The 121,896-nt window shown below is 41.6% G+C and overlaps 6 protein-coding genes across 15 annotated transcripts in view; 3 read left to right on the forward strand and 3 right to left on the reverse strand.

Moving 5' to 3' along the window:
- Positions 1 to 6,273, reverse strand: part of SHISAL2A (shisa like 2A) — an 11,583-nt gene extending 5,310 nt beyond the window's left edge. The window contains exons 1-2 of one of the 3 annotated variants that reach the window (XM_053392429.1): positions 5,784 to 6,267; positions 2,409 to 2,554 (exon numbers count right to left, since the gene is read on the reverse strand). In XM_053392429.1, the coding sequence (XP_053248404.1) occupies positions 2,409 to 2,554; positions 5,784 to 5,965 (328 nt within the window). In that variant the 5' untranslated portion in view covers positions 5,966 to 6,267. Of the gene's footprint in view, positions 1 to 1,965; positions 2,555 to 5,783 lie in introns of those variants that run through there. The other 2 variants (XM_053392428.1, XM_053392427.1) reach the window with 2 other exon arrangements.
- A 2,405-nt stretch (positions 6,274 to 8,678) lies between these two features.
- Positions 8,679 to 39,842, forward strand: SLC26A8 (solute carrier family 26 member 8). 5 transcript variants are annotated; one of them, XM_053392431.1, is made up of 21 exons: positions 8,679 to 8,825; positions 10,058 to 10,160; positions 11,001 to 11,188; positions 12,779 to 12,918; positions 14,163 to 14,279; positions 16,218 to 16,393; positions 17,443 to 17,607; positions 18,872 to 19,021; positions 20,416 to 20,498; positions 22,000 to 22,147; positions 22,635 to 22,748; positions 24,531 to 24,608; positions 25,441 to 25,536; positions 26,320 to 26,426; positions 28,410 to 28,479; positions 29,224 to 29,316; positions 29,759 to 29,890; positions 30,984 to 31,313; positions 32,994 to 33,048; positions 36,715 to 36,908; positions 39,533 to 39,842. In XM_053392431.1, the coding sequence occupies exons 3-21, from the start codon at positions 11,016 to 11,018 to the stop codon at positions 39,785 to 39,787; spliced, it is 2,676 nt and encodes an 891-aa protein (XP_053248406.1). In that variant the 5' UTR covers positions 8,679 to 8,825; positions 10,058 to 10,160; positions 11,001 to 11,015; the 3' UTR covers positions 39,788 to 39,842. The 5 variants fall into 5 exon arrangements, with proteins under 5 accessions (XP_053248406.1, XP_053248408.1, XP_053248405.1 ...); XM_053392430.1 differs by lacking the exon at positions 10,058 to 10,160 and adding an exon at positions 9,499 to 9,647 and having other exon boundaries at positions 8,680 to 8,825; XM_053392433.1 differs by lacking the exon at positions 10,058 to 10,160.
- A 4,808-nt stretch (positions 39,843 to 44,650) lies between these two features.
- On the reverse strand, positions 44,651 to 54,027 carry GPX7 (glutathione peroxidase 7). Its single transcript, XM_053392436.1, has 3 exons — positions 53,770 to 54,027; positions 46,852 to 47,113; positions 44,651 to 44,988 (listed from the first exon to the last, which is right to left on the reverse strand). Exons 1-3 carry the CDS (start codon positions 54,010 to 54,012, stop codon positions 44,825 to 44,827), a joined length of 669 nt encoding a protein of 222 aa, XP_053248411.1. The 5' UTR covers positions 54,013 to 54,027; the 3' UTR covers positions 44,651 to 44,824.
- A 3,918-nt stretch (positions 54,028 to 57,945) lies between these two features.
- On the forward strand, positions 57,946 to 91,575 carry TUT4 (terminal uridylyl transferase 4). Of its 2 annotated transcripts, XM_053392438.1 has the most exons (31): positions 57,946 to 58,074; positions 61,078 to 61,199; positions 64,469 to 65,133; positions 66,478 to 66,641; positions 67,788 to 67,904; positions 68,542 to 68,719; positions 69,940 to 70,028; positions 70,579 to 70,630; positions 70,935 to 71,004; positions 71,478 to 71,604; positions 72,847 to 72,966; positions 73,227 to 73,448; positions 73,562 to 73,736; positions 75,154 to 75,872; positions 78,147 to 78,297; positions 78,809 to 78,895; positions 79,758 to 79,861; positions 80,680 to 80,737; positions 80,831 to 80,934; positions 81,243 to 81,332; positions 82,067 to 82,180; positions 83,045 to 83,122; positions 83,997 to 84,174; positions 84,369 to 84,416; positions 84,501 to 84,583; positions 85,455 to 85,570; positions 86,511 to 86,671; positions 87,173 to 87,273; positions 88,520 to 89,060; positions 90,211 to 90,390; positions 91,068 to 91,575. In XM_053392438.1, the coding sequence occupies exons 3-31, from the start codon at positions 64,578 to 64,580 to the stop codon at positions 91,157 to 91,159; spliced, it is 4,875 nt and encodes a 1,624-aa protein (XP_053248413.1). In that variant the 5' UTR covers positions 57,946 to 58,074; positions 61,078 to 61,199; positions 64,469 to 64,577; the 3' UTR covers positions 91,160 to 91,575. The 2 variants fall into 2 exon arrangements, with proteins under 2 accessions (XP_053248413.1, XP_053248412.1); XM_053392437.1 differs by lacking the exon at positions 61,078 to 61,199.
- A 58-nt stretch (positions 91,576 to 91,633) lies between these two features.
- PRPF38A (pre-mRNA processing factor 38A) lies at positions 91,634 to 96,919 on the reverse strand. 2 transcript variants are annotated; one of them, XM_053392443.1, is made up of 10 exons: positions 96,672 to 96,919; positions 95,833 to 95,992; positions 95,314 to 95,435; positions 94,856 to 94,941; positions 94,340 to 94,450; positions 93,845 to 93,957; positions 93,722 to 93,748; positions 93,541 to 93,638; positions 93,131 to 93,179; positions 91,634 to 92,862 (listed from the first exon to the last, which is right to left on the reverse strand). In XM_053392443.1, exons 1-10 carry the CDS (start codon positions 96,799 to 96,801, stop codon positions 92,820 to 92,822), a joined length of 939 nt encoding a protein of 312 aa, XP_053248418.1. In that variant the 5' UTR covers positions 96,802 to 96,919; the 3' UTR covers positions 91,634 to 92,819. The 2 variants fall into 2 exon arrangements, with proteins under 2 accessions (XP_053248418.1, XP_053248417.1); XM_053392442.1 differs by having other exon boundaries at positions 93,131 to 93,182.
- A 119-nt stretch (positions 96,920 to 97,038) lies between these two features.
- ORC1 (origin recognition complex subunit 1) lies at positions 97,039 to 120,349 on the forward strand. 2 transcript variants are annotated; one of them, XM_053392439.1, is made up of 18 exons: positions 97,039 to 97,231; positions 97,469 to 97,562; positions 98,296 to 98,420; positions 101,908 to 102,074; positions 103,758 to 104,139; positions 105,721 to 106,018; positions 107,269 to 107,370; positions 108,073 to 108,171; positions 109,525 to 109,720; positions 111,939 to 112,045; positions 112,446 to 112,547; positions 113,156 to 113,327; positions 113,838 to 113,945; positions 114,390 to 114,539; positions 115,351 to 115,470; positions 117,662 to 117,828; positions 118,474 to 118,561; positions 120,001 to 120,349. In XM_053392439.1, exons 1-18 carry the CDS (start codon positions 97,054 to 97,056, stop codon positions 120,193 to 120,195), a joined length of 2,850 nt encoding a protein of 949 aa, XP_053248414.1. In that variant the 5' UTR covers positions 97,039 to 97,053; the 3' UTR covers positions 120,196 to 120,349. The 2 variants fall into 2 exon arrangements, with proteins under 2 accessions (XP_053248414.1, XP_053248415.1); XM_053392440.1 differs by having other exon boundaries at positions 97,158 to 97,250.
- The last annotated feature ends 1,547 nt before the right edge of the window (positions 120,350 to 121,896 follow it).

Here is a 121,896-nt window from a genome sequence, read left to right on the forward strand (position 1 = left end):
GTCAATTTGTGTATTTGGCCTTTTAACACTTACTGCGCAGAGTGTCAGCTGTTCCTCAAAGCCTCAGATTTATCACTTAAAAAGGCCAAGTAGAAAGTTTCAACAGCTTTACTGTTTCTAATTAAGCAGATTAGGGACATTCAAAGCATGACTGACTAGTTCCAAAGGAAATGAACAGATATCCAGTTATGATAAAGCAACTTGATCATCAGCTAACCTTATAATTAAGAGAGATAAGAACAGGTATCAACAAATTTAAGTTAACACACTCAAGAGTATAATAATCATTTTTAACAAGCTGGAAAACTTCAAATTCACATATATATATTTCAAATCAACCTAATTAAGGTTGTCATAGCTACCAAATGTGCCACTTAGTGATCTTTCCCCAGGTCGTTCTTTTAAGGGAAAAAACAGGAAATAAACGAGTTTATCTGATTCTGAAGTTCCTTTATTAATTAGACCAATATGTCTGCTGCTGTATCTGTACCCACAAGCAATTGTTGCTCAAAGACGGACATTAAAGCTTATTCCTTTTCTAGTCCATTGACGGCTAAGTCGTCTTTTCTGCTGTGACCTGGTGTTTTCTGATGGTAGATAAAGTTCCACAAAATCAACAGTTTTACCATAGTTATGACGACATATGAGGCAGAAAGGGGGTGCTTCCAGATGGGAGGTTTTGTCATGACCCCACTGAAGGAAACCTCTTTGGAGGATCTGGAGAATCAGCCTACATCACAGGGTCATGAAGCAGAGGAGAGGAAGGGACCCTGGGGGTTAACTAGTCCAACTCCCTGCATTGCAGGAATCTCAACACATGCCCCCCTCCCATACAATTTGAAACCATCCCAGATCATGCTTTGCAAATGTGCTAGCAGTCTTATTGCTGCACCACTAGTTGACAGTATACATGCTGCTAGAGCTTTAATGAAACAGCACAACTGCCCCCCCCTTTCTCCCCATTTCAAAAGGTTGAAATAATAACTAGAAAAGTAGCTGGAGACTGATGATGGGTTTAATTCCAATTTCAGAGGATAATCAATACAGTTCCCTTGGATTCACAGAAGAAAAAGTTTTCATCTGGAATTGAATTAAATTGAGTAAGTCTGTTGCCTAAGGATGAGACAACTAGGACTAAGAATCTCTTAATTAGCAGGCCGATATGCTTGCCATCTCTAGAGAATGTCCCATTAGGAACCCTTTAACAAAAAAAGGGAGCAAAGAAGGCAGCTTGCTGTTTCTATCAGGCTCAACTTTGCCTTTCAAAAAAAATAATATTAGGTGTTTTTGCTAATTAAAATAAAATAAGAGAGCTGACAGAATTCTCTATAATATGATTGCACCTCAAAGATCTTTCCACACCTCTCTGTTGGAATCAGGAAATCTTTCGTATTAGAAAAAATTTCTCTGCTGCTCCTGCAGCATGGCTTATAATACTCAGCAAGAAGGTGAACAGGAGGTCTCTTTTTAAAGAAATGTTGGCTCCTGTCATTTATGAACATTTTCAATATGAGCTTTGATATGAGTTTGTTTGGTCTTATTTTCTGTATATCAGCAGTAATGAAGGAATAGAAATTGGTGATGATTAGCCTGAACCAGAACTTGCTAACATCAATGGGAGCCTTTAGTCTGCAGCTGAAGCCAGACCAGGCAGTTGTGGTTATGGGCAAGGGAGCTGCATGCTTTGTATAGTGTGGGGATGCCCATGATTAAGGTGGCTACCATGCATGTGGTAATCAGATTCGGCATCTGAATGTAGTCCTGGACCCAGCACCAGTTTTGGAGTTGCAGAGCACTAACAGTGTGGGATTATGACCACACTTTGAAATCAAGGATCTGTCAACTATCATCCATGTTCCCCTAACTGCCAGGATGAACACATCAGATAAGTCTTCTGATATTGTATTTAAAGACAAGAAGACACTGTGGCGATCAGTTTATAGGTGAGGCCATAGCTCTCACTCAAATGGTGATAAGGTCTTCCCCAACATGATAGTGGCAAGATCTAAGAGAACTGCTAAGTCCTCCCAGTCCAGGTGTGCATCTTTTCCAACAAGCTATACAACAGCCCATTCCCTTCCTTTCCTAATGAGCATAAAATGAAGCCCTGTGATTGGCTTGCTCCTTTTCACTGTTGTACTGAGTGACTGTCCTATTGCCCAATGGACTGCTTGTTCTCCTGCTACATACTGTCTGAATATTTTTTTTGCCTCTAGAACTTCAAGAAGGAATAAATGTTGCCTGAGCCATCTGAATTTGGAAGACTCGGAGAGCTTAGTGTTGATTTAGAGAGAGGCTAAAATTTGAGACTGCTTGATATCAGAACAATTTAAAAACCCAGGTGGTGATGAATCTTGGAACTACTAAGGAAACATCTGAATGTTCTCTGCTGAATGAAGAGCTCTTACCTGCTGACTGTAAGCTTAAACTGAGGCCTCTATCCAGTTTGCTTTGTGGCTTCGTGCTGATAAACAAGTAACAAAGAACGCACACAGTGATGATAAAAGCCAGCAGGACCACTGCTGCAATTGACAAGCCAATAAGTGCTCCAACACTGAGAAAAGAAAGCAACAGAATTTAATGTGCTGGACATTCTAGGAGCATTGTCAAGCACACCACAACAAGAAATCATCAGCATCACATGTACTTAAAGAAGGAAGACAGATGTTTTCACAGAATAGAGATAAACTGATTTGTCTTTAATATTCTCATGGGAACTGAATTTGTCATGAAATTCTACTCTTATTGATCCAGAGCAGAACTCCAACGTATAGTTAGCAGAGTAAAAACTTAAACACGTTGCAGAATTCCCAAAAAATAGACCAGAGGCAATTGTATTTCATCCAGCAGAGATTTACTGCTACCAAAGACAAATGAGCATAATGGTCACAAATCCAATACAATCAGGATTGGCACTGTCCATAAGAAATCCAGTTGCAGAAGACTTAACTTAAACTTACAATAACTTATAATAAGACTAAACCTTAACCCTATATACAGAACACCACACGAGAAGGAAAAGACAAAGAAAGAGAAACTGAAACCCAGGCTCCTTCTGGCCTTACTTTTATAGTCAGCATGACCTTGACAGAAAAGAGATCCAGTTTAAACCAGCTGTACTCAGCTTCTCTGAAGGAATAACCCAAACATCATGAACCTTCTGCTTGTTTCTTTCACCCAGAGAAGCTTCCAGAACCCTCTTGAATTAAGTAGAATAGGAAAGAACACATCAGATCAATACTTTCTGTACTAAGAAAATGCAAATTGACACTGCCCCCATTTATTAGGTACAGGAAGTATTGATATGCAAAACGCCTATAGAAAAACATTGCATGTACAGTGGTACCTCGGGTTAAGTACTTAATTCGTTCCAGAGATCCGTTCTTAACCTGAAACTGTTCTTAACCTGAAGCACCACTTTAGCTAATGGGGCCTCCTGCTGCTGCCGTGCCGCCGGAGCACGATTTCTGTTCTCATCCTGAAGCAAAGTTCTTAACCTGAGGTACTATTTCTGGGTTAGTAGAGTCTGTAACCTGAAGCGTATGTAACCTGAAGCGTATGTAACCCGACGTACCACTGTACAAGAATAAATCCTAGCCTTTTGTTGCTATTTACAGCAAACACATTCCTTCACTATTCCCGGGAAGATAAACATAGACTCAGAGAGAGAAGGGGACTGAAACTATCTAGTCCAACTTTCTGCTGCAGGAAAGACAATATGCCTGTAAGCCACACACACCCATTGTGATATTCAGTTCTAAATGGACTAAAACAGAAGTGGTGTGCTGAAGCAAATGTTTTGCCACAGGCCCCCATTTTAGATTCCATGTTGCTGGTCTGGTCTTCACCTGCAACAGAAACAGGTGGTAAGAGTCCCAAGGTTACAGTATGGACTGTACCACTTCATTATTTTGAATGATCCTTTGTATAAAATTATTGCTTTTTAATATGAAAAAAGTGAAATTCTGCAGATTTCTTCTTAATTCCTACACAGCACTGTCTTTGCTGTAGAAATTTTGTATTCTGTGAGGTGGACTTCTCACACATGAAATGTAGTAGCACCATCTGCCTGCATAGATTAGTACCTAAATTCAGTCACTGATGATTGATATTCTTGTTTTGAGATGGCATCTGTTACTTCTGAGGAAGAAACTGGCAGAGAAGAGAGTGTAATGAGGAACTTTAAGTGTTATGCTGCTATTCCAACCATAGTTGACATCCCATCCCTAATGATGCCGTCAGCATTGAAAGTGCCGCTGTTTTTGACTAGTCATGACAATAAAATAACTGTTCTTGTCAGTAGCTATTTTGTCTGCCTAATTTTCTGAAATAACTCAACACGGTGTCAGAAGCCTAAGCCTTAAAACTCACAATTGCTTACTATGACAGTTTTACGCTCCAGAAAGCTTCAACTTTGATGATATATGTGCAAGGCTATGCCTCCTGTGAGCCACTTATTTGGCCACAGTGCTTAGTGATGTATGCATGTACAGTAGGTGTCACTGAACACATGATGGGGGGCAGGATCCCACCCACAAGATGTCATTTGCAAATACTCTTTTACTCAATATCCAGGTGATCACAGTTGATACTCCTTAAAAATATAAACTTATTCAATACTTTGGTTTCTCTTCAGATTGGAGAATTTTTTTTATCTTTTACTCATACAAACTTAGCAGTAACATTGAACTTTTTAAAAAGTGCTCAAAGTGTTTTCTTTGTATTAGTACAGGCTTGTTGTAAACCACTCATAGGGTTGGTTGCCTGTGGCAATTATTAATCACCTCCAGGTAACCAGGCAGGGAAACCTCTACAATAGTTTGTTCCTCTTTTGAGCACAAGTAAATACAATAATATATTGGAGGACTAGACAAGGGATTCTGCCTCCCCCTGCCCCCTCAGCTTGTTAACTCAGGTGGACTTTTCCAAGGCTGCACAAAGCCTTGCCACAGCTACACTATCCATATTGCAAATGCGACATGGAGGCTACAAGCTTATACTGTACCCACTTATCTGGGAGTTAAGCCTCACTGAATTCAATGGGATTTACTTCCAAGTTGAAATGCATAGGATTGCACTGTGAATATAACATGACTTGCCTAAAACCACCTGGATTAAGTTTGAACCAAATCAGATTCTTGTTAAGAAAACTCTTTCGCCCATTATTAATGATAAGTTATTTCTACAAAGAGACAAATCTTTCATTTGGATTAATTAGACTAGGCTAGTAGCTACCATTCTCCTGTTCTGTACCACTAATATTAATTAGAGTTAATGAAAAGGCATGCATTGGAGTCTCAAAGAACCCATCCTTTTGTCACCCTGGTTGTTGTCAGTAATGGATATACAATGATTCAAAGGACAAGAGGGGAAATTATTGTATGTTAAGTCGTCTCTTGAGCATGCCTCTTTGTCTCGCTGCAAAGAAACGATCCTCTCACACTGCTGCTGCTACAAGGTTGCTAAAACAGGGGTAAAAAATCCCCTCCTAAAATAATACAATCGGCTTAGATTGCAGAAAGTCCCCATATTTGGTTACATTACCAGTTTGCACATTCACACCCCTGCCACACACATTTCTTCTCTGCTAGTGGCTCAGCTTAACTTCGTGCCAAAGCTTAGTCTGCTGCTAAGGCAGCCCTGAAACGGGCACAGAATCATTCTACAACCTCTGAGCGTGTGCAGAGTGCATTCCACTAATTCCACACACACACTCACACCAGAGGGTCTTGGCACTGTGGTGGAGTGGGCGGGCAGCCCCCCAGCCTGCCTCCTGGCCTCACCTGAGCCACCACATGTAGTTGTGCTCGTAGGGGAAGAAGCTGTTCGGATCATCGCAACAATACTTGAGGTCCTGGAAGCCGCAACAGTAGATGGAGCCGGGCTCGCCGTTCTCCCCCGGGCAGCTGAAGGCGCTGACCAGCACCTTGTCGGCGTTCATGTAACTCGTGCAGTCGGCGCTCATGCTGCAGCCGAGCGAGCGGAGTCTGCGGCGAGGCAGCTCAGCTTCTTCTTTCAGAAGCGGCGGGGAATTGGAATCGAAGGCGCCGCAGAGCAAGGAACCGCGCGCCAGAGGCAGAGCGGGTAAAAGACGCCCGCGCTAAGGGAGGAAGAAAGGCAGCCAGGCAGGCGCAACCCAAGGGCGCAGGAGGAGCCGCCTCGCCTTTCCTGCCACTTCTGAGGCTCCACAGGCGCGCCCCTTCCACCTCCGCCGACGGACTCTCTGCTGTAGCCAAGGCGGAGGGTTTCTTTCTCCCTCTCCCGCCACTCCCGCGCTCGCCCTGTGCGACGCCCCGCCTCCCTCGCCCTGCTGAGCCTTCTGGCCTTTGCTAACGCAGCAGCGATCCTGTGAATCCTGGGATGGATCACGCAGCCTCGGCGCAGCGTCGAGGGGATTTCAAGACAAACCATTTCAGGCGTTATTCCAGACCCTTTTTCTTGTCCGGAGGGTCCCATTCATGGGTACCTATACATCCACATCAGCGCCCAACTGTGTTTGACGAACCAGGTCCGGCAGGCTGCAGCAGCCTGGAAGATTGCCGTCGTCTGAAAAACTGGCCCAACCAACGCAGTTAAAACGGTGAGGCGACAGACCACGGTCTTTGGACACCTGCTTTCCAGTTTTGACATTTGATCAGCAAAAGACGCCCCGGAATCAACCACCCTGGGATCACACGGATAGTTTTGGATTGATCCAAGAATGGAAGAGGCAGGGTAAGAAGGAGCTCAGGGTAGCTAAGAACCAGCTCTGAACTGTGGAGGTGGCACCTGGTGCTAGGTGACAAAAGTGCACACACTTCAGTCTAGACTCAGGATAAGTTTAGGGTTGGCCCTACCATTCGGCAAAGTGAGGCAACCGCCTCTGGTGGCAGATTCAGGGCCACGGATTCCACTCTACCAGAGGAGAGAGCTAGGTATGCACCCCCTAACCTAGCCTCCTTCTCTTGGGTGCCATCTTAGTGCCAGTACTGCAAATAACATTTCACTGCTGATTTTGTTGACTTCCATATATGGAGCATCAGGCACCACCGTGCCTCTCTTTCAAAGCGGCTGAAGTCGGGGGGGACGGACGGACCAGAGAGAGCCCCCCCTCCAACCCCAGTTTCCACCTGTCAGCCCTCCCTTCCTGGTTTCTACCTCCAACTGCACTGGGGCCTGCCAACCCAAGCAGGGCTTGTGACAAACAGCATAAATAAACAAGTGACGGTAGCACTGTGGTCTAAACCACTGAGCCTCTTGGGCTTGCCGATCGGAAGATTGGCGGTTCAAATCCCTGCGATGGGGTGAGCTCCCGTTGCTCGGTCCCTGCTCTTGCCAGCAGTTCGAGAGCACATCAAAGTGCAAGTAGATAAACAGGTACCGCTCTGGCGGGAAGGTAAACGGCATTTCCGTGTGCTGCTCTGGTTTCACCATAAGCAACTTAGTCATTCTGGCCACATGACCCGGAAAAACTGTCTACGGACAAACGTCAGCTCCCTTGGCCAGTAAAGCGAGATGAGCGTCGCAACCCCAGAGTCATTCATGACTGGACTTAACTGTCAGGGGTCCTTTACCTTTACCTATACCCTGCCCTTAAAACAAACATTGGCTCATTCTAAAATCTTGCACCCCAAAACCAGGATGAACTTCAGCCTTGTAATTACAAAATGCACTTTAAGTATCCTTAGTGTTACAAAATGCACACTGTAAGTCTAAATAGTGTTCTAGGACATTGTCACATTGGGGCTTTAGTTCTTAGTATAAGGGCTAAGATAGCGGTTAACCAAACGGTGAAGTACAATGGTACCTCAGCTTACAAACTTAATCCGTTCTGGAAGTCCGTTCTTAAACCGAAACCGTTCTTAAACCAAGACGCGCTTTCTTTATGAGGCCTCCCGCCGCCGGTGCCCTTCCACTGTTCAGATTCTTAGACCAAGGTAAAGTTCTCAAACCGGGACACTACTTCCGGTTTTGTGGAGCTCGTAAACCGAATAGTTTGTAAACAGGGCTATTCTTACACCGAGGTACCACTGTAAAGCTCTACAGCACTAAAGTCAGGTGGGCCAAAAACACTGAGGGTAAGGAAGGAATTTGCCCTAAATCACACACCCACACTCATTTATCCAGGGGACTGTTTGTTTACTCAGCTAAATCTCAAGGTCATATTATCTCAGTTTTACTTTAGGGCAATAGCAGTGAACTTTGGTGCTACACAGGCTGCAAGTCACCCTACAAATGGAGCACAGAGCTTTAGCACTATCAGGAAATCGCTATGCAGTAGGGCCACAACTTTTGTGAACGTTACGTTCAGGGGATTGTGCCCAAAGTCAAAACCGAAAAAGTAAAAAACAACAACAACCAAAGTCAAAATTGTGCATATAGTCAAAACCCATTGGTTTCTATAAAGCACATAAGTTAAATGTGTACAAGTTGCAGGCTTACTATATTGCTCTGAGGTTGTCCCTAATTAAGCAGTATGTTCCCAGTTCACTCCTGTAATGCTCAACTTCGGGGTGACATTAAGAATAAAAAGGAAAAAAAACAACACATCCATGCAATAAATAATAAATGATGCAAAATTGTAGGATATAATCTTCAAACAGAAATGCTAAACTAATGCAGAAAATTAGGCATTACTGACAACTGTTAGCACCATCAAGTGGAACTATGGAAGCCTGGGAAATGTTTACATCATGCAACAGAACGCTCAGTCCCAGTGCCAGACTGCCACTGATGCTATTTAAAAGAACACAGAGGTTCTAAACTGTTCTAACTGTTAGAGAGAAACGAGTAACGTAGCTACAAAAAGGAAAGTAGCAGATCAAGGAGCTGAATCATCCAGAATGGTAAGTGAACAACAAGAGGAAGTGGGATATTAAACTGGGCTAATATTGTTAAAGATTTAAAAAATAAGTCAGTCGCTAGTAACAAAAAGCGGGGGGTAATTTCTTGTTGCAACACAACATAGGACCGCAACCCCTTTTTCTCTTTCACATTAAAGAGCAGGTATTCACCTGTCTCGAGGATGGCAAAAACCTCTTCTGCCTGCAATTCATTTTGGAAATAGGACCATGAACACATACCTTTAACTAGGCAGCAGTGTTGGAGCTAACCAGTAGGGCCACAAAACAGGACCCCTCATGGATAGGGTAGCAGTTTCTGTATACTGGAGGTGGGGGCATCTGATATAAGCAAATACTACTTTGTTACAAAAAAGGAGATAATCATATTCCCCTGCCAATCCACTACTGATATAAATCTGGTTTATTACTCTTAGATACTTTTGTGTGTTTTTTTTAAAAACTTCTCTGCTATGTCTTGCTGTTAACACTTAGATTTTAATTTGGCAAGCCACTTTGAGTTTATAATTATTAAAGAGAAAGGCTGATGAGAGTGGTGATGGTGGTGATACAATTTTTAAGTTCTAATTGTTTCCACGCACAAAACAACTTTTTCTTATCAGTCCTTTAAGAACATGTTCTCTCATGTTCTTGTTCAACTTATTTCTTTGTTATTTAGAGCATTTGTACCCCACTCTTCAGCCAAGAAGGCTCCCAGAGGGGCCTTTAAGCAGTCATTTAAAACAAGAGAGTCCCTACCCACCAGCTTGCCTGGAAGACACAGCACAAAAGGAAAGAGGAAGGAGGAGGCAAGAAAAGCAAATTCAGGTGCCAATTCTTAAAGTTCAGTTGTAGTTCTTATAACTACCAGATAGAATATAAATACAATTATTTTTATCCTTTTACTTATCCTCTATCCTCTTTCAGTGTTTCTCATATAGCCAGCTCATAGGTGCAGTTGCACTAATATGAAAAAACTATCTAGAATTGGTGGGAAATTATTAGTTATTCTTCATGTTGTGATGGCAGGTTATCCAGAAGCTTTTTGATTTTCCAAAAGGAGTGAATCAAACACCCCCACCCCCAATGGCACCTTCCATGGTATTGCTGATCAAAAATAATAATAATTAAAATCTGTGTTAGTGGATAAAAAAGGATAATGAAATGCCTAATGATCTTTCTATTCTATTTCTTTCTTGGCTGATTCATGAATGTAATTCTCTCAATTACGCTGAAAGGACTGCCACAAAGAACAGCACTTCTGTTTTCTGTCACTGGATGGAAGTACTGAATAGTTCTTAGAAGCCAGCCAATCCATCTTCCAGGAACAAATATCACTAAGTATTAAGGGTTGACATTTTCATTATTTGTGTAACTGGTTCTTTTTAAAGGATATTCGCCACAAATGACATTTTTTAACAAAATAGATCAATAGATCTCAAATAACATCTGCCTATCAACCTCCAAGGTCATCTTAAAATCATTAACAAGACCATGTAAAATTATTTCCATTTCTGTCTGACTCATTGATTCTCCGTTCTTTTAAATATTTCATACAAAAGTATAATTTGCCTGGTTTCATGTGAACCCCCTAATATCATTTTTTCCTCTCTTGTTGTTAACTCAGTTCTGAAAAAGAAAAAGAAACCCTTTGCAGGCACAAGTTGTAAGATGAATTCTATAGAAATAATATATTGGGTTAAGTTAGGTTTAATGCATTTGCCTTGGGGAACTTCAGGAAAAGCCACCCTGATAATAATAATAATGGGACAAGACATTGTTTTATAAGGCATATTAGGAAAACTAGTTTTTCTCTTCATCAAATTCTGTATTTTTAAATTTTAATCATTATTTTATATAAAATCAAGGTGACCAGAGAGCTGCTAGTACAGATAAACCTCCCCCCCCAAAATGTTTATTGGCATGTAAATAAAAATCAGGCCTTCTCTTTACCAGGCTATCATATTTCATATCTGAGACCTCCTGAACTATGTTTCCACCACTATGTGGTGATCAGCACACTGATCAGCAGTTGGCCTGGTTTTGCTTTGTGGACTGAGAATTTCAGTCTCTGGGATCAGGCTTGCACCTGTTATAACTATAACTTTCTTATTTCAAAAACCTTATGAAGTAGGGGATTAACTCTCCTGATCTCATTGGTTTTTTGTGTTAATATGTTAGAACCACTGTGACTAAATGGACTCAAATGAGAATATTGTGAATGAGAGACAGCCACTGAGGGTGACATACCACATCAGCCGAAAAGTGTACAATGAAGAAGAATTCCAACAAGATCATGACCAAAAGATTTATGCCACATCCACCAGGGAAGTTGATACCCCTCCAACAAGGCGGAAAATCCAGTGCAGGTATTGTAAACTGGGACTCCTATCCCTTTGAAGATTACCACTGACACTTTATATTATAAGTGAGCAGCAAAAGCACTGAACCCAATAGATCCCCATTTCCTGTATATATTAGAAATGCAGTTCTCCAACCAAACAAAAATGCAAAATTAGGGGGAAATGTGTGTAAGAATGAATATGTTAGTAAAACAGCATACCAAAATGCATTATATTAGGATAAATTGCTTGCAAAAATGTGTATATTAGTTGAAACTGCAGGCCAAAATGTGTTTATTAGGGTAAATTTCACACGATTTAAAAAATACTAATTTCCAGAAAAAGTGATGCATATTGGGGGGGAGAGACCCTTAACTTTCACATATACATGTATGGAGTCAGAACTGTCAGTATCATCTCAGTGAAGATGTCAACCTAGTGTGTGGCAGCTGTGGAAAAAGCAAATTCCTGCTGATAGTGATTTGATGGTGTGATTGTATTTGGAGTGCTGTGTATAGTTCTGGTTCCCTCACCCCTGAAAGGATACTGTAGAATTGGGGAAAGGTTCAGAAAGGGGCAACCAAAATGATCAAGGGATAGAGCAGCTCCCACCCCGCGCCATGAGGATATATTAAGTTTGAGGATTTTTAGTTTAGAGAAATGGCAAATAGGAGGAAACAGGACTGAAATGTGTAACATTATGCATTGTGTGGAGAAGTGGAAGAAGAAAGGTTTTTATTCCTCTCTCATAACACTAGAACTTATGGAAATCCCAAGAAGCTGGGTGTTGGCAGATTCAAGGCAAACAAAATAAAGTACAGTGGTACCTCGGCTTACATATGCTTCAGGTTACATACACTTCAGGTTACAGACTCCGCTAACCCAGAAATATTACCTTGGGTTAAGAACTTTGCTTCAGGATGAGAACAGAAATCGTGCTCCGGTGGCACTGCAGCAGCAGGAGGCCCCATTAGCTAAAGTGGTGCTTCAGGTTAAGAACAGTTTCAGGTTAAGAGCAGACCTCCAGAACGAATTAAGTTCTTAACCCGAGGTACCACTGTACTTATTCACACAGTGCATTGTTAAACTATGGAATTCACTCCCATAAAAGGCAGTGATGGCCACCGACTTGGATGGCTTTAAAAGAGGATTAGACAAATTCATGGGGGATATGGCTATCAGGGCTACTAACCATGAATACCAGTTGCTGCAAACCAGAGGAAAGTGCTCTTGTGCTTGGGTCCTACTCGTTGGTTTCCTACAGGCATCTGGTTGGCCACTGTGAGAACAGGATGCTGAGCTAGATGAGCCAATGGCCTGATCCAGCAGCTTCTTCTTTCATTCTTACGACGTTTATGTATTCAGATTTTCTGTCTCCTGGAATGAAACCCTCACATTTTTTTTTTTTTTTTTGCAAACATGGATGTAAAATTGATATTAAGCTTAACACAATTTAAAGGCATCAGGGATATTGGCATTTGTCACCAAACATAAATGAAAGCACAGGGCTGAGAAGTATTAATCCACAAAGGTGTCGCTCTAGTTAGTGGAGAAAGTCATCCAACTGATGAGTTGCAAAGCTTTTTCTTAGAAACAGCACAGTTCAATTTGTTTCAGATTCTCGTGGGTACTCTTCCGGAAGTTCATTCTCAATGTGTTTCCCTTTCTAAACTGGCTTTGTTCATATCGTGTCACTGAATGGATTTTAGGAGACATACACGCTGGCATAAATGTAGGGATGGTGCAGATTTTTCAAGGTAAACAAGCTGTCTTTATTATTTATTTTAAGTTCTCTCCCCTTTCCCTTAGAAAATACTTAAGAGTTTCCACCCTTGGATAACACAAGCTTAAAAAGTATTACGGCTGGGGTGGTGAAACTGGGGTTCCCCAAATGTTGCTAGACTCCAGCTCGTATCTGCCCCAGGCAACACAGCCAATGGTCAGGGGTGATGGGAGCTTGGACCAAAAACATCTGGAAGATTGCAGGTTCTCCATCCCTGCCCTGGAGTCCCCCTTATGCAGGGCTGGTCTGCCCATGAGGCATGGGAAATCGGTCACCACAAGGTGGCAGGCTCCAGACTGCTGGTGCCAGCATATGGTTGTTGTAACCACCACACAGCCTCTTCCCACCCATGCACCTGCCACACACTACCTGCTCCTCTCCATCTTTCTCTGAATACCTGGGCAGAGGACGAGGGGCATTTTCAGTTTTGCCTGGAGCAGCGAAACATCCTGGGCCAGCCCTGCCCTTACCTTACTCCAGAGGAGAAGTAGTCCTGTTTGGCAGACCAGAAAATATGGGAGCTAGAGAATCTTCTCCTTTACCGCTCCTTGACTCCTAGGTGATAAGGGGAGTCATTAAACGTTGTGCTACTTATAATTTTATTTGTGTACGGCTGACCGAGAAAGCCAAACCGAGAGGAAAGGCAGATCAATGCCATAAGCACACCCAACATGTATTTAAAGCACCTGACTTCCCTTCAAAGAATTTTGCAAACTGTGGTTTCCCCATCAAACAGCTACAATTCCCAATGCCCTTAAGAAATCACAGTCCCCAGGCTTTTTTGGTCATGTGCTTTTAATGTGCATTAGCTGTGCTTTAAAAGTGTGGTAAAAGAGAGGCCAAAGAGACTCAGGAGGGAGAAGAAGTGGGCTTTGAAGGCCAAAAGAAGACCTTACTTTAATTGCCCAACTAGGAAGCCTGCCAGGGAAGTTTTTTTTATTCAGTTAGAGGGCATGGTTGCACTTACATTGGAACCACAGCATACACGGAGGGAAGGTTCCTTAATTCAAATTAGAATCACCCCTTGCACTGAAATTATCCTTAAGGAAAATCTCCTATTGAGACCATTGTAAAGCACTTTGTGCACAGAAAAGTGCTATAAGAGTAATTTATCACTTATACTAGGCTTGGCTTGCTTCCAATATTTAATGAACTGCCTGCTTTGACACAATCTGTCTGATACTTTTGATACATTCTTTATAAAACACATTCTTCCAGGGCTATCAGGAATAGTGATAACCGGACTACCGCTACCAGTTATCAATAGTTTTTATTCTGCATTTTGCTGCTCTCTAGCATATGTCATATTTGGAACTTCACGTCATATGTCCATTGGTGAGTACTGTTCTGCCCGGCCTAGAAGACTAGGGCTAGTCTTCTAGGGAATGTACTGTTTGCCAACAGAGATTGTAAACTTTGTTTTTATTAATCTAGGGGTCATATCCATGTGGATAGGATGTTCTTTGCTCCAGCAGAGGCTTCTATCAGTAAAAGAAGGAGGGAGGAGAATTTTGCTGATGGCCCCTCCTCTCTGAAGCCCTTACACTCCAAAGAATTAGCTGACCCTTTAGCACAATGTGGGAGGTGGTGTGGGGGATTGTAGTGGGACAGGAAATTGGGATAAATTGCCTCCCTCCCCATTTTGTTGATATAAATCTCTGCTGAATCACAAGGGCCGTTAATCTGCATGAGTAATACCATTAGATATTACCCTATGTCTTCTGACATATCTTCTGTTTCATTTTGATTTATTGGTAATAAATATTTCACTCACAAGTCACCAAGCCCCTTAAATATCAGCTGTCTTGTTTTTACTGAAGTGTTGTTTGATCTCTTTTCTGCTAAAATCTGTAACACGTGAAAAGGTTTGCAGAGATATTCAAAACAGTTCAATAATGTGTCAAAATGGATTATTCTCCTCTTCTTCAAGAGTCATTAATTATAATTTTCTCTATACATGCCATTACCATATGGAAATGTATTCATATCTGTGTCCTCACCTGTTTGTGGGGAGTGATGCATGTCCTCTTCTTTGACAATGTGTAATGGGCCACCCCATGTAGAGTGGGCTAGTAGATGATGCAGACTGAGGCCTAGGAAAGCTCTGCTTAAACTGCCTGGCATGGCAGAGGAGAGTAGAAAGTATGTTGGAAGGAGAACCCCATTCCCACCTTCTCTCTGAACCTGGAAGAACAACACCAGCTCCAGGTTTACTGAGGCCCTTGAGCAAGCTGGTCTTGGCAGGCTTTCTTCCTGACTGGGCCCACTTCCTCTTTACTGCTGCCACCAATTCTCATTCACTCGCCCTCTCCCTTTGGGCCCTGTTGCAACGCAGCCAGGTGAATGGAGAATATTGTTCCTTGCTCCTCCTGCCAATGTCCACTTGCTTAGGGGAGACAGGCAGAGGAACATCAAGGAGAATGAGCAACAGAGGCAGGGCCAAGAGGTGCCAGTGGGGCATATTCTGGGACGTAGGCTTCTGCAGGTGCCCAGCAATGCCAACCCTGGACAGCAGCCCTGTAGAGCCAGGAAGGGGAACTTCTGGCCTATGAGCTGAATACAGCCCTCTGGGCCTCTCTAACCAGCCTTCAGGATTCTTCCCTAGGCCAGACCACTCACTGGCCCTGTTCTGTGTACTCTCAATTTTTGCCTGGCTGGCATATGTTCTAGAACTCTGATGACACCTCTTCCTTGCCTATACAGACTGGTATATGTGTGTGAAACTTCCAGCTGTTGAAGGGTTGTAATGTGGCTTACTGTACAAAGTTAAGAGTGGCTGTCCCTGCCCACCATAAGTGTGTGGCCCCTGGAAGGCTGCCCGTAAGGGAATGTGGTCCCTGGGCTGAAAAGTGTTTCCCCTTCCTGCTGTAATGGAGCAAGGTTATAGCTCCGACCACTTGGCAGCCCAGGTCAGTCATATACCCTAAATGCAGACTGGCTGTCCTTATACCTTCTGTGCAGGGAGTCTGGCTGTCCTTATACCATCTGTTCAGGCCAGAACAGTGGGGGTCCAATTGGCATGGGCCAACAATTTTGAGGGCACCTGCTCAAATCCCCCCATAGATGCAAAGGAGATTGAAATGGGGCCTACATTTCCCATCTGGTCTGGGCCTGTTACCAGCTCTGCACAGCCCTGCTACAGTGAAACCTATCCATGGACATTTTACGCCTTGAGCTCTCTGGTGGAAAAGTGGGATATAAATTTAATTTTTAAAGTGGTTGTTGGATTTGCTTTGTTTTTAGCTTTGGGTTTTCTCCTTCTGTTGGTAACAGGTTCTTTCAGCATTTTGAATGCAATGGTGGCAAATTTTCAGAACACCCTTAATCTTAACTTAAGAATACCATTTAACGGAACTGTGGCCAACTTCTCAGATGCAGCGTTTATGGTCAGTTATATGGAAGTATTAACATACACTGCATCTACGACATTTTTGGTTGGGATTATACAGGTAGGAAACACACTTGGTTATTGGTTATCATTTCTGAAATGTTACATTTTTCTGCAGAAAGCTTTCCATTCCTTAAAACTGATTCATGAAATTAACGATTGACATAGCATATGGCTTCAATACCAGTACATTGGGCAGTTTCAATGTTGTAAGTAACTTCCCCCAAATAACCATATTTCCCTTCCCATGTTCCATACATACATTTTATATTGGACGAGAAGAGGCTATGCATGCCTAGGTCTATCCTTGCTACCAGGAAAAGTGCCACAATTGGGATTCCAGATCCCACATAGAGTTGTATGAATATAGAACACATTCTCACACTCCACTCCCTGTGAGGAGGATATGAACAAGCCAAGCAAGTATGATCCCTCTTCACTCTTGATCAGATAGGTGGGAAACATGAGAACAGGGCTTATGGTCAGAAAATATACTAACATTAGCTGAGTATTAGATTATATAGATATCTTGTGCAGATACTTTAAATAGGTGAACATTTTGCAGTGCCTTCATGCTTCTCCTTAGAACTTAAACCAGGGATCAGCAACTTGGTGCCTGCAGAAGCACATGCACCCACAGATGCCCTTCTCTGGCATTTACAGGGTCTTTGGTCCCCCACCATGCTGAAATTATATTGATTCCAACTGTTCTTCTCATTTGCAAATGTGCCTTCTTTAGGATTGGACGTTAAGAGCAGGGTGGGGTGTGAGTGAGATTTAGAATTATAAGGGAGGGCGGGAAGTAGGTCTGAGGATGGGGGGGCAATGGTCTCCGAGTTTAGATAGAAAGAGGTTGCTGAAAAGTGTGGGGGATGGCAACAATAGACTTACTTCAGGCAACTGAAAGGGTGGACTAATTTGGAGACTCCCCAGAACAGTCTCTTCCTGCCTTCCTTGCAGAATGGACAGCTGGAAAAATGCCTGCCTGCCTCTAACTCTAAGCAAGTAATATGGCAAGCTTTTATAAGTAGACTTGGCACTGCAGAAAGTTGGGGTGTACAACTGGGCCTTAAAGGTGCCATTTTCTTTCTTTGCCTCTCTTCCTTTTAGCTGTTCTTGTGCTGCATTGGCTTGGGATTTGTCACAACATATCTGTCAGAAAGTCTCATCAATGCTTACCTCACTGCAGCAGCGCTACATGTTATTATCTCCCAGTTCTCCTTCATTTTTGGGATTGTAATTGACTTCCATTCAGGACCCTTGGCATTTTTTTACGTGAGTAAATCCAGCCTTTACTCAAAGCTAATCCCGTTTCTTGGCAGGGGACAGGGAGATCAGTTTAAGAAGTTGCAAGCAGAAAGTTGTAAGCCAGTAGTTGAAATGTCTGTGAATTGCTTGGGGGGGGGGATTAATGCAGTACCAGTTCCCTCCAGAGGCTTCCCTTATGTCTCCCTCATGCGCTGGATGTAAGAATGCGGAAGGAATTGATTCACTTCCCATTTAAAGGCAAATCTACCTAATTTTCCTGTACAGACTTACACAATTTTGCTAGAGTGTTTGAACATTCCCAGTGCATTTACTTGTGTAGAAATGTATATGTGACTGAGGACTGTGCTTTTTGCATCTGATGTAAAGTCTGGATGCACACAGGGGCTGTACGCACAGTCTAAGGACACTGCATAAATGGGAATTAGGTGCAGATAGGATCCCACTTTTTATTTTTTAACTTAGGTCAGCCATGTTTCTTTTGGACAATTCCATGTGAAAGTGTTAGAGCACCACCAAGTCCCATTGCTCCCAGGGTGGACCGAAGTTGTGCATGATAGCTGCTCCAGGTTGTGGGCAGATGGATAACCTTCCTTGAGCCTTTAAAAACAGGATTTTAATAAATCCCGAAGCAATGGATTCAACTTGCAGAAAATAAATTTTTTACTAGACATTAAGAATAACTTTCTGGCAATAAGAGCTGTTCAGCAGTGGAACGGGCTACCTTGGAAAGTGGTGGACTCTCCTTCATTGGAGGTTTTTAAGCAGTGATTGGATGGCCACCTGTCAGGGATTCTTTGGCTGTGATTCCTGCATTGCTGGGGGTTGGACTAAATTAGGGTCATTCCAACTTTACAATTATTTGATGGTGGTTGGTTTTTTTTAATAAAGAGAGAGACAGAAACAGTTTGTAGCTCTTAGACCGCACTGTAAAGGGATCAGAAGGACTGCAGATTCTGAAGTGGACACATGATCCAATCTGGAATATAACCTACCTAGATCAAATCATTTGAGTCTGCTTTTGAATCTGAGTTCTGCAAATTTATTCCCCATCCCTGGTTGTGGAACACATGAATGATGAATACAGATTTCTTCTGTTGTAATATACAGAAATGTATAGCAATGTTGTGAAGAAAGCATACTTGCCTGCAATTGCTATATTTTGTGTGTGCATGTTATTGATTTTCCATACTACTGAATTTGATTTCCATGCTACTGAATTAATTAACACTTATAAAAATTCTTCTTGCTGAGTATTTTCTTTTCCCCTCAGAACTTGGTGTATTATTGCATGGGCCTCCCAAAAGCTAATTCCACCAGTATACTGCTCTTCTTGCTATCTGTACTAATGCTGAGAGTCAGCAAATGCATTAAGATAACTTACAAACATAGTCCCGTTGAGTTTCCTATGGAGCTTCTTTTGGTAGGTACCTTACATTATTTGAATAAGAAATATGTTAGGCTCCACAGACAGTCATTTCCTCACTAGATGGAAAATAACCTGAGTGGTGTTTTAAGCATAGAACCTGTCCAAGGAACAATATCCGTGAACCTTTACATTATCTTTAGGCTTTGGTATAAAGAAGAGAGTTGCACCAAGTAAATTCACTTTCTCTAAGGCTGAAATCCTAGGCATACTTATGGAGTAATTGAAGCTACCAGATCTGCTAGCTGGGAGGGGTCAGGATGAACAGGAGGACACACACCTCTGGTGGAAATAGGTCCACACCAACAGAAAATCCACATGCTGTTAGAACCACATCCTCATACCAGTGGAAAGCATGATAGGAACAAGAGACGCCTGTGAAGAAACACAAGAGAGATTTAAAAAATGGGGAGTGCTAAGGGTGCATTTAGGGACAGACATTTTGCCACTTACCCCCACTGGTCTTGCCTTTGGAATGGGGCAAAACTGAAAGGGAAGGATTATTGAAATTCAACTCTACAGGAGTTGGAAGCTCCACATTACAGGAGCACTAGGGATATGGCCGTTCTCAGTTGCCAATCACAGCACAACAGGATATAAGCCCTGCATGTGCCAGCCACAACTCCAGAGACTGTTTGCATGTCATGGAGCTATGCCCAACATTACCTGGTTGCATGGGCTTTGCTCTCATGAGGTGGGACCTTTGATGAAAGGGGACCATGGTGAAAGAGCACAAACACAATGCACTTTCTGCAATAACGCAGAACCACGGAGGAATCTCAAAGCTGGACTTCAGTGGGTGAGTTCAGAGTAGGCTCAGTCGCCATGGCTGTCTGAAGCAGAGTCAATGTTAGAGCTGGCATTAGAATTTCAGGTTAGCTTTTTAAAAATTCCTGTAACATATTGTTGGAAGCATCCTCTTTGAATATGTACACATCACCCCACAGAAGAGATTTGCATAGAATGTGGATATGCATATTTGTACGCATGGATACAGATATAGAAATAGCCACTATAATTTAAATACAGTACATGTTGTCTTATTGGGGAAGTTTGTGAACAGGCGGCCAATATGCCTGCTCAGTTGGCTATCCAGGTACCTTCAAGGCTTCTGCTTTCCTTTCTTAAGGTTCTTTATCTCTAAAATCTGACCAGATATCTCTTCAGATAGAGGACTGTCCTCTGTAAAATGGACACACATGGCGACCCTAACAGGGAAGGTGAAATGGTATTCCTGAGAAATTTCAAACTTTAATCAGAGCATGATGTAGGAATTGTAGGGATGTGTTTCTAATTACTTGGTTAGTATTTTGTTGCCTGCTCCAAGGTGGGTAGATATTATGCATTGTACATAAAATAAAATTGTTGGTTAATTTCATTTTCTTTTACAGATTATTGTGTTTACCATACTTTCCACCCACACCCATATGTACGCTGAATCCAGTATGGGAGTTTTTTCAATGGCCCCCCAGAGGTTGGTAATCTACAATGTAATATATTGCTTTATTAAGTACTCTCTGTTGGGAGAGAGACGGGGAAAATGTGTCCTTGTTAATTCTCCTCAACCTTCCAGTAGCTTTTGATACCAAACCTCTAGGACCACCTCTCTCCATATGAATCTCAAGTCCCCTGCAAGCATCATCTGAGGCTCTTCTTTGTGTGCCTCCTCTATAAGAGGTCCAGAGGGTTGCAACACAAGGGTGGGCCTTTTGGGGGGCAGCTCCCCATTTTTTGAATGCTCTCCCCAGGGAGGATGGACTGGCGCCTTCATTATACACCTTTAGACAACAGGTGAAAAGGTTCCTCTCCAACCAAGCCTTTGGCTGATTAACATGTTTGTGGAAGGGGAGGAAGCTTGTTTTTATAATGTATTTTGTGTTTTATGTATTTTATTTTATGTATTATTATTTATGTATTTCATTATGTATCGTATTTTATGCTGTCAACTGCCCTGAGAGCTGCTGATTAAGGGCAGTATACAAATTTAATTAATAAGAAATAATAATAATAATAATAATAATAAGAAGAAGAAGAAGAAGAAGAAGAAGAAGAAGAAGAAGAAGAAGAAGAATCAAGAATAAGAATAGTGGTCTCTGGTCAATGAAAATAGTTTTGTGCCCCTAGAGTCAGTCATGTTCATGCACCATCGGTCATCATGAAACCTGTATTTATTTTGGTGCTCCCTCTCCAACAACACTGGGTCACCAGGCTAGTTTCTGTTAAAAGTTACTTTATGTTTTTTATTGATTTTTTTATTGCAGATTTATTTTAAAAAGCAAACAGAGAGAAAAAAAGCCAAACAAAAAAATAGGAAAAACAAAAGCAAAATCATAACTCACCTTCACAGTGCAATAAGCATCAGTACATACATCTTAATTTACACATACAGATCAAGACAATATATACCATTCAAATGTCTGAATAGATATCCAGATAAAGTTGATGTTTATAGAACATGCGTTCAAATGCAACAAGGGCATTAAGGTCTGTTTTATAGTAGATGGTGAGTATTTATCTCAGGCCTGAAGTACAAGTTGCTTAGTGATGACAAGAGGTCATAAAATCCATTTTCGTTGTCCTTCCATTAGTCCCCATACTACAGACTATAATTTGAAAGTACACGAGCACCCGCTAATATAAAGGATTTTGCCAATACAAGATGCATACAGATGGCAACTTCAGGCCAAAAATGGAGAAATCACTGGACAAGCCCACCTCATATGCCTCTATAAGACATTTGTATCATTACACCTTCATTTATTTCATGCTTAAAAGCTTTGTGCCCCATGTTTTGGCAAAAGCTTCCAAGTTAGCTAACAATAAAATGATTTCATTGCAGCATTCAAGCTTTAGCTCATAATTCTCACTACAGACATCTCCTCCTGGTAGTAAATCCTGTACCTAAATAAAGCTACAAGGCAGAGTTCTCAGGAATGTTCATTGAAAAATGAAGAAGGCAATCTTTCTTATTTCAGATTTCTGCATCCTACATTACCTGACTTTTCAAACCTGAAAAAGATTTTATTGCACGCTTCATCCCTGGCCATAGTGAGCTATTTTCTTCTCATCTTTGTGGCAAAGAAGTATGGAAATATCCACAACTATCACATCAGACACACTCAGGTATAAATTCAATGTCATATGCCAGAAACTTTGAGAAGATTTTGTTGCTCAGGGAGATTAAAGCAATGAGGATTAAGTATAATTTCCTGTAGTTTTGCAGGATGACTGCAGAAAGGATGCAGATCTCTAGTTATTACTAGTTCTCTAAGCAAGCTGGGGTGCACACTGGGATATGTTACGTGATAATTATAGAATTCATTCACCAGTGTTTGTTTATTTATTTAATTGATTAATTTGGTCCTCAAGGCAACTCACAATCAAGGTTTCAAGCAGAAGGCAAAACAGATAAAACCATGAAAAGTAGCATGTCCAAAAAAAAGGTGGGATTACATTAAATGCTTGGGTAAATTGGATAGTTTTCACTTTTCCCATGAACGATTTTACCCACGCATTCTCCTTTAAGAATTGTAAATGCATCATACTTCAAAAGAAATTATTTTTTACCATTGTAATCTGACTGTGATTCATTTTTATTTACCTCCTACAGGACTTGATGGCAATTGGGCTATGCAATGTCACCAGTTCATTTTTTAAAAGTTTTGCTGTCAGTTGTGCTCTTTCTACAACTGTTATTCAGGAGAAGACAGGTGGAAAAACTCAGGTGTGTTGGTTGATTGTTGAAACCCACCATTTCTTTTAAACCTCCATTAATAGGATGGGCAATCCAAAACATGTTTAACCAGAAACAAGCTCTACTGAGTTCAATGGAAGTCTGAGTAGGGTTACTGATAAGGGCTTATTTTTTCCTCTGTGGAATGTGGAACTAAAATAGCTTCAGAGTCAACATGTATTGATTTTACATAAACCTATTTAAAATGGAGTGTGGGTGTTATTTATTTAATGAGAACAGGGCTTCCTGAGAACTACTTTGCTGTATCTTGACATTTTATTTTAGCTTCTTGTATATTGAGAAGTTCTAGTATTGCCTATGTTACTTATAATGAAAGCTTTTGGTTGCTTTGAGAGCACAGCCACAGGAACACATTTTTTTATTATTTATGAAAGTACTTTGTACTTTGGCTTTTGTTCCTAAAGGGGGTTTCCAAGGTGGCTTACTATCCCTGGTCCTTAATGGGGTAACCGAGCCCCTGAGAAAACAGGTGCACAGCCTAAGAGTCATTTTGGACTCATAGCTGTCCATGAAGGCACGGGTCAATTCTGTGTCCAGGGCAGCTGTCTGCCAGCTCCATCTGGTACGCAGGCTGAGACCCTACCTGCCTGCAGACTGTCTTGCCAGAGTGGTGCATGCCCTGGTTATCTCCCACTTGGACTACTGCAATGCACTCTGCTGCCTTTGAAGGTGACTCGGAAACTACAACTAATCCAGAATGCAGCAGCTAGACTGGTGACTGGGAGTGGCTGCCAGGACCATATAACATTGGTCCTAAAGGATCTTCATTGGCTCCGAGCACAATTCAAGGTGTTGGTGCTGATCTTTAAAGTCCTAAACGGCCTCGGCCCAGAATACCTGAAGGAGCATCTCCATCTCCATCACTCAACCCGGACACTGAGGTCCTCCTCCAAGAGTTTTCTGCTGGTTCCCTCACTGTGAGAAGCAAAGTTACAGGAACCAGGCAAAGGGCCTTTTCGGTTGTGTTGCCCTCCCTGTGGAACGCCTTCCCTTCAGATGTCAAGGAGATAAAGAATTACACAACTTTTAGAAGACATCTGAAGGCAGCCCTGGGAGGTTTTTAATGTTTGATGATTTGCTTTTTTAGATATGCTATAAGCCACCCAGAATGGCTGGGGAAACCCAGCCAAATGGGTGGGGTATAACTAATAAAATTGTTATTGTTCTTATTAAAACATTAAAACAACCAAAGAAAAGAATCCAAAACAGGCAAGATTAAAATATACTAAAAGCATGATGGAATAAAAATGTTCACCTAAAAGACAGCAAAGAAGAGACCAATCTGACTTGAGATGGAGTTTCACAATTGTAGTAACACCATCAAAAAGGTCCTATATCTTGTTCTTGCCAGCTACACCTCTCTTGGCTAGCTTATTTCCTATATCCTAGTGCCAGATAGTTTAAGACTTTATATGTAATAGTCATCAGCACCTTGAATTGGTCCCAGAAGCAAATTGGTTAATTACTGTATGTGAAAGGTGACATTGGCACATCATAATTTTGCTTTTTGAAGCTTCTGCTATAGATCCAAGGCTCTATACTACTACATTCTTATCAAATTAATAAAAATACCTATCCACACAAACTGAAATGTCAAGGTTTTAACCTCCATGAAAGTCACCATTTTGAATGTGTTCTCAGTAAGATGGACTGTTGTACCTGATAAAAACTTTGATTTTTTTAAACCACTGAACTCAGCACTGGAGCATCAGTACAGAACACATTTCTAATGCAGTATTTATTTTTAATTAGCTTGCAGCTCTCATTGGAGTTTCCTTAATGTTGGCAGTTGTGTTAAAGCTGGGAACCTACTTCCAGTACCTTCCTAATGTAAGTTAATGTGAAATGCTATTTCAGTAAACAATGATTCCACACCTTTGACATATTTCTGTTGTATTCTGTTATATAAAAGGCACATCTTTTGGCCATGTAAATGTTGGTACATTCAATGTGTCACGGTTTTGAGGCTATAGGGAAGATGGCTGTAGCAGATAGGGCAGAATCAAACAAGCAAGACATGGTCTTTCAGGAGCACCATGGAAGGCACTGGTTCCAACATTTTCACACACACACACACACACGGGAGCAGATTGCTGAGGCCCTATGAAGTTGGCAGGGGGTTCCTTACTGTTTACCCACCTCCATTATTAAAGGACCTCTGTTGGCTGCTACAGCATGGGGAAGGTGTGGACTGCACTGAGACTGTCTTCTGAGTCTGTGGAGTCTGGCAAAGTCACATCTTCTGACCTTAAAAATCCTGGAGTGGGGGAGAGGCAGCTCCTCCATGTTTTTCTGTGACCTCGCAAGTGACTGAGAGACTGCAGAGCTACAGTGCTTCCTTGAATAGCTCTCTGGATCTGTTTCTACCACATGTAGGTAGAAGCAACTCAGGGGATTGCTGGTTTCTCCTGGAATAGTACCATATTTCCACCTTGGGCAGAACTAGGTTAGTGGAAATACCACCTCTGAAATTACCTGAAAGTGGTAGGAAAATTATAATATGTACACATAATGGTAGGGGCTTTAGAGTTATACAACATGATATATTGATATAGCACTGGCTTGCTAAACAAATAAAACTGTTTGTTCCTACAAAGCCATTTTAAATGAGCTGTGTATCCTTGGCAAAAGAATAGCTAGTTATTGTTGTTTTTTTCCACAGGCTGTTGTGGCTGCTATTGTACTGGTCAACATGTTCCCATTTCTTGAAAAATTTATGGATGTCCCTTTCTTGTGGAGGCAAGATAAATATGATTTTGTAAGTGCCGTATGATCCACATGGGGTTGGAGAGGGGAATTAAATGGGGTATCACCTAATGTTACACCACGGCAGCAGAGGTGCAATGCCAGTGTAGATGTGCTGTCATACATATATTTGCATGTGCTGCTCAAGATGATTTGGGGATCCAACTAGACAAATTGACAGATCTCAACATCTCTTTAAAAACAATAACACAGCCATGGGGTGTCCCAGTGTGGATCTGGACCATGGAACCGTGGAAGATGTAACTCTTCCCTCTTGTGACATTTTACTCAGTGCAAACAAAGCTTAGAGGTGTATGTAAGTTTTTCCCGGTGGTGTTAAGTAACCACCTCCAGGAAGCTGTGGTTTAAGGGCTCCCTCCAAACCAGTATATAAAACCAAGATGTGATGCTGGTTTTGGACATCATTGGAAACTGTGGTTTAAAATGCTAGGATAGCTTTGTTGAAGCCGTGCATGGGAGGAGGCCTGAGGAGGGAGCGCATAGGCACACTACTTGTTCTTGGATCAATTATTGTTTATTAAACCAAGACCATCATGACTCTGTAATGTTAACAGTGCATAGATCATTTCGAAGTTCTAGTAGTTTTGAGAACTGTACCCTAAATTCAAACACAGAATCTTCATGGTTTAAATAACCAGTACTTCAGATTTTTTATTCTTTATATACCAAAAAAGGGAGAGGGGTGTCTTGTCACGTTGACACTGTACTTTGTTTTATCTTCAACTTTCTCCCTGCTAAGTAGCTTATATTGCCCCTATTTCATTTTTCCTTAAAGGGCATTTGGATTGTGACCTTTCTGTCTGTAATCTGTCTTGGTCTGGATATTGGCTTGGGAATTTCTATGGGATTTGCCTTCTTCATAATAAGTGTGCGGTCACACAGGTACTGTCTACTATGGTAGTGTTGTATTATAGGGCTACAGGTAAGTGTGTGTGTGGAGAATGAGAATTACGGTATATTGCTACCAGAGTATATTAGAAAAGTGTCTAGAACGGTGAATTCTATGGGAAGGGGCCACTACTAAGGAGACTGTTGTGATAATTACAAAGAATAGTAGCTGGGTTGTGACATTCTCCATATATTGATGTCAGTTGTGACAGCCTAACAGGATTATTGAAAAGAAAAGAGGAGGATCAAGAGTAGCCATTAGGGTGCCACCACAGAACCTTCCACTGCTACTTGCCAGGATGGTGAGCGTGCAGGGGCTCAGCAATACCAGGATGTGCTACTTGCTGAGTTGGCAGAGTCAATCCAGTGCTCCTGTTGGTGCACCTATGCTGACCTGACTTTACCAACAACCTGTGCCACATCATCCTGGTAAGCAGTAGTGATGCTGCTACTGGGAGGCTGGATCTGCAGTGGTGCTATACCAAAAGCTCTTGAGGAGGAGTGTATCCCATAAATTTAAAGTTAGCAAGTATATGAATTATATATAATTAAAACAAACAAACAAACAAATTTCTTTCCAGTAGCACCTTAAAGACCAACTAAGTTAGTTCTTGGTATGAGGCACCTTAAAGACCAACTAAGTTAGTTCTTGGTATGAGGTGCTACTGGAAAGAAATTTGTTTGTTTGTTTGTTTTGAGTATGGCAGACCAACACGGCTACCTTTCTGTATATATAATTAGATAATATATAACTATCATTTAGTTAATTAATTAAAAGTGCCTTCTCTAACTTCCTTAGCTCATTTGTGGCCTCACTCAAGGCATACAACAAATTCTAAAATTCAAATTTACTGGCCATGAAATATTATAATGAGTAAAGAAGCAGAGGAGAAGTAAGCAGAGTGCAAAGTGAACTAAAACACAAAATTAGCATCCAGCTGGCCTTACCCTTGAGCAGGCCATGAAGTTCAAATAATATGCCTGGAATATACGTATATTGTTCTTCAATGCAAAGACTAGTAAAATCCTCTCACCATATATTGGGCTAGCAGGGTGGTGGAAGAGAGAGCACAAGCAACTGGGGCTTGAGACAGCATGAGTAAGGTCACATACGCTATAAACCTTTGGAGATGGGTGCTTTGGGCAATAATTGCTTTGCCCAAATTGGGGAAGATGCGTACCGTATTTTTTGCTCTATAAGACTCACTTTTTCCCTCCTAAAAAGTAAGGGGAAATGTGTGTGCGTCTTATGGAACGAATGCAGGCTGCGCAGCTATCATTGCACGATCCCTCTTGCTGTTCTGGCTTCTGGGATTCAGAATATTTTTTTCCTTGTTTTCCTCCTCCAAAAACTAGGTGCGTCTTATGGTCTGGTGCGTCTTATAGAGTGAAAAATACGGTAACTTGAAAGGATCTCTTCTTGGGTTCCAGTCAGATAGACTTAACTAAAGAGAAAACACTGTCATGTATTTGTGGTGCTTGCAATGATTTTGAGCAATGATCTAAGGAAAACAGTGAGTGGGTGGAGGGGCAGGAGTTTCTGCAAGCCAACTAGAAAAAACCCCACCACTGTTTTCTTTGATCTGTGCATGGCAAGGGCAAAGAGAGAAAGATGATAAAACACCTTCCCTACAGATGTAACTGATGCTCATACAACTTGTGGTCTGGCACTGAGCCTGGAGTAACAATATTGTATGTATTCTTATGGAGAAACATACTGCACATTTGACTAAATGCTCTGTTTCCATACTATAGCAAGATTAGGATAAGATTTTACCTGCTCTTTTCCACTCTCCATGGAGAGACATGAAAATAAACAAGATACCGGTAATTCAAGGGGAGCTTGTGACCATTCCATTCTTTAAAACTATATTCAAAGTTGGATAGTTGTCTGTGTCTGTCATGGTTTCTTTCCTTGGCTAAAGGTTTGGCTCTGCTCAATTTTTAAGAAGGCAATCTAACAACATTTTGTTTCAGAATGAAGATGATGACACTGGGTCAGATTCCAAACACCAATATTTATCGCAGTTTTTCTGACTATGCTGAGGTAAGGGTAGGAGGGAATAAATATTCTTTGCTGTAACCAGTCCCCTTCACTAGCACACTAGCAGCTGACGCATCAGGTTGAATTAATTCCAGGAATGGTGTTGTGTATAATTACCACCTTTATGACTCGTAATGAAGAGCCATACTTGAAAAGACAGTGTTGCAGGAACCCCACAAGCATCTCTGGAAAATACACAGCATAGTGATCCTTCTGACAGGATTTAATTAACAACTATAGCTTGGTGACCCTGACATCAGCAATGAAAGCAGATTTGTAACACAAATGTTGTGTTATATACTCTGTTCAATCTCTGCATGGTCCAAATGTTGCTTTTTATGTCTGGCTTCCTCTGGTGTTAGATCATACCAAAAGTGTAATTTTTCTTCTTTGCAAGGTGCCAGTTTATTAGCAAATAATCTCAATAAAAATGTGAATTATGTAGGCAAATGGTGTCATCCATGCACAGAAGAAAGGTATTGGTAGGACTGGGGAAAGTTTGCGGAGATAAAAATTAATCCATGGAGGAGGAGGGAAACCCAAAAACAGTTCTGCTGTGATTCTGCATATTTAGTGGGCAATGAATGCTGATGGACTCTTGGGGCTACAGAGGAATGGTAAATTGCATTCTGAGAAAGACTGCAGGAGGAATCCTGAACAGGAGCACTGCACACTGCAACATTTTGTTGCAGGTTCCACTAAGATTTAGATTTAAATTTAAGATTTAAATTTTATTTCTCTTTTTAGGCTATAGAGATTCAGGGGGTAAAAATGTTCCAGTGCTGTGCCTCCATTTCAACTGCAAATATGAAACATTTCAAATCCTACATTTTACATAAGGTAAATGGTGCCCTCCAAATGATTATCAGGTAAAGATCCTTCCAAAATTGCACTTTTCTGAATTTTTGAGATGCAGTTCTCCTGTAGTGTACACAGAAGTGCACATACTGGGGCAAATTGTGCATATAATACAGTACACTTATTAGTGAAAATAATATGCAAAAATGCATTCTATTAGAGAATGTTTCTATGCAAAAATGTGTATATCGGGCAAAGCTGCATACCAAAGTGTGTATTAGGAGAATCATACTAAATGCTTATGAATTTTAATGAGGACTTTGACAACAACAAATAATCACAAACAGATGTGGAAATGTGGAGAACCAAATTTAAAATCGGAAAAAGGAGAAAATGAAAATGACAGGTTTGCCCTCCCTACTCAGAACCTCTGCAGTAGACAAAGCTGGCCATATCTGATAATCTATCCTTATTTCTATTTCAGATGGACCTGAAGGCTGTGCCACTTGATGAAAATGAAATGAGAGCTTTGATCTCAGTCAGTATGTCTAGCGTTAGACAGAAAAAGGATTTAAATTGTACCTGTGTTTGTGAGCCACCTGAACCATTACCAAGGGTGAGAGATTTCTTTCTTTGTTTGTTTTACATAGAACTCTCTGAGAATTCCCATACAGGTGTCACTTAGACAATTGCTTCCACCCTGCCTAAATCAAAAGCCCACACCTGCCTGGTGTATACATCTATGCATCACTCAATGAAAAATATCTAAGCTCCATTTATCAGTCTATATAAAACATGGCATTCCTTAGGGCCAAACTAGATGTTCAGTGGAGGAATACATGAAGAAGAGATGCCTATCCTATGCTGTGCTTACATGATTTTCTCGAAGTGTAATTGAGCTAATGGCCTCTAACGTAAGCAGACCTCTATTCCCTTGCTGTAGTGGTGGGAGCTGGTCCCACTGTGAGCCACAGAAAAGGCTTTTTGTTGTTGATGCTTCAGTGTAAGCAGAAAGCCTCTATGCTGCACAGGAATATTGTGCATGTAATAGGGAAGGGAAGAAAACTTCCTTTCAATCCCTTCTTCTCCTTTAGGTCAACAGAGTGGGTTTTCCATTCCCCTCATAAATGCACCAAGGTTTTTATTTTATGTATTTAGACATTTGAGCTTTGGTGGCTTTGCAGACCTACAGCACTCAAACCTATATGTCAGAATGAAAAATTCACATTAGTTTTTCCATCCAATACCTGGATCAGAATTCCTGTTGAAAATCACCCCACAGTAAATGGGACAGGGTCAGATGCTCAGCATTTCTCATCCAGTTCACTGTTTCTTTTTCTATTGAAATAATTGGGGCTGCTGGACATTAAACTCAGTGCAAGGGTGTTTTTACAAAGATAGTTTCTAAAATTAATATGCTTTTGATAGCACTAAGAGGCATGATTGACAGTGCCTCCCTATGCATATCCACTCAGCAGCAAGGCTCAGCGAGTTCAGTGAAATTTGTGTGTAGGATTGCAGCCTAAATTGAGAATGGCAGAATTCTTGGGTGCGTGAGGGTTCTTCTTGCTTTAGCCAGGCTATGCTAACATATCTTTGTAACACAGGCATAGTTTTCTTAGACGTATTTTAACAGGAGAAAGGGAAAATAAATGAAGCTGAGTATTGTCCTAGCCTGCTCTAGAACCTCATCTCTCCTGTGTTTCTAGGTACCTTACACAGAGAAGCTTCTAAGGCGGGTTCGTACAGCTAATGAGATATCATCTGCTTCTTCTTTGGCATTAATACGCTGGTCAAGAATTGAGAGCAGATACCCTTCTGAGATTCATTACATAGAAAGGGAAACAGGACAGGAGTATGTAAAGAGGAAAGAAGATCTCAACAGGTTATGGTTTTGCTCAAACCCCCCTGTCACGAGATCCACAACGCATTTGCACCCACTTGAATCAGAGACATCCACTTACATGATCCACACCATTATTTTAGACTTCAGTATGGTACACTTTGTAGATCTACAAGCTTCCTATTTGTTACGAGAGGTAAGTTTGCCTGAACTATTGCAGCTTAGTGGTTTTTATTTTGCTATAGTATTCATTTAAACTAGTGCTCTCTTGCACTCGTGCTCTTATTTTTAAAGGTCCTTTTAAAAAATAATAATATGGGTGGTCATGAACAAGTTATATGAGAGCAGAAGCAAGATCAGCTGCAAGCAATGTGGCAAAACTAAGTCTTAGGAGAAACTAGAATGATTCAGATAGCCAGTTTCCTACCCATAATGGTGGGGGGGATATTTTAATACAATAGCTTTTCAGTTACTTAAAGGAGGATTGATGTGCAATATGATCCTGCCACATGTTTAAGTCCCAAGCCCACTTACATTCAGCAGGTGAGTTTTTCAGGCTTGCAGGAAATGTCTTGGGAGCCAAACGTTTGATAAGTTTCTTAAGAATTGAATTATGTATAAATGCCAGTTACAAAAAACAGATGATGGGGAAACTGGGAGCATAACTTGGGTTTCTAGATACAAACTAAATTGATGTTTGCCAAAAGTGTTAGGATGTAAGTCTGCCTGGATTAAGGAAGGGAGGAAGGATTAAAGAACAACCCCCCCCCAAAAAAACACATTAAGAACCACACAGGTGGTGAGATCAGATTCAGAACGTAACTGAGAAGAGACAAAAAAACCTCCACAAAACTGAAAAAGCAAGTACAGTCATATTAGCATGAAACACTGAAAATGAACGTCCTAAAGCTTAAGAATTGGAAACAACAAAAGGTACTAAAGAGGGGTTGAAAGAAGTTACATCATCAAAGCAATAGTCATTTTGTTGAAAAGATGACTCAGAAAAGAATATCACTGTGGCAAATTGCCCAACAATATATGCATTTCACTAACATAGGTTTTCATATGGACTGTAAACACATTCCTGCTCACCTAATGGGCTACAGATTTGACCTTTCTGTTTTTTATGCCTTTCCACCATTTAGTACCCATTCATTCCTCCAGTTATTTGTATACCTGCCTTTCATTATTTGTACACAGCCTTTCATTAAAAAAAATACCAAAAGCAAGGGGGGGACGGGACCAAAACCATCTTATCAAATGATTCCTCTGGTTACTAGGAAATAGGGATGTTGGAAGGCATCGTTTTCCATTCTGCTCTGTATTCGTCACATACAGTACTGTGTTCATTCCGCTGCAGTGCTTCTTACACTAAAAAAACTATACTATTTGTCTCTGTGTCTTCTGTAGCAAAATTACTTAACTTACATAATTTATGCATAAATTTTGCTGTCTATGTTATGCCACCCCATTGCAGAGGAAACACAATGACAAGCGGAGGAAGGAATGTAATCAATTACATATTGTTTGCTGGGATGATTTCCATTCTGCATGTGGGACAAATAAGCAAACACTGACAATTTCTGCTCCCACTCCTGTTTTTGTTGGAATTCTCCAACATCCCTACTGGGAAGGGAGCAGTTTACATCCCCCATCAGGGCTCTGAATTAGGTAGAGAAGTTTGAACTTCTCTGCCCACCCCTGCACCATTTCTGCTATAAATTGTTTTGGTGTATGTTCACTGTTGCCAATATTGGTGGCATGCCAGGAAAATTTGCTTGGGGTTTGGAATCAGGCCCCAGAACCAGGCGTTAGTCACCCCTGATCTAGAGACTGAAAACATCACCCATTTTAATACATTGTTTCCCTTCTACAGCTGTGTCACGCATTTCAGAATATTGGCATCACACTCCTGATAGCTGCCTGTCATCGTGAGTATAGTCGCTGCACTTTTAAAATTAGCAATTTTGGATATTGTTTCCTCTCGACCAGGATGTCTTTGGCATCTCCCAGGTGTGTCCCTTAGCTGCCGGTGGTGCAGGCCTCGATTCTTGGCACGCTTGACAGGCGGACACCCAGGCAGTGATGGCATCGTCCATGTTAGGCCACCAGACGTAACACCGAGCCAACGCCTTCATTTTGACAATTCCCGGGTGGCCAACGTGCAGAGCCTCCAGGACGCGTTGACGGAGTCTTTGGGGAATCACGACGCGGTCTCCCCACAGCAGACAGCCGCGATGAGCCGAGAGTTCATGTTGTCTGGTTGCAAAGGGCTGGAACTCCGATGCAAAAGGCTCTTGTGGCCACCCCCTCCACACCCAGTTGAGCACACGGCTGATGGTGCGATCCTGGGCAGATGCGGAGGCCACAGTGGCAGCCGATACAGGCGCTGCCGGAAGATCCTCAATCAGGAGGAGCGATGAAGCTGGAGCCGGGTCTTCCACAAACGCTGGAAGAGAGCAACGGCTGAGGGCGTCAGCATGGCCCATTGATTTCCCCGGGCGATGGATGAGCTGGTAGTGGTAGGCAGCCAGGAATACAGTCCATCGCAGCATGCGCGGTGAAAGGACCGGTGGAGTTGGAAGATCACCGGCGAGGAGGCCCAGGAGCGGCTTGTGGTCAGTGATGAGGTCAAAAGTCCTGCCATAGAGGTATTCATGGAACCTCTTCACTCCAGCCACAAGTGCCAGTGCCTCCTTGTCAAGCTGGCTGTAATTCCGTTCCGTTGGAGATAGTGTCCTGGAAAAGTAGCGAGCGGTGCTTCTCTTCCGTCTGGAAAATGGTGACTAAGGACAGCGCTGATGCCAAAAGGTGAGGCGTCACAGGCAAGGACCAGCGGCCTGGCTTCACTGTACTGTACCAGCACACTGTCCGATGAAAGGAGAGCCTTGACCGTGTTGAAGGCCACCGTCTCCCGATGACCCCAGGACCAAGGCGTCTTTGTGCTGAGGAGTCGGTGAAGAGGCTCAGCCACTGTGGCTTTGTGGGGCAGGAACATGTTATAAAAGTTCAGCAGCCCCAGGAACGCCTGCAACTCCGTCTTGTTCTTTGGGATGGGGGCCTGCTGGATAGCACGGATCTTGGATGTGGTCGGGTGAAGGCCGGAGGCGTCGATAAGATAGCCCAGGAACTCTACCTGTGGAACGGCGATCTGGCACTTCTCCCTCTTTACCTTGAACCCGACCTCTTGGAACCTGGTCAGCACAGCATGGAGGCGCTCGAACAGCTGCTGGTGTGAGTCTGCAGACACCAAGACGTCATCAAAATATGGTACCACGCCCGGAAGCCCTTGCAGGAGACGCTCCATAAGGCTTTGGAAGATGCCAGGAGCCACACTCACCCCGAACTGCAACCGGCGGCAACGGAATGCCCCTCGGTGGGTGACGATCGTCTGGGCTTCAGCAGTGGCATCATCGACGGGCAGTTGTTGATAGGCTTGGGCAAGGTCCAGCTTAGCGAAGACCTTACCCTCACCCAGGGAATGCAGCAGGTGTTGGACAACAGGAACCGGATAAGCGTGCTGCTGAAGTGCCTTGTTGATCGTGCACTTGTAGTCGGCGCAGATTCTCACTGACCCGTCTGGCTTGACAGGCGTGACGATGGGGGTTTCCCACTTGGCGTGGTCAACCGGCTCCAAAACTCCTTGGGCGATCAGCTTGTCCAGTTGTTCATCCACCTTAGCCTTGAGAGCAAAGGGAACCCGGCGTGGCTTTAGCTTGATGGGGGCGACTTGTGGATCAAGGCTAAAGGAGATGGGCGTACCTGTATATTGCCCCAAAGTGCCATCAAAAACCTCGGCAAAGTCTTTGACCAGACCCTCAGTCTCTGCGTTAGAGATGCAGTTGATGCCGGTGACTTCCAGGCCGAGGGCATCAAACCAGTCTAGCCCTAGGAGGCTTGGCCGCTGACCTTCGACCACCACCAGTCGGAGCAGGCCCGAAAAATCCTTGAAGGCAATCCGGAACCGGCCAAAGCCTACCACGGGAATGTCGTTTCCCTGGTAGTCTCTCAGGTGTACGCGGTGAGAGTCGAGTTGCCTTTTGGACACTCTGGGTACCAGTCTTTTGATGGTGCTCCAAGACACGATGGACAGGGCAGACCCGGTGTCAATCTCCATGTCACATGGAGCTCCTTCAATGAGCACCGTGACGTTCAGCTTGCGTCGCGTAGGCGAGTCGGTTTGGCCAATCGTGGTTCCAGACGGGCAGCGGCAGTTGGTGAGAGCGAAACAGCTTTCCTTGGCAGACTGGAGTGAAGACTTGGACTTCCGAGTCGGTGAAGGGGGGTGTCAGACGGAGCCAATCGGCAGACCTTAGCGATGTGGCCCCTTCTGGAACACTTCCTACAGATGGCATCTCTGAATCGACACTTGGCACGGGAATGGTTGCCTCCGCAGCCGGCACATTCCGGTTGGGCCTTGGACTTCTGTTGGAACTTCCTGCGCTCCCGCTTTGTCTGGTGCACGTCATCGTCTTCACTGGAGGATGCCTCATCACTGCTGGCCTCTTCATGATGCACTGGAACTGGCTTCCTAGCAAGACACGGGCTGCTGGACTTGCGGATCTCCTGGGCGGAGCGTTCAGCAGCTTCTGAGGCCACAGCCTCCTCAATGGCTTTCTGTAGCGTGAGGTCTGGCTTGGCGAGGAGACACCGTTGCAGATGGATGTCCCGGACCCCGCAGACGATTCGATCCATCAGGGTATCGTCTAAGTCTCGGAACTCACAGTGCATTGCAGCCTGTCTGAGGGCAGTGGTGTAGTTGCTGATTGACTCCCCCTCTGCCTGGTTCCGGTGGTAAAACGCATGGCGGGCAGCAATCTTGGACGGCTTTGGTGCGTAGTGGTTGTGGAGCTTCTCTTGGATCGTGTCCCATGGTGTTGCCTGGACTGCTTCAGGCACAACCAATGCTCGGGCCGTCTCAAACACCTCAGGCCCACAGAAGCTGAGGAATAGGCCCCGCTTCCGATCCTTTGATACTGCTGTCAGCTCGTTGGCTTGGAGGTAGCAGTCAAACCGAGCGAGGTAGGAGTCCCATGATTCAGAGGCTGGCGCAAACGGCGGTAGAGGCACAAGTGAAGCCATGATTCTGATGCCGGAGAGAAGGGCAATGGATGGAACACAGTGCTCTCGCTAGAATGGTCAGCTCTGAATTGGTTCTGTCCAGTGATTTCACTCAGTGATTTCGCTCTGTGATTCAGCTCAGTTCAGAGGATGGCCGCATCTGGCTGTGCTCTGATATCCATCCATCCCACCTTCGTCGCCAGTGTTGAATAGTGGGTAGACATGGCAGACGACACAGTGATTTCTCCAAAGCAGCTCTTTATTTTGTAAGCTGGAACAGAAAACTGAACAGCAAACAGCTCAGCCGGCCTGCTTTTATAGGCAGCCAGCTATCAACATTGTAGCAACAACAACCCAGGGTTTCCCGCCTAAAATAACTGACGTGGACCTGAGTGAAAACTATCTACAGTATCCCCCTGCTGGCCCAGGGTGAGAACTTCAGTACATAACAGTTTGTATGATTAATGCTGTTGTAAAGCCACATCTTTTAATCATGCTGTTTTGTGTGATTCTTCTTCTTTTTTTTAATCTTATAGCCACTGTAATAAGGACCTTTGAAAAGCATGACTTTTTTGACCAGTGTGTTACTAAAGCACGGTTCTTTCCAACCTTACACGACGCAGTACTCTATGCAGTGGAGCCAGAACTCTTGGAAGAGACTGTGCCAGTGGAACCTAGTATTATCCTGCCTGAGGAAGTGTTGGCTGAAGTAACTCTAAATGAGGAAAAGGTATAATAGTTGATTGAGACCCATGATCAATGTAATGACCTGACAAATGCTAATCCAGAAAAGCAGTCTGATCATTTCAACTAGGAGTTATATAAATGATTTGTTTCAGTGGCTTTTTTAGCAGTAAAAGATCTTTCCAGATGAATTATTAAGCCCAGTAGCATAGAACATTCTATCTGTTTCCTGCAATAGGGAATCAGTCCCAAATATTTTGCTGCTAGGAAAAATAAATTCTCCCCCTTTCTCCTCTACTAACACCTAAATTGTGAGTACTATGTGAAACGCACATGGTCTAAACCACTGAGCCTAGGGCTTGCCGATCAGAAGGTTGGCAGTTCGAATCCCCGTGACGGGGTGAGCTCCCGTTGCTCAGTCCCTGCTCCTGCCAACCTAGCAGTTCAAAAGCACATCAAGTGCAAATAGGTAAATAGGTACCACTCTGGTGGGAAGGTAAACTGCGTTTCTGTGCGCTGCTCTGGTTTGCCAGAAGTGACTTGATCATGCTGGCCACATGACCCGGAAGCCGGCTCCCTCAGCCAGTAAAGTGAGATGAGCGCCACAACCCCAGAGTCGTTTGCAACTGGACCTAATGGTCAGGGGTCCCTTTACCTTTATGTGAAATGTACAAGTGTCACGGATCCCTGTTAACTAGTATAATTTTTTGGTGGGGGGGGATGCCCTGAGAGCAGCCTCCCGATGGTCTGTCACCCCAGGCACCTTTGGCCCAAGCTGAATCTGACACCAAAGTTTAACCAGGCTGGGAGTAATATGCCTGTGGCAATAACCTGCTGACTGTCAAGCCTCCCTTCTCCTGTGCAGGTGGGTGTGGTTTGGCTAAAACAGCCTTATGGGCCAATTGGGGAGGCATGGCAGGTCAAAAGTAGCCCACAGGCTTGGATTTCCTCACTCCTGCTTTAGATATAGTATCTTCTCCCTGGGACATCACATTTAATTTTTCCGTGCATTTTGGAAGACCAGGGGGCTAACACATGTAGTCACATAATGTTCTGAAGCCTGTAAATGCCAGCAGCATTGTTTCCTATTGTCCCTGTGATCATGATGTTCAATATTAGTATGCTGCCCAAGGCTGGCCGTACCATTCACCATCAGGTAGAATGAAGTGCTAACATCAGTTGATGCTGTGGGTGGAGAGAAGTTGTACAAGTGCAATGTGTGTGCAGGGGAAGATACAGTCCTATCACTCAGGAAGTAAGATTTAGCTGCCAGCACAACCAGCCCCTGTGCATGGAATGGGAATGGGAAGGTGTCATCTTATCCTTTGCCTTGGGCTGCAAAGCGTATTGGCCAGACCTTGCTGCTCCCAGCCAGCTGCCGCAGCCTGATAGCTCCTCCCTCCTGTGCACATGAAATACTCTTGGAAACACTTGGACTAACCGTTCTTGAAATAGCATGGTCACATCCAAATGTGACTAAATGCATGGGCTAAATTTATTGAGTCAGGATTTCACTGCTGGTCCTGACCCCAATATCTCCATGTCATTAGGCCCTATCCCTAATGTCTGCATATTCAGCCAAAAGGTGTCTATCTGTACAGTCCTGATGTTGCAGGTCTTCTGAACATGTGGAACACCTGTGTACAGCTGAACATGCAGGGCCATTCCTTTGCAGGTGTCCCACTCAACGTGGGACCAATAGGACATGTCAATATTGTGGGTTGGGCCACAGCGCATGGTTCCCCTCCCCATCTACATGTTTAGTTGACATGTAGCAGGAGCACCTAAATAGGGCTTCTGCCTTATAGGATAGTACACACTTTCCTGTTTCTCATATTCAAGCCCCACCCCCTCTTTCATGTTCTCTCTCATTCTCCATTCTAGGCAGAGCAGCTCATAGTTCAGAATGTCGCTTGTTCTGTTTTAACACAGTTTCTGATAGACCATAGCGAATGTCACAAGATCTGAACATCCCATATAAATACAGGGGAATGTTTTGCATAAACATCCTCAAGCCCAATCTAGAAGTTATATTCAGATGCTGCTGCACTCAAGTTTCATCATCCTTGATGACTGGTCATGCTGGTTGGGTTACTGAGAACTGGAATCCAAAATCATTTGTAGCATGACCATTTCCCCACCCATTGTGGTTAGTTTATTGGTTTCCCCTTCTTCCAAATCCACCCATTCTTGAGCCCTGCCTGGAAGGGGACATATTCAGGGCAGAAAATGCTTCTGGGCATCAAACTAGTCTGAGAAGAATATCATAAAAGCAGCCTTTAAGAATCAAGCTGCCTGTCTACTCTGCATTGCCCAAAGAGAACCCAAGAGATTTGGACTAATATGCAATTAGTAAGGCACAGATTAGCCGTTGTGTCAACAGGAGTTATTTCTAAGTAAGTGTGAAAAAGATGGTAGCTTTCAGAAATTCCCTCCTCTCTGAAGGTTGCCTGTGGTCTTTTAACAGGACAGACTGAGCATCTTTATTTTAGCTTCCTCAGCTAAATTGCAAGTTTGTGGAGTTATGGCTTTCTGCAACTGTGCGTGGGCATGGGGACTCCTACGAACATATAAGATGTAGTACTTTTTTGGCAACCAATTGGATGGACCAGCAACATTAACTGGGAATATAAAATATATATAGGCATTGTGCATTTTTGTGTGTTTCAGGATAGGAGTCAACACTCAGGGAGGAGTCCTCATTCAGATAGGAGGAGCATGCAGTCCAATGGGAACAGAGAAACTACCTCAATCAAAAGTGCACGGAGCGAAACTTACATTGATGAGCCCATATCAGATCTTTTCCGCACTTATTCTCTCCAGAGTGATATAGAGGCACTCCCTCAGCGTGAAACATCTCCCATTGAGGAAGATGAAGATGATCAAGACTGGGATGGAAAATGGAAATATAACAGTGATGTCTAAATTATGAGATCTATTAGAATTAGCTACATTAAAAAATGGTGCATATGTGACATGATTCAGGTCTGTACTTCTCCTTTTTGAAATTCTGCATTTAAATTAATGTTAAAATAGCTAACCATTTTTCCCCTGACATTGCTGAAGGAAATGCTGTTGTACATACAGAGCAGATCAGAAACACATTGAAAAAGAGTGAGAAAAATGAAATTAGCTATGACACTTAGAACCATTAATTAAATTGTTTAATTTCCAAAGCTTTTGTGCATTTTGCCATGTGTTATTGTTGAGTGCCTTTTCACAAAAAAGACTCTCTACTTTTCGTCTCTGGAATGTCTAGAAATGCAACTGTCTTGTAAGAAGCTGTGCTGCTGAGAAACCTTAACTAACCCTCCATTAGAGCCTATTTTGAACAACTGAATGAGCAAAACAGAAGCCATGAAAGACCCATTGGTGCCCAAATAACAGTACCATGTTTCTCCTCTGCTGGCAATAGCAGTGGATTCTAAGGGTGTGCACCAGATTCATTCAGACCAATCCCAAACTGAGCCGGGGTGCCTTAAGATTTAGGACTTGTCAAAGGTGAAACAGAATCTGTACAAGACCGCACAGCTTTGGCAATGCAGTGAAAATCTCTGGTTAGCGCAATGGTGGATCTGGAGTTCTTTTGAGAGACAGCCGTGTGATCTCTTCCAAGAGCATCCTGATAAAAGGGGGGGTGGGGCTTGCTATGTCCTAATATATACCAAGAAGACAGATGCATCAGGAATTTAAAATGAGAGAAAAAGGAGAAGCATGAGTTGCTGTGGATAATGAGAAGCCTTTCACCTTTAGACTGAGATAAAAGTATAGTATGTAGGTGAAAGATTAGTGCTAAAAGCAGGAAGTGATTTCCATTATTGCTATCTATATTCAAATTTACACCAACATAATAGCTCCCTCGTGCCCTTTTGCCTACTTCATGATGAGTACCAGGCAAAAACATAAGAAAAACAGTGGGGGGGGGGGGATGAAACTGTTTCAGCTTGCTTACTTTGTGCATTGTTTGCAGTGATGTACTTCTAAATAAGCATTGCTGAAGTCAAGTATTTAGTGTCACTGGACCCATGCAGTGGAACACACTTCCAGCACAGATTCAGCAGGTATCCTCACTTTTAATTTGCATTTCTTGAAGACCTTTTATGCCAATAGTCCTATGGAGCTTAAAAGTTTCACTGAAATTAAAATGCCATTTTAGTGATTGTTTTGTACTGCATTTAAAGAATTTTACATTGTTGAACACTGCCTTGATGTTTTGTGAGAGGGTGGTTGTTGTTGTTGGCATCCGTCTGTCTTGGGAGACTGGAGGAGTACGCCTTTGCAGGCGAGGTTAAGCTGATGGAAGGTTGCAGCGCCTGCTGTGGCTGTAGAGGCCAATGTGGGAGAGACCTGTTTTTTGTTGCAGCTGGGGCAGATGAAGGCATCCAGTTTTGCTGCTGCAGATGCACCTTGGGGGTTTTTTCTCTCTGTGCTTCTCCCAGTGGTCATTTCTCCTCTGCCTGTCTCCAGGCTCTGTGGTTGTCTGCAAGGGATTCCAGCATGTCAGGGTTGATGTTGCCAGCCTTCATGTCATGTTTGCAGTCATCTTTGTAACACAGAGTTGGTCTGCCAGCTTCCTTGGGGATCCTGCCATCTTCCATTCTGTGAACATGACCAAGCCAGCGTAGACATTGTTGAGATAGGAGTGCAAACATACTGGAAATATAGGCTTGGGAGAGCACATCTTTGTTTGGAATTCTGTCCTGCCATGTGATACTCCAAACCCTCCTGATGCAGCACATGTTGAAGGCGGTGAGGTGTCGTTCCTGGTTGTAAGTTGCCCACAACTCACTTCCATAATGCAGTATGCTCAACACAGAGACCTGGTTGACTTTCATCTTGGTAGTGGACATTAGGAATACTTTATAAATAAAAATTTGTATTTGAAGGTGAGAAGGTTAATGAACCCCTGATGTTGGTGCCATTAGGTCCTGTAAGAGTTGGCATGGTGAGTTAGCAGCTGGGTCTGCCACAGGGTCCTTGTGTCTGTCTCTCTGTTACATAGCCTGTAGTTGCTGGCATGAAGTGGACTGAAGTAGCTGCCTCAGGCGGCAGAATCCCATGATCCAGTACTCCCATGGACACCCAGCCCTGCTGCTACCAGAGAAGCTGTGGTGGCTTCCGGTGAGATATTGCATGATCTCATAGAACATTTGTGAGAGCTCCATAAGATCTCACTGGAAGCCACTACAGCATGGCCTCCCCCCCCTCCAATGAGATAGTGGGGCGGGGCTGAAGTGGAGGGGGGCGGCATCCTTACCGTTTTGCCTCAGGTGGCAAAACAGGCTAGGGTGCTACTGGTTGCCTGTGAGCAGCTCTTTTTTAGTTGGGGGAGCTGTCTGTAAGCAAGTCAGGTCAGCCACTCAGAGTCTGTGTGAGGGATGTATCATCATCCAGATTAGGCTATGAGATAAGAGCCAGTGTGGTGTAGTGGTTAAGAGCGGTAGACTCATAATCTGGTGAACCAGGTTCGCATCTCCGCTCCTCCACATGCAGCTGCTGGGTGACCTTGGGCTAGTCACACTTCTCTGAAGTCTCTCAGCCTCACTCACCTCACAGAGTGTTTGTTGTGGGGGAGGAAGGGAAAGGAGAATGTTAGCCGCTTTGAGACTCCTTAGAGTAGTGATAAAGTGGGATAACAAATCCAAATTCTTCTTCTATATATCACAGGTGATACATTTGAGTGGTTTTAACTGTGGGCTGTAAGTAACATATGCTGTGACAACACACCAGAGCTACATTGCCGTTTTCTACTGATCATTGTGTAAGATTTGGCGTTTGGGGCTTTGGGAACACAGGTCTAAAGCTCCCTTCCTAGAGATGGGCTCCTGGGAAACAGAGCTCAGAAATGCCCCCTACAGGTTGACAGACTAGGGTGTTGCAAGAGGATCATCCCGCTTGGTGGGAACCTATTGTATGTATTTTATTCTGCGAGGGGGGCTTATTCAAAAGGGTAAAATTGTAAAATAGCAGGGTCCACTGACAAAGGGTTCCTGACAAGTAATTCAGTTATAGAAGAGAGTAGGCAGGTTGCAAATTTGTCTTTCACCAATTTGGGTACCCTCTATAATATTTTGTGGAGGGAGTAACGGAGGAGTGTCCAAAGTATTAATCAGCAGGATCAATGAATAAAGGTCACTTTCAACTCTGGTACTAGGCAACAAGTTATTATGGGCCAAGCTATTATGAAAAAACTTGGTTTCTCTCTTCAAGGTGCTTGATTCTTTTAAGATTCTAATAGATCACATTCAAGCAAACTGTGTGTAATGTATGGAAGTTTGCAAACATCTGTTAAAATGATGTAGGAATCTCCTTTTATTCTGGTTCAGTCAACAAAAATTCTCCATTCCTTTCACCAGTGGTTATAAACTGACATATGTACTTCCATTTCTGAGTCAAGTCACTTAATTCCAACACCATGGATTACAACTGAAGAAAATCTGTGGATGCTTCCAAACAACAACAAAAATATTTTTAAAGCCCTATGTGAACTCTAATTCACTGTTTGAGCATTACCTAGTTTCTATCCCATGGGAAGCCAACTTGGAGGCCTCCAGATGTTGTGAACTTCAATTCCCATCAGTCACAGCTAGCATGACTAATGGTGAGGGATGAGGCAAACTGTAGGCCTCAACATTCAGATGCCACCAGGTTGGTTACGTGTTCTATGTGAAGGGGAAGGCAGCTCTTTCAGTGGCACCTACCCATCCCATGCTGAATCTGGAGAAACTTGGTGAAACTCACAACCCTTTCTAAGACTCCCTGTGTAAGTGGGGTGAAAGCCTTAAGTTGTTCTCAGATGTAGATGTGCACAGCTGAGAAAGCTTTTCCCAACATCTGCAAAGTTTCTGTTTCACCAGGCTTCTCAAGGCAAGCTGCAAAGATGATTGAAATCTTTTGTCAGTTTCAGTAATGATTTTTTTAAGGGTAGATGCCTCTGGAACTTGAGAGGGCCAGAAAGGTAGGAAACCAAAAACACATGCCATCAAGAACATCACCAACCACACCTCTGCTCTAACAATGCTACATTTCAGTTCACACCTAAGAGGACTTTGCGGCAATTGAAAGGAAGTTGCTTATTATTATTATTTTTAAACAATCACAATAAATCAGCACATGCAAAATGCTGAATGACAACAGACAGAACACAGGAATGCAACAGTTTGGGATTAATGGGTCCAAATGTTTCCTTCCATTCACAAAAGGGACTTTGGTCCAATAGGGGCTCCTGCTAACAGGATTCTTGTCCCCCAACTATAGCCCCCCAATACTCTCTTCCATTCTGTTTGAGCGGTTCCGACAATCCTCTCAAACAGGTTTTTAAAATAATAATAATAATAATTGGCAGGAAAAATCTCATTTTCATTGAATAGAACTACAGTCACAGGATTCTTAGATCCATCCTAGTGTATGCATTCTCAGGGATAAATGAATGTGACTGGTGTGAGTGCAGATACAGATAGTGTCAATGTGCTCTTGTTTCCCAGCATAAAAACTGCATCTTAAAACCACATGCAGGTTAAGATCTATTATACCTGTTTTGGGTTGCATTTCATAAATGCCCTTGATGAACAAGTTCATGTTAGAGTAGCTATTAGTAATATTTCTCTAGGAAATCCTAGAGTGCTGAGGTTATTTGCCTACAGAGAGATCCTAATTGGTTCTTCACCTCACCACAATCAATAAGTGACTTGAAATGGGAAATAAACCCCAGACCTTTGGTGTGTTTCCCCTGAGAAGAGAACCAGTTCCTTCTGGGTTGAATAATGGATTGAATGCAAGACCAAAAAATAAAATACAGTATTGTACTTGGAGGATGGAGATAACTCATGTTGATGGAATTCATATTGACCATTTTTTAAAATTACATTTTCTTTTAGGAATGAGAAGAGTGAAAATAGTGGTCCAAATTATAATCAGAGGTTCAAGAATTAGTGGGGTGTGTGGGTGTGGGTATGGGTGTAATCACAGTTCATCTTTTTTCTTCAGGATGATATTCCTCACAAGTTCAGTGATGTGAGGTTTTATTTCCTCAATAGTGACAGTAGAGTCCCAAGCCTTGACCGTTTTCCCATTTGGATCTACAAGGTATTTCCAGAAATTCCAGGTTGGCTCCTCACCAGTGGAATCTACATAGGAAGGGGAAATGACATATAATTTGATTATTATTCAAGATACTAATGATGGATTTGATTGTCAAAATCAATGCAGAAGTTAAGCAAAATAAAAATGTAGGCTAAGCAAAATCTTTGGAAAAACTATGGGCACACCACACGTTTAAAGAACATCCAATCTACTTTCTTATTATTATTTATTAAATTTGTATACTGCTCTATACCCGTAGGTCACAGGGCAGTTCACAACATAAAATTACTATATATGTAAAAAACACAAAATACATAATAAAAATAAGAATGAAAACAAATCAATAATCCCCTTGTCCACAAACACATTTAAAAGGGCATCGTGTCAATCAGCCAAAGGCATGGTTATAGAGGAATGTCTTCGCCTGGCAGCTGATGGTATATAATCAAGGTGCCAGCTGAACCTCCCTAGAGAGAGCATTCCACAAATGGGGAGCTGCTGCAAAAAAGGCCCTATCTTGTGTTGCCACCCCCTGGACTTCTCGTGGAGGAGGCACATGAAGAAGGGCTCCAAAATATGATTTCAGGGTCCAGGTAGTTTTATATGGCGAGAGGCGGTCCTTAAGGTATTGTGGTTGTGAGCCATTTAAGGCTTTCTAGGTCAAAACCAGCACTTTTAATTAGCCCTGGAAACTAATTGGCAGCCAGTGCAGTTGAGCCAAGATCAGTGTAATGTGATCAAACTGTCTTGCCCCTGTGAGCATGTGATTTAAATCACATGGCTTCCAACACACATGATCCAACATCTTTAACAAACAATAGTTCCCAGGATTATTTGAGGGAAATCATGGATATGTATTAAATGTATGGTGTTGATCTGCTATAAGGGCTTATCCACCCTTCCTCTTGTATTGCTGCTTTCCCCCAGAGAAAACGTTGTGGGACACAATGCTGAGGTTTAGTATTTTTATCCTTAATGCCCAAAACTTTATTTTCATTTACTGCTTCTGCGAATAATCAGGAGCTGGAGCATGCAAACCCTTTCTCTGGGTACAAGCTATCAGCCTTCTTCTAGGGAATCTCTGGGTTTCTCTCATCCTGCTTTCTGTTGAGCTGAAGAGATCACTTAGCAATTCTTACAAGGGCTCCTTTCAGTCATTCTGCTTCTGGTAGAAGGCTAGAGGCAGGATGAGTTTCCTCATCTTATAACTCTCATTTTTGTAGGGGCGCTTTCAGACTGTCGCTATTCTTGGGTGAGATTCAGTCACATACCAACCAATTCAGGTTGCTCACTTATAGTTGATTGGGAAGTCCTGTGCAGTAAATCCACTTCCCCAAATGATTGGACTTTTTTGCAATAAGGAAAGTGATGGGGAAAGTGTGGGATGCAATGTTGTCTAACCTCCCTGTAAATAAATCAGGATAAATGTTCAATAAACAGTTGTTCATCCGGACACAGTCCAGGAGGCATAAGCTCCAACTGTTGCTTACATTCAAAAGACTGCACAAACGATATCTGGAAAAGTTTAAGTGGAACCTGTAGAGGAGGCCATCTACACTTTTCCAGGAACACACATCTATGATTTGAATGTTTTTGTACTACTTTGATTTGAAGGACAAGGCAATTAAACCTCAACTGAATTCCTGTCATTCCTGTTGAGTTCCTGGGAGATAGAAAAAAGAAGATAGAACATAATCACAACAGATGCTCTAGAAAGAGACTGCCTTTTCACCATTTAACCTTGACTGAATTGAAGAACTGGCCCTTACACCTTGCTGAATATTGCCAACCTCCCTGCCGCTCCCCCCCCCATCTGAAATGGCACCGCTTGCTATCATAAATCATCTACGACTTTGGGGGCAAAGCAGATTCAATGTCAGCCGCTTTAGAATGCCTGCTGTACTCACCAATTAAATATTTGAAGGCTGGATTTGCCCCGGTGCCCTTGACTGCTATCTTGCTGAACATGGGAAAGGTGACTCCATATGTTTTCCTGGCAAAACTCTCAATTTCTTTGTTGGTGCCTGGTTCTTGAAGTCCAAATTGATTACAAGGGAATGCCAGCACGTTAAAATGATATGAGCCAAGTTCTCTCTGCAGCTGTTGAAGGGCTTTGTAGTGGCTGTCTGTATAGCCACACTCACTTGCAACATTGACAACTAAGGCTACCTAAAGGGAAAATAACAATGAGGAGACATATTATTTCGTTCATTTATTAGATAGCTAGCTAGACCGATGATAGATATAGATCCCTGCATTTTAAAAAACCCAGGGCAATTCATAGCACTATAAATACATCCTCACTAAAATTCAAACATTAAAATACAGCAACCAATATTTGCAACAATGCCCACAGTAAGCCAGACCCAGCTACAGACTTGGCATCAATGACCAGATAATGCCCAGGTAAACAAATGAACCTTCGGCAGGCATTGAAAACTCATCCCTGTTGATGCTTGCTTTGCTTCAGAGGGGAGGTGATTCCATAAGCTGGGTGCCACAACAGATAAGGCCCTCTCCCAGATTGCTGCAATATTGATTTCAGCAGGAGAGCCTCTGCAGATCTCAGTGAACAGGTAGGTGCTTCACATAACCTGGCCTTGGCCTCCATGAATTTCTTTAATCCTCTTTTAAAGCCATCAGAGTTGGTGGCTATGGCTACCTCTTGTAGGAACGAATTTCATAGTCTGATTACGTGCTGCATAAAGAAGTGCTTTTTTGTTTGTTTGTCCTACAACATTCCACTTCATTCGATGTCCACGAATTCTAGTGTTATGAGAGAGGGAGATAAACCTCTGTCATGCCATTTCTTGCTTTCCTTTTTTTTAAACTAAAAACTCCAAAATGCTGCAAGCTTTCTTCACAGGGGGCTCACTCTATTTCCTTGGTCATTTTGCTTGTCCTTTTCTGAACCTTTTCAAACTCTACGATATCCTTTTTAAGGTGAGGTGGCCAGAACTGAACACAGTATTCCAAACGCTGTTGCACCATAGATTTATAGAACAGCATTACTACACCAGCAGTTTATTTTTAATTTCTTTCCTAACGATCCCCAGCAGAGAGTTTGCCTTTTCCACAGCTACTGCACACTGGGTCAACATCTTCACTGAGCCATCTACTACAACCCCAGAGAGGTCACTCAGTACAGTGGTACCTCAGGTTAAGTACTTAATTCGTTCCGGAGGTCCGTACTTAACCTGAAACTGTTCTTAACCTGAGGTACCACTTTAGCTAATGGGGCCTCCTGCTACTGCCACGCCGCCGGAGCATGATTTCTGGTCTCATCCTGAAGCAAAGTTCTTAACCTGAAGCACTATTTCTGGATTAGCGGAGTCTGTAACCTGAAGCGTATGTAACCTGTAGCGTATGTAACCCGAGGTACCACTGTAATGATTTTGTTGACTGCCTGATACATATTGTTAGACTACAGCAACAACTAGAACCCCAGCCCTATCTGCAGAAAATTCCCCATAGAGCATTCAGAAATTCCATGGATTCCATACATCTCTGGGGGCAGACCATTCTAATGGGTCCCTACCCCTGTAGGAGAGTACTCCTGCCCTGGGACCAAACCTCACCAGGAAATGGTCTGAGAAGGACAACGGAATTTCTCCAGCCCTCCTTTTCCAGACCTATCTCTTTCATCTCCTGGGCAAGAGGTATATTGAAGACTGGGGTGGAAATGGCCGAAATATTGGGAAATTGTGGAACAAGAGGGGGACAAATGGAAACTGCAGAGTTATGAGAAATTAAAAGACAAAGTGCGTGACTGGCTTCATTATTATCAAATAATGGAGGTCTTTAAGTCAGACAGGAAAAATGGCTTCCAGGTGGAAAAATCAAAACTGGAGACAGAATTGCTAGAGTCCAAAACTAAGAATTTGTCAAAAATGTATAACTTGCTGCTGAAATGGAATACACAGGATGAAACAGTTAAATCAGCCATGATTAAGTGGGCACAAGACATTGGTCATAACATTATGTTTGAAGACTGGGAACGGTTGTGGACCACCGGTATAAAGTTCACGGCGTGCAACGCCTTAAAAGAAAATATTATGAAAATGATTTATAGGTGGTACATGACCCCAGTCAAACTTGCTAAGATTTACCACTTGCCTGACAATAAGTGTTGGAAATGTAAAGAGAATGAAGGTACATTCTTTCACCTCTGGTGGACGTGCCCAAAGATTAAGGCTTCCTGGGAGAAGATTTATAATGAAATAAAAAAGGTATTTAAATATACCTTTCTGAAGAAACCAGAGGCCTTTCTCCTGGGTATGGTCGGCCAGATGGTGCCAAAGAAGGACAGGACCTTTTTTATGTATGCTACAACAGCAGCAAGAATACTCATCGCAAAGTATTGGAAGACAGAAGAACTACCCACCGTGGAAGAATGGCAGATGAAAGTTATAGACTATATGGGATTGGCAGAGATGACCGGCAGAATCCGAGACCAGGGAAAAGAGACGGCGGAAGAAGATTGGAAGAAATTTAAAGACTATCTTAAGAAACATTGTAAAATTGTTGAATGCTAAGACGTTGTGGATTTGGAAAATATGAGGTTGTATGCTGTAACCATTATGCAATATGAAAAGAAAGGCTAAAATTATTTATTAGAAATTAGGGAGGGATTTGTTGATCAAAATTAATTAGGGATTGGAATGCAGTAAGGGGAGGTATGAGGAGGTCGGGAAAATAAGTTTTATGAAAATAAGTGATTGAAATTATACTTGTGGTGTTTTTTGTGTTTTGTGTGTGTCCATGGTTTATGTTTTTGTTTTTTGTTGTGATATGTGTCTTTATAATGTGTGAAAAGCTAATAAATATTTTTTTTAAAAAAAGAGGTATATTGAAGACATGCCCTGCTCTATGCATCAGGTCAATGACAAATAGAGACAGTTTCATGGTTGTTATGGAGGCCATGAAGTCCCAAGCAGGCCCACTTAAGGCGGCCTTGGCACAAATGTATGAGTTAATTAGCAGTAATGTAGTTGCACATTTTGAAGTGCAGGTCATCATGACACAGATTTCCCTCTATTTTCAATGTTCTGAAGAGGAAGGCATTAGCAGACTTGGGAACTGCCACATTTTTCCAAAGTATAAAATATATTTAAGGGGGGAGAGAAAAAACTAAAATAGACCAAAAAGTATCCTCAGTGGACATGGAATGATGGCTGACTATTGGAATGGGAGAATAGAAAATTGGATGAAGATTCATGAACTGGACTGGAGTACTCAGCAGTGCGAAATCTTGTTGCAGGACTCATGTGTATGCGTGTGCGCACACATGTGCGCAAGTAACATTCTCTGTGTGTGTCTCTCTCTCACACACACTTATTTTCTCGTTCAGGCGACCAATGTGACATTGATAAATGTACTATTTACAATGAGATGTAGTTTTATCTCTGAAGCTAAGCAAATCTAGATCTGAACAAGAGCTGAATTGAAAACTTCCTGAGAGTCCCATGTATGCAGATATCAGGTTCTTGGAGAGATCCACCTAGATACTTTGCTCCTTCATTGGCCCCCTGGTTTCCCCCCCACCCGGTGCCGCCCTTGTTGTGACCCATGACTTCTTTGCAATAACTGCTTTTTACTCTCAGTGTGATGCAATTTATTTATCTGCATGATATCAGGCCTCTTTGTTCTCTTTTAAAACTCATTAAAAATTCCAGAGCTTTTCAGCCTAGCTTTGCTATCCCCAGACTGGGAGCATCTCTTCACAAAGGGCAGAGGGAGGGAATCTGTGGCCCTGCACATGTTGGACTCCAATTCCCATAAGCCTAATCAATAGAGTCAATGGCTGGAGATGATGGGAGGGGACATCCATAGGGCTACAGGTTCCACATCCATCACAGTTAGTTAGGAATGGCCTGCCAATATGAAGCCTATAGTTGTTGCTATTGGCATTTACATCCCAACTTTCCTCCAAGGACAGGCATAGGCAAACTCTAGCCTTCCAGATGTTTGGGACTACAATTCCCATCACCCCAGCTGACAGGACCAGTGGTCAGGAATGATGGGAATTGTAGTCCCAAACATTTGGAGGGTCGGAGTTTGCCTATGCTTGTCCAAGGAGCTCAAGGTAGCGTACTACATGGTTTTCTTCTTCCATGTTTTATCCTCATAAAACTCTGTGAGGTAGGCTGAGAGACTGTGATTGGCCCTGTGAGCTTCATGGGTGAGTGGGGATTTGAACCCTGGTCTCCCAAGGGCCTAGGCCAACACTCAAACCACTACACCACACTGGCTCTAGGCTTGTCAGTGAAGTCTGTGTCCAGATGGCCACAATATATCATAGCTTTCTAGGATCTGGGTACGCCCGACTACAATGCTGGACTAGGAGCATGAGAATGTTTTGTCTGGACATGCTCGTAAGGGCAGTGTGAACGCATAAACACTCTTGAGCCACAAACAGAACTGACTTTGTCAACACTGCATTTAAAAAATCCTGCCAGGTATTTTCAATAGTTTTTTCTATAACAAGCTCTCTTGTGTATTTGCTTCCTTGGGTTGGGGGTTGGATAAGGGATATATAGTTTCTGAACACATTGTGGGCAGTGTCTGAATGCAAGTGTGGGAGTGAGTTTTGCAGAAACGCAATGTCCTATGCAAAGCACTCTGTCCCTAGAGGATACATTTCCAGTTCAAATTAGCAGTGTCTTTATTTGTTATGCTGAACAATGTATTGTATATACATCCAGGGCAGAAAGGGAAATCCCAAGTTTTTCTCTGGGAGATGGATTGATTCTGTCCCTTAGAGCTCAGATTCTCAGAGCCCTAGGAGTTAGAGGGAGTTTCCAGTGGGATCATTCTTCGCAGTATCCATAATTTCCAGCATTAGTTTGTCCATTTAATTGAAAATTACCCATTTAGAGGAAAATCGGGTAATTAAAAAAACACCTGTCACCAACAATCAATTTGTGATACCTCAGCAACCAATATGCAAGATTAAATCCGTCTGGAAGCACCCTAAATTCAGGATGTAATGGACCTTTTCTAGCTTCTGACAGCAGGTAAGAGCAAAAGCAATTATCTGCTGATATACTTAGACGTGGGTGGCGCTGTGGGTAAAACCTCAGCGCCTAGGACTTGCTGATCGTCAGGTCGGCAGTTCGAATCCCCGCGGCGGGGTGCGCTCCTGTTGCTCGGGCCCAGCGCCTACCAACCTAGCAGTTCGAAAGCACCCCCGGGTGCAAGTAGATAAATAGGGACCGCTTACCAGCGGGAAGGTAAACAGCGTTTCTGTGTGCTGCGCTGGCTTGCCAGATGCAGCTTGTCACGCTGGCCACGTGACCCGGAAGTGTCTGCGGACAGCGCTGGCTCCCGGCCTATAGAGTGAGATGAGTGCACAACCCTAGAGTCTGTCAAGACTGGCCCATACGGGCAGGGGTACTTTACCTTTACTTTATACTTAGAATATCATAATTACTGTGAATCAAGTTTGCCATCTAGTGTCCACTGTAAGCACCTCACACTTTGCTCTTTCAGAAATGTCCAAGGGTGTATGGGTGAAGAAAATAGGGAGCAATAGCTATGTGAGGATGAAACTAAAGCAATTAATTTGTATGTAGTACCAGTTGTTTATACCCAGAAAAGGGAAGAATTATACCTAAATACAATAGTTCAAGTTGTCAGAACATTGATGGCCATATGTTCTGACCACCTAAACTGTTTCAGCATAGACAGAGGTGGGAAAGAGGGAAGTCTGGAGGAAATGATTTAGCTAACCTAGTCTAGTGCTCTTCAGATGTTTTGGACCACAATTCCCATCATCCCTAGCCAACAGAGCCTGACTGTGGTTGATAGGAGTTGTTCAAACCATCTGGAGGGCACCAGGTTGGCAAAGGCTGAACTACAGCCTGCTGTCTTGGAGAGTGTTAGAACAGGGTTTTTTTTAAAAAAAGTTAAGTATTGCAGAAAAAGATAGGCTTTTCAGCTTCCATTGCAGTTTTTTAAAAAATAATAATATGCAAATATACATTACTGCTTATGTTAAGCAGCACATTTCAAGAATATGAATTTAAGGGTTGAATCTAATGTGTATCATACTCAGAGTAGCCCCACCTAAATTAATGGGCATCACTAACTTAGCGTCATTAATTTCAGCGGGTTTATTCTGAGTAGAACCTAGTTCAGACCTTTAGAAAAAGAACATATATAGCATCTTTAATATCTGTAACAGATAAATTAAGTGCCTCTTCTTCAAGTAATCCTCCGCATCACATAATACCAACGTTAAAATTTAAAAGAGCAGCGGTAGTTTGACAGGGTTATAAAATGTCAAATTAGATGTTTCCTGTTGAATCCCTCTGTAGCACTGGGCCTCTCCCGCCCACCGTTTTTTCTCCCACCCAATGACAAAATGAAGTTTTCTTAAGAAGGCAGCGAACATATTGCAATGACAATCTGTAACTATTTTTAAAAGAGAGGAGGGAAACCCGCATGGATCCCGATGATGGTGCTTCAACAAGTGGCATCGCCAGAAAATAACGTAGGCGCTGTGATTCCGAGTGAATGAAAGGCGTCTTGCCTGCCTGCCACGTATACGCGGAATGCTGTGGGGGGAAGGAACATCTCATGCAAGAACAAGCAGAAAAGGGACCTGACTGCAGCAAACCTCTGGTGCTTTAATAGAGATTATAGCAGAGCCGTGGGCGCCAATCCGCAGGCAACGCGCCCCAAACGAGACCGTTCCCAAACCGGTCAGGCCAGTTAAAAGATGCATTATCTCCCCCCGCACCGTCCGTCATGCAGGCATGCCGATGTGACTCGCTGGTTAGCTGGGGCAGCAGCAGCAGAGGCAGCTCTCCTTGCAAACTTACCGAGCCTCTGTATTTGTCCAGGGAAACTAGCTTGCCCCTGATGTTCACCACTTTATAGGAGTAAAAACTGTCCTCTTTCGGTTCGGTGGCGGAAAATGCTAAGAAGAGCAACGCTCCTATGACGATCAGCATGGCTAAGGGGATAAGAAAAACTTTGGGGAAGGAGGGATCCGCTTTGTGCTCTACACTGCCCTCAGGGTCTAACATACTGCACACAAGCCCGGCACTGACGTCCTCCACCATCGCAAAGCACAGCCGGAAAGAAGCGTCGCCTGCTGCAAAAAGAAATTGCAACAGTTTTTCCTATTTCCGTGTAAAAGCAATCCACATCTTCTCTCTCTCTCTCCCTCTTTTTTTTAAGGGAATCTCCTAAACAGTGTATTAGTGATCTCGCCTATCAAATGCCTGATTTGAGATTTGCAGTTCACGCTTTTCGTTTTGCAAAGGGCTCTAAGGCTAATAGTCTCTTTTCAGACTAAAAAACCCAAAAAACTCCAGACTAGTACAGTAATTTTTCTGGCCTTTTATAAAAGACTGATACAATCTCTACACATAAATCCAATAAATCAAAGATGCATTTTAAGTGAACCATAAAATACCAAGCTAGAGAAAAAAGCTGTCATCATTATCCAGTTTGAGATATGTATTTGAAAGTTGCTTTGACCATGACTGATGATTGGGGTGACCCGGAAGCACAGGTGTCTCTTGCTTCCGGTCCATGAGGCCACTACATCCAGCAGTGAAGAAGCCCTTTAGCACCACCGAGGGCATGGGCGTAGCCAGGGGGTGCAGGGAGGGGCAGATGCCCCCCTAAATCAAGTAAATAAGTAAAAATACCTAACTAACTGACCAATTGCATCGCAGATAACTTGGTTCTGCCCCCCCCCAACATAAAGCCTGCCACCTCCTAAAATAAATCCTGGCTATGCCCATGACTGAGGGTATTGCTTTTCTGCATTTAGCAGGAGGTAAAAATAAATTGGAAAGTTTCCTATCCACTTCCCTTTTTGCAAAAAGTCTGATTCCAAGAGGAAGAGGGTTTGTTATGCAAGAGCTTCAAATCAGCTTAAATTGTGTAACCTGAACCTGCCAGTAAGTGATTGAATCTCAGCATGCAACAGTCTGGAAGCAGCATTTGATCCTTGGACAGAAGCTGTCCTTGTATCCGGGGTCACTGGGATTTCCTGTTCTATCCACATTCATGTTCCATCTACATCTAAAACCACTCTTAGTTTTATAAATGAAGCAGGCAGAATAATTATGTGTATGCAGGATTTATTTATTGCAATATTGATATGGCACTTATATGTATTTTTTCAACCCCTAAAGCAGTTTGCAATAATAAAAAACAATATACGATATATTTTGGAAAGTTCACCATGCATTTGGACACCTCTTTTAAGATATTGTAACCAAATTCTGCATCATGGTTCCTGAGATCAAGAAGTAAGTTTTCATCTATGTTTGGACACAACTGAGCACTATTTGAATAAAGATGGCAGACTGAACCTTTCAAAATAACTGATTTTAATCACTGGTTTTAACAACTGCTTTCAAAACTGCACTGAATTTTGTGGGGCGGGGGTGATGTCATTTTGCGCGTCTGTGCATGTGTGAATGGCGAAACCCGGAAGTACCATAACCCTTTCTGGTACTTCTGGGTTGCCGCGGGACGTAACCTGAAAGAACATAACATGAAGTGGTCGTAACATGAGGTATGACTGTATAACATTTTTATCCCTCTGTCTTCCAAGGAACTCATAACAGCATGAAAGCTGTGCCCCAGTTTATCCTCACAATAATTCTGAAAGGTAGGTAAAACTGAGAATGTGAGTGGGTCAATGAGCTTCATCATAGCCAAGTGAAGTTTTGGACCAGGATCTTCCTGCTCCAAGTCCAACATTCAAGTTAAGGGTGCTGGAAATTGCAGCTCTGTGAGGCGTAAACTACAGTTCCCAGAATTCTTTTTTTGGGGGGGGTACGACTATGTGTTGTAGATGTGTATTGTATATGCTTTAAATGAATGCTGTAGGTGTGACCTGTGCTAGCTCTCAAATTCTTATTTAGCTGTTAAATTCCTTGGGTGGCCTTGGACAAGTCACTAACTCTCAGCCTAATCCAGGCATGGCCAAACTTGGCCCTCCTGCTGTTTTGGGACTACAACTCCCATCATCCCTAGCTAACAGGACCAGTAGTCAGGGATAATGGGAATTGTAGACCCAAGACAGCTGGAGGGCCAAGTTTGACCATGTCTGCCCTAGTCTATCTAACCAGGCTATTGAGAGGAGAGTAACCCTCTATAGGCAACCAATCTCCATGGAGGAAGGACAAGAAGAATATGCATGCATGTGCATGAAAGGAGATAAGATTTGTTAGCCTTTAATGTGCATCTTGGCCTGATTGCACTGAAAGTGTCCTGAAAAATCCTGGAGACTGCTGGTGTAGAGTGGAGACTGGCAATGAAAGAAGGACAAGTGCTGCAATTCTGTGCTCGCTTGCTGGAGACTAAGTGTCACTGAATTCAGCAGTTGGGAAACAATGGAGGAGTGCACCTTTGGGGGTGAAGTTAAACTGTAGGAAGGTTACAGTGCCTGCTGTGGCTGTGGAGAGAGACATGTTTTGTTGCAGCTGTGGCAGATGAAGGCATCTGGCTGTGTGGCTGCAGATGCACCATGTTGTTTCTTCTCTCTGTGCTCCTCCAGCATTCATGTCATGTTTGCAGACATCTTTGTCATGCAGAGCTTATCTGCCAGTGGGCCTGGTGCCTGAAGCCAACTCCCTGTAGAGCACATCCTTGGAAATCCTGCCATCTTCTATTCTGTGGATATGACCAAGCCAGCATAGACATCGCTGACTCGGGAGTGCAATTCTTTTCTGCCATGTGATGCCCCAAATCTTCCTGGCATCGCTTCTGGTGGTTGTAAGTTGCTCACTTCCAGAAAGCAGCATGCTCAACATGCAGGCCTGGTAGACCTTCATATTGGTATTGGACATTAGCATCACATTCTCCCACACCCTTTTGGAGAGGCAAGCCATTACTGTAGCTGTCTTGCCAATACCCTTGTTCAGCATCAATTGTAAGGTTGCTGGTTATGGTGGAACCCAGGTAGGCAAAATCTCCTCAAATGTGTGGTCACCGGAGCTGATGTATGGAGTGCTGGTGATGTTTACAAATCCAGAGCAGAGTCCTAAGATGGTTGGATGGCGTCTTGTACGCCTCCTTCCAGCAACTCCTGCAGCTATGCTATGCAATGTATTGCTTTGTTTTCCTTTGGACCACATCAGTGAGGCCAGGATCTGGGTCTTATCATCTGAGCAGCCCAGGATCTCCATACACATATTAATTCAAAAGAAATACATGCACGGTCAGGCTGTTACAAACATTACAGGCCTTGTGAGAAGCACTGGTGCTTGGAAACAGTTTGGGTGGCCTTCATGATTGGATGCACCATATGAAATGACTCTCAGCATGCTGATCTCACAAATCTCTCATCTATCGCATGATGCTACATTGCCCTCTCGACCCACGATTTTAAAAAACTAAGCAGATAGTTGGCAATGGAGGTGGACTGTGCTTAATCCCTTTTCGGAATCTGCTTGTGAGCGTCATCAGGAGGATCTGTTCCACAGCTACGTGTTTGCTTGTTTGCTTTCTACGCCTCAAGTTTCTAAGGTCCGTGTTTTGTGTCAAGGAGGCAAAGCAAAAGTCCTGGCGCGAGAAGATGTTTGGATGATTAGCATGCGCGGTTTCCTTTCAGCAAAAGCTCACAGGCAGCAGAACCGACTTTAACCCGGGCTTAATTTTATTACTTCATATGTTTGCGTGGAGGGGACTGTCAGCCGTGACTTCAGCGGGCCGAGCCTGGCCCACGGTGCAAATGAAACCCTGCAGGCAGCAACTCTCGGCCGACCACGGCCCTGAGGCGGCGCGCAGCTCGGAGGGCTGCCCGGCCAAAGAGTTTCAGCCTCCACCGTGAAGACTCCTTATTTTTGAGGCCTCAAAGGAGAAGGGAGTTCATCCGGGATTGTAGTTACAGTGGATAGGTGGGAAGGTGGGGGCAGAACAGCAACGGCTGCCGCTGCCTTAAGACAGGTTGGCAGAAGGCAGCCTCCGCCGCCTCCCTGTCTCACACCGCCCCCGCCCCCCCGCCGCGCGCGCCTCCTTTCCCCTCCCCCACAATGCAGTGCGCGCCGCGGCTGACATGGCGGCCGGCCCAGATTGAGGCGCTCGCGTCGGGGCCTCCCAACTGCCGGAGCAGGACATGGAGGGGGACGCGGCCGGCACATCCCTGGGCTGACAGCCAGGTACTTGAGTCCCCCGAGAAAGAGAGAGAGAGAGGGCGGCGGCGGCGGCAGACGGAAGCGGGTCGTGCCCCCCCCCCCCGCGTCGCTCTTTCGCCCTCCTTCCGTGCCCGCTCCTGGCTTCTACCCTCCTGGGGGTGGGGGGAGGGGGGCTCTCTGCACCAAGGCCCTTCGCTCGCCTCCGCCACGGTCTCCCCCCCCGGCACCCACTTTTTAAAGTCTTCTCGGAGCACCTCTTTTTGGGTGGGTGGGGGTCTGCCAGGCGCCCTCCTAGCTAGGGTCCTGGTTGGGACCCCACTTCCCCATTCCCTGCTTTTGTTTCTCTCCTGTCTGGGTGGGAAGAATAGAAAGTTTAAGGAAAAGAGGCCCTTGGATGAGGACTGTGCCCTGAGCGAGTTGTTTTGGTGTGTGTTTTTGTGTGGGCGGGGGGGGGTGTTGATGTGGTTGGCTAATTCGATAATTTAGAGGGGACACACACCAAAAAGTTGATCCTGCACGTGTACTTCTGAGGGCTAAGAGGGGGTGTTGTTTGTTCCGTGGGAGCACTATAAAGACGTTGGAGCGTAGCCTATAGAGGCATGTTTTTGGGAAATCGAGCTGCTTTTCTGACAGTGGGCTAAGCTGTTAACACAACTTGATGGGTTTCCTGCGAGGAGGGGCTTGACACAGATCTCCACAAAATAGTCCTTTCGCACTTGGGGCTTTTAATTGGGGGGCTCCCGAGTGCCGGTTTTAGAGTGTCTGGTGTCTGGGAGCCTCTCAGTAAAGCAGATGGGTGAATAGTGGGGTCAGTGTCATCACTGTTGTAAATTATTATGCAGCACCATCAGCCTACAGGGCACTTTAAAGAGCTTAGTAACTACTACAACAAATAGGTTTCTACCTTAAGGCGATTGCACTACAAAATAGCAGAGCATATTGTGCTATTTAGTGATGGTGGGTAAGGCTTTTGGCTCTCTGCCTTAGCACTGGACCAGTTTCACTTGGAACCTTCCCACTATAAAGTGATCTCTGGTCAACAGCTGGTTAAAAAACTAATTAGTTGTCTGCATTTTGCAAATGGAGAAAATCAAGGGTTCATGCTTCAGTAACAGAAGCAGGCATATATTAAACTTACGGCTTTTGCTGTTGTTGCACATTTCAAAAGCACACTATGAGGAGCCATGATTGATATGCAGATTTGAGTATGTATTCAGTTCCATTGTAAAATGTGAAATTGGTCAGTTTCATAGCAGAGCGAAAATAGAACAAGAATACTTATTGGGCCTGTTGTTAAATGGTCCTGCTTCTCTTCTATGTAATCATCTTAAGTATTATGACATTGTAATAACCTTTTGAATGTAAGATTTCACCACATGAAGGTTGAAAAATATTTGATATTGCTTGGGTTCACTATCAGCCTTTTTAGGTGCCAGTCCAATAAAGAGCTGAAAACTATGTAAAATTCATTTATGCTAACATCAATTTTTAAAAGGGCACCTGATATTTTTATGGTGGTGTTCACATGTATCACTGGCATAGAATTGTGGAAGATTCTTCCATTATTACAGTGTGAAAGAAGCATACTAGCTGATGATGTCTCAAAATTTGGGTTCATAGTAGAAGTTATCTTTTAGGTTTTAAAAGAATGATCTAGTTTACACATCATGGTAAACCATAGTTAATAATATTATATTAGCAAGGAGATTGATTCTGCTTCACTCTTCTTTTACTTGTAGAGTCACTGTGTTGATGATGGTGATGATAATAATAATAATACAAATACCATGAGTTGGGGCAACAACCCAAACTCCTTGGCTTAGCATTTTGTCTGAATTGAGAATTATGGTTTGTTTTGTGCCAAATAAACCATGATTGATAAGTCAAGAACAAATTTTGGCTTTACATTGTGGTTTGTGTGGAGGAGAACTAACCACAATCCCATTTGGACATGATGCAAGCCAGGAATTAAGTTTTGTTACTCCTGTTCACATGAGGGAGAGTGAAGCAGAAACTATCTGCATTCCTGGTTTAACTGTGGTTTACTGTGACGCTGTAAACATAACCAGAGCCTTTCTGACAGCAGGCGATTGTCATTCTGTAACAAACGTAGACTTTCTGCGCATTAGTATTTATGCAAATTGGGTAAAACCCCAGTTTACAGCTGTGTGATACACTACCCTTATTTTGAGAAGCTGTTTGTGCAGTTTATGATGTGCGAGACTACAAGCAGTACATGTCTTGTATGGAGATTCTTGAATGCTGCCAATGAACCCTGAACAGGGTAATGTTTGTTAGGAAGTTAAAGTTCATGTTGCAGTAAGTTCACATGATTTAGTATTTCCAAATACTGAAAGAATCAAAATCGTCTGAGCTAGGCAAGAGTGTTAATGTCATATTTAATAGTTATTGTGACTATCAGCCACAGGGAATAAGATCAACAATGGCAAGATAGAGTTATCTGTCTCCTGTCACCAGATTCCACTCCAGTTTCTCCAGTGAGCGCAGAGTAAATCTAAAGAAAACTTTGCTATCATTTTGCAGTATGTTTAGTAAAATAAATTACATTACGTCAGCCCAGATTTCCTTGTGATGAAGCTGTCCAAATTACATAGAAAAGGACAGTGATTTTAAAAGCAAAAGAGGCATGTGGGTGAAGGGTGCAGAACTCTTCCCTCACTCCACATCTTATCTCCCTGCATGCCATTTCTTCAAGCACTAGTTTCTGAGCAGAGGTCACATACCATGTCTAGAACTGTACTCAGTTTTCCAAATGTGGCCACATCACAGATTTATACTGCCTTGTATTTAAACATTCACCTAGTAGGCAACCAAGAATTCCATACACATGAATGAGAGGGCTGGTGAAGGATTGCTTAATCCCTCCTCTGTGCCCATGATAGAAATCAAACAGTCAGAGGAGGGAAGCCTGCTTCTCTGTGCTTATAATAGAAATGTAGTGGGCAACTACAGAAAGAGAAGGCCATTTTATCATAAAAGCCATCAAATTGTTGTCTTTTGCAACAGCTGTTATGTTTACTAGGGAGCTTTTGGTAAAGTGTTTTGTCAAAAGCTTTTTCAAATCTTGGATACAGTACATACTGGATCACTGCATGTTCATTGTGCTTTCAAAGAATTCAAAATCATTGGTAAGGCCAAACTTGCTGTTGTAGAAACCATGCTGATTCTTCCCCAGCAAGGCTTTTTCATCTGTATAACTGTACCTTTGCTTATGCTTTTTATCAATTAACCTGGTATGGAAGTTAGGTCTCTAATTCCTCCTGAATGCATTCAAAGAAAAAAAAAAGCCTATTTTTAGTGACAAGCTGCACATTTTTCTTAAGAGATCATGTGTTGTGTTTAAAGAAGGTCACATTTAAAGAAAAATATTTTTGGCAATTTGCTAAAAACTACTTGTGGGTTTTTTGGGTTTTTTTGCTTACTACTGCCAATTTACATTCGTTTTGTCAGAATCTGTGGTACTATAGGGAGGAATTTGGGCAAGAATTCTTCTTTTCAAAGGAAGTCTTCTTGCCCTGCGTTGGTTTCTGATCTTCAGCTTAAATTGGATGTGTTTGGACAATCAAATTTTGCCTTACTAAACTAAGATAAAAATGAACTTTGTGCATCTACATTCAGTTGCTTTGCTCCTCACTTCACACAAGTGGAAACACAAGCTAGAATTTTGCTGCAGCTTCTTGTTATATTTGAAGTGGGAAATTACGATTAATGTTTTCAAAACAACCCTGGACGTGAAAACCAGCTTTAAACAATTACTTCATATTCTGGCTTGCTTGCAGGCCATTTCCTAGTCCAGACATAATTTCTCAGTTTGGAAGTTATGGTTAACTGTGGCGCTCTGGCTTATTTCCCCACTTGTGTGAAGGGAGGAGCAAAGCAGCTGCATACATGAAGCTTGTTCACCACTCAGCTTACAAAATAGATATTTGATTGTCCCAATGTGGCCATTTTCTCTGGGCTTCTATAATAATGGGTTTAAATAGCATTAAAATGTCCTGATACTCACCCCCCCCCGAAGTTTCCTCCCAAGAAATGAGGTGCCACTGTACTGGATTGGAGCTGCAATGCAGGGATAATCCCCCTTCACACACCTCTTATGGGATTTTTCTCCCTTTAAAATAGCCACATCTGCCCAAAGCTTGGATCTGCCCTCTCAAGGTAAATACCTTTTAGGGATGGGTGAATTGAAACTAGGAAAAATAGCACTGAGAGAAAGGGTCCCCCCTTCCTGCCCCAAATTAGGTTTGTTAATAGGCAAACTTAGTTCATTAATCATATGCTTTTTTAATGAACTAGTATTATTTAAATGGGGTGGTGGGTCGGTGGGTGGGACCTGTGGTTCCCCTGATGCTCCCAGCCAACATGGCCAGTGATTAGCGTTGATGGAAGTTGTAGTTGTATGGAGAGCTACAGGTTCCCCATCCTTGCATTTAGCTCTCGACAGGTCTAATATTTTAGTTCCTTCTTTAGTATTAAATGTTATTAAGCTTTTTGTACAAGTTGTAGTTCAGTGGGTTTGGGTTTATGTGGTTTTGCAATAATTCACGTCTTGATATTACAGCCAGTTGGTAGTGCTAGTGAAAGATAAGTGAGATTAAAGGTAAAGGTAAAGGTACCCCTGCCCGTACGGGCCAGTCTTGACAGACTCTGGGGTTGTGCGCCCATCTCACTCAAGAGGCCGGGGGCCAGCGCTGTCCGGAGACACTTCCGGGTCACGTGGCCAGCGTGATGAAGCTGCATCTGGCGAGCCAGCGCAGCACACGGAAACGCTGTTTACCTTCCTGCCAGTAAGCGGCCCCTATTTATCTACTTGCACCCGGGGGTGCTTTCGAACTGCTAGGTTGGCAGGCGCTGGGACCGAGCAGCGGGAGCGCACCCTGCCACGGGGATTCGAACCGCCGACCTTTCGATCGGCAAGCCCTAGGCGCTGAGGCTTTTACCCACAGCGCCACCCGCGTCCATAAGTGAGATTATGAAACCTTAAAAACCAATAGGAAACGAAAGTGAAACTTATCTGCAATTGTCTGAGTCAAATCATATTATTAATAGAACCTCAAACATAGCAAGTTTCAGGTTTAAGCACCAGGTGGCTAATACCTTTCTATCTATATAAAATTTTAAGTAGCTTAAGTTTGTATTCATGTTTTAAACACAATAAAGAAATCCCAACACTGCCGTGTATTTCTGTCGTAGCAATGTAGTTGTCATTCCTTTCCTATCAAGGCAATATCAATGGTTAGTGAACGTGGTTAGCCCCCCAATTGATCAATTTCCCCAGCTGATGTCAGCATTTATATAATAATAATTTGCTGCCTGTTCTGAGCAGGTTGAGGTAGGTTAGGGTTACAAATATGAGTGAATTAACAAATAACTACGTAAATGAAGGATAGTTTTTATTCTGAAATCATAAATTGTTATTTCATTGCTAAAGCCAATGTTGCCCTTTTATTAACCTTTGAGGTAATTTTAAAAAGCAATATTTACAAGATATATTTTATTGCAACTTTCAGGTAGTCCTTTTTGTGTTACCTATTGTTTTGACACTGTTGCAATACAGTGTACTTTTCTCTCTCTCTCTCTGAACTTAACAATGAAAAAACTGAAGTGAAAGCAAACTTATTTTAGAAGTTGTTGAGGTATAAGTAAAGCAGAGGCCTATGTACGAATGCTCTGAAATGTTTTTTTTAATGTTTGTGAAAACATTACTAATTGGCAGCATTTCTACAAAACAATTGTAAGAGTTTGGAGTTCTAAATGTGGCCAGTAAGGTAGAAGTCCCTAGGAAGCCTCAAGGAAGAGCATGCCTAGCATAATGTGCTGAAGGATATTTCTCCCCCTGCTGCTTTAGTACTTGCGTTGCCCCAACAAAGGGCAAAGGAAAATCTCAAAATTAATGGGCAGAGCAAGCTTAACACAGGGCCTGTGAGGTGCAGAGGCACTGCCACATCCAAAGCTTTGCTGCCACAAGCTGCAAGCTGGCACAGGAACAGAACCTTTGGAATATCTCCTGGGTTTTGGATTCAGTATCACCTTGTTTTCGGGCTCTCTACACTCTATGATTGTTGGGAGAGCTACTAGCGCTAGCTTATCACCCACTTGGTCAAAGCTAGCTGACCCTCTTCCCCTGCAGGTTGATGGAGAGAATCTCTGCTCCATATCCTAATCACCCCCAGCCAACAAAATGTGGAGGAGGGTTTGGATTGTGCTCTTATTAAACTAATAGAGGATATTTCCATCACACCATGTGAATGTTCCCTCCATTATTCTCCCCTCCCCCCCCCCGACATGCTTAGCTTTAGTCTCTCATTGCAAGCATTTTTGATATTAATTTAATTTAGGACTATGTTTAACAATGTAAGAGTTTCTTTGTGTTCTCATTCTCAATTTTTCTCATCAGACAATCAGCCAGATACCCTGCCTGAACAGAGGATTCTGCTCCACTCCAGTTGTTGCAAAATTGTATTTCAAGTAGTCTCAAGTAATAGACGAAGCAGGTCTTCTCAATAATGGAAGAGGGCAAGAGCTCAAAAACTGGAAATCATGACACAAGAAAATCTGCCCGAATTGTCTGTGAAGAAAGCAAAGCTGTCAGAGTTACAACCAATCAAAATTATAAAACTAACAAAAATGACAAATCTATAAAAGAAGCTGGAAAAAGTTCTTCAGGTGGGAGCAGTTGCAAAAAGAATAAGCAAAATGATGTTTGTCCTGAAAAGTCAGGAGAAAATAAATCATGTAAGACAAATAGTTGTATTGCTGGATGTAAAGATATGGGGTCAAATATTCAAGATCAGTGTAAAGCAAAAAGGTTACCAAATGTACCAGCAGAAGTAGATAATCCGAAACAGATAAGAGCTCAGCACATGGTTGAAAATCTTTCAAGCTCCCATATTTCAGAGAATGGTGCTAGCACAGAAAACTTACCATCTGCCCAGAGAAGGAGTTCTGAATTGGAAAATCCACCTGGAGATGATATATCCAAAATTAATACTAATCAGCCTGGGGACTCAGTCAAAAGTGGTTTGGATCTGGGACCAATGGAACACAAATCTGAAGACTCCTGTGAGTGCTGGATTCAGTTTTTATTTTTAAAAATCCAACAGTCTGAAATACATTTTGAATGGCTTTTGCTTTGTGCATGTTAGTTATATCTATACTGTCAAGTATGGTAGAAAAATGTGTTTTGTAATGTAAGCTTGCCCCACAACCTTTAAAAGTACAAAAATATTTTTTCTGTGTTTCAGTGCAGAAATAATTATAGCTCTGAAATAAAACATTCTCTTGCATTTTGCTCAGTCACTCTTAAGTTGCTATGATAGTTTCTAAGCAGCTATTATGAACCTAATTTTTAGCTAATATATCAGAATAGCTTGTTTCCCCCCATGTATGCCTACTCATACTCCAGGAAGAGGTGATAAAATGGAATGCAGCACATCAGATGGCAGGTGTAGGGTCACATTTTCAACTCCTTCTCTATGTTAAATACAAACAAATAAAATACATATGCATGCATCTCCATTCAAATAGAAAATTGGCATACCAGGCGAAGGCCTAGTCAAATCTTCATCCTAAGTCTTTAAAGAACAAAACAGGGGCATAATTCAAATGTGGTATCTCCCACATGCCGCCTAAAACATAGCAGTCCATTTTTCCACCCCATTCTGTTACATGTGTAGACCCAGTGTGGATCAAGTATAATGTCACTCCTGTCTCTGTGTGCTATAGCATTCATTTCTTTATTTGGTTTTTTTGTTGTTCAAATTTTAAATCCCTCTTAATCCAATCAGGATACCTGGGCAGTTTACAAAATACTAATTAAAAGTAATAAAAGTATTTTTAAAATAGTAATAATAATAATAATAATGCTAATTAAAGCCAATAAAAACAAAGTAAAACAGTAAAACAACACACAAATTTGAAAAACAAGTACAGTACGCAGTATAAATACAGTAGCAGGTAATAAGTCCAAGAAGACTTTGGGCAATCAGTTTCATCCAATCACCCGAGTGAGCAGATGCTGTAGCACTGAACTATATGTCTTCATTTGAAGTGATGTGTGAACCAGGCTTAAATATAACATGCAACATGCAATTGAAGTTAACAAAACATTGCATATTGGTTTATAATAATAATAATTTCATATAGTGCTTTCTGAATTGCTCTACCTGTTACGTTATCTCGGTAATTCTAATAGCTCAAGGGTATGATTCTTGTTAATACTCTGAGAACAATCGAAAAAATTTTACTTTTTAAAATTCAGCTTTATTTCTATGCTTAGTTTCACATAATTATCAAGGAGAGAGCATATTCACATTATAGGATTTCCAATTTATTTAATTTTCCCTTAGCTTACATTGAGTCTGGAGAAAAGAAGTTAATAATCAACTTTGCTCCTCCTTTCATTAGGTAAAATAAAGAATCCAGATTCTGCTAAAGAAGCTAATTCAGAGGCTGATTATTTAGAAAATATTCCTGTAATTGATGAATCAACATTGACGGCTGAACAGCAGCTAGGCTTGAAACAAGCAGAAGAGCGACTGGAAAGAGATTATATTATTCGCTTGGAAAAAGTAAGTAAACTGTACAGTTTTCTTTTTAGGTGATGCTTTTCCCCCACTTACCATAGCATGTCACATAATTCAGAAGAAATTAATTAGCTACTTAATTTCTTTAATAACAGTGGAGTGTGAGATGGTTCTCTTTAAGGAGGTAGAAACAGTTTCTAGAAAAGACAGAGGCTCATCCTTTGCTTTTCCCCCCTTATAGCAGATGTTGATTTGCACTGTGTGTTCTCATAATCAGTGGGAACACAGATTATATGCTTTTCATTTCAGTTGGGGTCTAATCACATGATATTTTGGGTGCATAGTAACCTTGGGGAAAAGGCAGTTGGTCCATGACAAGCCAACATTTGTGTGTTTGCCACCACTTGCCTAATTGATTTTGGGTCATGCCAGGAGGCATTATTTCTGAACAATTTTGGGTGATGTGTAAAAAGCTGAATTTTGTGCATGTTAGCCAGTGTGCATAACCATTCTGGCAAGTGCTGTGGGTCAATGCACAGGCTTTTTCAGGGCAAAGAGAATTTTTCTTTCTTTAAAAGACTGAAGGCCAGTAAAATATCTGCTTTTCATGGCTTCTTGCCTTCTCTGGGCCCCTTTTCCTTTTTTTAAAAAAACTTGCTTTTTCATGGGGCTTAGGCTTACTGTGCTTATTCTTTTTCTATTTGGCTGTCTCCCACCTTCATATCCAGGGTAGGTCTCACTATTGCAGAGCTTTGGAAGTACTTTTCTGTTGAACTCCTCATGATCCCAAGTCCTTTTACTTGCCTTTCCATATACGTCTCTGAGCCTTAGTGCTCTGAATCTTTCTTTTGCCAGTTCTTCACACTCTGCCAAGAATTTTTTTTCTCTTCAGAATGAGCAAAATTGAGTGCAGGTACTGCATCTTTTGTTAGGATTTAGCTGATTCTAGGTTTCTGGTATTTTAGGATTTATAGCATTAAACAAGTGGTGTCATGGAAATATGAAAAATATGAGTCTAAACTATTTAGAAATGTGTGAATAAATTCTTCATAGTGTGTGAACAGCACAGCCAGTGTGAACAGCAAGGACAATCCCCATCTACTATTCTCATTGCTTATTATCGTCACAGTGGAAAATAAAACAGACATAATTAATTGGCTGCTGAATTTTAAATGTGTGGTTTTTCCACAGCGCTCTCCAGAGTACTCTAATTGCCAGTACCTATGCAAGCTCTGCTTAGTTCACATTGAAAATATCCAGGGAGCTCACAAACATATTAAAGAAAAACGTCATAAAAAGAATATTATGGTAAGTTTTAGATCAAGGCTTGGAATTTTTTACCAGAATTATACTTACTTTAATTGCTTCATATAACTTCTAAGAATTATTGGACTGAAACCAAAGTAAATAGTTAAAGCACTGTAATCATAAGACTATATTGTAGATGGTGGAAAAAAGTATTTTCCTATTGTCTATTATTGTGCAAATAATTCTGTCTCTAGCTCCCTCTGCCTGCCCCCATCTGTTGCACTTAAGGTATCTTGTTAAACAAATAAAAAATGTTAAGCACATAAAATATTAATTTACATGAACTGCTTCAGTGCATCACTGCTGCTGCTCCTCATCTCGAGACAAAAGGAAAAATAGAGCTGAATGTCATCAGCACATTTATAATATCCAAATACTAACAACATGGGTGACAACACTGAACCTTGCAGCATCTCTATAAGATAATTCATGATGAGCACTGGAGCAAAAGTTGTGCAACCCTATCTTATGGTGTTTCTCAGATATCTTTAATGACCTGTTGACATTATATCACTTTCATGAACAGTTTTTGCTATAGGCTGGAATTAACAAGATTTAAAGAAGCAAATGAAAATGGGTTGAACCTGAAAATTCTTCCAGTGGTAACACTATCCTTTACCACTCATAATATTTTCAGGAAAAGCAAGAAGAAAACGAACTCCGTGCTCTCCCTCCCCCTTCCCCTGCACAAGTAACTGCCTTGAGTTTTACGCTGATGGAGGCAGCAAAGGAACAAGGCATATCGGATAATGATTTCAAAATCCGCCAGGAAATTGTATGGGATATGGAAAAGATAATTCAGCAACACTTACCAGGTACCTAATGTAGATTCTTAGTTTTCTTTAAGGAGATTGTTTGCTTGTTCGCTTAGAATACATTTTGGGTCTACAATCAGTTTGACTTCCATGTATTCAATTGTACATTAAAATACCAGTTTTGGAAAGTTGTAGTACAGGATGGTATTGGTGGTTTCTGACATTCTTGTATCTTTACTTTCTCTTCCTTTATGGAATATTAAAAGGTTTGTTGAAGATTATTATTTTAATTGAGGTTTTCATGTAAAAATTTTCAGGCAGATGAAGCCCAACCTGATTTTCCACAGTTTCTCAGATGTGCATAAATGCTTTGCTTCTGAGTATATAAAATGAATAATTTTCCTTTATGGTTATAAAGTACTTTATGGTTAGAAAAGCAGAAATTTAAGTATCTTTTTCATATTAGGAAAAAAACAGCATTGATTCATCAGCCATTGCAGATCTTCTAGTTAGAGACAAAACCAGAACATATAGTTGAATTGATGAGAGCAAAATACCCTCAACATTTGGATGGGAAAGCTTCACATTTTCAGTAATGAAGCTGTCTGTATCTAATACCAGTGTCTGGTAATTGCATTTTATATTGTTTATTCTTTCCATACCAGTGCAGTTAAAAGTAACACAGAGATGTAGTAGACTGACAGATCAAAAGCTGTCAAGTGTACAGTGTTGTATCTTATAATGTGGGATGAATATACATTTGTCTATGTTACACATGAAGGGTTCCTGTAGCATCTACCTTCAATTAAATAGGTAGGTGTGCATTCATCATACATAAAAGTGTTGCACATGTTGCTAAGCAGCATGGAGTTCATGCTTATACACCCTAGTATTAAATACATTTTTTTCTTAGAAGTAATCCCATGATTACACACAATTCAATGCTGAGAGCATTTGACTTTATCGGGGTGTGTGTGTAAAATAAAGCCTGTATCTGTGTCTGTTGTGTGTCTGGACTGGAAGAGACCTGTAATGGCACATGAGTCAATGCTGTGTCAGTTTGCACTTGTGGGATTAATTTGAGCAAACTATTTAATTTTTGCTTTTCTAATCACAAAACGCCTTATTACCAGAATTAAAATTGTATTCTTTATACAGTCAGTTGCAGTAGGACTTATTTGCTTTCAGATTGCATCCGTAGTATTTTGAAAATCGTTCAAAATTTTGACATGGTTATGAATGCTACATGATTGCTTATGGAACCCTTTCTTTATTTTCAGAATGCTCATTGAGGATGTATGGATCCTGTCTAACTAGATTTGCTTTTAAAACTAGTGATATTAATATTGATATAAAATTTCCCTCCACGGTAAGTTGAAGAAATGTCTGTGACATTATCGTGCTAGAAATGTTTTATGTCTATGGTCTCAAAGATTTTTCTCACTAGTATAGCTTTCTGTGATGTTCTTGACCTGGAATTAGTAAGTGAGCACTCTCAGAAAGTTCCATGATAACTTCCATTCTTTCTCACTTATGAGAAATCTTTTCCTCACCAGTTTATTTATGAGTTGATAAAGGATTGAGAGAGAATTCCCAAGGATAGGCCCTGTCCCAACTGGACACAGTTGATGGCACACCCATATGCATGCTTAAACTAGGAGTAACTGGTACAGTGGCATAGCTGTAGCACAATTAGGGATCTCTTCATTGTACATAACTGTTGATTAGATTCAGGTTCCAGGAGCGAGCACATCTGGCTCTCTGGGCCCTGTTGGTACATGTTAAGACCCTGTACTGTGCTTGTTATGCAGGTAAGCAGAGGTCTGGATCATACTTGTGACTATTAATAATACAATTGCCTTCCTTCTTTTGATAGAATTAAAATGAGGGTAAAATAACCTTCTTCCTCATTATTTTAGATGAGTCATCCAGATGTTCTGATACAAGTGCTTGATATTTTGAAAAACAGCGGTAAGAGCTCTCCCCCCCTTTCCCCCTCACTTACTTCATATTCTGATTTATTTAAGATGTTTATATGCTGCTTAAGTTTCTGCATTGCTAAACAGTGTCCATAAAAACAATAATAGAGAATAGAGAACAATAATAGAGAATATTTTATACAATAAAAATTTATTGTAATTAATTCTGGGTATCTAACAGAGGACACAGTAACCTTCTAATTGCTTATATTACCCAGATAGATTTGAATCAATTTGAGAGAACTATGGAAGATTCTTTTATTTCCTGATATGCTCTTCTGTTTTTCCTCTTACAGCTTCTTACTCTGATGTGGAATCAGATTTCCATGCCAAAGTTCCTGTTGTTTTTTGTAAAGATGTTAAGAGGTTTGTGTACTTTTGTTTTACGTGTTCAAGTTAAAAGGATTATTGATGAGACACCATCTTACCTTTGGCATTTTACAGTCGATTACAAAGGATAGAATGTAGTTCTTTACTTTGAAGCTAGCTCCAGAACTGCTTCCTCCATTTTCCAGGTGTAGGAGCTTTTAACAAATAGCACAGAAACAACAAAGAGTGCAGTTCACTCAAAATTTTAAGCACTTTCAAAGTCCTGTTGATTTCAGTGATACTTTTGAGCATTTCCCTCACCCGTCTATTGAAACTGTTGAGACTTAAAATGCATAATGTTTTGGCTGGATAAATAGATTTCAGTATCTGCGGTAAGCAATCAGCATCAGGAAAGAAACCAATGCAAGACTAAACATATATGCTGAGAACTGCATGTTTTTCTTTTTGATCACTCACTGAGGGACAGTGGTTTAACTTGCAACTTTTCTTAAAATTTGTTTCAATCTCAGTGGTTTAACTTGCAAAGTAAGTGCTGGAAATGATGTGGCCTGCCTTACAACTGATCTGTTAGCTGCGCTTGGCAAACTGGAACCAGTTCTCGTTCCTTTGGTGTTGGCTTTTCGTTACTGGGCTAGAGTAAGTTTTAAATGAAAATATTTATTCCTTGCATGTGTACTTAATATGTAAATGCAATAACCTTTTACAATGCTGATAGGAACCTGTACAGATTAGATTAGATTAGATTAATTCTAAAATGATATCTCTTTTTCTGAATCTGACATAGTACAGTATTTGGATAAAATGCAAAAGGCTGAGCACAGAGCCTCCATGTACACTTAGAGGCTTCTGGATGTGCCTTGGGGCTTCTCAGGCATCCCCTTCTCACTGAAGCTCCATGTACTCTCTAAAAGATGCACTGGAATATCAGAGGACCTTTTAGCTGCCTCTGGAAGTGGAGCTCTGGAAATGTTTGTTGTACATTCTACAAAGAGGAATATTTGAATTTTTTCTCTCTATCCAAATTGTGTTACATCTTTTTTTGTACAGGCAGTGACTATTTTGCATGTGTCTGATTGACGCACAACTGCCAACGCATGGGCCGTTTTGGACCCAGAAGAGGGAGGAACTGGGGTGGGCTTATGTGTGCTCTGTCAACACACACAGGGACAAAGGCACCAAACCCCTGTGCAAAATGGTCACCACCTGTATCTGAAGTAGTCGATTGAATTCTACAGACAGGGAAACAATATACTGAGAGGGAAATTAGCATCTCAAAGGTGAAAAGATGAGCTAAGTCTTGAATTGAGGGAAGATGCAATTGATGAAAGAATGAAGTAGTGCAGTTCATAGCTTGAGTAAGCATAGAAAAGAATGGGTAATATCAAAGTTACCCTCATACTCAAAGTAGACTCTAGTTAAAACTTGTGAATATCTGGATTTAATGTGTGTCTTCCATGTAACCCATGTTTATGTAAATGGGAAACTCTGTTTGGATGTTGTCCAGGTCAACTGATTAAGTGAATGTGTATTAGAAGTATTAATAATATTTAAAATGACCACTGTTTAATTTTTTGTACTTTTCCACATTGGTTTATAGATAACAGACATTTGTTTGTTTGTTTGTTTTACTACATTTGTATCCTGCCTTTCTTCCATATTGGAATTTAAGGTAGATTACATAGGGTTCTAAAGGCAGAGCACAGACCTGCTTAGCATCAGTAAGGTTGTTGTTTTATATGCCTTCAGACCTGGTTATGTAGGCCTTTATTCTATGACTGGAAAAAATGCTGGCTAAATTCAAAATTTGCAAGATCTACTATGTGTTGCTGGAAATATATACAAAGCACCAAACGAAACCTTTCTTCTCCCTTTTTGTAGCTGTGCCATATTGACTGCCAGGCAGAAGGCGGGATACCCTCATATTCTTTTGCCTTAATGGTGATATTTTTCCTTCAACAAAGAGAACCACGTATACTACCATCATATTTAGGCAACTGGGTAAGTTGGGGGTTTTTTAAAATGCAAGTGAAGTGTCTGGATTCAAATAAATTTGTGATTAGTTTTGTGGACCCAAATAAGGAAGTCACAACTTTCCACAGGATCTATCTAAAGTAGCTTTTGTATCTCCATTGGCAATTTATATCTAAACATAATTTATAGCATAAAATAAATGCTTATATATTTGAATGTCTTATATGTATAGCACTTGCTCTTGTTCTTTGAAAAGGCTTCTGTTTTATTTATTTTGCATTGTTTAGATTGAAGGTTTTGATTCTAAGAAGGCTGATGATTACCAGCTGAAGGGCATAGAAGATGAAAAATTGGTAGTATGGGAATACAAACCATCAAACAATGGAGCAGGGAAAAATTTGAATGGTGTAGAAGGCAAAGCTAAAGGTGAACAGCACAGAGGTGGTAACAAGAGTGCAGCATCCTTAGAAACAGACACCCAAACTAATCCAAAGGAGAAGAATGGCAAGGTAAGCGAGTCTGTTTAAATGGAAATTATTCTTTTCTTTCTTGACTCTTTTCTTGATAAAATTTAATGACCAAAGAACCAGAAATTTAAGCTTCCATTTTCTGCTTCTTTCAGTCTCCTTTAGCATTGGAAACACCACACCAGATATCTCTGGGACAACTGTGGTTAGAATTGTTGAAGTTCTATACACTGGAATTTGCTTTGGAAGAATATGTTATCAGCATACGGGTACAAGAACTTTTAACCAGAGAGAACAAAACCTGGCCTAAAAGGCGAATAGCCATTGAAGGTGGGGCACTGCATTTTGTAAAGAGACTTTGGGAACTCTTGCCTTACTTATCTAACTTTTTGTAGATAAAACACTGTCTTATGCTACATTAGCTACAAATGTGGAAAATACAGCTTTTCTTTGTATAACTGTCATATACTTGACTTTGTTGACTGGCACTCATCTGTCCATAATAATTTGGAAAGGTTAGTTTAAAAAGTTTACTTTGAATTTGTATTCAAATATATCTGTAGTTAAATATATTGTATTTCTAGAGGAGAAATGGACTCAAGTTGCTGGTCTTGAACTATAAGCAATAATTCTATTGGGGCAGGAAACGTGCCATTCCCTTTTATTCATTTTTTTATGCCAGAATATTGTGGCTGGAGATAAATCCCTAATGAGTGATAGCCTTGTTATTCCTGTATTTTTTTTATATTCGGCCCAGTTCATATGCAATGCTAAGCCAAACCATAGGTAAAAGTGAGTGAGCATGCAGGTATTCAGAGGGAAAAATCACAGCTGGTTTGCACCAAAATTGGTCCTGCTGCTGCTATGTTATGCTATGGTTTGGCTTTAGCATTATAGATGAACCACCAGCTGTAGACAAAGTTGGTTCTTGGCTTACCATTTACCTGGGAAGACAAACAGTACGCCTGAGTTTGGATGTTACATTAAGTGAAACCATAGCTTAGCTCTGGGTAGCACAGCAGTAGCAGGATCTGGGGAGGAGCAAAGTAGCTCTGTCTTTTCTTCTAAGTATCTTAACACTCGCTTGTTCATGTGTAGCCATTCTTTGACTCAGTGTTAAGTGTGAACCAAACCACAATACTCAACACTGTAAGAAAAATGGTAATATTCAAATGAAGTTATTCTGCATAAAATCTGTGGATAACAGTATAATATTTACATAATTTCAGATCAGGGTTGTGACCTGATTAATGAAATCACATGAGTTTTTTTCAGATTTATTATATTTATTATGTTTTATATTTATTAAGTTTGAAGGGTTTGCATTGCAACCATGGTGTAAAAGACAAGATAGAAATACTGCAAATAAATAAAAATGAGAAAAAGTTAATATGAAGGAGAAAGCTAAAAAGGGGGTACTTTCTTTGTTTTAAGACGATTCAGGCATATGTCCAACAGGAATAATTCTGAGAAACATACATGCTTGCATATGGAATGCCATTTTTTAATATGGCAGTTCCCATCTGCAGTTTTTTTAATTGCTTTCAAAAAAAATTATAAAAAAGGTGTCAACTGATTAATCAGGTACACCTTTTTAGTAAAATGAAAATGTTTTCAATAATTACGCTTTAAGTGATTAATAAAGTAAAATGTTGCAGCCCTATTTAAAATATGGTATGTTGATATCGTACTTGAAGGTCCTATTGAACAACAGCAGCAAACGTATTACTGGTTTGTCTTTTTATAGATCCTTTTGCACTAAAAAGAAATGTTGCACGGAGCCTGAACAGCCAGATGGTATTTGAGTATATCCTGGAAAGGTTCAGGACAGCATATAAATATTTTGCATGTCCACAGAATAAAGATGGGAGTAAGTCTAAACTGGATACCAAGAAGAAGGAAAAGGGAAAAATTGGTAGCAAAAAAACTGGAGAACCTGTAACCAACTGTTGCCTTCCACAGCAGGCCAACATTACAGAGAAGCAGAACACAGGCCATGCTTGTATTATACAAGAGTCTAACGAATGTAGTGAAATGGAACCTACATCCAGGAGATGTACTGAGAACTTGGAAAGTTTACTGGTAAAAAAGCCAGACATTGAAAACATAGACTCTCAAGACAAAGAGGAAACTGTGTCCCTAAGTACTAATGAATGCTGTGAACTACAACAAAAATCTAAAGCAAAGAACGATCAAGAGCCTTCAGATGAAGAGGAGCTAAGCCAACATTGTGTTTTTAGTGAACATAGGTCTCTTGATGCAGATTCTGTTAGTGAATTATCTGATGCTGAAAGTCTGCAGATTTCAGTAACGGAGTATCCACAGAAGAGTATGTGCTCAGGCACCAGCACATCAGCTACCTCGCACAACTGCAAAGCAGTAGCAGAAATTCAAGACAGTAAAGATGAAGTCACCACAGAAGATATGCATTATGTGTTTGATAAATTTATTTTGACTTCTGGAAAGGTAAAGCAGACTCAAAACTTACTTTAACTTTTTAAAATAAAATGTTTTCTCTAACCGTGTTTTAAGATCATTGCTAAAGAAATGTTTTTGTCAGCAGACTGATTCCATTGACTCTCATTACCAGAAGATCCTTGATATTTTCTAGCTATATGGCAATGATGCCTTCCTCTCAATTTTTCTTTAACTAAAGGCTGAATAGAATGAATCTGCTAAAGCCATAGGTCCGAACAATTTGTTCCAAAAGTTTTAGACATTTAGACAAATCTCTCTTGACATTTTTAAGTGTCAAGTTGTTCCTACTTGACTTAACCTTCACTGCAGTGAATCCTAAGAACAGTGAGGAATCTCTTGATGAAAGAAAAATGAATCTGCCTTCATGAAGCTTCAGTCCTTTCTACCAGGCCAGCTTTCTTCAGATAACTAAAGCGCTTCTTTTAGAGGCAGAAGGGCCACTTTCTAACATTCTTCCAGAAGCCAAGAGTTGTTGAATTCACAGCAGAGCCCTTCATGGATTCTCTGTATTTTCCTTTGGTTTGATGAAATCAAAGAGAAACATAATAGTGCTAGAGAGAATGCCTCTGTCTTACCTCTAAAGCACATATTTCTTGAAAAAGTATATTTTAATCTCACTTTCATGTGAACTAGTTTCATTCCTGAACTAGTTTTAAAAAACCACCGACAGTAGATAAAGCCTTTATGTATTGTAGCAGCGTTTAGCGTTTTGACCACTATTCAGAGTTTCTGGAGTTTTTGTGAGCTATTATGCAGTAAGGACTAAAACTCAAAATGCTATGTAAGTCTTTCACTCCACCCTCAAACTTACATGTGGTTTTTCTCCATCTTTCCCATTCGTTTCTTCTTTCTTGGGCTAGGAACTTGTGCAGGTTGGGTGCAGAGGTAGTAAATATTGAACAGTTTTATCATTGGACAAGGCAGGGGACCCGGGACTAATTGCAGCATTATTTGAACCAACTGAGGAATATGAAATATATATGCAGATTTGCTGCCTTCTTAACATGTGAAACAGGCTTGAAAAGATAGTGACTCCCCTAAAACCGACCAGTGAGCTTGCTGCTTGCATCTTGTACTTTTCCCGTTGGAACATCGTTGTTGTTGTTGTTTAGTCATTCAATCGTATCCGACTCTTTGTGACCCCATGGACCAGAGCACGCCAGGCACTCCTGTCTTCCACTGCCTCCCGCAGTTTGGTCAAACTCATGTTCGTAGCTTCGAGAACACTGTCCAACCATCTCGTCCTCTGTCATCCCCTTCTCCTTGTGCGCTCAATCTTTCCCAACATCAGGGTCTTTTCCAGGGAGTCTTCTCTTTTCATGAGATGGCCAAAGTATTGGAGTCTCAGCTTCAGGATCTGTCCTTCCAGTGAGAACTCAGGGCTGTTTTCCTTACGAATTGATAGCTTTGATCTTCTTGCAGTCCATGGGACTCTCAAGAGTCTCCTCCAGCACCCTAATTCAAAAGCATCAATTCTTTGGTGATCAGCCTTCTTTATGGCCCAGCTCTCACTTCCATACATCACTACTGGGAAAACCGTAGCTTTAACCATACGGACCTTTGTCAGTAAGGATATGTCTCTGCTTTTTAAGATGCTGTCTAGGTTTGTCATTGCTTTTCTCCCAAGAAGCAGGCGTCTGTTAATTTCGTGACTGCGGTCACCATCTGCAGTGATCATGGAACCCAAGAAAGTAAAATCTCTCACTGCCTCCATTTCTTCCCCTTCTATTTGCCAGGAGGTGATGGGACCAGTGGCCATGATCTTAGTTTTTTTGATGTTGAGCTTCAGACCATATTTTGCGCTTTCTTCTTTCACCCTCATTAAAAGGTTATTTAATTCCTCCTAACTTTCTGCCATCAAGGTTGTGTCATCTGCATATCTGAGGTTGTTGATATTTCTTCCAGCAATCTTAAGCTTGGGATTCATCCAGCCCAGCCTTTCGCATGATGAATTCTGCATATAAGTTAAATAAGCAGGGAGACAATATACAGCCTTGTCATACTCCTTTCCCAATTTTGAACCAATCAGTTGTTCCATATCCAGTTCTAACTGTAGCTTCTTGTCCCACATAGAGATTTCTCAGGAGACAGATGAGGTGATCAAGCACTCCCATTTCTTTAAGAACTTGCCATAGTTTGCTGTGGTCGACACAGTCAAATCCATGAAGGAGCTGTTGGAATATGCTGCATATCTTTAAGGAAAATAACACTTTTTAAAAAATATATTTTAAAATAAAACATTTTTGTTTGTTTCTTCCATAGCCACCAACTATAGTATGCAGTATCTGCAAAAGGGATGGCCATTCCAAAAATGACTGCCCGGAGGATTTTAAGAAAATTGATCTAAAACCACTACCACCAATGACAAGTAGATTTAGAGAAATACTTGATCTAGTATGTAAAAGGTGTTTTGGTAAGTAAAGTTTTGCTATTCTGACCTGGTTGTGAGTACTACTTCAATAGTTAATAATAGGGTACTGAACTCTAACCACATTAATCTGGGATTTTCCCTGCTTAAATCAGGGGAAAGAAGGCATTCTTCTGTGATTGGAAGTAGTGTATACTCATATGTTCTAGTTTACAGTAAGGTCACCAGGATGTTTTAGACTTTGCAGTGGGTTTGGCAAATGTAAGTTTCCAAAGCGTCAAGGAATTGCATGGTTTTGTTAACCAAGGTATCTTTAGTAATGGACAGATTTTGCAGGGCCAACACATAAGTTTGTTTCTTCTTTTGCTTTACTTTCAGGGGTTTAGTCTGATATTTAAGATGATATGGTTGCATCCTAAATGTAAAATACCATCACCAGATGACTTTAATGAATTACAGGGATCAGTAAAATATTCAGTGAGAGAAATGTTTGAGGATATTTAATTCTGACACTTGGATGTTGCTGAATGGCTTACTTAGGTTTTTGTTTGTTTAGATGAATTATCGCCTCCTTTCTCAGAGCAACAAAACCGAGAACAGATTCTGGCAAGTTTGGAAAGATTTATTCGAAAAGAATATAATGGTATGTAACAGGAAACTTTTAAAAACATCCAATTTATTTGTTATTTTGCAGTTGTCCAAGAGAGTTATTTTCTAATTGTATTTATTTATTACATTGTATACCATCTTTCCTTGCACTTGAGGACAAAACATTATATACACTAATACTCAAACCAATGTTTTATATTATTATAGGAACAATACAAAAAAAGCAGCATTAAAAAAGAAGAATCTAAAATCAATATTGGCAGCAAGTTAATAGAAGATATTAATTTTTGAAGTTAAGTGCATGTGCAATAGTTCCTTCCTCACTTGGATCTTTCCCTGGCAGACATGTATCTGCAGGCTGAGATTATATATCAGCCAGCTGATGCCAAGGAAAATCTAGTTTGCCATGCCTCATCCTTTAGGAAGATATCCTAAATGTTTTCAGTATAGAGAAGAAGGTTAGAAAAGGAGTTGGCGTCAAATGAGAAATTGAGAGAACTGACAAACATATTGAGTAACAATATTAAAACAATAATCAAGATTTGTACATTAATAGAACTTGAAAAATAGTCTAAAGAAATCAGAAATGTGTTTTTCCTCACATCTTGAATTTATTTATTACTGAAAAGTGATGGAATATATGGGCATTAAAACATGCTTTGTTTGGGGCACTGGAAAAACTATTGTGTCTGGCAGATGTGGCAAGATGACACTTGGGTGGTTATACTGGGTCTGCAATAATCTGAATCATATTGTTTATTTTGTCTTACAAAATGTAGTGGAATATAAATTCAGTTGTTCTCAAATTTTGTGGAAGTTTAAAGTTAATGTACAATCTGTTATATTTTGAATGAGTCTAAAGTTATTATTTTAAAAACCCTCTTTCTTTTGATCAGACAAGGCCAGGCTGTGCCTGTTTGGCTCTTCAAAAAATGGATTTGGATTTCGTGACAGTGACCTGGATATTTGCATGACACTAGAAGGCCATGAAAATGCAGAGGTATTTTATTGTTGCTTTTATTTTATTTATTCAGTTAGTATACTGCCCTTCACCCAAAGATCACTGGGCAGTTCACAGCATTAAAATACTAAATGAGAACACAAAATACATAATACAGTGGTGCCCCAGGTTACAAATGCTTCAGGTTACAAACTCCGCTAACCTGGAAGAGTTACCTCGAGTTGAGAACTTGGCCCCAGGATGAGAATGAAAATCATGTGCCGGCGGTGCGGCGGCAGCAAGAGGCCCCATTAGTGAAAGCACGCCTCTAGTTAAGAACAGTTTCAGGTTAAGAATGGACCTCCGGAACGAATTAAGTTCGTAACTAGAGGTACCACTGTAAAACAAAAACAAAAGGGAAACAAACCAGTAACCCCTCTCCCACAGACACATTTAAAAGGCCTTAGAATTGGCCAAATGCCTGATTATAGATAAGCTTTTTTGCCTGACGCCTAAAGATCATGTAATGAAGGCGCCAGGTGAGCCTCCATGGGGAGAGCATTCCACAGATGGGGAGCCACTGCAGAAAAGGCCCATTTCTGTGCTGCCACTCTCCAGATCTCTCATGGGGGAGGCACCCAAAGAAGGGCCTCAGATGATGATGATTGCAGGGTCTGCGTTGGTTCATATGGGGAGAGGTGGTCCTTGAGATATTGTGTTCCTGAGATGTTTAAACCTGCTCTTTGGAGTTCTTTTTAAAATACATTTTATATAGTTGAAGGAAGATTATTGTAGCATATATGTTCAAAGTACTTGGTTACTCTGAATTCTTTGTGGTAATATGTAGGTAACACAGGCTTTTTATTTATTTCTCCTAGAAATTAAACTGTAAGGAAATTATTGAAAATTTGGCAAAGATTCTTAAGAAGCATCCAGGTATGTGTATGGAACTTTGTGCTGCTTATATGCATTTTTATGTGTTCTTTGGCTAAGGGGAGTATTTAACATCTTGAAACCTTATCTTATCAGGTTTAAGAAATATCCTGCCTATAACAACAGCCAAAGTGCCTATAGTAAAATTTGAGCACAGACGAAGTGGCTTAGAAGGGGATATCAGCTTATACAATACACTGGCAAGTATCATCTTCAGTAAAAGTCCAGATGTTTGGTCAAAAGCACACCTGTATGTTTCACTCCTTTAAATTCATCAAGAGCTGTTATTCAGAGGGCATAGGGGCCTGCAATTGTTGGGATCCCACACATTGCTTGGAAGTGTGACCTCTTCCTCTGAATTTGTTTTTGGCTATGTTTGTGACCTGCCTGAAATTTTGTAAGAATGTAAATATGCATTGTTTTGCAACATTTCTTATGTTCAGTCTGCAAATTGAAGTGTGCCTGATACCCAAAGCCTGATACCCAAACCATTGGACTTGTTTTATAGGCACAGCACAACACAAGGATGCTTGCAACATACGCAGCCATTGATCCGAGAGTACAATACTTGGGATACACAATGAAAGTTTTTGCAAAGGTAAATATAAATAACGTGCAAATTTAGCTTATTGCCATGTGTGCTCAGTGGTTTCTGTCCCCAACAGGTGATGACAGTTCAAGTGCAACTTGTTTTTTAAATGGTTTTCTGAACAGTTACAATTCTGGAAGCTTATGAAATTTCTGATTTCAAGCAGCGTCTGATATTTCTGCAGAAGCTACTGGTAGTATATATAATCATACTGGCCTATACAGAATTAGGTTTTCAAAGTCCCTGTTGATGGTTGGATTATATCTGTTTGACAGATTACTTGAGCTGCAATAATAGAATGTGGGTTTATATGTTTGCTTTAGAACTAGGTATAGTAAATTAGTGCCCCATTAATCCAAATGAAATCCATAATTACCAGAATCTAAAGCTGTACTTTAATCCGTAGTAGGATTTTTTCTTTACCTTATTCCTTGAAGAGCAGACATACACGCCATATATGATATTTGAACTCTGATGAGTTTCAAAAGTGGTTTCTAATATAACATGGGTACTGCTGCTTTAGAAGCATGTCCACTGTCATCAGGGGCATGTGGAAGTAGTCACACAAATGAGCACTTTCAGAAATTGTATCCTTGTGCCTGTTTGACTTAGGTTATGTTTTAGTGCGTGCCAGAGGTTGACAATATCATTCTCAGAAACGGCAGCATCACAAAATACTTCTTTTCTTTTTTCATTGTTATATCTTGTTAAATGCTCACTATATTCAAAATGTATTTGACCAGCGCTGTGATATTGGAGATGCATCCAGAGGAAGTCTGTCTTCATATGCCTATATCCTAATGGTGTTATACTTCTTACAACAGAGAGATCCACCAGTAATCCCAGTTCTTCAAGAGGTAGGCTTTCAGGAAAATGTGCTTTGGAAGATTGGCTAGAGAATTATGTTTCTTTTCAGTTCATTTTGTATGTGAGGCCAGTTTTGACTCTTGTTTTTTTGGAGAGGAGTTGAAGTTGCAACTGCATATCTCCCATGCCACTTCACGGGTTCTGTCTTATCACACTGAGCCACTCTTCCAGCTTCTTCACACATCACAGGATTCCACTGCAGAAGGAATTAATGTGCTCCTCAGTATTAGTTTAAAAGCAGCATACATAATAATTGCACACAAGAGATTGTTTTGCTTTTCAGATGTGAAATATATGTGTGGGCAATCATTGTATTTGATGCTTTGCCTTGAGTAGCATATTAATTCCAACAGAGAAGTACTTTTTATGTCAGAACTTTTATTATCTGTGAAGCTGTTATAAATGAGGAAAAATGTGAGCATTCTCAAGCAAAGTAGTGCACGAAATGTTCTTTATCTTGATTATTTTTAAAAGTTAAAAATGGTAAGCTATTGATTTGAACTCCACCCAACCCTTAACCAAATTGAGGTGTCACAAACAGGTTTAGTGCAAGTCTCCTTTTGAGCATATATGGACTGCATTCCTGTCACCACTAAGTAATGTAATAATCATTTGCCTCCCTGCCCCCACTCCCACAATCTGGCATTGCAGGTCAAGGAAGGCATGTGTCCCAGCATTGTTTCAAAACTAACTATTAATGGTTTGCAAATACATCCATCTGTGCCCTAGTAACATTTTCTGTGATGTTTTCATCCTTTTCAAAAGAGAGAATACTTTCTGATTTTGGATTTGTTCATTACCCCCCCTCCCCTACCCCACCCCATCTTCTGCCTTTATTCTTCATGATGTTTTAGATATTTGATGGACAACAGATCCCTCAGAGAATGGTTGATGGGTGGAATGCTTTCTTCTTTGATGATACTGAAGAACTGGTAATGTTCTAATTCTGGAATAGTAATTGAGTTCTTAGGTGTAGTAGTATTATATCACAAGTACATATACATGCTTAATTATTATTTTTTTATAAGACCACCAGCAATATATTTGGCATTGCACAAATGAAAAACAAAACACCTTTCTGCAGAATCTGTTGGACAAGGGAAGGGTAAAGAAATGAAGAGCTGAAAGTCTCAGAAGTACAAAATTAGATAGTGGCAGCAAGAGCTTTAAAAAGTTGTAGAATTAGCATTTTGGCAACTGTTAAACAGGAAATGTGCCACTTTGGGTTTTGGTTACAGAAATAGCACAGGGCTATTTTTATTGCCAATCCCAGCATTCATCTTCAGCAAAACTGTTTGTAAGACTCTTCTACAAACAAATTTAACTTGTTGTACCCAGCTCATGTGTTCTGGTTTTTATAGACATCTGTTTGCTACTGAGAATAGGATGCTTGACTAGACATGTCTGTGGTTTCATCCAGCAAGGTGTTTCTTATGCTCTCATGCCTATTTACTCCTGATGATCACTAGTAAGCAAGATGCTCAGTCAACATATAGTGCAAAATGGAAGTGGGCTAGTCTTCTCTTTTCAATGCTTCTTATATCCAGTGAATTATCTGCCTCTGCAATGAGCACATTAAGAGAGGAAGTAGCCTTACCTGAACTTTCACAGGTAGAGAGTTTCCTATGAATGTAAAAGATGCTTTTATTCCTTTTCCCTGCTACCACATAGATGTACATTCAGGACGGCCCAGCTTTGCAATAGATAGATGCCACATACTTCACAATGTGTTACTTTGGAACCATCCCAAACTTAAAAGTATTATGTTCACAATAAAGTACTTTATCTGCTATAACTTTTATACAGAAAAACCGTTTACCTTCTCTTGGGAAAAACACAGAATCACTGGGAGAACTCTGGTTAGGGTTACTGCGATTTTACACTGAAGAGTTTGACTTCAAAGAATATGTCATCAGCATTCGTCAGAAGAAGCTGTTAACCACATTTGAGAAACAGTGGACGTCCAAATGCATCGCCATTGAAGGTACTTATGGAATATCTAACATAAAGGATATATCCCCCTGAAAGAATTTCTCACTTATAAGTGAACTTCTATTAATGTTAGTGAAAATGTTACTTGCCTGTCTTACTCCAGCAGTATTTGTTAACAGCAAAATTAAGTGCTGTTGGAATTTTTCCCCCTGCTCCTTTAATACTGTGTTTATTTCTTCTGTTCAGATCCTTTTGACTTGAATCATAACCTGGGTGCAGGAGTATCCAGAAAAAGTAAGACTTGAAAAATGTTCTATTCAGTGTTAATAAATTTCTAAAGTGACACTTCTTTAATTGCTTTTTTCTCTCCTTTCACAGTGACCAATTTCATAATGAAGGCATTAATCAATGGGAGAAAATTATTTGGTACTCCTTTCTATCCGGTGCTGGGAAGAGAAGCTGTAAGTTTTCTTATTTTGTAACTTGTACTTTTCTGCTGTGGTCACAAAGTACCTTTATTGCAGTTCTATGGGTCCTTTTGAGTACATGTAATTTAATTTCATAATTGGTTTAGTGATCTTGGTCATAATTGTTAATCAGTAGGACTGAAAACTCAAGGCTTAACAGTTAGGTCTTAACAGAACCCTAAAATATCAAGTTGGTTCTTTTACTTCCAAGATATATTACTTACATTTTGTGTATGTTTGTATTGGTGTTGAACAAACAACAGCAGGATATGAGAACTTCCACTTTTAGGACTGTGTTTAACACAGTTTCTCACAGCTTATCTTGCATAAACATGCAAGCATACACTGAATGTCTTACTCTTGGGCTCAGTTCTAATGAACTGTTGCTCCTCCTTTCCTCCCTCTCTGTCCTTCTTCCAGACACTTGAATTTCAAGTCATGTACCTCAGACAAATAGCTAAACCTCATGCATTCAATCCCAGGCTGCTAGTAAACAGTTGAGAATAGTGTAGAGTAAATGCTATCTTAGTTCCTCGTGACCACAATGATTAGGTTTTGCAAAACTTGAAAGTTTGTATTTAGTTGGTTTGTTAGGGTAAAATATATTGCTTGTTTCACTTACTTTGTATTTCTTGGAAAAATAAGGCTATAAAAAACCCTGTCTGGTATTATTACAAATATATTTTACAAGACTGTAAATATGAAAATATCAACCTTGTCTTTTGCCTTTTCTTCTTAATGAATGCCTTACTTAGTGAGATATGCAACTGCTGTTTCTCCCTCCTTTCCCCCCTGTTCCCCATTTCTCTTCAAAGAAAGTGAATACAGAGAGCTTGTAGGTAATAGCTTGTTTTCCCCCTTGTAGGAGTACTTTTTCAACTCTAAAGTATTGACTGATGGAGAACTGGCACCCAACGACAGGTGCTGCCGTGTCTGTGGCAAAATTGGTCATTACATGAAGGACTGCCCCAAAAAAAGGAGGTTGGGAAAATAAACACATGGCTAGTTTAAATTTTTTTATGCTGAATGCAAGAAAAGAGGAGAAAATAATTTCGTTTGCCTCAAGGAATGCACCTTACTCTCTTAAATTTTCTTTCAAAAACTGTTTTTAAGAAAATCACTTTATCTTTCCAATGAAGGAACTCATAACTAGGCAGAGGAGTTGGTGTAAAACAGTGCTAAGTATTCTAGTGAATTACTTACCACTTGTGTATTTTTTCCTGTGTTTTCATGAACAATACCATAAATGTTTTGTGCTTTGAAGGGCAAGTGCAGTGGCTACTTGCCTATGATAAAGCAAAGGGTATGGGAGGAACCATGTGTGGCAATTCAGAGCTGAGGTTAACTTGAGGGACCATTTGGGTCCTGTAGGCTTTGGATGAAATTGCAGCAAACAGTACATCTCATCTTTCCTCAGCTTACTGAGCAGTACAAACTTCCTTTGCACCATGCTGCAGTGGGTGGGAAGGGGTTGGATTATGCCCTGCTGACCTGCACTGGATTCTGACTGCCAAATGACACCCGCATCACTTTCCTTTTCTGCCCACTGCTTTGGTAGGTGGAAGACCCTATGATGGGATCTCACAGTGGCAGCTAACAAAAAGACCAGAAACATAGCTTTCTGGGTTCTGGGCTAAGCCAGCCAGAAATCCATTGCAATCCAAGCCAGCCCTGGGCCATCAGGGGCAGTGTGTGCACCAGCTTCAGACAGGTGCAACCATTATCCTGCCCCCCACCTTCTGCCCAGCTGGAATGTGCAGCAGCTCTGTAAAGCCACCGCCATGTTTTGGATGATGCGATTATCAGTTTTTTGTCCACACAGGGACATTGAAATGAATCTTAAGGCTTTGGCTGCCTTTTTGAAAGTCACACAGCTTCAAGGATACTTTTAAGAAATGCTTGCATACCTGTCCCCATTTAGAGTGAAGAAAAAGGAGAATGAGAGAGATGATGAAAAGGAAGTCAAGGAAGAAGACAGAGAGACTAGAGAAAAGAGATGTTTTATCTGTGGCGATGTGGGACATGTTCGAAGGGATTGTCCGGAATTTAAACAGTCAAGACAAAGAAGCAACGGTGCTCTCGGTAATGGAGCTTACTTCTGAGTAGATATGCATAGCACTGCACTGTTTGTCCTTTATTCCAGCCTTGCTACCCATGGTCCAGTCAGTGGAATTGTTTGCATTCCTGCTGACTGATGCAGGGTTTGCCTTCTATTCTTTAACTCTCTGGTTTTCAGCTGGTGGGTTGAGACACATTAGTGGGTCATAGCCTGATCCAAGGTGGGTCATAACAGGGGTAACACCACCATATGGTAAAATATTAAGAAATGGGTCTCAAAATGCATGTTTGGGTTAAAAGTGGGTCCATGGTATGAAAAGGTTGAAGATACCTGGTCTAACCCTATTCACAGGAGCCAATATTGCCTTCCTTGGACCTCTCTGGCAGAGGACATAGTTGCAATAGGTACAGCAAATAAAGTTTTGGCTGCATAAATAATTTTGTCTGCACATATCATTGCTTTGGACCACAGCCTATTGGTTTCTTAATCTGTATTAAACACATTCTTTACACTTTATCACTTAGGGACTCAGTTAGTCCGAAGCCTTGTAAACACTCAGCAAGTAACTGGATCAATTCAACAGCAAGTGGAAAGACCCTTACGTGCTAGACAGACATCAGAATGTGTAAGTTTCATTTGATTCGGTATTTCTGAATTAAATTTTATATAAGAAATCAATTTCAATTGTGTAAGTAATATAACAATAATGCTTGTGAAGTGTACTGCTGTAAAAAGGCCTCTGTAGAGTTCAGAAGTACAGATTCTTGCATATTTAAGGATTGAGGCAACAATTTAGAGCAAATGGAAGAGCCAATGAATTAAGATGCTATTGGTGACTGAAAATTAGTAGGACATTTTTAAAGTTACATGTTTTATTCCAGTGAGAGTTCAAGTGACTGTTTATCAGTGGTAGGGCTTGTTCTACAGAATGATTTTGTTCAGATGATAGTACCTTGCTTTAATAACCAAAATCTTTGGCCACACACAGTCCCTTTGTATGACCAAGGACACAGCCTAGGAAATTAACCATAGTTTCTGGTTTTATGAACCAGCAAACTATGGTTAAGAGCTTTTGAACAAGTCAAAATATAAAGCCAACTTCAAACTATATCTTAGATTGTTCTGAAGTTTGTAACTATAGTTCCCTGATTCAGATGAACTGTAAAATTGAAGTTGCAGGTAGGTAGCCGTGTTGGTCTGCCGTAGTTGAAACAAAATAAAAAAAATCCTTCCAGTAGCACCTTCGAGACCAACTAAGTTTGTTATTGGTATGCACACGAAAGCTCATACCAATAACAAACTTATTTGGTCTCGAAGGTGCTACTGGAAGGATTTTTTTTATTTTGTAAAATTGAAGTTAACAAAAATGTCCTGGATTCTTTGCTCCCCCAATGAAGTGAAGAACAAACAGCAAAGCTTGTTCATGTTTCATATATTAAGTTAAGGTCATCTGAACTCTCCGAGTGAATATGGTGAATCTGCTGTCAGTTAAACCTTATACTTTAACTCAGGCTTCCTCAAACTCGGCCCTCCAGATGTTTTTGGCCTACAACTCCCATGATCCCTAGCTAGCAGGGCCAGTGGTCAGGGATGATGGGGATTGTAGTCTCAAAAAACATCTGGACGGCCGAGGTTGAGGAAGCCTGCTTTAACTGAACTTGCAGTCATGAAGAATTTAGTTCTTCATAAAAAGTCCTCACAATGGATAGTCCAGCCCTATATGTAGCCTATCTCAACTCAAAGACAGTAGTTGAGTAAACCTAGAGCTCAAGAGACTCCTTTGTGAAGACTTTTTAGCATTAAGTGCTTAAATGGAACACTTAACTAACTCATGAACTAATACAAACTACATCCTTTTTTCCCCTCTCCAGTCTGATTCGCGTCAGTCATCTTACTCTCCACAGCCTCAGCAATTTACTCAGAATTCCTCTCCACCAACCTCCATTAACCAGACTCAGCCACAACCAATATCCCAGTCTAAGCATGCTCTGCAGCCCCAGCAAGGGGCACAACCACCCCACCAGGTCCAGCTGCCTTTGTTTAACTTTCCCCAATCTCCCCCAGGTCAGTATGCCACCTTGCCTAACCTGGGACTATTTCAGATGCACCCTCACCACCACCACCACCACCACCACCACCACCAAATCCAACTTCCTAACACCTCGTGGCCTGTTATTCACTCTGCACCGGGTAATCCTCCTCACGCGGCAAATGTTCCTTTTTCTGTGAGGGCTGGCAGTAGCAGCAGCCCGCCCAATAACCAGAGCAGCGTAAGCCTGAATGATCCCAGTATCATCTTTGCACAGCCTGCTGCCAGGCCTGTAGGAATCCCCAGCAGTACTCATGAGGGACACTGGCACAACCCTGTGACTCTAAGCTCACTGGTGAACAATGGCACGGTGGGGAACTCAGGTAACTCTCCTCTCTTGTCTCCTGTTTTGTACAAATACTGACAGTTTCTTTGCTTAACGTTTCTGAACCTGTTCATTCTGACTATGCTGTATATTCTGGGGTGCAGATGAGGAACCTTTTAGGAAAAAGATGAATCACCATGTATTTGCTTAGGCTACATAAAAAGTGGGTTGGGTTTGGAAGGCTGTTTTCATAGCATCTGACAAGTTATTTAAAGAGATAATAGTTTGAGCTTTCTGTCAAGAAACTTTGATTCCAAATCCGAGCCTGAACTTCAATAGCGATGGGCTTCAAAGAGTTCTGTGCATCAGCAGAAAGAACTTCTGCCAGTTTCCTTTTGAGCTGCGTCCCTTTGTGCTGCGTTTAATACTGTGCTTCAGGAGCAGTTTGAGGTGTGTGTGTGTCAAGGAAAAGGACCTCAGTGTATGAGCAGAACATTAAGTACAGCCCTTTGGATCCCATCCAAGCTAATTAGAAACCCTGCACCACCTTTCCTTAAAAGATCAGTGTATTCTGAGGCTCAGTTTGAGCCAGGGCCAGAAACTAGCTTTCAGTGCTAGGACCTCAAAAAATGAATGGTAATAAAAGCGCCTCTAATAGAGTACCTGTCCTTTACTCCTGCAGAACCGCAACAGTATCACCATCACTTAGTGAATAATGTAAAATGGAGCAGATTGTCTCCTGTTGGTTTTACATGACTCTTTAATTTTAATTTTCAATTAAATTTATATTCCACCCCATACCCGCAGATCTTCAAGTGCTTCTATTGTATTTCTTATCCATGTATGCATATTTAAGATTGCTTTCTGCATGCAGAAGGGAACTACGCATTATAGCACCATGAGCTCTTGCAGCTCAGCAGCAATGGATACTTTTAGTCTATTCATAGCTCCTTGGGTCCAAAATCATCTTGTACAAGCAGAAAGGCACTTCCACAGGGGAGCCCTTCTAAATTCTTCTGATTTCCCTTTCCTAGTGCAGCTGCCCATGTCCCATCCCATGCTGTTCCAGAGGGCCCAAAAATAAAATTAAGTAAAGAGAAACATAATTTAAAAAAAATACTCGTTACTGCTGTGCATTTTGCTTTGCAGGTTGGTGATTTCAAATACAGTAATCTTTTCTCTCCTTTTCATTTTTGAATGAAAACTAGATCAGGGCTTCCCAGGACAGTTTGGTAAAGCGAACCCTCCTCCTCCTCCTGTTCCTTGGGACCATGGCACCCCAGCCCATTTTCCTCTCCTGCGAGGGACGTGGCCTTACAATATTTCTCCGAACTACATGCAGCAGGGAAATGCCAGCTATCCATTGAATAAACCTTTCTACCCTCAAGGTAGTATCTTCATGAAGCAACTTTCTCACCTTTCTGCTATTATTTTTATTGGTTTTGGTTTTAGTTGTTGTGATAAGAACAGGTCTCCTAGGAACAGCTGTTGTGCTAGTGCAATGTCATACTGGGCTCTCACTCAAAAGATCTTTTCTAGGTTGCTTGTCTATAAAAAGCTGCAGTCTTTTCTGAATTTACCTGTCTGTATATCAACTGTCAATGTATCTGTATAACAACCACTTCCACTTCCATTCTTTGCTGTGCACTGTCTGTTCTCTGCCTGTTTAATAGGAAAAGAATTCATTGGTTTAACTAAATGTGAACCTGCTGGTGCAAGTAGATATCCCAGATACCAAGCTTTAGGGGCGTCTTATGAAGCTCCTACCTTGAGGTGGAAAACCTGTGGTCCCCTAACTCACATCACCCTTGAGGATCGGCCATGTTGGCTGAGGGTGATGGGAGTTTGCATCCAACAATATCTGGAGAACCACTGTTCTTTCACCCTTGCATTTTTTTGTTCCATCTTGATAGTCATGCCTCGGTCCACAAGTATTTCGGCCTATTTCTTTTCCATAAGTGCCCCTTTCTGCTGTTAAACTTGCAGGAGTTTAAAAACTCAACCTAAATGTTAAATTGGATTTGGATAGTTTCTGCTAAAATAATTGTAACCTATTTTCTTTCAGCTGGCTTACTGATGCAGAACAACCAGCGGTTTTCACTTCTGTCCCAAGGACACCCACACTTGAACATGAATTTCATTCAGCAGAAAAAATGAAGTTTAATTAAGGGGATGGGAAGAAATCAGGTTCTGGATTCAAATCTTATTGCAACATGTTTAGATAAGAGATTATTTAAAACTGTTTTTAACTGTATCATTTGTACATAGATATAAAATATAGTTTTTACCAGTATCACAAGAAGTGATACAAATGTCATCTATTTTATTACCCTATTTTTAAGGGGAACTGTGTTTTATTTTATCTTGATAAACTGTAAAGAGAGTTTTTAAAATTAAGTTGTTTATTTTCTATTAGCTTTATCATACTTTGGTTCAGACTTTATATCTATTGTTCTAAAAAGAAATTAGAAAGGGATTTCATGTGTTAAAGATTGTCATTTCTTTACAGAACAATGTAGTGCCAAAAACTTTTTAAAAGGAAAAAAATAAAATTGCAAAATTAGAAATCATAAGTAGAATTTTTCATTTGTATACACAGCTGGATTCTGTTAAGCCTTTTTAAAGTACTGCAGACTACGGTGAAATAGTATCTTGGACTCCATATAATTGGCATCTAAATATATAAACTTCACAAAGTTTTACAAGTCTTCATATAGTGTTGGTGAGCATTTATCCAAAAAAGAAAGGAAGCCTCATGCTTGTGAAACTCATATATTTCCCCTTTGAAATTCCTGTGCAATTAGATTACTAGTCATTCCTTGCCCAGCATCTGTGCCCAAAGGAACATGGTCCCCAACAAAAAAAAATAAGTGTTCGGACAACTCCCCATTTACGCGAGGGTTATGTTCCAGAGCACTGAGCATTTAAGTGAAATCGCATATATTGGGAACACAATTGAAAAACCTGCAAACACCACAATCACTCGTTCCAAACCTCCTTGCTCAAACTCCAACTGGTCACCGGCCTAAAGGATCAGTGCAAAGGCTCCTGGGATTGCACTTGCAAAGGCTCCTGGAATTCATAGACACTGTTTTCACACTATTATGGCTGCTTTGCCCCCTTTCATGCCACCTCTGGGTTAACCCCTCTATTGTGCCATCATTTTCATTTAATTCTTGGTTAGGGGATGGGGGAAGATTGCCCGGAGGTGTTGTCTAGACATACAGGGTTATACTATTGGGAGAAAGAAAGGTGCAAGTATCTTAAATCACAACACTGCATTCCAACCTTTTGAAAATTAAGCTCATCAGTACTTGTTGAAGCATCCTTGAATAATAATTAGTTACACAGCACATTTGTTCTGCAGCTTGTTTATCAAAGATTTTAATGAAGTTACAATAGTACTTTCCTGCTTGCCCCACACCTGAGGTAATTCTCTACAGAATTATGTACATTTTTGAACAGCTTGTTGGCTGATAAAATTATGAGTTACATAAAAATTGTTATACAAATACTCCAAAAGCAAGAGTTTCATAATAGGTTTCACAATGAATTTAAACAATTCATTGTGCCTTGCTCTTATATAGTTTTAAGCAAGTACGGGCTGTCAAAAGAATTTTTTACACAACATTTAGGGAAAAAACATATGAACATACACTGAATGAATGTCCCCTCAAGTTAAACAAAGAATATTATGTTGTCAAAGAAAACGTTGTGAATACAAAAATGATTAGCTGTCACAGCAGCTTCTACCCATCCTGATGCCTGATATCTACAAGAAAAGAAGTGGTGGCTCAGATTCTTGAACTCTCTAGGTTCATTCATTTCCCCGACGACTCTTCTTATGGCTCTTTTTAGATCTGAAAGAAGAACAAAAGCAACTCACTGTTCAGTTGATACTCAGGAAGAAATAAATTGAACATGTAGTGATAAATTCACCTCTGGATATTAATACAGTGATTATGATAATCACAAGAGTCCTAAAAATATCTTTCCAAGATACATACAATCTATCTTGAATTCATAGATGATACAAAAAAGTTGTTGGCGGATAACAAAACCTAGCAAGAAATCTGTAAGCAAGACCTCTTATAACAATATCATTTAAAAGTAATATGAAATATGTACCTTTCTGGGGACTTGGAATGACTTCGATGTCTATGGCTACGATGATGCCCTGCTGAGACAAGATACAAATTCTTTACTTTTATTTCATTCTCTACAGAAGATTCCTCCTGAATGTAACATCAAGTAAAGCAGAGCGGTAATAGGGGATTCAATCAATTTTAACTTCGTTAGGGGCTTGAATCCTAGTTTCTGTGAGTAAAACTCTCAAGGGTGCTCCAGAATAATGTCGTATGTGGCACCAAGGGCAGCAATGGAAAGGAATAATTTCACTTCCATGAACAGAGATGGAACTGAGTATCCAAGCCATCATATTATAAACAGATTGCCCCCCCATACTGGTAGAAATGGGAAAGTAAATTAACAGATGCCAGAAAGCCACCTACAACTCCCTCTCCCCAAAATAAAATTACCTGGAGATTTAGATCTTGATCTGTGGCGTCTTTCCCTAGATCTACTTCGGTGTCGCCTTGGGCTCTTGCTGCGATGCCTTTCCCGACGTGGTGATGGACTATAGGGACACAGGTTATTAGTATAAAGTTCACACAATTTATTTATTTTAAAATCAGCTTGATAATTTAGTAAGTCTCCTACCTTCTCCTCTTCGGGGATCGGCTTCTCCTAACGGAAGGGGGGGAAAGAAATGTTAGTCTGACAATAGTTTTAGGTACAGCATTAAGTTGGTTAAAAGTATTTTGCTGGCTCCAAATATGTTACCTTCTAGGAGATCTGCTTCGGCTTCTTCTGTAACGCAGAGTTGGAGATCTGCGGGGTTTGTCTAGATCCCTGTAGCCTCTTCTCCTGTGATCAGGTGAGGGAACTCGCTCCATCTGAAAATATTGCAAGCAAAGCATTCTGGGGAAAAAACCCTTATGTTCAATGCAACATCTCTAAAATGAACTTTTAAAAAAGATTTTACAGAAGGACAAAGGACTCAATGCTCCTTTAAAAAAAGGTTCTAGGAGTAAAATAAAGCTTGGACAGTCTTCTGATCTTCCTTTTGTAGAACGACAGAACTGAACAATTAAGAATAAAATAACAATAGCTAAGGCCAGTTCTAAAGCTCTTTAGCAATATGAGCACCACATAAGAAATGCTTTCTTGCGCTATGTAAAGTCAATATGTCAGTACTCATATGTCACTATGTAAAGTCAATATGCCAGTACTCTTGTTATAGAAGAGGCCCTCAGGGGAGCTACATAAATGTTCAACCTTTTCATCCTCCTCTTCCTCCTCCTCACTGGACTCCACATCATCCATATCTTCTTCCAAAGCGCTAATTCGTGGTTCCAGTTGTTCAGCCTCTTCTAGGACATATCGTTTCTAATAATGAATGAATGAATTTTGTGTCAGCCATTGGCCATAGCAATAAAACAACAATACGATATACAAAGACTAGAAATAAAAAGTCAATTATATAAAATGCATTTTAGGGTTTTGAATCAATAGTCAAATAGTGGATCTTATTCTGATTGCTCTAGCTAAAAAGCTTGCAACCTTTGCTGTCACCTGCTCATCTTGAATTGTTTCTAATAATAATAATAATAACAACAACCAACATTTCTCAATGGAAGCAATACACATTTGGAGGACATAGGGTTGAATCACAAAGGTCTTGTTTTTCCAAATTTAGACTTGGTTGCCCCCTCCAATCATTATATTCTGATGTGTAGTATTTTAGGGTTGATTCATATTTTTATTGTTAGCATGTTACAAGCCATTACACACCTGTAGTCTAGGTAAAATGACATCACAAACTCGCTCATCATGGAGCAGTTGATCAATAAACTCATCCACGTGCATTAGTTCAAACTCTGGAAAAAATATTTTAGAGAGCATCACTACAATATCTACAATAAAAAAATTAAAATGGGTATGGCTGAAGATCAAATAAACATCGAACAATTTAGTCCTATTTTCCAAACAATAACCACAGTATAAAAGGAGTAGAAATATTGCAGTTAATATTTTATGGATACTGTGCTTCTTGGTCGCAAAACAATAGTTCCTTACAAAGCAGATAATTTAAGAAGTGTTAATTAAGACTATAACATCAAGACTCCTACACAACATATTCCACAGATGCTATCTACATTGGTAAAATTGATTAAATACCACCCAACTTAATGACTGCTTTGTTGATGGGCAGGAGCTGACTAGATAAATTATAAAACTGAGCCACTTACCCCCATTTCTATTTTGGCTTTTTATTTTTCGATAATCATTGTACAAAGGTTCTAGGTATTTGTAGCAATCTATAGCAGTGCCAGTCAGTCTCATGTACAATGCACCCAGCAATCTTACATACCTAAAAATTAGCAAACACAAAAATAGCAATTTAGAATTATTATTACTCTTCCAAATAAAGTCATTGGAATACATGCTCTCAGCTCAGAATTTGAAACTATACCCAAAAATTTTCATTAATGTAACCTTCATGTACCACATAGCAGATTCTAGGTGCAGGAAAAATTAGAGAGGTACAATGGCAACAAGATTACCTCCAAACAGGCAAAACATTTGTATCATAGAAGAATCCTTCTGTGAGTCCTGACTAAAGAAACTTGCACAGTAAGGGTAATGACTTAAGAAATGAGTAGATGTAGAGATGAGAGCCGTCTAACGTGAATCTGAACACCATAAAGGCTTTTGCTAATAATTGGAAACCACAGCTCTAGACTACTTCTCTAGCTATTTTCTCTTACTTGAAATCTTCGTTCTTTATAAATTCAACAATGATATCCTTTTCAGGCTGTATCTGCAGCATCTTCAAAGTCAAGCACAAGAATGGTGTAGGCTTGATATTTCCTCCATAAACTCCACCAGTGTATCTCAGTTCCATGGCTTTATCCACCACCAGTTCAGCTATGAAAGGAATCATATGAAAAGGCACTCAGATTCAGAATTTAGAGCAAGACCCATTGCTCATGTTTAAGCTGAAAGTTGTATTTTTAGGAAGGTTTACTGTTACTAGAGAATTTGCTACCAGAAAATACTATGATGGTGATGGAACTTTAAACATGCATAGGATTTGGATTCTTAATAAGTGTTCAAATGACTGCTGCCAGCCCAAGCTTTCAATACTTCAGGTATTACCTCAAGTGGTTCGATCACCAGTTAAAAATATTAATAGGCGACTGCTTTTTCCCCGGTGGGTACGCATGCCCCTAAACGTTTTGTGAATCTAAGTTTGGCCTCACTGAGATGCAGCCAGTATATCATTATGAGTAGGAAAATGAGGGTACCCCTAAACATTTTTATTTTTAGGGGGGGAAGCACTGATAGGTGATATAAGGGAAACTAACTTATAACACTGGTTAGTCCAGCATCTTCTGGCCCTGGATGAAGGGGTGGCATACAAATGTAGCCACTTATGAAATACACAGCGTGGTTGTACAGCTTTTGTGCCCTCGTTTCACCCGCCTCTCCCCCGATGTGTAGCTTCCAAACTGCTCCACCAAAGTGGCAGGTATTCCCCAACTTCCCCACACGGAGTGAGCCCCTCCTCCTCCACCCCCAGCTACCTAGACGCCCTAGGCCTCACCTGTGAGGCCGAAGCACTCCTCCTTCCAATACTTGGATTCATAGATGCGAGTGCGGATGATTTTCTCCACCAGGTATTGAGGGTTAGTGCCGTGGATGCTGTGCGCGTCCTTCACTGTCCGGTTTGCCATAGCCGAAGTCCGGCCCGGCACGAACCCGTCCGCGTAGAGGCCTGGCGAGAGAGGAGGGGGAAACAGAGGAGGGGAGACAAAGGAAGTACCGGACCAGCGCACCGAGAGACGCGTTCCCCCCTTTTTCACTTCCGCTTGGGGGTTCACTTCCTCTAGAGGCGGGCTCCCGCACCTACAGTGGTTTCCGGCCTGCCATCTTAGCAGTGGGCAAAAGAGCCGCCCTTCCCGAGCTTCGCCTAGCCAGAAAAAAACATGGCGGCCGCGGCGCTAACCAGCAGCTCATTTCCTCCTTCTCAGGGGGCGGGGCGAGTCTGCTTTGGCGCGAAGTTTCATCCTGACGTAGGGAAGGAACCGCGCGCGCGCCGCACCGGGTCCCGCGGCAGAATCTCGCGCTCCGGGTCTGTGGAGCAGCTGTGGCCTCGCCGGCGAGGTACGGTAGTCCGAACCAGGTGCGACACCGGAGTGTCAATGCCATAGTTCAGCGGCCGGCGGGAGAGCTGCGGGTGTGCTGCAGAGGCGCCCGCCCTCCATCCTCACGTGCATTGGTCTCTGTGTGGATTCTTTTAAGAATCGAGTTGGGGTGGGGTGGAAACGGATTAAAAATTCGAGAATCGGCTTTCTTACCTATTTTGCATCTTTGCACCTTCATATTTCTGTTTCTTCAGAGAAACCATGAACACGAGAAACCAGAAAAAGCGTATCTACTCGTGGCTTGGAAAAGCTATATCTGAAGACGAGCAGCTGCAGCTTTCCTCTTACAGGTATGTATTCTTTGGTCTGTATATTGTTAGAGGGTAAGCTGTGTAGGCTTGAGGCCAGTGTATAAATGTAGCATAAACTTGCAATCTTGGAAATTATGTTTTGCATAAGGCTGAGCGGCTTTTATTATTAATGAAGTACTAAAAGGTGATTATGTAACAATACTGTTGTAATTATTATTAGTGGAATGTGCTTATGTAGCACCATCTGCGTGCAGTTTGCAAAGTAAGAAAAACAGGCCCCTGCCCTGAGGAGCTTACAGTCTTAAATTTGACTGAGTGGATATAGTAGATAGAAGGGAGGAAGAAGGAAGTGTGAGTAACTGGGGAGGAAGTACTACATATTTAGGGAGTGAGGGCTATGGCTAAATCCAGACTTTATGAAAAAGTTTGTTCTTCTGAGGAGAGTTTGAAAGAGAGGGAGCAGTGTTATGTTGATCTGTGAACTAATTCAAATATAAGAAGCAATAAGGAAGAAAGGGTATAATTGTTTGAAGAAGCAGCTTCTGAAAGCTGAAGGATGTAGATCTGGAATGTAAATTGGGGGTGGGGGGTAATAGAGGTAAAGATTAAGGCTGAAATCCTAACCCTATTTACCTGGGAGAAAGCCCCACTGTATTCAGGTAGACTTATTTCTGAGTCAACATGGTTATGACTACACATTAAACTGTCAGTCTTCAGTGTTGTTCCTTAACTGTAAAGAATGTGCAATCCATTTATACCCTTCATCTCCTAGGGGGATATCTGTTAAATCGAAAAATGTCAGCGACATCTGTATTTTCCCAGGGGAGTTTATTTTAATAGAAGGTGAGAATGTGGATCAGTTCCTTGTCGCAAGACTTTTAAAGTTATATGAAGATGGTAAGTGTTTTTTTATTATTATTTTCTAGTTCTAATTAAGATGTCACACCACTATTCAACATTTATTTTATAAAAAATTGATCAAACAACAATCAGAAGAATAGAGAAGCTAAGCAACTTTTGTGATACCATAATTTTTGTTAAATATGTATTTTTGGGCTATAGCTTGACATCTGTGGTACTGTACAAAGGACTCAGGGCCCCATGCAATATAAATATGTTATAGGAGTTAATAATAATAATAATAATAATAATAATAATAATAATAATAATAATTTATTATTTATACCCCGCCCATCTGGCTGAGTTTCCCCAGCCACTCTGGGCGGCTCCCAATCAGTGTTAAAAACAGTACAGCGTTACATATTAAAAACTTCCCTGAACAGGGCTGCCTTAAGATGTCTTCTGAATGTCAAGTAATTATTTATCTCTTTGACATCTGATGGGAGGGCATTCCACAGGGCGGGCGCCACTACCAAGAAGGCCCTCTGTCTGGTTCCCTGTAGCCTTACTTCTCACAATGAGGGAACCGCAAGAAGGCCCTCGGCGCTGGATCTCAGTGTCTGGGCTGAACGATGGGGGTGGAGACGCTCCTTCAGGTATACAGGACCGAGGCCGTTTAGGGCTTTAAAGGTCAGCACCAACACTTTGAATCGTGCTCGGAAACGTACTGGGAGCCAATGCAGATCTCTCAGAACCGGTATTATGTGGTCCCGGCGGCCACTCCCAGTCACCAGTCTAGCTGCCGCATTCTGGATTAATTGCAGTTTCCGGGTCACCTTCAAAGGTAGCCCCACGTAGAGTGCGTTGCAGTAGTCCAAGCGTGAGATAACTAGAGCATGCACCACTCTAGCGAGACAGTTCGTGGGCAGGTAGGGTCTTAGCCTGCGTACCAGGTGGAGCTGGTAGACAGCTGCCCTGGATACAGAGTTAACCTGCGCCTCCATGGACAGCTGTGAGTCCAAAATGACTCCCAGGCTGCGCACCTGGTCCTTCAGGGGCACAGTTACCCCATTCAAGACCAGGGAATCCCCCACACCAACCCGCTGCCTGTCCCCCAAAAACAGTACTTCTGTCTTGTCAGGATTCAACCTCAATCTGTTAGCCGCCATCCATCCTCCAACCGCCAACTACAGTATATGCTAATTTGGGGGCTTAATAATTAAATATTCATTATGTTTTCTCTTATTAAAAAATATGTTGGCATACACTTTTTATGTATATTGGATTTCTGATTTTGGCTTTTTCCAAGATAGCCAGTAGCAATACTTACTCACTCTTTGCAAGGTATTACTCTAGAGTTAGCCAGTGCTCCAGATGATGTTGGACACCCTCAACCTTGGCCAGCATGGCTCGTGGTCAAAGATGATGGGAATTATAGTCCAATAGCATCTAGAGCAACCCACATTTGCTACCCATATATTATTCCTTCAAGGGGAATGAGAAATCAAGAAACTTTGGTTGTGAAGTTTCTGTTGAATGTTATATTGGTTATTAATCTTTATTGGAACACACTTCCATATTGCAAAAATGCATTTTAAATTATGTGCTTTAAAAAAACTTTATGTGTTTTAAATGGCTTATGTTGCTTTCGTAGATTGACTTGCATTATCAGTTTTGTAGCTTTCAATGTTAGCCTCCCTGCTGAGTTCAGGTGTGAACCAAAGATGGATTTGGCTATAGTAGATGGCCATAGGAAGTGACCCTCTTGTCTTGACCTTATGTACAGTCCTATAGTTTATTTCTTTATGCTTGAAGTCATGAGAATCTAGAAAGTCATTAGGAAGCCACATTGCAATAATGGTAGTATAGCTTATTATTAAACAAAAGGCACCAGGTGTGGGATGATATCCCGAAGCCTCTGCTTCAAACTCAGGAGACAGGCTCTTTCAACCAACAGGGAATATGATAGAGCTGCAAATGTAAAATAGATAGAACAGTGGCACAGACATCCTCAAGCCATAGTCATTGTTCTCAAAAAGTAAATGCACTCAGGAAGGCCATTCCCCCAGGGCAACCACCTGGGTCAGTCATCCCTGACTAACTACAGTAATCATAGTCATTGTTCTCAAAGTTAATTCACTCAGGAAGGCCATTCCCCCAGGTCTTCTTCTCCTTCATTATGCCAACTCAGCTAGACAGACTTCTGGATCTCCTTCAAGTCTATTTAAGACCAGGAGCATCACCTGCAAGATTGAAGATTATCTCTCCCTCTGAGCAGCCTCTGTGTGCATTCCTAGAACATCTTTAATTCACTGGGTTCCAGCTCTTCTATCATCTGCTCACATGTTTCAGGAGCACTTTAACAGACACTAAGAGAAGAAACTTGCAACTATTTTCTCTAGCTTCCCCCCCTTTTAGTTTAGAACCCTTATTTCTGTAAGTTAGATATGTGCTTGCATTAGAACAGGCATAAGCAAACTCGGCCCTCCAGCTGTTTTGAGACTACAATTCCCATCATCCCTGACCACTTGTGCTGTCAGGGATGATGGGAGTTGTAGTCCCAAAACATCTGGAGGGCTGAGTTTGCCTATGCCTGCATTAGAATATTGTTTTCACATGTGTGCCCAGTACTGCAAATGTATGGTGCTGTGGTTTATTGTTAAAACTACAGTCATACTTCGGAAGTGAAATGGAATCCATTCTGGAAGTCCATTCGACTTCCAAAAAGTTCCAAAGAATGTTCGCAAACTGGAACAATCACTTCTGGGTTTGTGGCATTTGGGAGCCAAAACATTCGTCTCACAAAGCGTTCGACTTCTGAGGTAGGACTGTTCCTTTGTAATATATCCTTTATTTTTCTATAATCTTTGTGTGGGTACACGTTCCTAGACTGGAAGGGTTCAGATACACACAGACAGAACAGCAGTCAGTTTGACTTCAGCTTAAGATCCTTTTGTGTGAGGGTGTCTTTTCCCCCCCCAGATGATCTTTATTGAATTTTTAGTTACATACTATACATACACATACATTATGTTTCACATTTGTTCGTGCTCTCCCGAGCTGACTTCTCTCCTTCCTTCTTCTGGCTTTTTTATGTCGTCTTTAACTTTTCGCATTGTCTTTGTCCATTTTATATATAATTGTTCTTCATTTTTTTCCATTCATTTACAAATATTGTTCAACAATAGTCCTAATATACATTTTTAATTCATTTTGATATTATTATCCAATAAATTTCTTGTGTTTTCCTGTTATGAGTTTTATTGTGTGAGGGTGTCTTTGGGGCCACATGGGTGGTAGTTTCACACAGGATTCCAAAATCCATGTGTCTATCTGCCCCTCTTTTAACAAGGCTTGCATAAAGGCTGCTGGGGGTGGGGGCTAGTTGATATTGAATGCCTTTCCTGAAAATACCAAGTTTGACTGCTGCCGTTGACTTTCTCCTTAATTTAGTGAAACATAAGAAAGCATCATACTGCTAAAAGGCTTCAACTGCTCTTGCCATCCCAGATCTGAATTGTGTGGGTTTTTTTACCTACTCCAGGTACTCATGAAAAGCGTGCAGTTGTGGAGTGGTTCTCCCGCCTGCTAGAAATACCTCTCAATCAACGGAAATCCATGGGAAGAGAGTATCTACAGGAGATATTTTTGAATGAAAACCCTGAACGGGATACTGACATAACAGTTACACATATCATTGGCAATGTCACAGTATGTACATAATGTGTTAGAAGGCAAGAGAGGAGGAAGTTCCTTGGGAGTATGTTGAAATGTTATAATGCAGATTTATAGTATTGAAAAGTTTTTTTGGGTGGGGGAATCCATAGGGGTTTAATCTTTAAGGCTGGCCGCCTCTGTAATAGCAAGTGTGTGGGTTGATGCTTAGTTGCTATCTGGGCACAGCAAGCCATAGAAACGAGCCTAAGAATCCCAGTGGAGTTCATAGTCTTCCATTGGCATTGCAGCTTGACTTACCTACAGCTTCAGGAAATATTGATTGTCCCCTGTTGTGGCACAGGATGCTTATATGGTGTTTGTTTGGCTGATAACCTTACAGTGCAGTATTCTTGGAGAAGTTCAAGTAATCCATGAGCCAAAATATTCACTTTGACTTAGCAAGAAGGCAGGGGTTTCTATCTCACTTGTGAGGCTGTTTGAACTGAAGTGTTGCAGACTGCTTTACCAGCAATATATGCTGAACTTTGGAAATGAATCACCATCTAAATGCAAATAGATTGGGTTTGTTCAGTATTCGTTTTCTAAACAGCTAGTACATACCATACAGGGCAATAAGGTTAACTATGATTAATTAGATTAACTATGGCAATTAGATTAACTTTGGCAAGCCCATAGTCCCAAAGCTGTGTGCGCTGGAGTAGATTACACAATACTTGGAGCCACAGAATACTAAGCTCCCCCATTGGTGCTTATGGGAGTGGTAGGTGGGAAGCAAAACGGCAGACAATAATAAGAAAAAGTTCCCCCTGCCCCCTGTTTGCTGGCAGGCTTAGAACGTGGCAGTTCCTCCATCATGAAATCTCCACACATACACCCTTTACAGCACTGGTTCCAAATTGGGGGTCTGTGGACCCCTGGGGTCCGTGGCACATATCTGTCAACTGTCGGGGACATTCTTTTTTGGTGTGCCATGCTTGTGTGGACCATGTGACTCACGAGGGAACGTGGCCCGGTTTTGCACTGGGACATATTGGAGGGATGGTGGCACCATTCACATAGCAAAAACTACCACAGAGATATCAGTATTTTCAGAAGTAGGGGTTTCATGACTTGGCTTTTGGAAAACAGAGTGTCTGCAGTACTTAGCTGACTGGGAACCACTGCCTTTGGGTTTTTCAGTAATAGTAAGAATTATGTCCTAGGAAAACTGCAAGTTGGTGCCATTACTCAAACCAGAAAGGTAATTCTAAGGATAGGAGTTTACGTTATTGTAAGAAAATGTTAATAGGTGTGTGGGGAAAGCTTTCCTTTTGTCATTGTTATGCTTTAAACAATAACTGGAGAAGTTTAGTACAGTGGTACCTCGGGTTACGTACGCTGCAGGTTACATACGCTGCAGGTTACAGACTCCACTAACCCAGAAATAGTACCTTAGGTTAAGAACTTTGCTTCAGGATGAGAACAGAAATTGTGCTCTGGCGGCGCGGCAGCAGCAGGAGACCCCATTAGCTAAAGTGGTGCTTCAGGTTAAGAACAGTTTCAGGTTAAGAACGGACCTCCGGAACAAATTAAGTACTTAACCTGAGGTACCACTGTATAGCACTGAAGATCTATTGAAAGTTTTGCTATATTGATTGCATCATATTTTCACGGTTCTTAAGCTTTGAATATACTCTTTTGAACAAATAATCATCTGATATTTTCCTACCTTTCTAGGTTATTCCACTGACCACATTGGAAGCATTGCCTGGCCTATCAAATGATGAAGACATTTTCTTTGTAAGAGAATCTTGGGATGGAAAAAAGTTTAAGCCACTGCCTCTTAGCTTACTGGCAGAGTTGAAAGACTCTGTGAAAATGAAAAACAACAACACTGATTTTGCAAACGTGCACCACCTGACTCCTTCACGCAGAAATTGCTCTCTGGAAGTAGAAACCAAAAAGGTCACTCGAAGTACAAGAAAAAGCAGCGCCGCCATGATGGAAGTAGAATCAAGACATTCTGCCTCCAAATCCTCGCACTCTAAGCAGAGATGTTCCCAAAGACTAGCCATTGGCACTGAGACTCCGGGAGCAAAGAAAAAACTGCAGCTGAATAGTATGTTCACAAATGATCTTGCACATATTTTTGTCTGCAAAAACATTGTTAGCTCTGGAAGCTGACAAATGTTTTACCTAGGGCTGAAGAGAGAGAATTTTATGAATAGTGATGTAAAGATTATAAGTCTAGATACCCTTGAACAATTCTAAAGTAGGAATTCATGTGGTAAAATGGTATATTTCTCTTGTTCTGCTTGGTAGTTTTTGGGGGAGAAACTGATATGGTAGGGGGTTTTTCCTGCTTAGTGTAGATCAGGGGTCAGCAAACTTTTTCAGCAGGGGGCTGGTCCACTGTCCCTCAGACCTTGTGGGGGGGCGGACTATTTTTTTTTGGGGGGGGGAATGAACGAATTCCTATGCCCCACAAATAATCCAGAGATGCATTTTAAATAAAAGCACACATTCTACTCATGTAAAAACACCAGGCAGGCCCCACAAATAACCCAGAGATGCATTTTAAATAAAAGGACACCTTCTACTCATGTAAAAAAACACTGATTCCCGGACCACCTGTGGGCCAGATTTAGAAGGCGATTGGGCCGGATCCGGCCCCCGGGCTTTAGTTTGCCTACCCATCGTGTAGATACTGTCATGAGGTCTTTGGATGAGGAAGCTACTGTGAGTCAGACTACCTGTGATCCTTGAGCTGGACATGTACATGATTGGACCTTAGTCATGAAAACAGGTGTTCTGTCACAAGTAGCTAATACATTTGATAGTAGGAACCATGGTTAACAAAAGGTGATAGCCAGTGCTGTACTCAGACAAGGGGTAAATCATCTGTTTTCTGCTCACTTCTGCTACCCATTTATGTCCCCTGAAAGGTATGTATTGAGTGTCAGAGGACCTTTCAGAAGGTGGGATGGGGATGGGGAAATGGCCCAAAACTGGGTAAAAAAAAAGCTTGCATTTCACATCTTGGGAATTGAACCCAGCAGTTAATTCCTGTTCAACTGATATTACCTCAGTTTGGATGCCTGTTCAAGTGGTGGTGGTGAATCATAGATTTGTAATCAAAACTAATGTTTTGAGCCCCTGTTGAATAATGTCAGTAGTGGTAGTCTCCAAATTTATGACCGCAGTTGTATGTGTTCAGTGCAAATAAAGCTAATCAAATACCTGACATGGAATCTGTGTCATGTTGGATTATGTCTTATTTAGCACCCAGTTTTATGTCATTTATAGAAGAGCAGTCTTGATTTTGTGGGGTAACACTGGAGCTTCTGTTGCTTTGCCACAAAGCTTTGAAAGCTTGTGATTGAGAGGGAATAGAATTCTGCCCTGCCACTTTATTGTACTGGACATACAAACATAAATAATGAGATTGCGTTGCTAGGAACTGTGGGATCAAGTGTGCTAAGTAAAAACCACACAAACCTATTTGTTTTCCAAAAGCAAAAAAGTGGTTGAGCTCTGAGCCATATTGCAGCCGACCTGTTTGAAAGTTCTGTTCTGTGTTAGTTAAGAGAACTCAGTTAACCGAAGGGAAACCTTTTGTTAGACCTTGTGGCACATGTGAATTCTAAACTGATTGTTGCCTTGCTAAAAACTTACTCGTTTTGCTACTTTTGGATTTTAGGTCCAACAAAACCTGAAAGAGTGCTGGCAGAGCAAGATATGATTGAGCTTCTAGACTATGGTTTCTTTGAGCCTCTGGAGCAATCTGCCCTCAAACGGAAAGTGACATTTACTGGCATTAAAGGTTCTCCTCCAAAAATACCCTGTGCTGCTGTTGCTGAGGGAGACCTCTTCCTAGACATCAAACCACTGGGAAGAAAGTCTGAAAGACCCAACAGAAACATATCATCTCCTTGCCAGAGTGACCAAGTTTCTAGTGTGAAAGCCAGGAGTTCTGCTGTGAAAAGGAATGCCACAGAGTAAGTTGCAAGTGTCAGCATTCTGTCCCAAACCCTTAAATGTGGCCATTTGTGTGACATACACTAATCTAACAAAAAAATTCTATTGAAATCAGAGACAAAAATTATTGAGGTAGAATACCTTTGCTCGAGAACATTAATATTAATTTGCTTTTGTTTATGCAGCAGATTGATAAACGTTCAAAGAGGTTTATTTTTTAGCGGTAATAATAAATCTAAGATACAAATATCACCTGCCCTACAGGGGTAGCCTGCAGTTCCTGTCCTCCCTGTCCATCAGCCATGCTGGCTGAGGACCAGTTATACATAGTGACTAAGATGAAGATCTTGTAGAGCAACTCTCTGGGCTGCATGACAAAATGCTTTTGGAAATTGGGACTTTCCAATATTAGTTTATGATCTGGTACATGGGTCTGCTGTTTAAAGAGAGAGTGAAAAATTAAAAAACCTCATGTACAAGGTGATTCTGACCAGTCGATACTGAGAAATCCAAATCACTTATTTTTCTGAAGTCAAAAAGCCTTCCAGACTCTGCTTCTCCATCTTACAGAAAACAGGTATTTCCGAGTGGTACCTCGGAAGTCAAACAGAATCCGTTCTGGAGGTCCGTTCGACTTTCAAAACGTTCGGAAACCAAGGCGCAGCTTCCAATTGTCTGCAGGAAGCTCCTGCAGCCAATCGGAAGCTGCGGAAGCCCCGTCAGACATTTGGCTTCCAAAGAACATTCGCAAACCGGAACACTCACTTCTGGGTTTGCAGCATTTGGGAGCTAAAACATTCGATTTGCAAGGTGTTGGGGATCCAAGGTACGACTGTATTTTGATAGTTTTATATGTAAAGTATATTTTACTCACATTGACTATTTCCTTCTTGAAGCAACTACTCAGAAAATATTTAAAAGGCATTAAAGGTAAGGATGAAAAATTAGGAAATGGACAGTGCAACCCTACACAGTCTAGTAAGAAGTAAGTCCCACTGAATTCAATTGAGACTTACTTCCAGGTAAGGATGTATAGGGTGCTATTCTCAAGAGCCAGGCTGCTTGTGGGTATTTATTTTGAAATATTTTAACCCATCCTTCATTGCAAAGTGATCCCAGAGTTGGCATACAATTTTTAAAAATGTAAATCGCAGTATCATCAATATGTTTTCCTATGGTAAAACCAGGGAGAATTTACTGAAATGAATTTTAACATTTATTTCCCAAAAAATCTCTTAGAGGCATGTTTTATGTTTTTCTTTCCCATTAGTTCAAATGATGTAAACAAACAGGATAAGATTTGCAAGGCAGCCAAAGAATCCAGAGTCTCAAAGAGCCAAGCAGCCATTCCTAAGGTCAATTCAAAGACAAGGTGGGTGATCTTTAGAGGTGTTTGTGGATCTTTTATTTGTTTGCCCTAAGGAATATCCCCTTCTGTTTTATTAAGCAAGTGAAATTTTAAGAAGGCTTAAAAATATATCACTGCAGTTTTACATCAGTTCTACTTACTATGTGTATAAATTCATATCTAGGACAATATAGTATACAGAGGTTTGGTAATTTCTGTATCATGTAACTGGCAACATGGATGGATGACCCTCCTTCAGCCAATATAGATGCTGCCCGGGTTCACACGTCACAGTATGCCCAGCTCTGCTTTTGCAGCACTGCACAAATGTGCAGGCTGCTGGAGGGGAGTCTGCAGCGACTTTGCTCCACCCCAGTGTTTTTTTTTTTTACTCTTGCGCCTTGCTGAGCTAAGCCAGTGTTTGGCTTAGTGTGTTGTCCAAACTGCACATTGGCATGGCCCCATTGGCTTGTCATTATGTGTGAACCAGATCACTGAGTGATAACTGATTTCTAGACTACATGCTTAAGCTGAAGTGCTCAGAGCAAGAAATATTGGCTTCACTGTGTGCGTTCTATAGCTGACTTTTTTGTGGTGCTAAACTTTACAGTAAGATGCTGAAGTGACAATCGATGGGAACTCAAAAAGCTAGTGCTTTCTGTCAATCAAGGCACAGTGTCTTATCACTATGAAGAAGTCAGAAAAACCTCCCATTTTCCCTTGCAGATTGGGTGAAGAACCAGAAGCCGTGAGCCCAGCGCTGACTCCTCGTTCACGCAGGAAATGTGTGCCGGCGACTTCTGCCCGCATTGCAAAACACCTTAGGTAAGAATGTATTCTTTTTAGAGACGGTTTGGCTACAGGCAGTTCACAGCCCAGGGGAGCCTGCTTTGTTACAGAAATGAACGTGCAAGGATTGTCTGAGTGTTTCTGCGTGCACTTGTATGCACACACGCACACACACACATATTAAGCCAGGGAGGGTAACCCAGCTTTAACCTAAAGGCCACATTTCCTCATGGAGACTCTTCCGATAGCTACCTTCCAGTGTTGGTGGAAGACCAGAGGCAAAAGTGCATGGGGCACCGGCTGTGACTCATGCCTTTGTACAGTAGGTTACATTCTGGCCACAAAGAAGTCAGAGGTTTCTACATCCACCCACATCTCTCCATACTTCATCCAGGCAATCAAGAAGCATTTTCACAGTTAAAGGGCACATTCTACCTGGCAAAAGCACCTGAGGAGGGTGGAGCAAGGCTGGTGAGGTGGGTGGCCTAAGAAGAATCCCTGAGGACCAGATCAGAGAGAGCCGGAGGGGCTGCATTTGGTGCCTGAAGTTTCCCACACTTGCATTAAGCTATCTTTGAATAGATGGGCATTTGTAGCTTTTTTCAATAACACAGAGTTCACTTCTAGAACAAGAGTTTGGGATCTGCCATGAGAAATTTCATGTCGCTTCTGTTTTCTTGTCTAGAGCTGATGTGGACATAGTAAAAGAACCAACAGTATATTTTCATCATATGGGGTGTACCTTAATGTTATCACCCCCTTCTTCTCTTCTTCTTCTTCTTCTTCTGGTTTCTCAAAACTGTACTGTAAAGGGAATTGGGGGTTGCTCGTGCGTAAGGGGGCTGCTGTTCTAGGCAACATTGTCTGGCTAAACCTTTCCCTGGCTGGACAGCCCTTTCTCCGTGGCTGTGTCAGTCACTGGCAGAATCCGTCAGTGGGCGTTTCCTGAACTTCTTCCAACATAAAAGCTCTTTGACGCCAAGTCTCCGCCTAGCCTCCCTGCGCAGAAGTCTTCTGCGCAGAGTGGGCGTGGCCAGCGGAGGTCCTGGGCTCTCCCCGCTGGTCTCTGTGGAAGAGTCTTGGAGCCATCTCTCCGAAGTCCTTCCCTGCTCCACTTTCTTCCTGGTGTCAGGCCGATTTCCTTCCCCAAGGGAAGTGTTCTCTCTCTCCCTGCTGGTCCCTTCTCCTGCATCATTGGGGAGCCTTGCCTCCACTCTTGGCTCCGATGGCAGTTCCCTGACATGTACCATCATTGTAAAAGTATTGATCTTTGCTGTCACGGCCGCCTCAGTTTTTGTTCGGCTGATACCGTCCGACCAAAGAACTTGCAATTATTTAAAACACATTAGTGTACAGGACATAAGAGGTGATAAATCCATTTGCCTTAAGTTTTTTTAATACAGTTGAGAAGGATGAAGAGGAAGAGGATGACATTTTCCCCTTGGAAAGTTCTGATTCAAGTAGCAGCGATGATGAAGGTGAAGACTTCAAGGTGCTCCGTACACCTAAGAGGCAAGCGAGGTCTACTCCAAAAATGTCAAGGAAAGCGGCTGCTAGGACTCCTGCCAAGGGTCCAAGCAACACTGTAAGTAGAGACTTTTGCCATTTTTTGTTGATCTCTAATTACTTTGAGCAGTTGTATGAACTTAGTGAACTGCCTTGTTCAGAAGCTTGGGTGCTCAAGAACATAATGTAGTAGCTGCGAGCAATCTGTGAAGACAGTGGCTCTGTTTCTTAGCAGTATAATGACATGGAAGCATGGGCGCCATTCTCTGCATTGTGACTCTCTGCTGGGGGGAAAGTAAGACCACCTTTGTTTTATTACGCTGAGCTTTGCCACAGATAGCACATAGGTGTTCATAGGACCTTAGGATTGTAGAGCTGGAAGGGACCCTGAGGATCATCTAGTTCAGGGGTCAGCAAACTTTTTCAGCAGGGGGCTGGTTCACTGTCCCTCAGACCTTGCAGGGGGCCGGACTATATTTTGAAAAAGAAGGAGAACGAATTCCTATGCCCCACAAATAACCCAGAGATGCATTTTAAATAAAAGGACACATTCTACTCATGTAAAAACACACTGATTCCCTGACCATCCGTGGGCCGGATTTAGAAGGCGCTTGGGCCGGATCCGGCCCCCAGGCCTTAGTTTGCCTACCCATGATCTAGTTCAACCCCCTGCGATGCAGAGGAAAATGCAGCTGTCCCATACAGAGATCGAACCTGCAACCTTGGCGTTATCAGCACCATGGTCCAACCAACTGAGCTACTCCAGAGAGGAAGGACTCAACATTCTTTCTTGGGACCCATTATTTCCTCTTACCTAATCCTGTTGCTTGAAATCTAACTTTTGGATAAAGGTGAAATACTTAGCCATGCTAGTTTGCTGCAGCAAAACCAACAAAGCCTTGTGGTGCCTTAAAGACCTGAAAAATTTATTTGGCATACAATGAAAAGCTTAAGCCACAATACAATTTCAAAACGCTATAGAATCCCTAGTTACCGTATTTTTCGCCCTATAGGACGCACTTTTTCCCCTCCAAAAATGAAGGGGAAATGTGTGTGCGTCCTATGGGGCGAATGCAGGCTTTCGCTGAAGCCTGGAGAGCGAGAGGGGTTGGTGTGGACCGACCCCTCTCGCTCTCCAGGCTTCAGGAGAGCCGCAGCGCCAGCCACACAAGGTCGGGGGACAGCGGGGAGGCGGAACGCCGCCATCCCGCTGTCTCCCGATGTGGTTTGGAGGCTGACGGCGGGGAGATGCGTGTTTTTCCCCGCCGCCAGCCCCGCAAGCTCCGGGGACAGTGGGGAGGCGCAGCGCGTCTTTCCGCTGTCCGCGGACTTGGTCTGCAGGCGGGCAGCGGGGAGAAGAGCGCCTCTCCCTGCTGCCGGCCCCGCAAGCTCCGGGGACAGCTGGGAGCGCTTCTCCCCGCTGCCTGCCCCGCAAGCTCCGGGGACAGCTGGGAGGCGCAGCGCGTCTTCCCGCTGTCCCCGGACCTGGTCTGCAGGCGGGTGGCGGGGAGAAGAGCGCTTCTCCCCGCTGCCTGCCCCGCAAGCTCCGGGGACAGCTGGGAGGTGCAGCGCGTCTTCCCGCTGTCCTCGGACCTGGTCTGCAGGCGGGTGGCGGGGAGAAGAGCGCTTCTCCCCGCTGCCTGCCCCGCAAGCTCCGGGGACAGCTGGGAGGTGCAGCATGCCCCAAGCTTCGGGTTTCGCGCAGCTCTACGCTTCGCAAAGCTCGGGCTTCCCCCGCCCCAGCCCCGCACCTGGGGGGGAAATATTTTTTTTTTCTTTATTCCCCCCCCCCAAAAAAAAAAAACTAGGTGCGTCCTATGGGCCGGTGCGTCCTATGGGGCGAAAAATATGGTAACTGTTTATGTTTAACTGGTTCTCCACTCTGAGCATTATTACCTTAGTAAATGTGATGAATGGTAAGTTAGTCTGCAGTCCCCTCTTACCTGGAAATAAGCTCCATTGAACTAATTACTTCTGAGTTGAGACACGTATAGGATTGCACAGTTAGGAAATTAACAGAACAAGCCATATCCAATAGGGTTTTCATTTGGTGTGATATTTTTTCCAATATGGACAGGCCCAGAATTTCTCATACCATTTTTAAACAAACAAACAATCTGTTGCTTCCCTGTTTAACTAACTCCTTAAGTTTGGTTGCAAACCTAAGTATATCTCTACTATTTTGGGATCTTAATATCTTTAAATGTTTGGTGTATACAAATTTTGAGACCAGTTGTGCTCTGGCTGATATTCAAAACAATAGCACTGATATTTATGGATATGAGTTTTCTCTGCAGCCTGAGCCGAGAACCCCCAAGACCCCACGTAATGCTACCCCCAGAATCCGCAGCCGAAATCAAACCACACAGAAGCCTGGCAATGTGCTGGAAGAGGCTAGGATAAGGTAACGTAACGTGAGGGGTTCTTGATATTTAGCAAAGGGGGGGACGGACGTTATATATAAAGTGAGGAGAACTGGGAATTACTTTTGATGGGTTGTGTAAAGGGTATTTATGGTTCCAGTACAAGTCATGTTTCTCTCTTTTAAATAGATTCATACTTAGTATTCCGTGTCACATTCTTCCTAGTTTCATGTTTGATTGAGAAGTCTTTCAAAACTTGGTTTCAGTATTCAGCTTCAATTTCATTTTATATTTTTTAGTCTCGGGGCACTAATACTTTAAAAATCATTCTTTAGAGTATTCTGCGTATCTAGATAAGTATGCATTACCTCTTCTGGGATTTAGAAGCTTGTAACAAGGCACTTGGGTAACCCTCTTGCCCTTTTGTTTTCCTTTAAACAGGCTGCATGTATCTGCTGTTCCAGAGTCCTTGCCCTGCCGTGAAAAGGAGTTCCAGGATATCTATAACTTTATAGAAAGCAAACTCATTGATGGGACAGGAGGGTGAGTGTCTTAGGTGGGAGGGAGCGGGATTAGCTCAATGAGTGAGAAGCATAACAGCTGCTTGTGAACACCTGGGTTTCATTTAAAAAATAATAATGTGGAGACCATGCCAGTCCCCGCCCCCCCAAAAAGTAAACAGTTTCTAAGATTTATAATAAAGCTTATTTGTGGCACTGTGCTTAGAGGCAGATGCTTTTTTAAAGATACATGTGGGTTTCAACCAGCATGTAGTTTCATCTTTATGAAAAGGCTTTTAGGAGTGATTAAATAAGCACATCGTGTTTCAAAGTTCTTCAGGAGCTAATCAAGAGAGAAAAAGAGAGCTTATTAAGTCCAGTGCAGAAAAGTGGCAGAGCACCAGTTTCATATGCAGATGCTGCCATATTCAAGTTCCAGCATATCCAGTTAATAATAGTATTATATAGATTGAGTAAAGGTTTCAGAGAGAGACTTTCTGCCTAGGGTGCTGGAGAGCTGGTTAAAGTCCTAGCAGGCAAAGTTGGGCTAATGTAGAGTAAGGCCACATTTATATCAGGAACATAGGATTCAGGACTCTCCCTGCCTTTCAGATTTACATGTTTACAACATAGGTGCTCTTCCTGTTTCAGGTGCATGTACATTTCTGGGGTTCCTGGAACAGGTAAAACAGCAACTGTTCATGAGGTCATTCGTTGTCTTGAGCAGGCAGCCGAAAACAATGAGTTGCCGTCTTTCCAGTGTATAGAGATCAATGGTATGAAGTTGACTGATCCCCATCAAGCCTATGTGCAGATCTTGAACGTGAGTGCATGTTTTGTTATGTTTGGGAAGAGATTTCCCAAGTCTTTTAACTAAAACTGCTCAAGCAGATGGGCCTTATGCTTGACTTACCTCTGCAGATCAGAAGAGGGAGCTAAAACAATTCCACCGAAAAAGCACTCCAATCACTACTAGCCCCCTAATTCAGCCTCTGTCAACCTGGTGCCCTTAGATGTTTTGGACTACAACTCCCATCAGTTCCAGCTGGCACTCCAAAACATCTAGAGGACACCAGGTTGGCGAAGGCTGCTCTCACTCTACAGCTTGCTTGCGAAAACATTTTTTATTATCATTACCTTATTGCATTTATATGCTGCCTTTTTTGCCAAGGCACCCCAAAAACAGCTTGCAGTTTTAAGATACAGTAGTTGGATTTCACATATGAAATGGATAGGATTGTGCTATTGGTATAGGATTGTGCTATTGGTAAAACAGAATGAGTTACTACTTATTGCTGGGTTGTAACTTCAGCATCTTTTTAATCATGTTTAGTTACTGACAGGCCAGAAGGCAACTGCAGTCCATGCTGCTGAGCTGCTGGAGAAGACATTCTGCAAGCGAGGACCTAAAAGGAAAACCGTAATACTTGTTGTAGATGAGGTAATGCTAAGATTTGTATAGCATCAGAAATAAATTTAACCTGATGTATATGTATTCCAAAACTAAGGGATTGTTGCCTTTTTGATCTGTACCATGAAACTGGCTTAATTGCAGCCTTGGGATTCAGCTACCCATGAGGTTGTTTGTTCTGCAAGGACAAATTTATTGCTGACAAAAAGGAAACATCCCCATTTTGTACATTTAGCTATATGTAGAGAGGGTAAAGGGAGCTAATTTTTTAAAACAACACAATGTACATTTAAATGCTGGCTATGTCTGTGTTTTATTCTGTATCCCCCTTATGTGGCCATCTGTAACAGATCAAGTCTTGCCCAAGGTTACATAAATTTGTTCAAACCTGTGATTGAAACCAGATTTCCCACATATTTTGTAGACCATTTTATGTGAGCTTGTAACTTTGTCATCCCTTCTTCCTTGTTCCAGCTTGATCTCCTGTGGACCCGAAAACAGAATGTGATGTACAACCTCTTTGACTGGCCAACCAAGAAAGATGCCAAACTGATTGTCTTGGCCATTGCTAACACCATGGATTTGCCAGAGAGAATTATGATGAACAGAGTAGCTAGCAGGCTGGTATGTATTTTCGGCTTTACTGCTGTGGTTATGCAGAATTTTTTATTGTGTCCGGAGATCAGAGCCATTTGCCTTTTAGGAAGGTAGGTGGCAAACAATAAGAGTGAGATCCAATGCTGTGCCTAGTGGACATGGCAGGGGCTCCCTCTGCAGCCTCCATTCACCCCCAGCATCTGCTCTGGAGGTTCTTCCAACCCTTAGGAGCTAGTTTTTGGGGTGTGGAGGTGGGGCTGCATAGGGGAGAACTCATCTATGCAACCAGAAGTCTTGTTTTGCAAGCAGGCTATAAACACTGTTGGCTGTCACCTTAAATGTCAGAATTCAGTCTGAAACGTCTCTGCTCACAGTGGAGAAACATGTTTTTGGGTGTTAAGCAAGTTCTTGAGATGTACCAGCAATTAAATGTTTGTTGGGATACTGCCAGGGAGATAAAGTCCATATGAGCCCCAAGCTCGTTGCCGGACGATCCATCGACCTCCCGTAGTCACGCAGTATCAGCAATTTAGCGGCACGAAGCCTCAAGAAAAGATAGCCACATTCTTGGACTTGTACACACTCTTTCAGCAGAATTCACACAGCAAAAGTTGCACAGCATGAGAGCATATTTACAGTTTATTTGGCGTTGGTCAGAACAAAGAAGACATGACCGTCTGCTCCGACTGCTCAGGCAAAACAGCAGAAAACGAAAGGAACAGACAACATAAACATCCTGTGAGACAGGAAACGCGCAGGCTGTTATACAAACATCCTGCTCCCTTTTAAGGTGGAACGGAAATATCCTAACAATGTTCACTGTTTTCTTCACTGGTAGGGTCTTACCAGAATGTCCTTCCAGCCATATACCTATAAACAGTTACAGCAGATTGTCTCATCAAGGATGACCCATTTGAAAGCATTTGAAGAGGATGCAATTCAGCTTGTTTCTAGAAAGGTAAACTTGGGTGTATGGACAGGCATGTCTATGTTGTTTTTATACAGTGGTACCTCAGGTTAAATACTTAATTGGTTCCGGAAGTTCGTTCTTAACCCGAAGCATTCTTTTTTTATTATTTAATCATTTTTTTCAATACAAACAACAACCAGAAAAAAATATACAACAAAAACCACAATAATACTAATAACACAATTTAACAATTCAGATTTGAGTACTGATATACCTATAACTACACCTTTTTAACAATATTTCCCCACCTCTCCTCCCCCTACTTCCCACCACTGTCCGTCTTATCGCTTAAGTATTCCTTCCAGATTTCTTCATATTTATCCATTCTTAATTTGCGTCAATATGTGATTCGTTCGTAGGTAACTAGTCTGTCCATATTGTCAATCCATGTGCTCAATGGGATCTTTTTGCGGCTCTTCCAATTCATCAAGCCAAGTTTTTTTGCTTCTAATATGGCACAATACATTTGGGTTTTTTGACCCCTTGTAATCTCCCACATTTCCAGTATATAATTTAGAATTAAATTCATTCTTGCTGCAGAGCTCCTCAGCGTGTCTGCTTACGCCTTCATCTCAAAAGCAGAAGTGTCCAACCTGAAGCATTCTTAACCTGAAGCGCACTTTCCCATTGAACCCTAAAACAGCAATTTAACATGAATTTTATTATCTGACAAGACCATTGATCCATAAAATGAAGGCAATAATCAGTGTACCATACAATAAAATAAATAAGACAGCATTGTAAATGAAAAAAAATTAACATTTATTTTTTTTCTTACATGCACTGATGATAGTCATTGTTTGGATGGGGAGCTTTTATCCATTTCTGCAGTCACACAATCAGCCAGAAGCTGCACTGGGCTCCACACAATCCCCAAAACAATGGCAGAAGGCAGAGTCCCCCAGAAGTCCCCCAAACGAAGGAGCAAAGCAGAGACAAAGGCACAGGGCAGACTCACATAAACAAATCCCAAAATACCTTGCAGAATCCCAAAATTTTCCACTCCCCCCTCCCATAGGGTAGGTGGGCTTACTTGGCTAGGTGCCACCCACCTTGCTATAGCTGGGGGTGGGGCAAGGGTTGGTAAAGGGCTTTTTGGCCCAGGCTCATCTTTGTTTTCTTAACAGCTTCACTGCTCTTGATCTTTGTTAGGTAAGTGTTCCTTACCTAACTTTGGGGCTGGGATGTGGGCCTGGGCATCCTGCAAGTGTCAGGGCCTGGCTCCAGGCCTTCGCGTAGGCCTCAGAGAGCTCCCACGACTGGAGGCCAATCGTGGAGCCTCCGTAGGCCCCGCGGATGTCTGGGCTTGGCTCCAGGCAGCGGCGAGGCCTCTGAGAGCTCGGAACACTCACTTTTGGGTTAAAAACGTTCGTAACCCGAGGCGTTCGTAACCAGAGGTACCACTGTATTTGAAAATCTGGTGGCAATTAGCACTGGCCTTAATAATAAATTAAACCACTAGAAATAAAGAGACCACATATCAGTGGGCAACAAACATGAATTTTCTATTTTGTCTGAATTCTAAATGCCAGTGTTTGAAATGACTATCAATGGTTGGCCAGAAAATCATAAAAGTCATTTGAGTAGTGGCTGCGTATATTTTTATTTTGCACATAAATGATGATTTGCAAAAAGGCAGTTCCTTGTTCCTAGCGAGATTGACAATTTCAACTGTGGGCGTTACAACAAGAGTGAGAGAGGCAAAGTTAACAAGGGTAAATGGAAGAGGCTGGGAAACCAAGGGATTTTAAAATAAAGAATAAGAATCCAATAATAAATGTAATGTTGTGGGGGAGAAGCTGCTCAACCAGCTGCTTTCTTGTGAGTCGCCTGAACTGTAATTAGCCCGGATTGGCTGCAGGTGGGTAAGGTAAGGGTGGGGTCAAGAGGAGACTCCAGACTCCTCCTGGTGGCTATTTATAAGCCACATAGAGAGATGTGGAAAGAAGTAAGGAGGCAGCAGTGCCTGTTAATGGAGGATGGAATAACTGGTGGGGAGAGTTAATTGAGTTATCTACTTCCTTCCTCCCCCTTCCTGCATCCTCTCTGATCTGACAGGAAGACAGAGAAAGGATTATTACCTTTTTCGGAAGGAAACATTGAAAAACTGCACTATGCTTTGTGGGACACTAGGACTGCAACAACTTTGTCGTTTTAAAATTTTATTGTTTTGTTTTAGGTGGCAGCTTTATCTGGTGATGCAAGACGTTGTCTTGATATCTGCAGAAGGGCCGCTGAGATCTGCGAATTTCCTAGTCAGAAAAGTGTCCGTGGATTGGTCAGCATGGCACACATTATGGAAGCCATAGATGAAATGTTCTCATCCCCTTATATACATGCTATTCGGTAATGTACAGTAGTACATTAGCTGTGTAGCTTCTCTGCTTGAGGTCCCAGAGAGCAAATTCTGATTATCATGCTGTAGCAGCCACCTATGAACTTGTTATACAATGATTGCATCTGTATGGGGAGCACATTATTCTACAGCATCTAATTTGAAGCAAATTCCAGTGATTGATTTAATGGCTACCACAGCACAAATTGTGTTCTAAAATTTTAGCATGGCAAAACTAATTTAGTGTTTCAGTACTAACATCTCAGACCAGTTTGTGCTAACCTGTACAACTCATATCCTTGTTTCAGCTTCTGCTTTATACGTTGTTGAAAGTGGCAGAATTAGGAAGCTTGGATGTTAGGATACAGGTGCGCTCTCTATTTGGATAGAGCACCACTGAGAATTGCAATTGTAAAATAAAATTTTGCAAATTACAGAAAGTTCTCTTCTGACAAAATAAACAACCTTTGTATGCTGGGTGTTTGTAGTTCTTTCAGACCTATGGTTAATTAAACTTTCTGTATACACATATTTTAGAAGCAAATACCATTACATCAGAGGTTTAGACACTGCTTTTCAAGCCAAATCATATCTGTTACACAGTAAAATCTTATATATGACTAATTAAGCTTTGGGGGCTTTTTGTTCTCTTTCAGGAACGCTTCACTGTATGAGCAAATTTTCCTAAAAGCAACCATTGCAGAATTTCGCAGGTCAGGACTGGAAGAGTCTACAGTTCAGCAGGTAATCTAAAAAATTGCATGTTGAATTTGTTTACTATCTCAGCCAGAATGCTTTAGCTATATTCAAAGAGTGCACCTTTGACTGTTGCTATGCACATATGTAGGTCATTGCAATTTAACCTATTGTACACGTAGGCTACAATTCACATATATGCATAGACAAATATTTCCATGCTTTTTGCTTTCGTTAGTTTAAAATATTATATGCCTCTTCTTGGGGGAAAAAGCTGTCTCAAAATGACTTCCAACAATCAATATACAATGTAAGTCACAAAGCTTCAAATACAGTAGAACCATCATACTAAAAGGTAAGCTCAGATGTTGCAATTGTACAGTAAAATTGAAAAATTACAGAAATCAAACCAGTAATAACATTAAAAGAATATCCAGCCCACTTTTTTTTAACCTCTTCCTGTTCAGCTATCTTATTTAAACTCATAAACCTGTTTTATACTAGCACGGAGTGCCTGGCACTGTGTGGTAATTTGTAGAAGTGAAAAAAATATTGTGCTATTTAAATGGATAATGAGTTTGTGAGTGTGGATCACCATGCCAAAAATCAGGCAAATCGCATTTGGTTCTGCCATCTTGATTCAAGATTGTGCCTGGCATTCAAATAGCGATGAAGTCTGGCACCCCCACCTTGGGAATCCCTGTGGCTTGAGTTTGGCAAAGATATTGCCAGAGGCAGCTGAACCTATGCCAAAAAACATGCGCAAAGTCATGCCAAAGTGATGTTTTTGTCCACCATCTTGATTCAAAATGGCATCTGGTGTCCAAACATTGACAGCTGCAACCCCTGTCTTGGAAATCCTCGTGCTGTGTTTGGTAACAATACCTTGAGAGGTGTGTGAACTTGTTGACAACAGATGGATGGACAGACAAACCACTTTCCAAAATATATTATAGATGTTGAAAATAAGTCAGTTTTCTGGATGGTGGCTGTAATAATAAAACAGTCACAGACTCAGTGTGGGGAACTTATTTAAAAACTTGTGGTTCATAATATACAACAAATGTTGTATAAAATAAATGGTACTGGTTTGAATTCTATTAGCAATTGTTCACCATTGAACCTCAGTACTAAATGCATAGGGAAAATGTGCTCTACTACTGTTGAGCTATAAATATATATAGTGGTTCCTCTGGTTACGAACTTAATTTGTTCCGGAGGTCCGTTCTTAACCTGAAACTGTTCTTAACCCAAGGTACCACTTTAGCTAATGGGGCCTCCTGCTGCTGGGGCAAAGTTCTTAACCCGAGGTACTACTTCCGGGTTAGCGGAGTCTGTAACCCGAGGTGTTTGTAACCTGAGGTACCACTGTATATAACTCATTGGTTTCCATACTTTTCCAAGAAAGGAAGGAGATCAGTTATTCGCTTTGATGCTTCCTGTGTTTTCATAAACCAAGTCCCCCTCCCCTTTTTTTGTTTCTTTAGATATTTCATCAGCATGTTGCATTGTGTAGAATTGAAGGCCTGCAAACTCCTACTGTATCAGACGCACTGGCAGTTGTGTCACGGCTTAGTGCCTATAGACTCTTGCTAACAGATTCTAATAGTAAATATATCCACATGCGAGTTCGACTTAATGTTAGCCAGGACGATATCATGTATGCACTCAAAGAAGATTAAAGCAACAGAGCACTCGTTATTGGTACATGTATTGTGATTAAAGCTTGAACATCCATGTTTATTTAATTTGTTTTGAATTTTCTTTTCATATACCTTTGTATTATAGCATTTGTAATTGCACTCTTCTAAAATAAATCTGTTTTCTTCAACAGTTCAGACGGTTTCCATTTTATTAAATTCTTTCAACCATACTAAAGCTCAATTCAGCAGGGTTTTTTTTCTGATCAGGAGCTTCACTTTTGAGCTAATTCACTGTCCTTACTTTTCATCTACTCCCTGGTTTTCAACAACTAATTTGCTGGGACAAACTAGAATTTTGTAGAAGGAATGGCAACTCAGTGTTAGAGCCAGGGTTTTGCGTACAAAAGGCCCCAGCTTTAGCCCCTGGAAACTCAAATCCTCTGCTACTGGATCCTTTTTAACTGGAAAAGCCTCTGCCTGAAACCGTGTGTGTGTGTTGTTTACCAGTCAACATACAAAAGCAATACTGGGCTAGGTGAAGAAACAATCTGACTTGATGTAAGTCAGCTACCCAAGTTTCTTTGACATCCATGTTAGCAAACTGCTTGACGCTAACATCCGAAATATATTTTGCAAACATATATCAGATTGTGGTTGGAGGCAAAGTGCTAATATCAATTTGTCAATTGTTTGGGCTGCCCCTAGCACCAGCATCATGGATCATCTCAGTGGGCCACGGCCTAGCATGCACCACGATGCACCCTGTGACATGGCCCCTTGCCTGGTGAGCCTCTGTGTTCATTGAATACTCCATGACATGGACACTACTGATATTAAAAACAAATTTTGAAAAGCTCACTGGCTTAAAACAAAAGTGGGGAACCTGGCCTGAAGGCTGAATGTAGTGCTCATTGGCTCTTGGCTGTGGTTTTGCCTGCCTTGAACTGAGAATGTATCATCCTTGTCTGGACAGAGAAGTGTGTGTGTGTGTGTGTGTGTGTGTGTGTGTGTGTGTAGAAACTAGCTTATTCAACAAAGGTAGCATTTGCCAGTTTTTCTTCTGGCTTTGCCTACCGCTTCCATGTGGCCCCAGAAGGGAAGATGGCCATTGGGCTGTGAAAAGTTCTCCACTCCTGGTGTAAACAGGCTGTGATTTTATGAACATTAAAAGTTACCACTACAGGATTTCACAGCAGTAGAGGAAACTAGATGGCATTTTATACACCTTTTGGATGAGTTTTATAGGAGGTGAATATATGCACTGCCATCACATCTATATGGTCATAATTGTTGAAGTAGGTAGCTGGTTAGTATTTTCCTGTTGAGCAGAAATTGCTGTTTTAAAAAACTGGGCAGTACGATTCAATACTGTAAAAAACAATGGTTCTTCAAGTAACTGCTTAAAAAACATAAATAAGTGGTTCCACCACAGCATTTCAGTAGTAAGAGGGAACACTGGAAACTGCCTTGCATCGAATTAGACCAATTGGTTCATCTAGCTTAGTATTGTTTACACTGATTCAGCTCTCCAGGGTTTTAGGCAGGGAATTTTTCCCAGCCCTACCTGGAGATGGTGGGAATTGAACCTGGAACTTTCAGCAATGGCCATACCATAGCTGTCAACTTGCAGATTTGAAAAGAAGGGACCAGCAGCCTTGAAAATAAGGGACCTGCAGCCTCACCTGTTCCAGGCACTCCAGTCTTCCTGTCCTCCTGCAGTCTGGTCAAACTCATGCTGGT

Source organism: Podarcis raffonei, chromosome 6 (genome assembly GCF_027172205.1).
Source record: "Podarcis raffonei isolate rPodRaf1 chromosome 6, rPodRaf1.pri, whole genome shotgun sequence".
Taxonomy (NCBI): Eukaryota; Metazoa; Chordata; class Lepidosauria; order Squamata; family Lacertidae; genus Podarcis; species Podarcis raffonei.

Coding starts and splice junctions, on each gene's coding strand:
- SLC26A8 (XM_053392431.1), top strand. CDS start 11,016: ATGGACTCAAATGAGAATATTGTGAATGAGAGACAGCCACTGAGGGTG. Junction 16,394..17,442: donor TTTTGGTTGGGATTATACAG/GTAGGAAACACA, acceptor TCTTCCTTTTAG/CTGTTCTTGTGCTGCATTGG. Junction 33,049..36,714: donor CCTGATAGCTGCCTGTCATC/GTGAGTATAGTC, acceptor TTAATCTTATAG/CCACTGTAATAAGGACCTTT.
- GPX7 (XM_053392436.1), bottom strand. CDS start 54,012: ATGGTGGAGGACGTCAGTGCCGGGCTTGTGTGCAGTATGTTAGACCCT. Junction 47,114..53,769: donor TGGACAAATACAGAGGCTCG/GTAAGTTTGCAA, acceptor TTTTCCCTTTAG/GTAGCCTTAGTTGTCAATGT. Junction 44,989..46,851: donor AGCCTTCAAATATTTAATTG/GTGAGTACAGCA, acceptor CTTCCTATGTAG/ATTCCACTGGTGAGGAGCCA.
- TUT4 (XM_053392438.1), top strand. CDS start 64,578: ATGGAAGAGGGCAAGAGCTCAAAAACTGGAAATCATGACACAAGAAAA. Junction 70,631..70,934: donor TGATATTTTGAAAAACAGCG/GTAAGAGCTCTC, acceptor TTCCTCTTACAG/CTTCTTACTCTGATGTGGAA. Junction 73,449..73,561: donor CAAAGGAGAAGAATGGCAAG/GTAAGCGAGTCT, acceptor TGCTTCTTTCAG/TCTCCTTTAGCATTGGAAAC.
- PRPF38A (XM_053392442.1), bottom strand. CDS start 96,801: ATGGCAAACCGGACAGTGAAGGACGCGCACAGCATCCACGGCACTAAC. Junction 94,942..95,313: donor AAGCCAAAATAGAAATGGGG/GTAAGTGGCTCA, acceptor TATTTTTTCCAG/AGTTTGAACTAATGCACGTG. Junction 93,183..93,540: donor ATCAAGATCTAAATCTCCAG/GTAATTTTATTT, acceptor ATCTTGTCTCAG/CAGGGCATCATCGTAGCCAT.
- ORC1 (XM_053392439.1), top strand. CDS start 97,054: ATGGCGGCCGCGGCGCTAACCAGCAGCTCATTTCCTCCTTCTCAGGGG. Junction 106,019..107,268: donor GTGAAAAGGAATGCCACAGA/GTAAGTTGCAAG, acceptor CTTTCCCATTAG/TTCAAATGATGTAAACAAAC. Junction 107,371..108,072: donor AAGGTCAATTCAAAGACAAG/GTGGGTGATCTT, acceptor TTTCCCTTGCAG/ATTGGGTGAAGAACCAGAAG.